The 144,179-nt window shown below is 38.9% G+C and overlaps 1 protein-coding gene across 3 annotated transcripts; it reads right to left on the minus strand.

The window, feature by feature from the left end:
• Positions 1 to 19,584: 19,584 nt before the first annotated feature.
• MDFIC (MyoD family inhibitor domain containing) lies at positions 19,585 to 96,570 on the minus strand. Of its 3 annotated transcripts, none has more exons than XM_084896203.1 (5): positions 96,432 to 96,570; positions 96,021 to 96,155; positions 76,077 to 76,199; positions 45,070 to 45,345; positions 19,585 to 22,978 (listed from the first exon to the last, which is right to left on the minus strand). In XM_084896203.1, exons 2-5 carry the CDS (start codon positions 96,088 to 96,090, stop codon positions 22,731 to 22,733), a joined length of 717 nt encoding a protein of 238 aa, XP_084752329.1. In that variant the 5' UTR covers positions 96,091 to 96,155; positions 96,432 to 96,570; the 3' UTR covers positions 19,585 to 22,730. The 3 variants fall into 3 exon arrangements, with proteins under 3 accessions (XP_084752329.1, XP_084752330.1, XP_084752331.1); XM_084896204.1 differs by lacking the exon at positions 96,432 to 96,570 and adding an exon at positions 96,243 to 96,428; XM_084896205.1 differs by lacking the exon at positions 96,021 to 96,155 and having other exon boundaries at positions 96,432 to 96,549.
• Positions 96,571 to 144,179: the final 47,609 nt, after the last annotated feature.

The raw sequence follows: 144,179 nt of genomic DNA on the forward strand, positions 1-144,179 counted from the left end.
TATAGAATAAGAATTAATAACACATGATAAAGACTGCTATTAAGAAAGATAGCCAATAAAATAAAAATTCAGAAAAAGAGTTTCCATCAAAGAAAATAAAAATAATTAAACAAATTGACAATGACTTTAAACGTTTGGTTTGTTTAATACATTACCCTGAGAAAATAGTTAATTATTTGAGAAAAAGGAATTTGTTCTACTTTAACTATAAATGGAGATTGGTTAAATAATGTCCAAACCATGAAATTGTTTAAATGTGTTTGTTAGAAGACAATCCTCCATTACATTGCTCATGTTCCTGCATGTTTTGAAAGAATGTTTGTGTAATGAATATCCTGGGAAGGTGGAGGTACTATCTTCCTCTGGTGCATAGGTCATGTTTCTTTACTCTCCAATATATTAAACATAAAATATTCCTGAGGGGAAAAACACACACACACTCAACAGGTGTGCTTACTGGCAAATAAAAAATATTTGGGTTCTCTAAGCTTGGGACACTCAACCTTCTGCATATGCAGCTATTGCCTATTCTTTGTGTTACCTGTAAGGACAGGAACACAGGGAGTTGATATAAATGCTAATAGTATGGATATTGCTATTGCTGTTAGAAATGTTTTGTCTCTAACCCAGGAGTTACATACCACAAAGTCATGGATATTCTATCAGCATCCATGACTTTGTGGTAGGCTAGCTTTTGACTTGCAAATAGAATAAAATCTCAATCCCTTCATAGTTATAGACATTGTTAAAAAGTTAAAGTAAGTTTCTATGATATGACATGGGGAGATCTCCAAGACATACTTCTAAGGAAAAATAAGTATATATGAATGCACACATATATCTCACACAGAATAAACCCATATTTGAAAGAAAATTCTGGAAAGGCATACACCAGATAATAAAAATTGAGTATTTATCTGTTGAACTTAGAGGTGGGTGGGACAATGAGTAGGGTACTAAAGAGGAGAGTTCAAGCATGTTCCATTCAGTTTCCTTGGGGTTGAGTGAAAGAAGATACAGAAAAGTGAATTGATCTAATCTCCTTGTCAACTGGAATTACATGTATAATAATATTACTAAGAGAAAGAAAACGTAGCCACAGAATTGTCTTGGAAGAATGTTCCTGAGGAAAAGGATTACTACAGTAAATAAATTCATAATGCCTAGAATTATAAGGCATAACTCCTTTGGAGAATGTACCATAAATTATAGAATTCTCTTGAGTATAAAATTGATATGTTTTGTAACTTAAATGCTATTGACTAGTCAGGTAACTCTTCAAAACTTTGTTTGGAGGCCTCATATATTATTTGGGGCCAAGATAGCATATCAATGTGGAAGGTTATCCTTAAAATTATGTGTAAAGCTTTGATTGAGATTATCCTTAAAATTATATGTAAAGCTCAATACTGGAAGAGATATCTGATTTGTATAAGTCCTTTTTGTTAATCAGTACTTTACTCCTTAGTCTACTATTCTCCTCATGTCTACCCAACCATTGTACTTTGATTATTTTGGCAAAAGTCACCAAAAATCCAATGAATTCTTTCCAGTGTCCTCTCATATAACTTCCTAATGAAAACTATCACTTGCTTCTTTTCAAAGTTATTCCTTGGATTCAATTCCTTGGAGTTTTTCTACTTTTCTGATAACTCATCATTGCATTACTATTTACTTTATCCTAAATACTTTGCACATATTTTATATTTAATACTCATAACACCCATGTAATGTAAAGGTTGTCTAGTTTATTAGCTATTTTACAAAGCAGCAAAATAAGGATTAAAGAATGCGGTAATCTGCTCAAATTCAAAGAGAGCCTAGGTTGAACATAAGTATGGTTTCAATGCTTGGCCACTTCACACTTCTTTTTCCACCTTCTTCTCTCTGACCTTTAAATGTAGTTTTTCTAGTCGTTTGGGTTGATTTCTGTGTTCTATGTTCTGTTCCATGGGTCTGGATGTCTGTTCTTGTGCCAGTATGAGGCAGTTTTGAGAACAGTGGCTTTGTAATTCAGCTTGATATCTGCTATCGAGATGCCTTCTATGTTGATCTTCTTTCTTAGGATTGCTGCAGCTATTTGAGGACTTTGTCCACTAGGCTCAATTAATATTTGAGAAAGAAGACAAGAACCTACAATGGAGTCAAGACAGTTTCCTCAATAAATGGTGCTTGGAAAATTGGACTTAAACATAAGATGGTAAAACATAAAAATATTAGAAGAACCCATAGGCAGCAAAATATCAGACATACTAGTATGCCGAAGCAATATCTTCACTGACACAGCTCCTAGGGCAATAGAAACTAAAGATTATTTTGATTATTTGGCAAAATAATGGAACTACCTCAAAATTAAAGGCTTATGTATAGCAAAAGAAACCACAAAAAAAAAAAAAATAAGAAAGCCCACTCATGGGAGTACATATTTGACAATGTTATCACCAATAAGGATTTAATAATTCAACATTTACAGGGAACTCAAACAACTTAACAAAAGGAAGATAAACAACCCAATTAAAAAAAATAGTCAATTGACCTAAATAGATATTTTTTGAAAGAGGACATAAGGAAGGCAAAGAGACATGAAAACATGCTCAAAGTCACTAATCATCTGAGATATGCAAATCAAAACGATAATGCAGTACCATCTCACTCCTGTCAAAATGGCTATCATCAACAAATGACAAGTGCTGACCAGAATGTGGAGAAAAAGGAACCCTCTTACACTGCTGGTGGGAATGCAGACTGGTGCAGTAACTGTAGAAACCAGTATGAAATTTCCTCAAAAAACTAAAAATGGAACTCCCATTTGACCCAGTATCCCACTTCTATTAATAGTAATATATCCCAAGAAAGTAGAATCACCAATTAGAAAGGATATATGCACCCTTATGTTCATAGCAGCACAATTTACAATTTTACAATAGCTTAGATTTAGAAACAGTCTAAGTGCCCATCAGCAGATGAATGTATTAAAAAAACAAAACAAAACAAAAAACCCTGTGGTACATCTATCTACACAATGGAAGACTACGCTACTATAAAAAAGATGGAATTCTTACCATTTGCAACAGCATGGGTAGACCTGGAGAGCATGTGCTAAGCAAAATAAGCCAGTCAAAGAAAGATAAATATCACATGATTTCACTCATTTGTGAAATATAATGAAGAGCATAAACTGATTAACAGAAACAGACCCAGAGACAGAGAAGCATTGATCAGACCACCAAACCTGAGAGGGAAGGTAGAGGAGGATGGAGGTAAGGGGAAGAGATCAACCAAAGGACTTGTATGCATGCATATAGGCCTAACCAATGGACACAGACGCCAGGGGGGTGAGGGCATGAGTGGGGGAGTAGGAGAGGGGGACACAATGGGGGGATAAGGACACATATGTAATACCTTAATCAATAAAGAGAGAAAAAAAATAAATGTAGTTTTTTTAAATGTATTTTTTTGCACTTTCTTGCTCCATGTTTTGTGTTTCTTAAACGTTTCTGGATCAAGAAGCATTTTGAGAGTGTGATGAAAACTTTGCACTTATTTCTTAGGTGCATATAGAAATAACACATGTTTCTCACTTTCTATCTGTTTACTCTAAAATCTGGCCATATGAAGAGGTTTACATATTCACTCTGATGATGTCACAAGTTAAGTAGCTTTCCCTCAGACCTATTCCTGGTGACCTTTTCAGAGAGCACGTCTAATGCCCTGATTTACATCTCTAAGTTCCACCTCTACTCTCAGCTGTGAGTGGGGTAGATAACTCCAGGCGGGCTCCTACCTATTGCATGCTGACCAAATCCACATCAAGCTACTAGCTTTCTGCACCAGGGTTTTGATCAAGTGCAGCTTGGAAGTGTAGGGTATTGACACTCTCAAGGGCAATGTCAGCCAATGGAGTAAGAGTTAATAGATTGCCGGAACCGGTTTGGCTCATTGGACAGAGCGTCGGCCTGTGGACTGAAAGGTCCCGGGTTTGACTCCGGTCTACTGCATGTGCCTTGGTTGTGGGCACATCCCCAGTAGGAGGTGTGCAGGAGGCAGCTGATCGATGATTCTCTCTCATCGATGTTTCTACCTCTCTATCTCTCTCTCTTCCTCTCTGTAAAAAATCAGTAAAATATATTTTTAAAAAAAGAGTTAATAGATTAATGCTCCTGCCCATTCTCCTTCAGGAGCACATTTATGAGAAGTATCCTGTGCCCTTAATCTGCTGGTACTGACATAACTGAGTCCTACTGCCAACAGTGACAACCTCAATAGCACTTTCAAACTGGCTTTTCCTCCTTGCCTACCTGCCTCTCCCTGATCCCTCAGTCCTGCTCTTTGTATCACCCCCTAAATAAATTAAATAGAAATTCTTGCTTCAGATTCTACATTCAGGGCAATCCTATTCAAATTAGAATGATGCTCAAATTTACTTCTGTTAGTACTGATCTCTGTTTTGAAAACCCATCCCTCATGTCAATCTGCCTGGATATTTTCATTTCCATGGATATGGGGCCCTCATTCTTAGCACATTCTGTCCATCTAGTGTTCTTTATTTTAATGACATTATCATAAAGTCGTTCTTCAAAATAAAACTTTTGGTGTAATATTTGACTGTCCTCTTCTTCATTCTCATATCCCATTAGTAAGTTACACCTGTTTGATCATGACTATATCTCCTGAATTGTTCATTCCCATAATTTTTAACCCCACTGCCAAAGACTTGCGATCTTAGCTATTAGACAACCCTTCATGTCTCTAAAACAATAGCATTATATCAGGCCTCACTTTCTCCCTACCCTCTCTCATTTCTAATATAATATTTGTCCAAATTACTTCTCTAAAACATAACTCTAAAATTACCTCCCCCCCCCTAAATTATTATGCAGAGAATAAAATCAAAACTACTTGGCATGGCACACCACACACATACACACACACACACACGCCAAAAAACAATTTGGCCACAGTTTATATTCACACTTTCTACCCTGTTTCTACTATGTAAATTGTTTTCCAGATACATTGTATGTTCCTCAGAGCTTCATATATTTGTAGATTAAGGTGACCAGACGTCCCGCTTTGGGCGGGACAGTCCCGAACTGTCCCGCCCAAAGCGGGACATCTGGTCACCTTATTGTAGATGCTATTCCTTCTGCTTAAACGACCCTTTCTTCTCTTCCTTGTCTTCCAGGAAGACTTGAAATCATCCTTCAGGAACTGGCTCAAGTATTTTCATCACAATTCTTTTTCCTACTAAGCATCAGTCATTTATAATCCCATATCATTTTCACATTTCTCCAAGTCTTTTCAATGCATTTTCCTAATTTGTTCATGTATTTATTTCCCTTTGTCTGCTGCGTGCTCTAGAAATGCAGAAGTCACCTCAAGTTTACTTGGTCACTCCATTTTCTAGAAGAAAGTTGCCACTTAGAAATCTGTTCCAAGCTTCATGAAAAGGTACTGAGAATGTTAAGAGGGAAGTTGACCTTGAAGAAAAGCACAGGGCAGAGAATGGTGAACTTAGGAGAGGATGCTCATAAACAGACGATTTGAGAGAAGTGACAAGTGATGAATGAAAATAGAGCTCAATGAAAGGAAAGCCAGAGTCATAAGAGGAAAAATGACCTCAGACAGAATTCAAAGAGAAGAAAGAATCAGATGTTGCAGACAGATGTTCAGGCACAGGGATGTTGCTATAGTTAAAAGAATATACAGCCTACAGGTTAATATTGTAAACATATTCTAAATACTGTTGCTGTTTATACAAACTTCTGTATTATTGAGATTAATTTGACATTTCAAACTATTCTGTAAAAAGTTATTGTGTATCTAAAGGCAACATGTACACAATAATGTCAAGTGATTTAAAGGATAATTTCTACTTTGAAAATGTTTTGCAAGTGGAATTTCCCTTTTGAGAATCTTAATTCTCCAGCTTTGTATCTAGGAAAAACTGTCGAGCATTAGTTTCAGAATAACTCATGTTTGACCTGATCTAAGAGGCAGAGATGGGGCTCTCTGAGCAGGAGCCAGGCTGCCAAAAAGTCTCTAAAACTTTCACGATTAAAAATCTCCACATGCTTCACCATACAAGTAACTTCAGAGGAAATAAATTTGATTTATAGTACTAATTCCCTTTTCTAGACCATAGCAGGCAAGTAGGAAATACTTGAAACTTTTTAAAAATTTTAATAAAGAAGATATGTAGGAGAGATAACAGGTCTCTTATGATATTCAAACTTCCTGAATTCATATGAAAAAGGATTTCCCATGGTTCTAATAAAAAGAACCTTTTTCCTATGAGTGCAGTGTTCTTTTTCACTGCCCTTAAGTAATATGTTCGTCTATGTGTCACAATTTGAAGTCCTATGAATCCTTTTTTATATATTTATGCTGCCAATATTTTCTTTTGCGGTGTAATTATATTCATCTGTTCTCTATCGAACCATGTCTTCTGTTTATCTGGGCTATTTTGCTATGGGTTTCTCATCTTAGAAGAAGACAATTATATTACCTACATAATAGTCATATTTTGCTTCTTTATTCTGGATGTTCTTCAAGGATATAGAGTAGGCATGTCGAACTCAATCAGAGAAGGGGCCAAAATCTAAAATCCAGCCTAAATCGCGGGCCGAATGGTTTACTGAACAGTCATAAACTGACAATGTCATAAACTGACAGCGGAGTGCAGTGATGACAGCGCGGTGCGGGCCACATTGCAAGGCCTGGCGGGCTGGATTTGGCCCGCGGGCCTTGTGTTTGACATATGTGATATAGAGAGTTAAAACCAACAGTATTTTTCCTTGTTTTTATCAAAATACCATAAAAACTTTACTGTTTGCTGGGATCTTTTTGTACTAGATCTTATCTTTGTGTATGTAGCTTACCTGAATATGATAGACATTTGTGTTTCTAGCTGAATTGGAAGCAACCGGAATATATAAAAGGGAACTTGGAAAATGATATCAACACAGCCTTCAGGTTAAGTAGATACTGTTGATGTGTTGCACATATAAACTTAGAAAGATATTGTATGATTTTTATTATTCTCCCTTGATGAAGTTCAAGGTAGATTATTAATATTTCTCCTGTCAGAACTTTTTTATATAAATACTAGTTTTTTCCTATTACCTTGTAAGAGTTCCTAGACCATAAACTATCCCTGTGAATCGATTCCACACTTTCTCAAATATGACTTTTCATAAGCCAACTCCTTTCAAAATACAACACTTCATATATTTCTCAGACTACATGTCAAATCAGTATCATGCAAACATAATACTTTCACTACTTTCATGGTGTTGAGAGGAAAAAATTTAATATATCTGTGCTACATCTACATTAATGCAATGGTGCATATTGAAACTGCTTTTATCTGCCACATTTCTCAAATGAAAGCAGCAGCTGAATTTTATGGCAGTTAAACTATGAACCTTGCACACAGTCCTGCCTATGTGAAGGTGGCCCTTTGGTGTTATTATGGCACAAGTCTTTATCCTGCACCTTAGACTTTAAAACTTGCCATGGATATAGCAAGCCTCTCATGTGGTCATGTGTATTCCATAAAGTCTTTCCAACGTGTGCAGCAAATTTTTGATAGGATTCATAGGTCTTCCAAGAAATTAGAGTAAAATTTCCCCTGGCATTTTCAAAGCAGGCTGTAGAGGAGGCTGTGGTCTACCAAAGGCAATGGACATGAATTTGTCAATGGCACTTCTGTGGTCTTGGAACAATCTCCCAATTGTTTGCATCTCCCTCTGTAACCTTGTACTTCAAATTCTAGGAAAGTATAAGTTGTACTACCTATTTTAGGGTAAATATGACCTCTTTTACCGTATTTTCCGGCGTATAAGACGACCTTTGAAACGAAAATCGGGGGCAAAAGACCAAAATTGCACAAAAATTACCTGCAGATCTTGATGGCAAAGTAAGTCTTTTCTTTGAAGTGGGGGGTAGTCTTATACAGCGAATATAGGCCTAAACTTATGTTTTAACTGTAAAATTAGGGGTCGTCTTATACGCTGGAAAATACTAGTTAGATTTCAGGTAAATATTCAGGGAGGTTTATCATTAAGAAAAAAAAAAAAATGGGCTGCAGGTAAACAACTTTCCATCCAAGATGTGTGGATGGAAAGGAATTATGTGGCTTAGAAAGAAATTGTGTTTTAAATATCCTTATTTTTTATGTACATTGAGTATGCTAGAATCCTTGCTGTGATGATTATAAACTCCTTGTATCCCACACAGTCAACACCATCTTTTCTTTAGCTGTTCTGATGAACTGAGTGACATTCATATTGGCAAATCCCCCATGGAGTAACCTGAGCTCACATGTGCCTAACCACAACACCAGTAATGACATGATTCTGAGGGGATTTGAAACTGTACCTCAACAAATTTATTTCTGTTTTTCAACATATATTCAAAGCAATATTTTGGCATTGTAATGTGATTTTTGACAGGGCTAAGGTAAATTCATCATGCTAAACTGAAATGTTTCTGGCAGATGTCTGCTCTGTAACAGTCAAATTGTGTGTACTGTATTGTATGACAACCACAGTGCTACTTCCAGTTGTAAAACTTATTGCTGTAATACTTTATTAATGTGAACTCGGAATGTAATTATGCAATGTATTATCCTACTGTATTTTTTCATGTGGAAAAACTTTTTGAGGATAACCTGTAAATTCCAAATAATGAGAATTTTTAGTGAATATAGAAAGAATATAACTTTTTTACCACAAAGCTATGCAGACATTTTGATACCTTTCGAAATCAAATATTTTTAAATTTAAGAAAGCATAAATTTAAAAATTTTTGCTTATTAAATATTAACTTTGCTACCCATGGAAATAGTAATTTGTCCTAGATGGATGCATTTTTAAAAATCTTATAAAATAAAGAGGTAAAATGCCAATTGGCCCTCACACCATCACACAAGATGGCCTTCCCCATGTGGTCAAAGATGGCTACCACAAGATGGCCAAGGAATGGTAGTTATGGGCAATCAGGCCAGCAGTGGAGGACAGTTGGGGGTACCATACCATCCGGGGAGGGCAGTTGAGGGTACCAGCCCTGCAGGAGAGGGCAGTTGGTGGGTACCAGGCTCGCAGGGGAGGGCAGTTGGGGTGATAAGGCCATTAGGAGAGGGCAGTTGGGGGCAATCGGGCCAAAAGGGAGGAGTTAGGCATCCATCAGGCTGGCAGGGGAATGGTTAGGGGGTGATCAGGCTGGCAGGCAGGCAAGTGGATGGGAACCAGTGATCCCAGATTGTGAGGGGGATGTCCAACTGCCCGAGATCCCCCAAGGGGTCCCAGATTTGAGAGGGTGCAGGCTGGGCTGAGGGACATCCCCCAGTGCATGAATTTCATGCTCCAGGCCTCTAGTTTAGGTGTAATTAACAATATTCTGTTATATTAGTTTCAGGTGTACAACATAGTAATTCAACCTTTCTGTGCATCAGAAAATGATCACCATAACGTCTATTTTCTGTCACCACACAAGTTGATACAATATTATTGTCTATATTCCCTGTGCTATATGTTCTATCTCCGTGATTTGTTCATCTTATAATTGGAAGTTTGTGCCTCTGATCTCTTCACTTATTTTGCCCATCTTCAAACTCCTTCTTCCCTGGTAACTACCAGTTTGTTCTATTTGTCTATCAGTCTGGTTTGTTTTGTTTGTTCAGGGTTTATTGTCTGATTTTTTACACTCTACACATTAGTGAAATCATATGGTACTTATCTTGAACTCTCTTCTTTAAATAAGAAATGATCAAAATTTCAACACTGCACATTGAAATATTTTAAAACAGGCAGGTTTGGGGATATTGTCTGGCTAATTGTATATACCATCTATATACTTCACTACAATTGTCATATTTTAGGTCAAATAAACTAAAAATGTGTAAAAAAAAATGTAATCCAGATGAATGGCAACCTTTTGACTTCATAATATATAAAAAGCTCAGCACATGGCTTCTTTATTCTAAAATATGTTCGTTCACTAAAAATATAATGCCCAAGGAATCAGAATAGACAACATTTTTAAAATCAGGCCAGTTTAAGTTTTCCTATTATGCTTTGAATTTCCATCACCTTGTCCTCCATACTTTCAACAATTAAGAAATAGTTTCATGAGCAGATAAAAGCCCACAGCTCATATTTTATGATTCAGTTGCCAGATGCAAATCAGAGTTCTGTCTGGGCAGTTGCATTGCACCAGCCTCTACCAGAAGGAACAAAAAGAGCCCGTGTGGCTTCCTTTTGCCCTGGTGGCTCCCCTTCTCCCTTATTATGCGTGCTGTGAACAGATATTTTAAAGACCTCTTTAAATTTTTATTAGGACTTGCAATGTGAATTTAAATATTTATATTTGAACATAAATATTTTTTAAGAAAATAGAATTTCATTCCATAATCCTTTTGGCTTTTAAAATAAAATAAAATGGTTAAAGTAGGATTGGGTCATTTTATTAGAACCAAAGAAGCATGATGTGTGATGCACAGAACTTAAGACAAATTAGGCAACCCTTTGGGACCAGTAAACACCCGCCCCGCCCCCGCCAAACTAACGCTAAACTGGGAAAGTGCCCAGCTGAAAATTTGAATCAGGTGGCGCAAAAAGACAAAGGCTGACAAAATACAACTTTGCACTATTTACTCAGTATTTTAATGCTGCTGGAGGCCAACCAAAGGGATTTAGGTCATACATTACCTAAGACTTATGACTGGACTTGACTTGCTTGCTTTGCCAATTAAAGGATAACTCAGTAATCAGCAACTGGTTAGTGATCTATCCATTTTCTTAAAAATGATCAAAACATTGTGAGTATAGTGCACTGGCGATTTCTCTCTCTTTTTTTAGTTATTATGCTAATTGCTAACTAGTGTATTGTGGTAATGCATATCTAATTTTATACATTAAGTTTTTCATTATATATATGCATATATGTATATATTCATTCATTTTTATATTCATGAATTAATTCAACAAATATATAAATAAACACCTTTTATATGCCAGATACTCTGGAAATCCTTTGTCTATGTCTCTCCTGTTTTTCCTCAGTTCTTTCCCCCACCCCCTGGCTTACATAGATTAGCATACATCACTAGCATAGCAGAGAGCTAGAAGATTTTGCTCTGCATGTGTCTTACTAGTTTACCCACCTGAACACCACGTGTACTGCTACTCCCACCATGTAGGTCCTAAGTGGAACTCTGATGAGGTTTCCTAATGCTGGTAAAACTGTTTACAGGGTCTTTCAGGCTCATTATCTCACTTAATAAAACCATGGTATGTGTGGCCTGAAACATGAATGTACTTTAAAATTTCCCTAAACTTTACTTTTATTTAACATACATACGGTTTGTTTTGTGTGCAAACAGTAGGCACATTCAACATGCCCATTCTCCTCAGTCATTTGTGATTCTCCTCCCAGAAATGGGTTAATTTACTTCTCCCTCCTCCATCTGCCTCATAGTCAGTGCCTTACTTTAGGTCCTCACAATTTTTTTTAATTTAACTTATCAATTTATATGTTTATTTTCCTCGACTTCTTTTTTGTTGCATTTATTGATGTGACATTGTTCAGTGAATTTATAGAGGTTTCAGTTGTACAATTCTAACACACATCTGCATGTTGGATCGTGTGCTCACCACCCCAGTCATCTCCTTCCATCACTATCTTTTGTATAAATGAATGCACAATCTTTCTACTGCCTGCCCAAGTTTATTCTTTATCCCCACTCGTCTATCATTCACACCACTGCCCCTACCAAGATATAAATCTGATCTCACCACTTCCTTGATGATCATTCTCAGAAGGCTTTGCATTGCCCACACGTTAGAGCTCAGAAGCTGTCAGCACGGCATTTGTGGTGCCGCCTTCTGTTATACTCGGTTCCACTTCTTCCCATCACCCTCTCCTCTCTGTACTTCCCCAGAGTACTGCAACTTCGGAATGTACAAATAAATAGTATTCTTTTCCAAGTCCCAGCTTGAATGTATACTTCTTCTGGGAAACCCTCTTGCCTCAAGTTTACTCTCACTTCTTTGTTCTCATAACAAGTATAACTGTCTCTATTACAACTCTTTAATTCTATCAAATCAGTGTGCATTCTCTCTCTCTCTTCTCTCTCTCTCTCTCTCTCTCTCTCTCTCTCTCTCTCTCTCTCTCTCTTTCTCTCTCTTTCTCTTTCTCTCTCTCTTTCTTCTCCTGTAAAATGAGAACTCATCAATGGACACCTTGATATCATTACTCCCAGCATATGGTATGATACAAAAAGGTGACTAGTAACTGCTCATTGAATAACTGATTGAATATTTGAGGTGTCAATTAAAATACTGTCAGTTTACTAGCTTAGTGTTGAACTGGATGTCTAAGGTTGATACTGGACTTACTCAAGCCTAGAACTATTTAACTCTAAAGGCATATAGATGTCATAATAAAGTGTTTTATTTCTACCAGTTACATTCATAAGGAAGGATTAATATCCAGGCTCAATGTTCTACTAGGGGACTGCTTATGGTGATTATGATGGTTGACTCATTTCAGGTTGTAGAGAGCAAAGAAAACCTCATCATCTCTAGGGATCCCAAAGCTTTATAAACTCAGTAATAAATTTTATATACTCCCTGTTCTTCCCTCTCCCAGCCCTAGCTTGTTACAGTGTTCAATCTTAGCACAGAAATGTGTGAGCATCAAAACTGTAATTGCTAAGCAAATTTCTGGAGCGTCTAGTGTAGTTCTTGTGACACTAGATGAGACTGTGCATGTTATAGAGACAAACATCTAGGAGACCTCCAGGATTTCCACTATTTTAATACATCTTAGAAATGCATGGTAGGAAGATTGGATTCAGACAACAAGTACATTTGTGTACACACACACTCAGTCTTCCTTCCTACCTCATCATTGTCGTTAATCAGAGTAATGGCCAGAAACAAAGGGCTTAATGGAAGAGCCTTTAATGGAAAGGACTGCTTACAAATGAACCATCAAGCTAAGGCAGCCAAAGGGGATGTGAAGTGCGGAACCAGCCACAGTGGGAGAGGTCTCTGTGCCTGAAGGGGAAGAGCAGGAGCTGAGGCTGTGGGAGAGGGACCACTGAGCAGGAGCTGAGGCTGTGGGAGAGGGACCCCTGAGCAGGAGCACCTCTTATGCAGGAATGGAGCTGTGAAAAGTCACTGCCTGGAGGGAGTAGGATAGGTCCTAATGTGGTCAGCAAACCTCAGGTCACAAGCCACAGGCGGCTCTTTGGCCCTTGCGTGTGGCTCTTCCACAAAATACCACAGCCTAGGCGAGTCTATTTTGAAGAAATGGCGTTAGAAGAAGTTTAAGTTTAAAAAATTTGGCTCTCAAAAGAAATTTCAGTCATTGTACTGTTGGTATTTGGCTCTGTTGACTGATGAGTTTGCCGACCACATTACTTCCACTTACCCGGTAGAAAGTAATACTTTGACTTTGCTCTCTCCTCCCTCCCACCTTCTGATTTCCTGTCAGTACTTGGCATCAGCCAAAGCCACCTGGAAAGCAGAATGCACAGGAGCCTGGCACAAAGCAGGCAAGACAGAGGGCTGGTCTGTAGGGAGAAGGGGACAAAGATCAGTAAATAGTCTTGGGAAGAATATCTAAGTCTTGACTCCACATCCAGCTTGAAAACAAAACAAAACAACAACAACGACAAACAAACGAGTCATTGATAAGTAAGCATAGGGCAGAGAGAAACTGCGGGATAATTGGCTTTTGGGTCAATGCTTGCAATAAGTAGCACAGTCGCTATGATGTAAGTCTCCCTAAGAGCCCACACCAGGATATCCACTCAAGGTAGGACAGATAGGAGGTGAGACTTTAGATCCACATGCCCCCACCTCGGCTTCTAGGTGAGCAGATGTGATTAAATCTATTAATTATATTAACTTATATGTGAGATAACTTAAGAAGTATACTCTTCAAAGGGAAAGATGTGGGAATAAAAGTCAGGTTTCTTAGGTCTATCAGGAACTGTATTACTTTAGGAAATGGACTTACACAATCTGCCCCAGTGTTTTCATCTGTAAAATGGAAGCAAAATATATATATATATATGCTGGGTGAATCACAGGGTTGTGAAGATCAAATAAGAAAATGGATATAGTTTCCTTTTGAAAAGTGAAACAAGCTCTACAAACATCAAGCACTATCACTTTTGGATGCTATCTTACAAAGCTGGTCTCTGAGTACGTGTTTGCCAATCACCACATCCTCTCCTTGTGGCTATCTTTCCTCTACACATGGAGCACTTCACTTAACTCCAGCTTAAACCTCACACACAAAGAGGAGATAAGCAGTAAGAAAATCCCAATGTGTTACAATCTCGCTGCATATTAAAAAGAAAGAACTAGATTCTACCGAACTCTGTTTGCGTGGTGCATATTCCCCTTTCCATAGGTCCTATTAACTTCAAAGGGAACTCCGTGCATGTAAATGATTATATTTATTGGATGTGCCAACTCCTTTTTATCCTCTGGGCACAATTAGAAATATCATAGAAAATTGAATGTTAGAGACTTGGACCCATATTTGATATTCTATAGGAAATGTCCCATAGTTACAGATGTTGAAAATCCTGCCCAATGGTACAGTTGTGAATTTCTAGTATTTCTTCTTCTATAATCCTTCAAAATATTATTTTTCTTTGCTTTTTGAAGATTCCTTTTTATGTTGAAGGAAAATATCTTTAGGTCCAGGTAAACTAGTGATAAAGCATATATACTCGTCATACAACTTGGAATAGTCATAACAATTTAGACTGCATAGCTCTCTCTTTTAAGAAATCTTTCCTGCTTCCCTGAGATGATATATTTAGTACTTAGAGCAATCTTGTCCCTACTACAAGTTAACTCTGAGAAGTGCTGGTAGAGTCTGTTTCTAGGAACTAAATTTCTGGTGGTCCAGTTTAATATCCACTAAACCACACTGTAATTTCAGTGTTCATTGTACATTCAAGCTATTATCAACATTCTTGGTAGGGTAGCTATAAACTTAGATTTTCTCCAGTTGAAATCACCATAATCCACAGAAACAGATAATAGGTGTACGGAGAATTATACTTTCACACTGATTTGTTGTCTGTTCTCTTTATTTTTAAAAACTTATTTTTCAGTCAGACCGGTGTGGCTCAGCAGTTGAGCATTGACCTATGAACCAAGAGGTCACTGGTTTGATTCCATACAGGGCACATGCCCAGGTTGCAGGCTTGATCTTCAATAGGGGAAATGCAGGAGGCAGCTGATGAATGATATTTCTACCTCTCTCTTCCTCTCCCTTTTCCTCTCTCTAAAAATCAATAAAAACATTTTTTAAAATTTATTTTTCAGTTACAGTTGACATATGATATTAGTTTCATGTATATAGCATAGTGGTTAGACATTTATATATCCTAAGAAGTGATCACCCCAATAAGTCTAGTTACTTGTGCTCTTTAAATTCAGTTGTATCAAGGCTTTTGGTGGAAGTATCTTTAGAAATAATTATGACCATCAGCTTAATTTCATTATCCCATCTTATCAGTGCATATAAAAACCTTGCAAGTGTTATAGACAAGGCTCCTCAACAATATATATATATATATATATATATATATATATATATATACATATATATATATTATCTATCATCTATTTATCTATATATCTATCATCTATCTCTAATACTTCCAAGAGAACAGCTTAGCTCTTTCATTGTTTGTTAAAGGGACAAAAATGAAAAGAGGAAAATGAAAGAAGCCTCTTGAATCAAGTATTTAAAAATATTATGAAAAAATGTATGCTATTAAATGATGAAAACCTTTACAGGAAAATGTACCTGTGTGTGATGGGTGGTGTGAAAGATAAAAAGATTTTTATAATATTTTGATAGTATGACTTACTATCAAAGTAAGATTCATTTCAACTAGCCTCATAGACAAACAAATAAAATTATTTCAAGTTAATTTGGATCCACTTTACAATATTTGTGAAAAGTGAGGAAGGAGTCTAATTTTAGTAAATATTTAGAGAGGAAAACAATATAAAGTGTGTATATATATATATATATATATGAAATTTCTAGTGAAAATGTGTGTAAGTAGGTTTATTTTGAAAGGAAAAGTTTTACTCCCAGTGTCATAACCAATTAAATTCTCCAGGTAATGATCCCATTTGCATAGTGAGCGAAACCCACAAGTGGGAATTTTAATGGGCATACCACCCGGGTACAGTAATTGAGAGTGACACAACTTGAACTAGTTTTGTGCTTACCCCACTGAAAATTCTACTCATATTATTTTTAATGTCAACCTACAAGTCAAATTTCAATATGATGGATTTGTTCTTTTTTTAAGCACTGAGTTTGAATAAAAGAAAAGCTTTAATTCTGTTATGCATTGCATATCTTTGCTTTAACTAATCTGTAGTTCTGATTCTCAGCATTGCTTCATTTTCTTAATTTCATTCATTAATGTCTGAATAATTAGGTTAAAAAGTCCTTAGCAGCCAAATTGTTTCGGGGTGGCAATTGAACGTCCCTTTACCAGAATATGTACTACAGTTAGGTTGGTATATTAGTTTACGGAAGTGTAATTGTGTAAATATGCTCAATTATTCTTTTGGATGATCTAACAAAACCTAATACAACACGTGTTCCTGGGTATTGCCCTCCTCCGCCTCAACAGCAGTCAGACACGGTTCCTGCCGAGCTGATCACAGATACCTTGTCATCTGAAGTTGTTACTTTTGAAAGGTACTCTCCTTATCTCTCACTCCCTGTTCACATCCTTGAAAGAACTGTGCATTCTGATTGAGGGATCCACATTAAATTATGTAATAAAGGTGATCTCGGGACTCTCAGAGTCAAGACACGCAGCATGCACTGTGCTTTCGAGGTTTTGAGATGACATCTTAAAACTTTTGTTTCACTCTCGTGTGCTTGAGAGCCTACCTATTGGTAGGTGTTTGACACCACTCAACCACGTCTGTAATTGGCATAGCAACTGGCAGACAAGGCACTGTACATCTTTACACAGCAACCCACCAGGTTAAGACATGTATCGGTTCAATATAAAACAGCAGGCTGTTTTTAGACATAGTTACTAGTGCACAAGCTTTAATATGGCTTTGCTTCATCCTATAATGAGATCTTTTGGTTCCCTGCTCAACAGGCTTTTATTCCTTCGCAGAAAGCGATGAACCATGTCAAGTGAATCAGCTGCCTTTGTACCCTCTCTTTCTTGGCTTTGCAACGCAATTCCTTTGCTTCCTGTCCCTTTATGCACCAGACAGAACTTAAAGAACCTTTTTCAGTTTCCCAGCTAAACTTACAATTTGTTTGAATTTGCTTTTCACCATTTTCTTAAAAATTTCACTCTCAACCGAAACTCACACAAAGATCTTCCTGGATCTATCCTTTTCCTTTACCGCATATATCAATACTCGTTAGGAATGGGTCAAAGGATGGTTATCTAAACTTATTTCTTCATAGTCCCCTCACAACTAAATCAGGAGTCCCTTAGTGAGCACCAAGGTAAATAAGGGCTAGAGGGTGTAACAGCCAAACCAACAAGGGGATAGAACTAGTAGCCAGAGTTAGTTGGAAGCTGCTCATGTTGACAACTGACAGCTCGGTCTGCAGCCCCTGTGGAATGTCACTTGTCCCAGTCCAGTCCAAAATGGGCCGGCGGATTTCCGCTGGCCTAGACTTCCTGCTCTCCAGGTGGGGCTGTGCTGTGGCTTTCCTTATATTCCTTTCACTTCCAGGTTAACTTCTGCCTTCATTAAAATGTGATCATTTACACAATACTGCCATTCCCAGTCCTTTAAAGTAGAGAGAGCAGCCGTTGTGCACTTGGGGATTTGGTGACATGAAGACACATGGTAGATCTAGTCATCGGTGATAGTTTTTGGAGAGAGAAACAAACAAACAAACAAACAAAAAAACCTCTATATCAGGGTTGATCAAAATGTTATTCCTCTCCACAACCCCTTCCATTTTAACCAAAACATCTACAAGTAATCCTAAATAAATGAGTAAATATTAGTAGCGTCACTGTTGAAACCAAGAATTTTCTCATGGGATACGCCCAGCTTCTCCCATGGTGTGAAACCTCCTGAAGGGGACAGGACTCTCCTGAGATGCCTAGAGAAAAGCCACAAAACACTTCCTGTTTAACGTGGGCCACGGGAATGGTGAAAAGGACCCTCCTTGTAGTAACTAATGTTTTATTATTATTATTATTATTAAGGTATTATATGTGTACATATCTTACCAATTCCCCCCCACACTCCCATACACGCCCTCCCTCCCCAGAGTAGTAACTGTTTGATTTAACAATATAAACAGTGTGAGATAAACCTATCAAATATTTCCCGCCCTTGAAAACAAAAACGGTAGTGTAAAGGAAGAGAAAAATTGTTATTTTAGTATTTGATGAAATGATATTATGCCTGACAGATTAGGTGTAACAGACCTACAGACCTACAAATCACAAGTAATTGTAAAGGGCATAAAGACATTGACTAATTTGAAAATTAATATTATTAATAAATAAACTTATTCATCAGGTGGTTGGGTAAATCTAAGCATTTCAACTGAAATTCAAGAGAGTAAGCCACGAATCCTCTGGACTTGAGCCTTACTTGTTTTAGGCAGTGACTCTGACGTTTATAGCATTAGAATCTAGGGCACTGATAGGTTTGTGCGAATAAAAAATGGGATGTTATTTCCTAAGGTTACTCCTTGGACAATTTAGAGAAACTTCTTCAAGTAAAGAAAATGAATATAGTGATATACTGTAAGAACACAAAAATAAAGTATTATATTTCTACATAACAAACCTTCTACATAATTTTAGAGAGGTTAAATACTAACTGTAAAAAAAGAAAAAAGTCCTACTATTTAAAAATTGTGACAACTGAAAACCCTAAATAATATTTCTGATGACTTACTTTTAGGCAAAACTCATTAAATCTAATACCCAACTTCATAGAACTTTCATGTACATGCAATGTACAAAATTACCATGCCCTAGCTGGTTTGGTTTAGTGGGTAAAGTGTCAGCCTGTGGACTGTATGGTCCTGGGTTCGATTCCAGTCAAGGGCATGTACCTCAGTTGCGGGCTCCTCAGGGTTTATGCAGGAGGCAACCAATTGATGTGTTTCTCTCACGTCAATATTTCTCTCTCTTCCACTCTCTCTAACAATCAAAGGAAAAATGTCCTTGGGTAAGGATTAAAAAAAACACACACCACCTTAATTTTTATAAGTTGAGAGATAATTACAAAACAAATATATAAAAACAAGTTACTTTTTTTAAAAGGTACAAAACTTGCATTTTGACCTATTGTGGAATACTATGTTTTGAAATCAATATGTCAACTGTGATTTTCAGTATAAGCTGAACTGATATTTTTCATAGTTCATTATGGGTGTGATTTACATAAGGAGACTAGAAAACCTTCAAAAAAGGAATGAACATGATAAAAGCCTCAGGTTTTAAAATTACAGTTGAATTTTTTCAAACAGCAATTAATATATCAATTACATACAACAGAACATATCTACAAAATATTCTAAAGCACAAGAAAGAGGTCCTATTTTTATTTCAAAGTAATGTATTCATGATAATACAGGTCAAGTTTAAAAATGAGATTGTTTCTACATTTAAAAAGAAACCGAGTCTATAACTGTAAACTATATCACTTAGTCACAACAGCCATATGATTCAACAAAAACATGTTACATACAGAAATTCTAAAACACATTGAAATTATTTTCACAATTGCCTACTTTGATTTGTTCCCCATTTATTTTTTTAAAAGTAATACAAGTGATAGCATTATAATTATTTAACAGGGTAGGAGTTAAGGGAAGACTAGATGATATAGGCATGCCATTGAGATGAGTACGGCTTTGCTAGGAAGCTGCCTTTTAACACTCTCCAAGTCTGTTCCCTGATGATCAAAGGGGGAAGGGACTGAACAGAGGCAGTTTGGACGCATGCCCAGCGAGGTCTGGGAGGTCTGTGTGCTCAGTGTCAGTCACACCTGGAAGACAGTCAGTGGCCAGCACAGGCATGACCACAGCGAAGGTGTGAGACCTGAACAGTAACACTCCTAGACAAAGGGAGTTTCCTTGTGTGCCCCCCTTGCTTGCTGTCCGTGCCTGGCCCCTGTGCAGAGGGCCATTGCCCTGCACTCACCCACGTGGTCCACGGCCATGCGGCTCCCCATGGCCTAACGGACTCTAACCAGCCTGATGCTCTGCCGGAACCAGCTGCAACACGGACTTCCTTGGCTCTAATAAGACCCCAGCGGCACCTTTCTCGGGACTGGCTGAAGGGACATGGGGACTTTGGAGCCCAAGGAACGTAACTCCCTGCAAGCAGAGCGTTTTTTTTCCGCATCTCTTTCTTCTGTGGGGACTCCTGAAAACGCTCGTTGCAGAGGTACCCCAAGAACCCACTCCCACGAATGAGAGCGGAGTCTGGCCCACTAATCTCCCTAGTAACACCAGGTGCTTTATGGAATGACTGCAAAGCACACAACAGAGGAAGAGCGCTATGGGTACAAATATGAAAAAAAAAAAAGATTCCATTAGTGTTCTCTGTTACAGAGAAACATTATTTTAAAAGTGCTAATGTTTTTACTGCAAATAGTAGCAGAATATAGTTAAGTATTAGACTAACCACTTGGTTGAGAAATTCTGCAGGATAAAAAGTGAAATATTTTAATAATTTTAGAACATTAGAAGGCTTTAATAGGTCAATACACAGATGACACACATCCTAATATGGTATATGCCTAAGGTAACTCTGGGTACATGTAAATATTCAGATTCTAGTTATTATGACGTTCTTATATTTGACGTAACAACTAAAACACAAGGAAGAGAAAGTCAAGGGAGAGACAGATGTTTACTAGAATTCTATTTAAACCAGACACTTTAAAGTTATGAGTGTGTGTATGTGTGTAAACGAGGGAGTTAACTACTTTTTAAGCATTTTAGGTAAAGATATAAGTAGAAACTAGGTTTCATTTCAAAGAAAAAACCATAGGTAGCATTGCCATGCTTTAGATTTAAAATTTCTCTTAAAAGACTAGGTTTGCTTAAAAGCTTCCTAAAAATATGCACTTGTTTTTACTCTTAATTTGATATTCAACCAGAAAAATTGAAAATAACTATTAATCCAAAGTATATTTTCAAAATTTCTTCAAGAAATGACATTACATCAAACCAAACTACAACTTCAGGAAGATCAAATGCAGGAGACCACGTGGTGTGAACACTTCCTCCTCCTTTTATCTGCCCAACACAGTCTCCATCTCAATAGCAATATCCTCAGTCTTGTAATTGATTTATTTTGGTACACAGGGTTTCCTAACCTGCCTTGTTAGTTTAATTTTACATAAAATCGCAATACTGAAATTGGTCAGGTAGTGGATGTTGAGACTCCCACTGCATTGGAAGAGTGGCTGGCTGTTTATAACATACAACACTGCTTAAGAAACAAACCAAAGACAAACCAACCCATGAGCCCCCTTAGAAAACAACACAATTCTCAAGTAAAAAAAAAAAAAGGCTTTTGAATAAATCAAAACAAAAATACTGGGAGTTTAATATTAAAAATCTCCTAATTTAAATGCAATTTGTCAAAAGCATTTCACATTCTTTAGAAAATATGGTTTATAAATAAGGCCTTCTGTTTTTATCCAAAACTTTATCATAACTTTTACATTAATGTAAAAAAATGTATATTTTAGTTAAAATTTATAGTGTTGTGTTTTTTTTTAAGTTATAGGTTTTACAACTAAAGAAAATAGATACTTAAGGTTTTTTTTTTCTTTAACTGCTTAAAAATACACAGTGCAGGCTATTCACCTTAACTTTGCCCTAAGTTCAAATAATTCATCCCAGCAGCAGATGAATCACTCATTCAAAGAGGCTTCCTCAAATGTCACATTCTCCTTGAACCTTTCTGAACATTCCAGCAAATATTAGTTGTTCTTTTCTGTGTATTGCGTTCCCATATCCTTTTGAGTTTCTCTCTCTCATAATCCCCACAGTATGCCTTGTGGTTCATTTTTTACAGGTCTCTTTCCTCCACTAAACTCTCTAGAAACTGAGTGGCAACCATCTCTGCATCTCACAGATGACACACAGTACGCACTCAATGTCTGCTGAGCAAATGCAGAAAGTGGAGAACAGAGCACAAAGATGAACTTGGGGCGCCCAACTACTATATGGATTTGTTTCCCCAAGTTTACTTTAAAGTAAAAATATCTACTGTTAACCATGAATAGATGCCCATCAAAATTAGTCTGCTTTGAATATCCGCTGAGAAATAACACATTTGGAGCAAAAGCCTTCTGAAAACGAATAAAAGAAATAGAAATATGTACGAAAAGGAGGAATTATTTAGTTGTTTTTGTTGTTTTTTTGGTCCTGTCTTGTTTTGTTTTGTTTATTTTTTTGGTCAAAATGTCCCTTGGTCATTGAGTCCTATGAAAGAGTTTAAAAGTAGTTAACATGTCACATACTAAACCATGTAGATCTGGTTAGAGGGGACAAAAGGCTTTCAGAGATGACTAACATGAGTCAACAGTGCAAATACCGGGTTGCTTGTTTCATGAAATCCTACCGTGTGCTTTTTTTCCTTCCTTAAAAGGAAACTTTAAAAACACTCTCCAGTTTTAGCACGAACGGAAGATAAATGTTTACGAAGGAAAACAAATGCCGCAGCACTCCATGCAGATCTCCAAACAGTCCGAGGACTCGCAGCAGGCGTCCATGATGCCGCAGTCCGTGTCGCAGGGGCAGTGGCAGTCGTCGCCCCCGTCGTCCCCGCAGCAGCAGCAGCAGGCTTCCGAGGTGCAGACGCCGCAGGAGGCCTGTCCCAGGACGATGTTGCAAAGGGTCAGGAACTCGCAGAACAAGCAGGCCAGGATGCAGTGGACGCAGCAGTCTTCGTTTCCCACGGGGAAGAGACCGCAGAGTGGGGGGAAAGGAGGGACACACAATGCGTAAATCCTCAGTAGGCTGGATAATAACTTGGTCAAAATAAGTAAACCCAGAACCCAATGGCAGGCTTTCCTAGAAGTCTTTTGTAGGCCAAAATCTCAAAAATAAACTTAAGTTAAATTCTACATGAGAGATCTTTAGAACTAATACTCCATATGAGGGGGCGGGGGGCGGGGGGCGGGGATTGTAGCTGTCTATACATGCACGAGTGCATGTGGGTGAGATTATTCCTGTCACACACTATGCAACCAACCTTGGTACTAGGCTCCTCTTTCTGTATATATCCATCTTCCCTATATCCAACTGCTCTCTGTCACATAGGCTAAAATGATTCCAGGACATTGAAGTCTTATCAGAAAAAAAAAAAAGAAAAAAAAAAATCCTTCAACTGTTCCACTCACCTGCTCCAAACATTGAGCGAAAAAAGACATATTCAGTATATTACTGAATAACTGAATCAATAGTCAAATTGGAATCTATTGAACTGGGATCCGCATGCTTTACTTGCCAATAAAACTGACTCCATTTCATGGTATCAAATATTTTCAGTTTCCCAAGAACTAAAGAAAAACTGAGACTTCTGTTTAGGTGCAACCATTGTTCCTGGGATCCAAGTTCTGCCTTTTTTTTTTTTAATTTCTCTACTGATTAAGGTATGACATATGTGTCCTTATCCCCCAATTAACCCCCCCCCCCCACACACACACACACTCATGCCCTCACCCTCCTATTTCTAAGGAAGGATTTGTCCCTTAACAAATGTGGATGAAGACAGTGACACTGCTTTCCCACTCCAGTGTGGCAGCGCACTTTGCATTTCCATTATTTCCTGAGACATCTCTAATAATCTCCCTTTAAAACAATATCTAGCAAACTTCACGAACTGATATAAAAAGGCAAGACATCAAAGAGATCATAATCTAGAGATTTGGTGCCCCATATTTTAAACTTCTTTCCTTTAGAATGGTGATTTTCAAGTTTTTCATGCCATAGCTTACATAAACTGATTACTAAATTTCTGCTGCACACCAGCAAATATATTTTTTTGCTGATCTGATAAAAGAAATAAGTATGATTTTGATTCGTTTTTGATTCATTCACACTGGACAGCTATTGTTGTGTTGGTTGTTGTCTTTTTTTTTTTTTTTTTAATAATCTAAGGGGGGGGGGGATCAGTGCCCCTGCATGTTTTAAAAATTCAACAGTTAAAAATCACTGCTTTAGAATTTTGTCGCAAAAGAGCAGTTGAAGAAATTTTCTATTTCTGGAGGACTTTAACATGCATCACAAAGTTATTTAAGACCAATGTTATAACACCTTTTTCCAACTTCTGAAATGCTTGTGAATTTTTACCAGGCCTATTTCTGGGGGTGCGTGTTGTTGTTGGTTGGTGTTGTGGTTCGCTTTTTCTGTATTTTACACAATGCGAGCTTGAGGAGGGCACTCTGCTGGCAGCAGCAGAAGCAGCAATGTGGAGCCGCCCCACCCCATCCCAGTCACACCCACTGCGTTTCAGTCTTGGCGTGAACACTGAGTGCCTCTGAGGAGTGTCAGGAAACTGCGAGATCATCCCACAATATGCTCCCCAACTCCTTGAATGTGCCTGATTCTCTATAGTCTCTAACTTCATAGAGTCTCTAACTTTGTAAAAGTGGGGAATGTGCAAACACAAGGCCATGTTCTAAATGCCAGATGGCAGACTAGGGAGGGTCCGAAAAGAATTCAAAAGAGAAACTCCAGAGCTGTTTGTAGAATTTAAGGCTTCAAAGAACGCAGCAATCTTTCCTTTCATTCCTGGGCCCACTCTGCAGTACAATGGTCTGTAGAACAACTGGAAAAAGATCACAGAGTTGTAAGGTCTGCAGGTTTCACTCCATCTTCCCTGATGTTTTAGTAGGAGCTGATCATAGAAGGAGAACATGGAAAGCATCCACATTCATAACCTTGGAAAGTACTGGGTTTCTAGATTGTGTCTTGGTTTATCTCTTTATAAACTTTTATCCTAATATCTCACTTATATATGTCTCTGTACCGTCGAGCTTTTACAGGAATTATATTATTATCATTTGTAAACTATTAAAGATGTCATAAAGAGCTAGCTTTATTATCAGTATTATTATTATGAAAATAGTGTTGAACTGGCAGTAAGCTACACTTCTGATCTTAACTTTCTTTTCCTCTGCTGAATGCTGTATTTCAAGACTGAAAGAGGGCGGCTACAAAAGCTCACTGACGCTGAAGAACCTTTAAGTGAGTAATTTTAAAATGACACCATAAAATTCCTATGAGTAGCATTTTTGTACAAAAGATTTACCCTTGTTGATTAATGTAGCTTTAGTCCACCCATTTTCCAGGTGTATAGCATTCCATTGACTTAATGCACCAACGTTTATTTATCCATCATGCTATTTATGAATATTTGGTCATTTCCAGTGTTTTGGTATTCTAAACATGGCTGTTTTGAACAGTTCTGTGCAAGACTCTTAGAGCACGAATGCTAAGTAAGTAGCAGAATAATGGCTAGGTCACAGGATGTGCATATGTTTAATCTTATTAGGTAATTCCAAATTTGTTTCCAAATGACTGCTCCAAAATTTAACCCCACCAATCAGGTATGAAAATGCTCAGGGGTGCATATCCTCACCAATCTTTGACACTGTGATATTATAATTTCATACATGCCAATTAGTTAAGTGTCCCGCTGAGGTTTTACTTACTAAGTTTGGACACTTTTTCATGTTTCTGTGCCATTCATGTTTCCTCTTCTTTGAAATGGCTGTTCAGCGTTCATGCTTTCCACTCACTTTTATATTGATTTGCCTCTTTTTTTTTTCCCTTATTGATTTGTAAAGTTTTAAATATTCAAGATATCAGGCCTTTGTCAAATATGATTGTCTTTTCTCAGTATGTGGATTTTTCAGTTAGAATGACAAGAGACAGATGAATTAATTTTTAGAGCATGAGAAATTGAAGTTATCGATAGGAATCCAAATTGTCTTATAATTAGCTGGAGGTATGGGGTTGGATGGCTGAGGAAGTGAAGTGGCAGATGGATAAGTCTGGCAAATCAGCGAGAAGAGGAGGAGGCATTCGTAAGATCTGGTAGCCTAAAGAAATACGTAAAAAGTTTTTGTGTCTGATTCTAACCAAGGCCAGCCCATATACAGAAAGGGAGAAGACACCAGTAAGGAATCAGGAGGAACAGACTGAGTGTCATTGGTGTGAAATCAACAGTCTCGGGTGAAGAGTGGTAGAACTGGCATTCCAAACTGAACAACTCATTCATTCATAGGCTATATTCCTTTGAAAATTAAAATACCTTCCAGATTGTAGACAATAATAACAGCTGTCACACAGAAATCAGAAGTCCTAAGCCGAGAATAAGATCTCTCCAAACTCCTACATTTAGCCAACAAGATCTACCAGTTAATTAAGTCTGTTCTTGTCTTTGTATTTTTAGTAAACAAAGAAAAATTTTAAAATGTTCTTAGCTCTAAATAGGTCAAATACACCTTTTCTAGCCTGTCTCCTATAACTCATGATTTCTATAACTAATAGGTATGACTGATGGTTTTACATACATGGGAAGCCTAGCATTAATGAAGAAAAAGTATTTATTGGCTGTTGTCAGAATTAAAATAGGTGTTATCTTGGGACAGTGATGTTTTCATCACTCATTCATTAAAAAAACACAAAACTATTTAAGAAACTTTATACTCAACTCTGTTTTAAGGTCTTTATAGATATTAATTTATTCAATTCTAATAATATTCCTAAGAAGCAGTTATCCCCATTTTAGCAATACCAAGGAAGATTTATGGGAAATTTAGGAAATTCATCTAAGTCATGGAGGCAATAATTAGCAGCAGCCACTTGGAGGGAGGGATCACTCCTAATACTCACTTAACCTTCCTGGGGGACATCAGTTTTAAATCCAGAACATTCTGTTGATTTGTCTTGCTGATTTGTTTTTGGCCTTGAGTCAAGTCCCTTTCCTTTCTAAAGATGATTCTGAGTTTCAGTTTTAATGAAGAGTTGCTAGTAAATGTTAACCTTCAACAAGTACGTGTAAAGTTGATGAACTGCTGCCAGTCACATTGTCAAAACAGACATAAGAAAGAGATGTCACAATCAAAAGAAAGAACTCTAATTAAAATATAAAAATTAAGGCCTATAATTATATGAACAAGAACAATGTTGCAATTACATAGGAACTCTAGTGGCCTAACTAGACTGATAAAATGACAGAGGTCTCAAAATAATAAGCTCTTTATGTAAATATTAAAACTTACAAAAAATAGACAGCTTATCTAAACATGCCACCTATATAATTTCCTGGAAAAGCACTTTGGGCTACTCTGAAAAACCAAATCTATTAACAGGCCCCTAAAAAAACCACAAACCAAAATGCATTCTAGAGATTAAAGTGATATGAAACAAGGTGAATTTACAGAGACATCTACCAAAAACTTTTATTTCCTGTACTTTATAAGAAAAACACCTCAATATAACAACAACAACAACAAAATGAATCCCTAATATCAAATCAATAATCTGACTTTTCATTCCTTGCCAGAAACATCTTTTTTTTCACCTGTGTTCTAGAAAGAGTAGTTTATTTGTGACTTGGGGCAATAAAAGTTAAATAAACTAAGAAAAAAATAGTTGTTACAGTTTCTACCACCATCCTCACCCCCACCCCCAGGAGAATCAAAAATCATAAAAGGCATAAAGATGATGGTTTTGTGTGAAGCAAAGAGGATTATAAGAATTATTAAACTAAGCCTTACATAGAGAAACAAACTGTAAAACAGATGATTCCTCCGCATCCATGAAGTTCAATGTTTGAAATAATTCTTGGCCCCATTACTGATGCTTTTAGTTTTCATGGTTTTATTCAGTCATATTTGCAGTTTTTGCCAAAAGTGTTTAACCTCTGAGAAACCAACTAGATTTCAGGAAAAGGTCCCTGTCCCAAATTGGGCCAACCAGGAACTGCATAACTCAGTGGGCGACTGAGGGGAGAACACGGCACAAGATGGAAAATTACTGCAAATTTGGCGGGGGAGGGATGTTATACCAGCAGCCAAGAAGCTAAAGAAAAAAGAAAAGCATGAAAGGAAATCTTCAGCACGATGTTTTATTTTTGTTTAAAGTTATGAATCACTGCAGACACAAACCCAAACAAAATCTTTAGGTTTTAGAAAAAGTCATCAGGGTGAAAGCCATAGAGCTGTCTTATCTGGAAATCAGCTGCCAGCTTCCCAATCCCAATGAAGGTCCCCACTGGGACCTAAACCGCATCTCAGGTGACTGCCGGAAATATCTGTGACTAATCCGAGGGGCTTTGTTGTATTTAAAAATGAGAGTGAAGATTCATTTCTTTAAGAGCACGTTAGTTCAATAATGAAACGATCCCCAACTGATTTACCCAATCATATATGGCCCAAACTACTAGGAAAATATGAGGAAAGCTGTTTGTTACAGTGAAAGGAACCCCGACCTAGAGCCAACAGAAAACTCTGCAGGGTAAGCTCTGCTCTAGTCTAAACACGCCTCCATGTCTTTAGTTTCCTTCTTTCAAGATGCGGTGTGACTTGCTCTTGAATTTCTTTGAACAAAGACGCTACACAATGGAGTACAGGGAAGCCAAAGAGTAGTGAGTTCTGAGAATAACCTACAGCCCCTGATTGAGCAAAAAATAAAAAAATTAAAAAAAAAATGCAGCTGTGCATGCGTCTTATCTTAACTAATCTCAACTAACATTTCCTAAGGCTGAGAACACTTGAAAATACACTCTGAATCAGATCCCTGTCACGTAAACTATACATGGAGAAATAGAAGTTCATTCTCCTTTTGAAGAGGCCAACAATATGCCAAAAAACAATACAGATTAGAACATGAAGTCATTAGAAAATGCACAATTAGTAATTTAGGAAATTGCACTGAGAGAAAGCCTGACTCTGGAGCTTCCAAACTACAGACAACCCACGGCTGTTCCCATGCCTTTAGTTGCTAAGGCTCCTGTCTGCCTGGTAAGGGTGCAACGGGACTGACTCATGGTGTGGAGAAGCCCCAATGGGTGAGGCATCCTTCTTCCCAGATATTGCTCCATTGGGACTGTTATTTCTCAACACAAGATAAAAAGCGGGCTAGAAGAAGGTTTCGGTAGTCCTGAACCCCCGCCAGAATGGCTGAGTTCCTGTATGGCCTCTAGGAAAAGCCAGCTATGAGGAAGGGACACAGACATCTCCAGGGAGTTGTGCTTCTGAAGTGCTCGCGGAGGCAGGAGACATTTCCTAAGACAGCGCGGTAGCTCAGCTCCAATAGCTCCCTGTCTCTAGGCCAGAGGACTCGCAGCATCTGGCGCCCGCCCTAGCATGACCTGCTGCCTGCATAACCGGAAATGCGCCTCCACACAGAGCCCTCTGGCACACTGCTGTCAGCCAGAAAGCCATCAGCACTCACCTGCTGGAGAAAGTGAGTTAGGTCAGGAGGTAAAATAAAGAGGACTACATTTGCACCTCAAAACAAAGATGACCACACTTGGCCCCAGCCGGTTTGGCTCAGTGGAGAGAGCATTGGCCTGAAGACTGAAGGGCCCAGGGTTTGATTATGGTCAACAGCACACAGAATAAAAAGATGACCACACTTGTTGAACAACAACAAAAATCTTTACTATTATTTTTCATCTCGACAAACTTAAAATAACCTTGGGGGGAAAACTGCACCATTCTTCAAGACCCCACAAAAAAACTCCGTTGGCTGGCTCTGTGTTGGGCCCTGGGGATGGGTCCAAGCCTGTGAACCCTTAAAGAGACATTCTCAATTCACTACAGCCTTGAGAATCTCAAGGATCTAAGACCTGATGGTTTTCAAAAGTAGGTGTTTTGGGGCTCATCTCTTGGGTGCAGATCTTAATAGTTGAGGTGCCCAATGTGAAGTTTGAACACTTCATTCCTTAGAGAGAAACTCTGGGTTTTGAGTTCCCTCCTGATTGTGGGTCATCACCCCAGAGTTTGGATATATGGTAGGATTATGTCTCAGCTTCTCTTACCAGCTATGATGTGTTTGTTTGTTTGTTTGTTTGTTTGTTTTTTTCTCACTTGCTTGATGTGTAGGATTCAACTGACTAGATTTTTATTTTTCAGAAGAATTTGCCCTACTAGTATATGTATTTGTAGCGGCACAGATGGCTATGGGAGAAGGTGAGTTTAGGTTTTTCCTACGTCACAATCTTGCACCAGAATTCCTCGTACCGAATGCTTTTGTTACTAGCATTAACCTACTAACAAGACCCACAGGGTTGGCCAGGTCCCCTGTGACACGAGGTCTTCATGGTAGCCTGGGAGTAAACAAACACACTAGGAGGAAACTGACAGGATTCCCAGGCTGGGGTAAGGCACAACAGCGAGTCCAAAGGGCGGAGGCCAGGCAGTGAGTGTTCTGGGCCCCCATGAAGGAAGAGGCAGCGTCCCCAGCAGGAGGAAGAGGGCTCTGAAGGCAGGAGAAGCTTCCCCTTGACAAGGCCCGGGCGGCCCGCCCTGGCCCTGGCCAAAGAGGCCAGGAGTCTAGCGTATACTCTAGGCAAGATGAAGAACAAACCACGTGAAATGTGACAGCAAAATGAGATGCCAAAGCACATGGCAAAGGGTGCACAGGAGGTAAATCCTGCTATTTATGGAATTAGTTTATGAATCAATGATTGAATTGTTACTCTTGCCACATCCCTCCTTCTCCAGCCATGTTCTCTGTTAACATTATTTGATTTCTTTAAGGCACCATCGCAAGCCTCAGATAAACAGGACAGTGTTACATTGAAATTATAAGGTATAAATACCTCCACCTTACTTTACTGTACAAACAATTTCAGAGCTAAGAAAATCTACAAACATGTGTTTGCAAGTACTCTAAAACCGACAAAAGCATATAAACAGCTTTCTCATGGAATAAACATTTTTTTGGCCTAACTGTATTACTTTAAATTGCAGAAAAGAAGATAAAAACCCTCCTACGGAGCTGTTTCCCAACCCTCTGCACTTCATCAGGGCCAATCCCCATTGGGGTTTTCCTGAGTCTCAGCTCATCACTTATGGTGGCAATTCAGACAAACCAATGCTTCCCCCCCAAAAATCCCATAATTGCCTGTGGTGTCTGTTGCTGTCTTTATGTTTGGTTTCAGTGAGGCTTCTAACAACAGAAAAACAACATTGTTGGGGGCACAAAAACAAAGATGAATCTTTCATAGCATGCACAAACCTCCTATATAAAACAATTTCACCTTGCAAGACTGTTTCAGAACTATGACTACTTTATTCTATATTAGCTGAGGTTTAAATTAATTATAAAATATTTTCAAAAGTATAATAGTTTAATACTATAATATATAAGTATTAAAATTAGTAAAAACATTTCTCAGTGAAATGAGAATTTCTCTTTCACTTGAATCATTTTTTGGAGTGAGGCAGGTTCATTTGAGAATGAGAATATTTTTGTTTTTGTTAATCCTCACCAGAGGATACCTCCCCTTTCCTCTTTTTTTTTTTTTTTTTTTTTAATAGAGAGAGAGTACAAGAGAGGGGGAGAGACCAAAAGAAAGAAACATCAATATGAGAGACACATCAATTGGTTGCCTCCCATAAGTGCCTGCCAGGAATCATGCCTGCAACAGAGGTTTGTGCCCTTGACCGGAATCAAACTCACAGCCCTTCAGTCTGTGGGCCAATGCTCTAACCTTTGAGCAAAACCCACTGAGACAAAATAACTTTTAAAAGCCAAGTAATGAAGAAAACATATGTATTCTGAAAGAAATCAAGTCTAGTACAATGACAATATAATTCAATCTAGAAAAAAATAATTATTTAAAAAGTCTTTCATCTTAGATTTTTAGAGCAATTTCTCTTAGGCTATGTCCTCATACTCTCATACTGTCAAACACACGAACTCAAATAAACCCATCTGAAAACATTATTATTGAAAATGTCATGAATCAATGCCACTTGGGTTCTCCTAAATTGTAATAAACTGTTCAATGAAATGAGGCAAAATATCTAACTGCAATGAATCAGGATGGAGAGAAAGTATGAAAAAGAGAGAAATGAGAGGAGGGAGAAGTGGGAATTGGGGATGAATGGGGAAGGGGGAGAGAGACAGACAGACGGATAGACATACAGAAGTATACCTGGGAGTAACAAGTGGGCTTGCATGCTAGATCATCAAAGATAAAATCTTCTCCGAAAGCACACAAAACATAGTCCTAGTCGTGAAGGGCACCTTTTCGTTCCTTCTCCTTCAGAATCCTTTTTAAAACTCTGTGTTCAAAGTTAATATTTCCCTAATCATCCATTCTTAAACATTTCTGTGCTATTTAGCCAGTTTGAATACATAGCGATGATGGAGGGGGACACACACAGAAAGGAATTGAAATACTGTTGTAGTAAAACCCTGGAGGCAAAGTAAGAAACATATGAAGGCACTGAAGACAATCATTTAAAAAGTATAAAATATGATATTACCAAAATAGTTTTAGTAAAAGACAAACGGATGTTAATATAATCCTGTTACGCTTCTTTTGAATTTTCTCTTTCCTACACTGCCCATGGGCTGAACACATGGCATTTGGAGAGGAAAGTACAGTATGGATGACACAACAGTATTGTTTCAGTTCATCAGCCGGTGTCAGCATTTATATTCTTCTATCCTCAAAAATGGAACTAACTCTTTCAAAGGTAAAACACTTTAGCTAAAGTGATAAAAATGTAGGTAAAGTAAAATACGAAACATAAAGAAAATGTTCTGATTTATTGTGAGCCTCTGAGATAAAGTTTTAACTGTGACAGGTCACCTCAGATATTTGAAGACAAAAATTATACTCAGTGAACAATACTCTGCTACTATTTCCCCATGTACCCACTTCATAAATTACAAGACTCATGAATCATCAGCCAGTTTTTGTCAGAACATTCAAAACATCCTGACTATCCTGTATTTCCTCTCCAAAACTTCCTTCTTTGAGAATTATAGTATTAAGCAATGTCTAATGCCATCATTGTAAGTATGAAGTAACTTTTTGAAAACCTTCTAAAATAAAAAGAAACTTTAATATGTTTAACATTATTTCAAATCAATAACTACAACAGGGAGCACTTTATAATGTATCTCCGCCCCTCTGGCCAACTCAAAGACATCCTTCTCCTGCATCATCAATATCTTCCCTCCATGAGCTCATTACCAGCAACACTCAGCCAATAAAACCCTACCCCTAAAAGCATCCCCCTTAGTTCACAGCCCTTTCACCATTCTTCTTCGGGAAAACTTCTTAAACAGAGTAGCCTACACTACTAATCTTTCACTGCTCTCTTTTCATTCTCTCTGGAACCCACTTCCATCAGGCTTTTGTCCCCATCACAAAAACAAAGCATGAAGATCACCGATGATTTTCACAGGGCAATGCCAGTGGTCACTTCTCATTTATCTTACTGGGCTTCTCATTTGCATTGGACATATGACTATTCCCTCCATCTTGAGACACTTTTTTTCCCCCTGAGCTGTCCCTCTTTGTTGCTTCCTTCTCTATTGTGGTTTACTCATCCTCATTTTTTTTTTTTCCTGGTTCTTCCTTATTTTCTGACCTCTACATATGGGAATAGTTTAAGGCTCAGTTCTTGGAATATTTAACTTTATCTACTTCTTGGACAGTTCTTAACTCTGCTTACATATTACAGTGAGTCATGTGGGCAGCTTCTAAAGGAAGCCGATGCCTTGGTCCCATGCCATTGCATTCTGGGAACAAAACCCAGAAGTTCTTTTCTTTTTTTTAATTTTTAAAAATATATTTCTTTATTGATTTCAGAGAGTAATGGAGAAGGAGAGAGAGAGAATGATTGGCTGCCTCCTGCACACACCCCCCACTCCCCCCACCCCACCCCCCCCAGATCAAGATTGCAACCCAGGAATGTGCCCTTGGCCAGAATCAGACTTAGGACCCTTCAGTCTGCAGGCTGACACTCTATCAACTGAGCCAAGCTGAAGCTGGCCAGGGCTAAAACCCAGAAGTTCTTATTCAAATATGCAGGATGCCAGGGTTGAGAAGCCCAGTGCCAGGTGACCCCATCCACTGAACATTCTGTGCTCTGATGATGCAACAAAACGTGTCCCAGGCTGCAGATTTCTCCTCTAAACCTCAGACTCCTCTATCCAACCACCGATTTCACATCATCCCTTGAGTAGATAATGGGCAACTAAAATCCAACATGTTCCAAACCAAACTCCTGATATTCCTCCCAAACCCTGTTCTTCCCACAGTCTGCCTATCTCTGCTAATGGCAACTCCATGCTTTCAGCTGCTCAGGCCAAATAAGTTGGAGTCATCTTTCGCCCCTGTGTTTCTCTCACTGCAATCTCATCCTCCCGTTGATCTTACTCTGCCTTCAAAGAACATGCATGTGCAACAACATCTCGCCACTGCCACCTGCTCCAACCCTCTCATCTCCCATCTGCACTCCTGCAGGTGTCATGGAGCAGGGCCTCCCCTTGTGCTCCAGTACAAAAAGCAGTTGACGCTCAACATGGTAAGTCAGATCATGTAGGCTGTCTTCTCAAAATCTGCCTTTGCCTTCCTACTTCGCTCAGATCGAAATCAAAACTTGACTCATTAGCTCCCCTATTATTTGCTCCCCTTTTCAGTGTTCAGTTCTTAGAGATAGTTAACTTTAGAATAAGATATCAAGGGTACCCAACATCTGTGGTTATTTCCAGAAACAACAGAAGAGGAACAGTATTCGGTTGCCATCTTTCTGAAACTCTCTTGTCAGATTCTCAAGGAAGCCCATGAACCAAAAATGATAGAATCGCTGCGTAAGACACTACCACAATTAATCAAAAATCCAATTTATTATAGCTGAAGTCTTAACCCTTGCAAGCTTTTCAATGTGGCTTATTCTTCACTTCACAAGCAAACATAAATTTACTTTAAATACATGTTTAAATTAAGCTATAGTTTTCTATTTCTCTAAATTATGCAGTTATTTACTAATTCATCTTTCCTATACTTTTTTTTTCTAACTCTTAAAGTGCTTGTTTACTTGTTTATGTGTTATATCCTTTCTAATACTACACTATGTGCAAAAGCCATTTTTAAATTTAATTAGGGACCCTAATAACCTAAAGCAGGAGAAGCTATCAATTTCCATCAACTTGTGGTCCAAAACAAAGTCAGAAATTTGGAACTCAGAATTATAACTGCTTGCCCTGTCAATGCATTCCATTCAAATGCAATTACTGCTCCTGGAATGAGGTGGGAGTAGGACTTGAGATAGGCTTTTAAATCATTTTAAAGGTTACATTTCCTCAGACAAAGTTATTCCGCAGAAGTTACTCAAAGGCTTCTAAGATTAATCAGCCACTCAACCCACACAGAATGGAGTCATCTAGGTTAACCATTCAGTAAAGGCTTCCCTGGTTGCTCAGTTCTCTTGCTTTGATAATAGCTGTGCATTCACATAATTCGGTATATTGAACTCTATATCTAAACTCTAAAGAAATAAAATGCTGGCTTGTCAAGAAAGTATATTATCACCTTCTTAAAAATCTTCAAATGTTCTCTCTTTCCTGAACTCCTTCTTAAGCACACTCAAACCTTTCCCATATTAAAACAAAATAATACAAATCAACCTCCCTGACCTATACTTTCAACCTGGACTTTGGCTTTTCTGGAGCTATTTATCGTGTTTCCACACATTCCATAACCCATATTATTCTGGATTCTCCATGAGAATAGCTCTTAACTAGGTAGCAGAATGACATCCATACTGTTAAATACAATAGAATTATCGCAGTACTCATCCTACTGAAACTGTCAACAATATCTGATGCAGTATCTGGTTCAGTCCTTTAAAAAAATAAAAATAAAAATCTCTCTCTCTCTCTCTCTCTCTCTCTCTCTCTCTCTCTCTCTCTCTCTCTATATATATATATATATATATATATATATATATATATATATATATATATATTGGTTTTAGAGAGGAAGGAAGAGAGGGACAGAGATAGAAACAGAGAGAGAATCATTGATCCACTGCCTCCTGCACACCTAACACTGGGGATTGAGCCCGAAACCACAACATGTGCCCTTGACAGGAATGGAAACCGAGGCGGTTCTGTCCGCAGGCCAACGCTCTATCCACTGAGCCAAACCAACTAGGGCCAGTCCTTCTTAAAATTCTCTTTCCCCGGCATCCATGACATCACTGACCTTTCCAATCTGTTTCTTCTCTCACCTGTTTTCTCTCAGCCTGATAGTCTTCCCTTTGACTCTTTGCCCTTTGACCTTTCCCCTAGACTGATTTAGAAGTAACATGGCCTCACTCCGACTTACTCTGACATCACCGTGGAGAAAAGTCTACTCAAGCTGATCGCACACTCCCACCCCACCAGACTGGCTAGCCTCCAGTGATCCCTGAGTCATGCCCCTTTCATCCCTCTGACCTTTCCTCTTCCATCTCTGCCCGGGAAAGCGCATTCAGATTACATTTCAACATGCCCTCTGCTTGCTTCTAACTCCCTTGTTCAAGCTCCAGTGTATATTTTTATTTTCAAATGGTCTTGGATTGTGTATCACACTTGAAATGGAACAGGTCTAAAATGCAACTCATGGTCAGCCTCAAACTATATCCAGCTATTCCCCATAATTCCCTAATTTCTATATTTTCCCAACTATTGGAGCTGGAAGATTAATGACAGTCCTGCTTCGGATGCATGCCTGACTGCTGCTCCACTTCTATTCAGAGTTAGCCCTGGGCTCAGACCCTTCACTCAGTCCTGAAACCCTAAAGAAAACCTTCAGAGCCTCCATTACCCATACTTGGCACAGCTCTTTGTATTGAAAACAAACTTTCATTCTACAGAAGCTTGGCTGCCCTACCCACCTCTTACTATTTGACCTAATAAAAACATCATCTCAACCTTTCATCACGGTACAAAGAAGACATTACAATCGTAGAGTGTTAACAGGGTCCTACAATTTGTTCCATTCTTTCCATTTAGCCTCTTATTCTGCAGCTGGGTTTCTAAAAAGTCTCCTCACTGGATGCCCCACACCCCAAAGCTTCCTGGCCAATCTATCTGTGTCTCCATTGTTCTATTTCCTCCCCACCCGTCTCCTGAGTAAATGCTAAGCTAATAGAAATACTTTTGAGTACTGGCCTGAAACAGCTTGTCTACAAAACCAGAAACCAAAGGTGGAGTCCATAATACATAACGGATAGCATCCATCTCTTCTTCAACATGGCCTGAAAAAGTGAGGTATGATCTAAGAAGCACTCAGATTTGAGGCAGACTGGGAGGGGTTTCTGTATTACAAATGTTAAATTGTATGTATTTCAGAACCTTATAAAATCTTTTCTTTTTGCTCCTTATCAAGTGAATAGGTATAACAATAATTTACTATAAATTATATAGTTAACCTATTTCCCTAAAGGATGTGCTTTTAAATATTTACTTTCAACCCTAAATTAACACTTACCACTAATAAATACTTTGGATAGAAAATTACTTACTTTTAAGAAGAGAGAGGAAATGATTAAATGTTTCAAATAAATAAATAAATAACCATGATTTGTAATTGCAGGATGATTTATACTTGGACATACTCAACTTTGATCATGCCTGTTCTCCTTACACATACACACACCCTACTCTTTGTACTACTGTTGTTCCATGAAGTGTGTTGGCTGAGCAGAGAAATTTATTAAAATCCTCGTTTCCAATAAACTGACAAACATTGCATCAGAAAGCAGAATTATAAACATATTCTAATACGGAACAGAAGACACTGTGCCTCAGAAAACACAACAAAATAAAACATCATCCAAGCAAAATAAGCATCTGAGAAATGCAGCAACATATCTTGTCCAAGTCCCAGAAAATTGGTTTCTGGGAGATCAGATTATTACACATGACAAAGTCCAATTTATCCTTCTACTAAGATACTAATACTTGTACAGTTGTAGGCAAAACTGAGAAATTCATTTATTTGTTTGTTTAAATATATTTTTATTGGAGGGAGAGGGAGAGAACTATCAATTGGCTGGCTGCTTCCTGCATGGCCCCTACCTGGGCTCAAGCCTGCCCCAGGCATGTGCCTTGACCTGGAATCTAGCCAGCGAGCTCTCAGTGCATGGGATTATACTCAACCAACTGAGTCACAGGAACCAGGGCAACACTGAGAAGTTTTTATGGGAAAAATGAGTAAGATTTTGTAATACTACTAAAACTAAGAATGAATCATTCAATTTAAATTTTACTTTTCTAATTTTTTTAGGATTTGGGAATGCATATTTGAAAAACATACAGGATAATGAGAACACTTAATGGGGTGGTCATCAGGAGTTCTGAGTTCTAATCCTGCCTCATTTGAGTTTCTTTTTCCCTTCCTGAAGCTCAAATATTAACACTCTCCTCTACCTCCCTCTGAGGATTTCAGCTTTTCTGAGGTTTTAAACATAACGTTAAAGAATAACTACAGATGTTCTCCAATTTATATTCCTTTCTTACTTGGGCATTAACTGAACATTCATTATTAACCAGGTACTAGGCTGTGTGCTAGAAATTAAGAGATGAATAAGATGAAATCTTTGCCTTCAATGAGAGTTTTTAGCGCAGAAAGACCAAAATCATAGGTCAACTTTAGAATTATGTTGTATGTGGCAGGTACTGTAGGGACCCAACAGAGGGACAATTAGCCCAAAATTGGGGCATCAGGATATGATGCCTGAGCTGAGGCTACAAAAAATGTGCACAGATCAAGAAGGCAAAGAAAGTTATGAGAACATTCCAGTCTAAAAAGAAGTAAAGGCACTCAGCTGTGTCACTTAACCATGTGTGCAGGGACCTCTACGCCTCGCAGCAAAGGCGCAATTTCAAGTTCAAGGAGTTAGGTTGGAGCGGTAGATGATGCGGAAAGAAAAGGAAGCCATTAGGTCAAAAATATATTTTTCCCCCCATTTTATACCAGTGATTCTCAAGGAAGGAGGGGGCGGGATGTATGTGAACGACCTAGTGGGCTTTTCAAACTGTCCTGCGCCATTGTGGCCATCGCTTTGATGGCTGCGCACCCCAACTAGACTGTCTCCCATGGAGTCACGGCCATCCTCCTCCTCACAGAGGGGACGATGCCTGTCCCCATGGTATGTTGTGTTCACAGCTACACTGTGAACACAAGGGTAAATACGCTGAGAAAAAGGGAGAGAGGCGTTTAAAAAGGAGACAGAGAAAGATCACAGAGATTAGAAGCCAAGAGAATAGTTTAAAGAAAGGGAAGGAGAAAGAACCAATAAAATCAAAGGACTGGGCTTAAGTCTCTCCATATGTCCAAAGACTTCCTAAAAAGCTTCTTAGCATCACAAAGTCAACACGTCTAAAAACAACTCGTCAGCTTTATCTATGGTAATCATTCTTACATAATTGAACTAAAGAATTTCTGCAGTATGGAGAGAATAGAGAGTAGAATGCTTCAAGGAAATATACAGGATACTAGATGTAAAATGATGGCCTTTGCAGAAGTCATATATATCTAGCTATGTAGCTTCCTAACACAGGGCATCCCAGGCTGCCCGGAGACTGTCCTTCTTACCTCTCTAGCCTCATTTCTCCTAATTTAGCTCCTTAGCAACAACAAATGGTTTATGGTTCTTTGAGCAAAATACATTAGGTCATACACTCCTTCAGCCTCGAATGTCTCCCTCAAATCCCTAACCTAATCTTATCTTTCAGGTCTCTATGGAGGCACTGCCTTCAGGAAGCCAACATTCCTGACCCCTCCCAGTGTGCTCCTTAATGATGATGATGAAAACAGAAGCTAACATTCCAAATATTTCCTCTGGGCCCGGCTGTGTGCCAACTCTGCTAAATGCAATATCAACTGAACTCCTCGTCACAACAATCCCATGAAGGAGGGACTAATAATATCCCATTTACAGATAAGACACTGACACATACAGAAGTTAAGAAACCTACCCAAGGATACATCACCAGTCAGTAGTAAAACCAATTTTTGCACCAGAGCAAGCTGGGTCCAGAGCCTCTGTGTGATGAGATATTGATATGTATATGATATTCCTGATTCTCTTGTTCAGCATCTGTGTGCAATGAGCTGCTGAGATTGGCTATGCATTTCTTTATAAATATTAAATTTGTCAACATGAAGTGTATGTTACCAAAGATTCCTAAAAAGCATAAAATCTCTTCTAAAAATATCTTGGTTGAAATTTAATTTTTATAAAACTACTAGGGACCTGGTGCATGAAATTCGTACACAGAGAGGGGGAGTCCCTCATCCTGCCCTGCACCCTTTCCAATCTGGGGTCCCTCTCGCAGTCCAAAACCACTGACTCCAAAGCGCTAACTTGCCTGCCTTTCTGATGCCCTTAACTGCTCTCCTGCTGGTCTGATGGCCCTAATCTCCTGCTGGTCTGATGGCCCTAACTGCTCTCCCCTCCTTGTCTAATCCCCCTAAATGCCTATCTGCACTCCCCTATGGGCCTGATCCCTTTAATTGCCTATCTGCATTCCCCTCCTGGCTTAAACCCACTAACTGCCAATCTGCTCTCTCTCCCAATTTGTACCTTCAGACTTTGGCATGGGAGTGCTGAGGGCTCTCCCACAAGGCCCCATCCCCATCCTGACACCCCTGCTCCAGTTTTAATTTAAAAACCTTTATTTGTGTATTTTCCCACATGGTACTTTTTTTCTACTGTATATAAAGTACTTTTCAAAAGAACATTTTTTAAATGAACATGTGCACACATTCTCTTTTTCAGTGCTAGTTTCACAGAAGAGTAGAATAAAGTGATTTGGAATAAAAAATGTATCACTTACTAACTCCTGGGAAACTCTTTGAAGCTAATGTAATGGGCATCACTGTAAATTAATAACAACAAAAACTTAGACACAGTCTAGTCTTTCAATATTTTAGAGACTAGTAGGGAAGAAAACAAAACCCAGGTATAGGTGTGAGAATTATTTTAAAATTTTAGTAGGTAGTGCTTCAAGACAAATCTATAGTAATAAGAAGATCCCTATCTCACGCACAGGTGTAATATCAATATCTGATGTGGGTGGTGAAATGGCCAGTAAATGAGCTTTTTTCTGAGGATTTTTATAAGCAAAAATATCAGGAGTTAGCAGCATAGGCTGTGGAGCCAGAATTGTCTGGGTTTGCATCTCAATTCTATCATACACCGATTGACTTTGGTGGCTTCACTTAACCACTCTGTGCCTCAGTTTCTTCATTTACAATTTGATAATTACGTATTGTTCACAGAATTACAGTGCTGTTGGGAGGATTAAATGATCTCATATGAACAAAGCAGGTAGAAAAATACGTAGAATGAATCTAAGTAACTAACTACCTAAACCAAGATAACTTAAAAAGAGAATGCGATGAAGCACATGTCAGTCTATGTGTACTCAAGCCTTAGTGTACCTACAGTGAAATACATATTAAAACATGCCACCGACCCACTATCTCAATCATGGGGCTGAGTCAATCCTTACCTTTGTATAAGCAATGGGCACACCATATCTTAGCAGTCTTTTCCAAACTTAATCAGCAAAAAAGTCCTTAGTGTTCTTACTAAAACACTATGAAGTGGTTACATATTTAATTCCATCATTGGAACCGCAAAATACCCCTCTACTTGTCAATAGCATTTACGTACAACACAAAATTGTAATCAGGAACACCATTTATTCAGAAAAATACAAACAGGGTCAAACTGAGCATGGTTAGCTAATTTCGAAGTTCTCAGTGAATATTATCTCACTATTCATTTGGTCATTTTGCTGTAAGAAAAACAGACATAGGTGATGAAGACTAGAGAAAAACGTAAAACAAAAAGAAAAACATAGAACTGAGAAAATGTTAGCTATTAAATTTCCCCACTGTTATTGCATTTTATTGTTGACAGTATTACAGGTGTCCTCATTCTCCTCCTTTGCCCCTTCCACCCTGCCTCACCCCACCCCACCCTAGGCCTTCACCACAGTAATGTCTGTGTCCATGGGCTATGCATATATGTTCTTTGTCTAATCTCTTTGATTAAATAGAACAAGTAGAAATTTACTACTTTAAAAACCTTTATTTGTGTATTTTAAGTCTGTTCCATGTACCCACACCTCTGGAGCCCATTCAAGACTTGCTGTCCTGGAATCCAGATCTTATGTCTGTTCATCAAAACCCTTTCTGGTGGTGCTCTATTCTATTCCACAGGTTTGAGATTTCTTCTCAACCAAAGACACCAAACATTCTCTACAGCAAGAGACCCGTGTGTAGAGTTCCTGAGGCGGCTTTGCTGAAAGAGCTGAATCACAGAATCTTGGAACTGAAACTTACTTTGAAGATTCCTAGTCCACACCTTTCACACCATTTTCTAGAAAAAGCATCCCCAAGGAAACCCAAGTCCCCTAGGTAACCGGCAGCAGAGCTGAGACTGTTTACTTTGAATGTGCCTTCTACCAGTTTTATGCCTATTTGTTTAACTACAGTGCACTGCCAAGAAAACAGACTTAACTGTAAAACTGAAAATCAGAAAAAACAACACAATTTCAGGCCACAACCTTAAACAGCAGCAAAGAAAAAAGAAAACATCCAACTCTGAGCAAATATGTATCTGGACAATGGCATTTTCATCTGGATTCAAGCAATCAAAATAAAAGAAACCTACAACTGGCTAAATTCTATAGCTTAACAGGAAAGTCATGGATAGGACACCGTACAATATATTTAGTCATCTTCATTTGTACTTCATACTTCTCATGACCCCCAAGCCCTGCCTGGGACAGAATTTGTGATAATGTCAGGATTACCAGGGACTTCCCCATCCATCTATTTGTGGTGAGCCGTAAGTGTGAGTATGTATGTAAGAGGGAGAAACAAAGATGGAAAAAGGAAGAGGGTTTATAGAAGTATATTTCATATATTGATTTTACTCTTTCTTCATATGCAGCTTATGAAGCTGCATTCTTACATCAGAAATAAATTGACACATGATATTAAAAGTAAGCAAATAATAAAAACTTTTATTAAAATGCCATAACCAATTTCAAGTGGGATTAATATGCAAATATTACTATTCTTTATAATAAGTAAATAGCAAATGGAAAACAAGGGGTTTGGGACATAATAAGCAAATTCAAATGCAAAAAACAAGTGGGTTTCAATTGCATTCAATTATTTCACCCAATCACCTAAAAATGAAGATCTTCTCAAGAAAATTGCATTGCCTTCCCAACTCCTTGGAGATCCAGTTTAGTTAACAGCCTAACTATGCTTCAGAGATGACCATGTAGCTAACATGTCAAACTAATTTTAAAGTGTCAATCACGTCCCCTTCAATCTAATTAGTTTGGAAAGTAGTGTCACTGACCTGGAGCCACGCAGACCCTTTATTATCATATTATTTGATCAACCTAACACTTTACCTCAGTTGAATTTGAGACACCTGTTAACAAAATATAATATCCTTTCTCCCGCACATTACTGGTACCTCTCTGTACAATTTTCTATTTACAACTCAATTTATCCCTATAGATAAGCACAGCCAATTTCACAGAAACATCCGCAGAATTTCCCTTATTTTAGATTTCCTGGCAATTAAAATAGAAATGTAAAGGGAATAACAAAGAAATAGACGTATCGGGTGGAATAGGTGAGATTTTTTGAAGCTCAAGGACTGCTGAAAGTGGGAAAGAGGAAGAATGAAATAACACAGATGTGCTAGGAGAGATCTGGAACCTTCAATGTGGGAGATAACTATTCCTTTCTTAATATAATACAGCAAGCCATTTTTTTTTTAATCTGTACGTTATAAACCCAATGTCATCACATGGGTTCATGTTATAATAAAGAAAAGGTTTCTCAGGCTCATAATCTTTAACCTCACTTTAATCTGAGCGAGTGCAGGAGGAGGCCCAGTTGAATGAAGTAATAACCAGGTCCTGAGAGGACCAAGGCCAGACCACAGTGAGCCCGGAACGGGGTGGGTGGCTAGAGGATGCTAGTCATCAAGCAACAGAGATCCCCTGGCTCTCTTCCTGGCAGGAAAATAAAATTACCAAATCATTTCCCAGCTCTGTTTTGCATATTGAAGAACGGATTTGTAAGCAGGTGATCTCTGAACCATAGAATAACATATGAAGCCAGGAACAGAAAAAAGAATCACATATGTTTGTGTGCCACCACAATGTTGTGTTCATATTTGCAATTGTGGTATTAAAAAAACTACAGAATGGTTCCCAACCTTTATTTGGCCATGCCCCACCTAAGCATGTCTAAAATCCTGAGCCCCCCATCACCCCACACACACACTGTAACATATAATTCTTATTATTCAAAAAGACAACTCCTATTCATGTGGAGGAAGCCTAAGAGGACATTAATTTGGTTTAAACAAGCTTCCAAAGAACATGCCATCCATGAAAGGGAAAAATAAAAGAACAAAAGGACAGCTGAAGTACTGAGGAAGAAGTTATTAAGAAATTGCTTTTTAAAACATCACATGAAGTGACATGAAAAAATGGCAAATAAAGTTCCAAAACACATAATAGAGAAATTAAATATATAAATGTCACTATATATATATATATATATATATATATATATATATATATATATACATACTGTATTTGAGGCCCCGAAATCCATAAGAAATGCAAAAAATTCAGTTAACTCATTCTTGAATCGCCCCCCTTAAAAATAAAATTGCCCCCCTGTGGGGCGTGGGCCCACGTTGGGAACCACTGGTCTAGAAGTTACAGTTAAAATAATGACCATCCCTGACAATAAGCAGGATGTCAGCTGCCCAGGCTTCCTTTCATAGCCTGTGTTCTCCTTTTGTGAGTGAAGCGGCATTTTACCAAGAGTCCCATTTATCTTACAGATAAGGGAGATTCTTTTTGAATGTTTGCTTGAAAAAATAATTATTAGGGAATATGATTTTACACACGGTCAAGCAAAATATGTATGTATCTCAAACTTACCTTCAGGTGAGGAGCCTGGCTTTTGGGAAAAGACTTCATTTACTTTACTCTTCTTATTGATATCACTATTTACAGACAAGCTGGACTGAATTTTTCTATGCACTTTTTGAGAAACAGGTGCTGAAAGTCTTCGATTATCCACAGACACGTGTTTGGCTCCATGGTGAATTCCATTTCCATTGATCAGACTTCTGTGGCAGTTCTTTGTCTGGTCTATGTCCTCCTCACTGGGTTCTTGTGCTGAAGTTTGAAGCTGAGGCAAGCGCTGAGGTTGGGCTAAGTTAAAAAGCAGGAAAAATTTATCAGGTTAAAAAAGAAATTAATATTTAAAAATAATCCAAATACATTCAGTAACAGACTGCTTTGAATTTTATCCATGATACTAAAAATGAAAGCAAAAAAGAAAGTAAAATACTAATACATATCGATATAATAATGATTGGAAAATATCCTTTCCTTATAATAAAAGGCTAATATGCAAATTGACCAAACAGTGGAATGACTGGTCACTAGGACACACACTGACCACCAGGGGCAGTAGCTCAACACAGGAGCTGGCCCCTGGTGGTCAGTGTGCTCCTATAGGGGCAGTGCCACTCAGTCAGAAACCAGGCTCATGGCTAGTAAGAGCATCCTCTGCAGCAACGCTGAGGTTGTCTGACTGATAGCTTAGGCCCACTCCCCACAGGCCTAAGCTGTCAGTCAGACATCCTCTGAGGGCTCCTGGACTGCAAGAGGGTGCAGGCCAGACTGAGGGACACCCACCCCAAGTGAATGAATTTTGTGCCCTGGGCCTCTGGTGTAACATAAATAATAAATACTATGCTTTGTTGAAAAAGAAAGAATTCTTACCATTTGCAACAGCATGGATTGAATTGGAGAGCATTATGCTAAGCAAAATAAGCCAGTCAGAGAAAGATAAATATCACATGATCTCACTCATTTATGGAATATAATGAACAACATAAACTTATGAACAAAAATAGATCCAGAGACAGAGAAGCATCGATCAGACCATCAAACCTCAGAGGGAAGATAGGGGAGGGTGGGGGTAAGGAGGAGAGATCAACCAAAGGACTTGTATGCATGCATATTAACCTAACCAACTGACTCAGACAACAGGGGGGTGAGAGTATTAGTAAAGGGTTCGGGGGACAATTGGGCGATAAGGACACATAGGTAATACCTTAATCAATAATGAAACAATTATTTCTGATAAAAACATAAAAAATAAAAATAAAATAAAATAAGTAAAAATAAAAGAATAAATGTAGAGAAAATATATTTACTAAAGAGGAAAATGAGAAAGGGGGTCATCAAAAGTGACTTTATGAAAGGGCATAAAAACAGAAGGGAAAAAGTGTTTTGTTCTTAAGAAAATTGAAGTTAGGAATCTGAAAAAGTAATTTAACACTCATTCAGCAGAAAAAAATGGATTATTTTCTTTGTATCAGGTCTTCTTTCTGGTACCAGAGATATAGAAGTATTATCTCGCTCTCCCTCAGAAACAGTTAACTACTCCATTATCTTTTGAAATAAAAGGAAAAGAACAATAGATTCATGTATGAAAGCTGGACCATATAGAGAAATACTGTGGGGTGCAATGTTTGATGCCCACGTTCCAGCAGACCATGTAGCAACAGTGCAGCAGTGAGGTTTTCATTAGAGAAGCCACTCTGAATGTAGCCCTTAGCTGGCTAACTCTTGGGAGGATCTCTGTGCTGACAATAGGTTTATTTTTCATTTAAATTAACCAAAATGGATTCTGGGTACTGAAGCCTAGAGCTCTGATCTCCCCAGAAAAAGTTATCTGTTTAGACTGGTAAATAATGAAATTATTAAAATTGTTATTTACTAACATTCCTAAGCAATGCTATCAATGAAAGCATTTCTTCAGTTAAAAACAATAGCAACCACAAAAATATTCATTGTCAAAATTTCCTTTTATAATTTCCTGGAATTTCAGATTCTAAAACTGCTGTTATAATTAGTCTTTTTAATTTATGATTATAACAGTTAGAAAATATAAATTAAATCTGAATACTAAGAGCTCTTCAACTTAGAAAACATAATGTATGAAAGCCATAACCATTATACATGGCATTGATCATGTCTAAAAATGAATGATTATCTGTGATCTAGGACTAGCTAAGACTTGGTATATATTTTTGACAAACACGACAATTTGCATTTTGAGTAGGGCTTTAGCACACATTGTTTACTTCTGTCCTTGTTCAATATCAAAATATCCTATTTATGAATGTACAGATTTCAAGGAAAAGACAAACTGATTTTTTTACTTAATAAACATGGTTTCACATCATCTATTAACATGAATACCTGATTTATAAAAAAAACTAATATATAAATCCCTCTTACTGTTTTTCAATTGTTTAGTAAAGAACAAAGGAGAATAATTGTCAAAAATTAAATATTTGTGAGTATCACAAATTAATAGATGTAAAATGTATCAAAATATTTTGTTTTTCTCCTAACTTCCGATGAAAAGAAGAAAAGGTTACTTGTCTACTTAGAAGCTCTATACACCCTTCTTATAACTAAAATGGGCAGTCCAGGCGTCTGCAGAAGGAGAGCTATTTCTTATGGGTGAGTAACCATTTGATCTAGAGATTAATTTGCTGCTCCTGTAACTCCTTGTATCAAGGAGAATGACATCCTAATGACTGCTATTGAGCATCCAGGTAGTTATACATATTTATCTAAAGGGATGCCAGAGAAGACAGTGAAAGAGAGTTCAAACTAATTTGGTGTTCTTTTCAGAGCACTTTCCAGCAATCTCGCCAATAAGTGGAATGTACTGGGCCACTGTTTCTCTGAAAAGAGTAACTCAAGCAATCGAAGAGCTCCGTTAAGTTGAAATGTCACGGGCCAGTGCTGGGGAGACTTCTTATCAATCAAAAATGGACTGTCCATAAACTGCGATAGTCCATAATCTAAGATAAATTCAAAACCACTATGTAATAGTTCAACGTTCTCGATAATTAAAAATGAAGGAGAACTATAGCTTGCCACCAAATTCTAAAACTGACAAACTGACAGATCCTGTCTTTTTCTATCAAAACTGACTATATGCAAATGACTGGATATGGCTGGAGTGATATTCAAACACATCCTTAATGATTTACCTACTTTTCAGTTTCCAATGATACCCATTTCGGTTGGCAGCTAAAGAATAGTACAGTATTTTTTATTTCCCTGTCACCTAATTATTTTTACTATAGTTTGTATTATGATCAAGAAACCAAGTATTATCTCTTTATTTTAATTTTTTCACATTAAAACTTCCTTAGTTTTATGATTTTGTCAGATGCATGCACTCTCTCTCTCTCTCTCTCTCTCTCTCTCTCTCTCTCTCTCTATATATATATATATATATATATATATATATATATATATGTCAGATCAAAACTGGGTAAGTCCTAGATATATTAGTTATCTCCACAGACATTTATGTTCACTTCCATTGATAGTTTCTCATGGATATGATTTGAATCTTACAGTAAAATTCACCTAAAAGTCAGAAACATGATTTTATTCTCGGATAAAGAACAAAAATACCTGATTGAAAAAAAAAAAAAAGAAAAAAAAAAACAAGAAAAAAAAAACATAACTACTTGGCTTTAGACAGATTTCTTTTTCTTATTGTGTAAAAGTTGTGTATGGCTTAAAAAAAAAAAAAAAAAGACACAACATGCTAATATGGCAACGACAACACAATGCCTCTTAAAACACCGGTGACGCCTAGGGACCCTCACTCTCCCTTTAACGATTCACTGCTCTCATTCAGCTGTCTTTCTTTTTTCAAATCTTTACATATGTGACAGCTCTCAAAAGTAGACCGTAGACCATCTGGCATTTTCAGAGGTGTAACTTGTGCAAATTCAGCTCTATTGGGAGTGCGCTGCTATCTTCTGCCTGCGTTATAAAGGGACAATAGGATGTAGAACTTAAGATTTGTTTTGAATTATTCATTTTTAGCCTGTATATTCAAGAAATTTTACAAACTCTGCATTTTGTACTACATAATCGCCTGCGTTCAAGGTACAAAGAAACTTTTTGACACCTTTTTTCTACAGATAGCTGGCATTTTGTTTGATATGTGAACATTCGGGCATCTGTTATATCATTCTAAACAGGCTAGAGGTTTCTACAAAAGATCCCATTTTAAACTTACTCTATATGGGGGAGGAAAAAAAAGGTATTCTTGATATTCAGTAACAAATGCAAAACGCATCAAAATTTAAATACCAGTTATATGAACATTCAGCATCTTCAAACCTTGATAGCATTGGTAACCCGATTATCATATGTATTGTAAAGACTTTTTTTTAAATCATTGCTCATACAATGCAGCATGATTGTAAGTTTAAGATCCATAATGAATAGTTACAAATGTCTTAAGAAACCCTGTGCTTTCTAGGTTCAGATGTTTTCAATCAGGAAGGAAACCAAGAGAATTAGATCTACTGATTTTCAATAATAATAATAAATAGGGGAGTAATGAGTCAATAGCATGAAATTCTTTTGATAACTTTTTTTTTAAATGTGTGATATTGTAGCTTAGTAATAACTATACTTGGAACTGCGCCTACTGGAGAAGCAACAAAAGCAACATTTTTCCCTGGCATATAATCTATTACCATGTGCAAATCATCTGCAGCGGCTGGCCTCTTTACATAAAATTTAATAAAACTACAAAAGAATTATGCCATTTTTTTCAAATGGTCGTTGTACAAAAAAAAAAATCAAAATTAAAAGCTTAGAGTTTAAAATTGTCAGTAACAAAATGATCTAAATAGAATATGTGGGGAGAGAGGAGTAAAAATGACTTGGTGCAAATTGAAATTATTTTCCCCAAAGATAGTTATCGATATAAGCTTTTACGGGGTACCCAGTAACGCTGCTACTCTGTAATCACTTTGATATTGAGGCAAACACACACATGCAAACACATGCACCACGGTAGAGATTTTACTTATATATACACACATATAAAACAAAACTGTTTTATTATATAATGACAAATTTATTATTACATATGCATGTATGTACGATATGCACAAATATAATAAAACTATCTTATTGTACTTATGTAAATTCAGGCTGAAATAAATGTGTTAATGGACAACTCTGTCCATCAGCTTGTTGCAAACCTTCCTCAGGGGGCAGACCCCCAGTGGCCCCTGCAGCCTAGCACTTACACGGTCTGGAAGCTCCTGGCATTTTCTCCCTCTGTCTCCTTAGTTCCACTCCAAGGGCCTCCAGAAATTTTGTATTTACCTCTTGAACTTCTGAACTCTTTCATCAGATATTGTATCCCATATTTATTTTATTTACTAATATATATATATATTAATATATTAAAATAGTTTGGAATTGTGACTTTTTGGGAACATTAACCAATTTGAGAATACCAGTCAAATTCTGTGACTGCATGACTGGGAATTTGCGGGACGGAAGGGATTTTCTTATGATGATATCATACATCTAATAGTATTTCAACAGTAATTCAGTTTTCACTATTGCAGAATAAATCAGTGGTGAGAGGGGTTGGAAATTCTTCCCAAAACAAGACAATAAAACTTAAGAGCTTGTTTAGAGAATCAATCATTTTTCTGTGTTTGGGGGGGAAAATAGAAAGCACTGAAGCATGTTTAAGTCAAACCTGGAAGCGGGGGTGGGGGGGGGGTGGGGGGGGGTGGTTACTAGCTTTCCCACAAATCCCTTCTCGCCATTGTTCTGGGCTCGTGGCCGAACTACTTCCCAGCTTTCCTTGCGTTGGGTGCAGTCATGTGTCTGTGACAGCTCTCAGTAATGAAAGCAGAGATTATTTCTGCTACTTCTAGTTCTTGGCCTTCAGACTTTCCTGTGCTCTGTCTATGCCTTCTTTCTTGCCTGGGCAGCAGCTGAGGGCAGTATCTTAACCCAGTGGTCGGCAAATTCATTAGTCAACAGAGCCAAGTATCAACAAGACAACGATTGAAAGTTGAGAGCCAAATTTTTAAAACTTAAACTTCTTCTAACACCACTTCTTCAAAATAGACTTTCCCTGGCCGTGGTATTTTGTGAAGAGTTACACTCAAGGGGCCAAAGAGCCACATGTGGCTCGTGAGCCACAATTTGCCGACCACTATCTTAAGGGATGCTGGAAAAAACAGACAGAAGGCATCTGCCTGTCAGTGGGAAGAAGAGCCTCCCACCTCATACTACTGCATTCATCTCTTTAGCCAGGAGATGAATGCTGGGATTCACAGTGAGAACACATTAACAGCTTCCACCAAGGCCTTCTAACAACCTGGTATGGTCTAGATACATGTACTTGAACTGCATCTTCCCAAGTGACCCCAAAAATACCACATTCATTAGAAAAAACACACACAACATATTAGCAGAACAAAGGCCACCCCCAATCCATAGACTGATAGAAAGCAGCCAGCAGCGGCTCAGCTGGGCAATGCAGGAGCCTAAGCATCACGGAGTTTGGAGGAGAGGCACTCAGCCTGCTCTGCTGTTTGAAGACAAGTTCCTCCCTCCCTCCAAGTCCTCTCCTTACCACAGCGGGAGGAAGCCAGCCAGGTGGCCAACCAGCCCGCTCTGCTTGGGATAAAGGGAGGCGCTGGGCTCAGAACTTTCCGTTTGAAAGCGAGGACGGTCCCAACCAAAATGCACGAGTCCGTCACTTCTATCAGCAGCAAATGTGCACAACTGCCTTCCTCACAGAGACGATGGGATGCGCATAGGCTTTGGAAGGACATTGCAGTCTGAATTCTAGGCCCAGTGGGTCCTGGCTCTTTGAACTTGAGAAACGTACCTTATCTCCCTGGGCATTCAGAGCATCACTGGCAAATGAGGGCAAATGAGAGGGGACTGGGTTCCTTTAACTTCCCAGTTCCATCCCTTTTTGCCCCCCTCTTTCCTACTTTTCTGCCTTTTTTTTTTTCTGATTTACTATTTGGCTTTCATTTTTTTATTCTGTGTCATCAGAGGTTTCTTCTTCTTTTTTTCTGTACAGCAACCCAAACCTTCTTGTAAATGAACAGGTTTTAAATAAATACACAAACATTATCTTCATTTTTTTCAGAAAAAAAAAAAAACATGACTTGATAGGAAATTAAAATCAAAAGTAAAGATTAAGAAATTCAGTCAGACGTTTTCTTTTAAGATTTGCATGTATTACTGAAAAGTCCCTAAACAGTAAACCAATAACAAAAATCTTTATCTTCTCCAATTGCAACTTTACTCTAATGCTTTTTTAATTTATCTTTATTGTTGAAAGTATTACATATGTCCCCTTTTGTTCCCCATCAATCTCTTCTAGCCTGCAGTACCCCCCCACCCCCGCCCCAGCCTTTACCATGCTATTTTCTGTGTACATGGGTTATGAATACATGCATTTAAGCTCTTTGGTTAATCTCTTCCCACCCACCCAACCTCGCCTTCCCTCTTAGATTCATCAGACTGTTACATGTTTCTGTGTCTCTGGATCTATTTTGTTCATCAGTTTATTTTGTTCTTTAGATTCCATATATGAGTGAGATCATATGATACTTATCTTTCTTTAACTGGCTTATTTCACTTAGCATGATACTCTCCAGGTCCTTCCATGCTGTCTCAAAGGATAAGAGACTCTTCTTTGGTGTAAGTGTACCACAGCTTTTTTATCCACTTATCTACTGATGGGCACTTGGGCTGTTTCCAGATCTTGTCTATTGTAAATTGTGCTGCTGTGAACACAGTGGTGCATACATTCTTTCTGATTGGTGTTTCAGGTTTCTTACATGTATTCCATGAAGTGGGATCTAATGCTTGTGTGTTTTTTTATCCTCAAATGAATGACAAGTTTGGCCTTATTTAATGTCAGCTATTGTACATTATAGTTTCTAGTTAATTTATCAGGATTACATGAGCCTATCTGTCATATATTTGAGAAAAGAATATTGTCAGTTTACATTAGCAGATTTTATTATGGATTGTGGTCTGCAAGTTTTATTTTCATGTTTTATATATTTAGTATATATAATTTATATTTGTTGTATATCATTTGTTCTTTGACTCAACTCAAAGTTGCCCTCTGCTTAGAATTATTTATAACTCTATAATAATTATATCTAAATGAATGTATATAAACCTATATTTTACAGAAAATAAATATCCTAAAGAGTGTTTTCGTATGACAAAAAATATATTAATTCAATAAAAAGAGAGCACAAAGAAATAATCTTCCAGCAACCTGTTGTACATACTGAAAATTTTATAAGTCGATGACTTTACAAGTAATAATATCTTAATGGTCTTTTGAAGAATCACTCCTGATTTTTCTCATAGGTAATAATGGGCATATTCAAAACAAATATCTTTAAGATATAAAAGGCATTTCTTTTGTTTTGAATGAATCAATTAGTGGGTAGGCAGAAATTTGAAAAGTACTTAAACTGCTATCAGTCCATGGGACACAGATCCTATGTATAATAGTAAGACTGGAGCTTCAGGGTAACTGTAGAAAACTACTCACAAGTGAATTTATTGGACTTCATGTGGCTTTCAGTAAACAACAAACTCCATTCTAACTTGTCAAGATAAAGCCAACTGAAAAGAGTAGGCAACTTTTAGTAAAGAAAACTGTTTTTAAATGCAAGCAACATATCCCTAACCAGCAACAGTCACGTAAGAAAACTGAAGAAGGTACTGCCCTCTGTACTGACACATTTAAAAAACCTTCCTTGCCTGAGAGCAGGCCTTGGTAGCAGAGCAAAGGCTGAATTGCCTTTCTGCGATTCACAGGTATACAGGCATAAGCAACAGCTCTAGCCTGTGACATGGAACCTTTAAAGTTCATATCATTGTACATGCTAGCTGAGTTTCAGCAGCCACATTTTTTCTTACAGTCTAAATTCAGTGCACTGGGTAGGCAAATGTGAAGTGCTGAAAAATGGAATAGGGAATATTAGGGAGGTGCAAGACCTGTGAAAGCCTAACGCTCCAGCCTCTCTCAAGTGCCTCACCTGCCCACTGCCCATTGGTGTTCACATAACTCATTCACAAAGGATACAGCCTAGGGAAGGAGCAGCCATCCTTGGGTCAAGCCTTATCACTCAGAGAGGTAGATCCAGTGACAGGAAGCCATTAAATTGAGACTAAAGGAGGCACAGGGAGCTCAGAGCCCTAAAACCAATGTGGTAAGCAATGGACTGCAGTCAAAGATCATTATGTGACACAACTTTTGGTGGCAGTTACCAGAAATGAAGTCCTCTACCACCATGCCCCCCCCCAAAAAAAAAACACACAAAACAACAACAACAAACAAACCAGATATTGCTGCTAATAAAGATGTTAAAGAAATTCTAGTGCTAGAAAAATCCCTAGCTTAGCAAATAAAGGCTTGTGATTGTTCCACCCTAAAGCAATCCCTGAATCCAATCCCTGGACCCCGTATTACCAACAAGAAAAGAACTATGAAGGCCCCTGCAAAAGAGCCTTCTGAACCCCTTCTCAGAGATGGCCGGGAAGTACACCCATCAAGGGAAGCTTAGCAGGTAATCCTGGGGTAAACCCGGCCAAGTTTAAGGAAGAAACTCAGTAGAGAGATGTTGATGATAGTTCAAGGCTACATCATCTTTTATAGTCCTTATCCAGGGAAAATGGATATTCCTTGGACCAGCACTATACTTGAGAAATTTCAGTACAACTACCTACGCTATACTCCCTTCACCATTATCAATCAGATATGTTTAAGCCATAAGTTATAGGATCATAAAGAGCTACATCCAAAATTGATCAAGATCAAATTTTCCAATCATTTCAGGAGAATACCATTGCCAAGAGTCTGGAACAATGACTGCCTAGCACTAGCTCTAGACGCATCATCTTGATGTGGCTTTCCTTTGTCTCTCATTAGGCGGAGGCAGAGTACACCTGCTGTGTTGGAAAGATAACTGGGTCTCATTAGGTAGGAATATTTTAAAAGCATATGTACAGACCCAAAACGTGTCTGCAAATTCACACACACAGGTCAGTGCTGGTCAGCCAAGAACTGGACCATAATAAACACCTACTCTTCATCCATCCAACATCATAACCATTATTCCAGCAGCAGTATACATTTAGTGACAACAACTCTTCCCAAAATGAAGCACTTTGAGTTATGTATTGTACATTCTGTACAGAGAGCTTAACAACACCGAGGATTTGCTGACTTGCCTTTGTTATAGAGCGAGCGCCTTAAGGACACGATTCCGTCTTCTTAGAGTTCCATCAACCTCATCAGGCACACACCTGCTGACAGAGAGCCGTGTGCATGTTCAGCACCCAGTGGACACCCAGTGAAAATTAACTGATGATGATGAATTATACCAGCTTTTAAGCTGTCACTGGATCCTAGTACGTAACAACCTTCCTGAATAAATCAAGCAACAGTTTGGTATTCGATACCATTATAAACTTCATCCTTCACCTTCATGAGCCTAGGGAATTGCTGTAAAAGCATAATATGTGGATAGTGGCATCATAGAAAGGACTCAAAAATTCTTTCTGTTATAATAAGGGAATGAGAGATTAAGTTATAGATAGCACAGTATCAATAGGGAAATTCATCAAAAATACCAGTTAAGTGACACTTTTGAAAAACATCAGAAAAAAAGCCAGTACCATGTTATAGATCTAAACGCCCCCCTCCCCCCCCCCCAATAAAAGTAAACCCAGCTTACTGTATAAGTAAAACGGGTATCTCCTTGAGGTTGGCGCAGTGGAAAGGCAGATGAAACCTCAGGAGATACGGAATTAGACAGAGGGAAGTATGAATTGCTACCTTCACACTTAAAAAGTAAATTTATTTCCAGGAGCTTATCCAAGGTAAATCAGAAGAAAAGTAAATTCTGTTCTTACGAATTCCCCAGAGCTTTAGGAGAGCTCACAACCTTCAAAGTTCATTGGTGAGTATTTGTTATTAGAATAGCTTTTCACTCTTCAATAAATTCCTTTAAGATATGGTCTGACACCAAGACACCTTTGTGCTTTAGTCCTAATAGCAATTCTCATTATAGATGAAGTTTTTCTGACATAATTTGAAAATTTATGATTCCAAGCAAAGCTTTCAGAATTGACTCTAAGACAGGGCTGGTCTTAATTATCATGTCCAACCTTGATAGGTGATCCTGACACGTTCCCAGCATAAGGAAGTAATGAATATGCTGCTTATCTGATATGATAACAATATCCAGGAAAACGGTGCAATAAAGTTTTCCAAACCTGCAGAGATATATTCACATATATAAATATTAAATTCCTTTATTATAAATTGCAGCTTAAAGATAATGGAAAGCTTTCAATATGGAAGTGAGTAAGTCACAATTACACTATTTGCTCATTATTCTCATCTTGTCTTTTTCCTGAGATGAAATCTCTCCCTCCTGCCTCATTACAGGGCTGCTTTAAAATCTGAGGAATGTGAGTTTTAGATTGCTTCATCAATGTATCAAGGCCATTTGAACCTCTGTGGGAATAAAATGTTACCCAAACTTCAACACAAGGAAGTGGCTAAACACTAAGGAACAAAATCATTAACCATATTTAAATATTAATATGAGTGAGACTATTTATACAAACATTTCTTCTTCTAATTTCACATTAAAACCCCCTAAAACTGTCGAGGTAAGTTTGGCTGCAAACTAAAGTTATTATAAAATACTAGTGGCCTGGTGCATGAGTTTGTGCAAGGGTGGAGTCCAACTGGCCCACCAGATGGGGCCAGGTGGTGAGGGGAGGGGCCACGGGCAGTTGGCTCCACCCTCAATCCGGATGGGTGGAATCTGGGGTGGGGCCTGCTGGGGGAGGGGCTGCAGGCAATTGGCTGGCCAGCCCCATCCCTGATCAGGGTTTTGGGGGCCGATTGCGAGGCGGGTGGGCCAGGAGGAGGGGCCGACTAAGGCCCAGATTAGGCTGGTTGGCTGCCACAGCGTGTGGCATAGCCACCAGTTGTTCGAGTAGCTGGGCTTTTATAAGATAGACTTATGGAGTATATGCTATAGTGCTGGCCACTATTCCTGGCATAAAGGATATTACTGAACAAAACTTACAAACACCTTGCCCTCACAGAGCTTACAGATATTTATTATCTCACATGATAAGAAATCCAAAGACAGGCCATCTCCAGTATGACTAATTTTGCAGGTTCAATGTCTTCACTGACATCTTTGGCAAGTCAACTCTCCCATCTGATTACCCTCTCATAGTTATAAGACTCTCTGATGCTACTCCAGATGTCACATCTAGAGATGATGACAGCCTTGATAAAGGAAGGTATTCTTTCTAACCATCTCTTTAGAATACAAAAATTCCTTTTCTATAAAGCTTCTAGGAGACATCCCATTGGTCAGCTCTGGGTCACATGCTGATTTCAAAGCTCCTTCTTCTCTGCCCCCAAAACAAAAATTGTTTCAAGATCTTCCCTCTCCACAGGACTACATGCTCCTCTGAGGCAAGAAGCATGTCATCCACTCATTTGACATCCACTCAATGAACACTGAAGTGTTATAACCAAGTGCCCAGCACTTTTGAGTATCTGCTCCAGCACCTAGAACAGTGGTCACTTAGAATAACCAATAAAGGAACAATAGGAGGAAAAATACTATTCAACAGCTCACAATTTCAATCATTTAAATACATCTTAATAAGAACATATCACTTACCTAGGAAAGTAAATAAGGGAAACACACAACAATTGCCTTTTTCCACCCTCTCTGTAATGACTTCTGTTTAACCTAGGTGATTCTAGAACCTCTAGCCAAGTTTCTTCATCCTCCAAACCCCAGAAGCTATGCCACACACATTGTGCAATTAAACAACCAGTTATTATTTGGAATTCAACTGAATTGGAAAAAGGATAATGTCATATTTATTCATCACCACAGATCTCATGTTTATTTCATCAACATTTAGAAGAGTATTACTCTCTCTACAATGGTAGACAAAAAGTTATAAATAACTGGAACTATTAAAAAACCAACAACCCAAACTCTAAGAGATCTTAACACTTGAAGAAAAAGAGTGGATACAAACGCTCATTATATATGAAATATGTTGGTATGTGTTACTCATTCTTTTATCAAATATTTATTGAACATCTATGTATTAGACATAGTATTAAGACTAGTTAAATAGAAACGTATTAGATATGTAACTAAACAAATAGTAAAGAGGGTATACAATCTGAAATAATGGTAATGCTATAAAAGTACTACTATCACAAAGAATAGAAAAGCCAACTCTGTTGGTCTGGATAGCTAGGAATGGCATTTCAACAGAGACCTGAGGGGAAGAGGCCTTCAAAGAGAATGAGTAACAGGTTTCAGGCCAGACTAACAACACCAGCCATGCCCTGAAGCAGACCAGGTCAGCATGCTTATTGAACCTGTTGTAAAGCCAGTGTGGCTACAGAATACTTCCATGGCCATACATTTACTGACCAATTAAAATGATAAATATTAACAAATATATTGGAGAAGAATGAAATGTGCTTCTGTAAATGCTTCTTGTCAATATTCTTCCAGATATTGTGCTTCTTTACTATGTAACTATTACTATAATCAAGTATTTACTTATAAGACCACTCTCAGTATAACTGACCAGAAATAGCTTAAATAAATACAGTCAATCAAGATACTCCCAATAAGAGTTTCTAGGAAGTTACATAAAAGGGCCACCAATTGCATATAAATGTAAACTATAATCACAATTTGGAATGTTAAGAAACATGTGTAGAAATCTTATCCTTTGATTACTTTCAAAAAGAGAAAACCCATCCATTTCTCTGCAATGTACAAATTTATTGATATTGAAATAGGATAAAAATTGTTCTGAAGCTCCAGAAAATAGCATGAATTATTCGATGTTCTTTAATAGTAGAATGAATGGTTGTGAGGGAATCTTGCTATTCTTCTTATGAATTCACTCCTATTTTAGAAATGACACTATCACTCTGTTTCGTATTTATCTTCACATTTTTTTAATTCCAATTTCCTAAAACAGACACCTTTCTTCATTTAAAACATAATTCTCTACCAGTAACCCTCAACTTTGTTCCAACCCCACAGGGTTTATTTGAATAACACACACCCGTTAGTGATAGCTTGTGTGGTTTCAAAAACTATACTCCCTCTCCAGGGATTACCTTATCTCTTGCCTTGTGCACTGCCCTGGAGAACCCTAATTCTAATACTGGAACTACAGATGGATAGAAAGCTGACCAAGAGCAATTTTTATCATAAAGGCAAACTCTTAGGGGAGAACAAAATGAGCAATTAGACGGTGAATTGAATAAGCCTGTCTACCTGGGGCTTTAAAAATTCCTATTAATTTCTAGTAACTATTTTCTATTAATCTAGCCTTCCAAATGCCACACAAACCACATTGTGGGTCACAAACTGCAAGTGACAACTACCTGTTCTCATTGATAATCAAAGACCATTTTCAAAAAGATAGCCCTACTTCTGCCACTAACTACATGGGCATCTTTGGACAAACTGTATGCCTGTGGCTGCTTCCATTTGTCAACTAAAAAACACAGAGTTTAAACACACTGGTAACAGTTATTCTCATCACTGTGCATCATAATGTCCACCTACAAACCATTCAGGTTTTCATGTTTGACCTTCTACCAACCTCATGAGGTAGCGAGGGCAGGAATACCTCCATCTATATTCTGAAGATGCAGAAGTTGAAGCTCTAAGAAAAAAGTGGCCCAGTACCCCATGGCAAATAAGTTTGAGGCAGGATTAGATTATAAATTATAGCATTTTACACCTCACTATACACACACAGCCTTTTTCTAAACACTGCCGTTGTGTGCTGCCCTCTTACTATGTCTGACCAGGAGCTGACTGACAAGTAAAACAAGCTTCTGGCCATTACTTCATTTTCAGTTTTGTTCCATATGCTTTGCTATTATTATTTAGAACATGGTGGTCAAGCTAACTGACTAGGCACATGTGTTACCTTCTTGTATTAAAAAAAAAAAAAAAAGCCCCCTTCTATGTTTATACCTGGCATCTGTGACACCTCCAGCTCTTCTGGTCTTCATGCAGTCACTGACAGGAGGTGAGATTTTAAGTATTTTTAAAATTTTAGGGCGTACTAGGATGAATAGCATCAGGCCTGACTGAGGGGAAACACTTTCAATTGAAGCAGCCCTTATGAAGACTTACAAAAATTAAGTTACCTGAATAACAATAATTTTCCAAGGGGCTGAGTTTTAGTATTTTGCCAAAAAAATACCATAGGGATTCATTGTCGCTGAGACACATGTAATAATAAGCCTCTCTTAGAAACAGACCATCCGCAAATATTCCCGCATTTGTATTACTATGAAAGGCAGTGAAAACAGCAGTGCCAGCAAATAAAAGGGAAAAGAGTGCCAGCAAATAAAAGGGAAAAGAGTAAAACCGTCCCAAAACGTTCCAGATCGTACGTGCTCCCCAAGAATTGCTATTCTAGGACCATAAACTACCCATCTTTTCAATTCATTGCAGTTCAGTGTTTCATGCACTAAAATATGCCATCATTGCTGACATAGCATAGATGCTAGAATCGCATCTACTCAGCCTACCAGAGCTGGGGGTTCTGACTCTGTGAGTTTTGTTAGCCCATTTTGTTTTTTAAGTGATACTGGGCTTTTGTGAGTTTTTAGTAAAAAACAAACAAAATTAAATGGGGAAATGAGCACTCCCACACATTTGTGCTCTTTGCACATTAAATAGGCACTCTTCGAACTGTTCCATTTATATAGTTTTACTTGAACACTGTAGATGTCATCAGAAAAACAAACTAAATTAAAGACTTCTCACCAGGGAGTGTTATAACAAACGCCTGGTTTAATTTAGGCTTAAGGGGGACAAGGAACTGATCATGTACCCAATGCTTATCCAAATAAACAAACCTGAAAAAGATGCTCAGCCAGGAGGGCTGGCACCCTTGGCTAAGTAATGGGCAGTTTCTCAGGAAGAGAACTTCTGAACATATTTAACATAACAATGACAGACTACGCCAATTTCAGAGTGCAAAAAATGAGAAGGTACAGTATTTTGTTTATGTGTCTCAAAACCCCAGGAGTAGGTGGCAAGCTGCTTGCATAACATGTTACACGACATATATTGTGTATATTATAGACTATTCCCACCATAGAACTGGAAGCTTGGATAGAACTCCCCCAAGGTGAAACTGATTAGATATTCTACAGTGCAAGAACAGTTCAGTTTAGAATATTTATTCCTGATAGCAAAGTAATTCCTTCTAGAGAGGCAGTTTTTTCCATTTTACTTAATAAAATGAATTTATTCCAAACTCTGTTCCTCCCTTCCTCCCTCATAATATATTTATTCCACAACTCTAAGTCTTCTTACTCTGTAAGTGCTGATGTTTCTGGAGAAGATCCGTTATTCAGTGTTTTGTAAAAGAATAATTCTTAATAATTAAATGGCCCAAATACTTTTAAATGCTTCAATATCGTGATACTGATTATTATTACACAAGAAATTTATTATTGTTGTTTTATTGGGTGCAAACAATGGCACCCACAATTATATAGAACTTAATGTTTTCCCAGCAGGCCTATAAATATGTGTTATTCTTCTTCTTTTAGTAGCTACTCCTAAGTGAGCAAACTATAAACTTTTATACAGTAAGAATGGTTTAAAATTGCCTCTAATAAATCTTCTCAGTGTTATGCTATACTTCTATACCATTGAAAGAAATCGCTGATATTGCACAAAGTTTTGAAATACACTGTTCTCCAAAGTATATGCTTCATCAGCAATTTATTTTAACATCCACATCTCCCTCTCAAAGGGAATTCAAACTAATTATGTATTGTCCCAAATGCCTAGATACCACTGATACCATATGAATTCATATATTATTCAAAAAGCCGATCTTTTTTTTTTTTACTTATTAATATGACTCTTAGGTAAACTGTATCTCTATTACAAGGGACTTTGCTTTACTCCAAGAACAAACTCTAGCTATAATAGTTAAGGAAATATTCTTTCCAATATATCCGCAAACACTTGATTAGAAAGCTACTTATTCCAGAGATTTTTAACTGAAAAAGACAGCTTACTCCAATTCTAGACAGAATGTCAAAAGGAGATGAAAGAAGCAGACATTTGTAATTCTTCAGGCAAAAGGACTTTTATTCTTAAAAAATAGACTCATGTATAACATACTAGTAAACCTTGATTTGGGTTTAATATATCAATGTTCCTAATATAATAATTCCTATAGCTATAACAAGTTTCATTGTGCCACCAACCTCGTGCCATTTAACAAGGCTCCAAGTGCAAATTATAACAGTTATTTTCCCAATATTATGAAACAGATTACACTTATACATTGATACCACAAAAAGAACAGCGGATGCTAAGATTCTCCGTCTTGGAATGAGACCAAGTTTTCATGGAGGCAAGGAGTCAATAGTTCTGAAAACTAAAAAGCCCTTTTCTAAGATATCAAGTACATATTAAATATATTTAGAGCAGGAATTGCCTTGAATTATTCACAACAAAGATGAAATCCTAAAGGAGTATGATATATAATGCAATTTTCCCAATTTTTGTTCTGACCCAATACAAAGGCAGGATTCAGTCACATCATTAATAGTGATAAGAGTGGCAATAATTTGAACGAGGGAAATATACAATAGAATTTGGGGCTTTAAATTAGGTAATACTTTGGGAAAACTGCCAACTCCCCTGTGGTTTTGAAGCAATCTCTAGGACACCACAGCCACAAAGTCTTTACTCTTCCCTCTACTTGCTTGATTTGAGACTCTCTGCTGGGTGACCAGGATATCAGCCTTCCAGCAGCAGAATGGCGACCTGACTTTCTGAGCTCAGTGTCATCTACAGATAATGCCTCTCCATCTGCCTCATAAAGCTGCTGAAAGGCCCAGTTAGATCACCAATTTGAAAATTTTCATTAACTCTAAAAAGCTCTAATTAATAATATTGCCAACATTACTGATAAAAAGCACCCTTCGGTACACATGGACTGGGGACTGAGGAAATGAGCTCCATAAGAGAAACAAAGACAGTCAATCCTCGTTTGAAGGCCATTGACTACAGCTTAAACAATTCACAGCTGTCAGTCTCCTACAGAGAAGCTAAACGTTGTCAAAAGGTACAGACTTTCATTTATTCAACAATTAACACATAAGCGTTAGGAACAAACTCTGTGCCCGGCCCTGGGTAGGCTACGCACTGTGCGGGCCACAGAGCAGAATGAGATGCCAATCCTGCCTCTGAGGGACCTCCTGTTCGGTGACAGGAAGAGGCTCATCACTATGCGCGCTGCAATCTGGAAATTAACGAGTCCTTTAGGAGAGAGGAAGATAAGCACTGCGAGTCCAGACGAGGGGAAATCACAGAAGGCCTACCCACATGTCAGGAGGAGTGAGGAGACAGCAACTTGAGTGAAGCTCAGGAGAAGGAAAATGCCAGACTCGTAGTGGGAAGAGCCAAGGATGCATTTTGGCCATGGCAGAAGTTGATATAGGAAAGTAGTGGAGAAAAAAAAAAGAAAAGAAAAAAAGCACAATTTATTATATTCCCACAACCAATCAACCAAAATAGTCTACTGGAAGTGCACTGTGGTCCTGGGATGATGCTAATTGCTGGGATGCAGCTTAAAGCCGACAGACATTAGTCATGGAATAGCAAAAATACATGTAAGATTGTGACAATGGCTGGGAAAGAAAGGGTTCCATGGGGAATAAAGAGACTCATTTTAGATTGAGAGGTCTGGGAAGGCCTCTTTTTGGAAGTGACAATTAAGTCTGGAGGGAGAGTTGGTATGCAAAAGCCCGGAAACAGAGAGAACGCTGGGCACTGGAGGCACAAGAAGAAGCCAGTGCAGCTGGAGAAGCAGAGAGAGGGAGGAGAGGGGCAGAGAGGGGTGAAGATTCAAGCAACAAACACATCCTGTTAAATGCTACAGAAAGAGTGAAGACTAAGGAAGGTCAATTGGGAAAACTGATGCATCAAGTTCAAAGACTATTTTAGTTGTATTTAACCTTTTCAGGACAGAGATGAAGATGGGCTAATGTTATCAGCCAAGTGCCCCAGAACGGGTGTTAATATACCCAGGTACCGAGGAGCTGGTGGTAATATAACTTTAAATGTCTCACAATGAAGGAATTAGAATATAATCTGAGTCTTTATAGAACAATGTCATAACAGCAAAGGGCAACAATAGACCAAAAAGGGAAATTAACTAGAAATAAAAATAACAGGTGAATGGTAGGGATGACTTGGTTACGATTAGAGATCACACGTTTATAGTAGAGTTAATCCTCTGTTATATAACACTAGAGGCCTGGTGCACAAGATTTGTGCAATGGGGGTGGGGGTTCCTTGGCCTGGCCTGCACCCTCTCACAGGGGGCGGAGGGATGAGGGGGGGAGGGGAGCAGGCCTAAGCTGTCAGTCAGACATCCTTAGCACTGCTGCTGAGGCGGGAGAGGCTCCCACCACCACCCACCACCGCTGCACTCACCAGCCATGAGCCCGCATTCTGGCTGAGCAGCGCTCCCCCTGTGGGAGCACACTGACCACCAGGGGGCAGCTCCTGCATTGAGCATCTGCCTCCTGGTGGTGTGTGTCTAGCAACTGATTGTTCCGCAGTTTGGTCGATTTGCATATTAGCAATTTATTATATAGGATTTTTTCTCTGTGTTCCACAGCCCTTGGAACCTCAAACTGATGGTGGGGTTGTTGCCTTCATTTCAGCATAAGCTTGGAAGATATGGCATAAGGTCATAGAATTTGGAAGATAATGAAAGATCGTTTGAGGTTCTCTTAGACGGTCATGAAAAAAAACAACAACAAGGCAGATGAAGTGAAGGGTTTGGAAAGAACAGAGAAGATTGGGCATAATTATGAAAGCACAGCAAAATATTTTAATGGAGCACAACTCGGTGATAACAAGGCCCAAGGTTGTCCATATTTATAAGATGGCTAAAGTGACATGTGAGGTCTTTAGAATTAAAAAAGGCAATAATCAATGTGATCTCAAATAAGTTTTTTAAAATCTACATTAAACACTGGGAAGTCTTGACTTAGAGGACAATTAAAATACTACTTAGGGGTCAAATAATTTATGCTAGAAGGTGGAGGAGGCATGAATAAAGAGTTAAAACAATATCATAATCACCACTTCACACTAAACACAGTTGGCTCATTTAAGGTTCTGCCATCTGATTTCCAGTTTCCATGGGAATTAATGTACTACCAGCATCCCTTTGCATCAACTTTTTAGGTACTAGATTGGCAACTAGCTCCAATTTAACGTTGAAATAGTCAGATGATCTTATAGCTTGAAAATGTATATCCCGCCTTGAATTAGTCCAAGCAAATTTGGACTTTATGGCAAATGTCAGTATTATTTAAACCTCTATAAAATATTTTTATTAAATATATATTTCATTGGAAAATAATATTTGAAATAATTCCTTTTGTTTAAAAATTAAAAGGCAAGTTTATAAATATTTTAAATAAAAAATACTGACTGGCTTTTCTTGTTTCTTTCCAAATGTAAAGGCAGACCAAAAAATCAACCATCTTAAACTAGCAAAAGTAAAAAAAAAAAAAAAAATACTGAAAACTTAAATCTGTAGGAATATGGATTTAATTTTACACTTCTAATAGTAAATATTCATATTCAGATCTATAAGATTTTTGAAAATTTACTGAATATGAGAGAAGTGCAATAAGAAGGACTGAACTCAAAGAAATGGAAGGAAAATTATAATTACACATGATCACACTGTTCCATGGGTGTGTTATTGTCACGGCTGCTGCCTACATTATTAATCACCTTTGTGATTATGACAGCACCTTCGTAGGCTGAAAGAATATGGAGAATATAACCTGCAAAGCTAGGCCTTTACATAGATGATACATTAATATATTTTTCATAAAGACAGGAATGATGGGCAGCATCCATGGATGAGATGTGTAGTCTTTTAACAATGACATCGGCATGAATCAATTATATGTTACAATTTGAGATGGAGGGAATCTTTTTTTTTCCCCCTTAAATTTCCCAGTCCAAGTTCTAAAGAACCATGGAACATGTATTTAATTAAATAATGTTCCACAGCAGCACCAATTCCTCCACCCACTGTCTTCTCTGGTTCACTTGATGTAATTTAACCCTCTCCTATCAGCACTGAGGGTTTTAAAAGAGATTTCTCTGAATTCTGTGTGTCTTGCTATAGATCCCAGGGATCTGGCAAAAATCCAGCTTCTGTGGAGCATGGATTTATCACCGAGTCTGAAGGACTCCTTGAGAGAAACACTGGACCAGTAGTAGTATTAACTCCCAGCTGCACTGTAGCAAAGGGATAACGGAGCTTCTGGGTGGGGTGCAGAGGGACTTCCACCAATGCTTCTCATTCAGATGCACCCCCTCCTCCTCTCCTCTCCCCTCTCCCTCCCCCCGCCAACCCCCTCTCACTGAGCCTATAGAGCTAACACAGTCTTACCCTTTCAGTGGCTGCATAAAAGTAGAGACCCCTACCTTCAAGAATTTGCCACATGGCCGATGCTCCATATAGCTACACAAACTACTCATGCTTCTGACTACAAGTCAACTGATTTGCCCAGCCCAGAAAGAACTCCATCATTCCTGAACTCCGGAAACTTACTGAAAACAATTATAAAATGTGTGCAAGGTATTCTGAATCCTTCACTCCCTCGCTGTCTCCATGGGCACAAGCCCTGTGCTTGCGCTCAGAAAGGCTTGTGCTCCATTCAATGTTCTGCTTTTGTCATCTTAAATTTTATAATTTTTAACAGGGGCCCTGCATCCTCATGGTGCACTGTTCTCCACCTCCAAAATTATGCAGAACCTGAAGGAAATGAAATCTCCTGGATTGTCTGTGATCTGGAATATTTCCCACAAGTGACTGGGTTCAGAGGAGACTTTGAGAAGTTGGGCCTCATTCTAGTAATTTTTGCTATCTAGGAGAATTTTCTTTTTAAAATATTATTGCTTTTAATATAATAAAACAATTCATCCAGTGGGCAAAAAATAAACAACAACACAGAAGAAAATACACAGAATAATAATTGAATGTCTTCTTCACCAATAAGTTCCCAATTTTACATAACTCCCTTGAAGTAACTATTGTGAAGAGACGTACATCATCCATTAAGAAAAGCACAAAGACACACACACACCATAGATAAAGCCCCAGATTTACCCATTTTGGTCATGTTGATTAGGCAAAAGATCTAGATTTTTATTTCCACACCTGCTAAATATGGTAATTTTTATGAAGCCTCCAAAACCTCTTCCAAATCTAGCACTCTGGATGGAAAAGAGTTAGTTCAGTCACCCAACTTCATGTCCATACTTGGCTTATTCCTCACCTGGGCTTGTTCCGCCTCAGAAATCTTAAATTCATATTTCTAATTACCATGCTCCATTTTCTCTTATCCCATTCCCTTACTGTAGCTATACCCTTTTTGTCTCTCAAAGTACAGAAATCTTTAGGGACTGTCACCTCCTCTGGTTTTCTTCTTACTTGTTATACCCTTCTGTGTTTACTTCCTTCCCTACCCATCTGACATCTACCACCTCTCGCTGCAAACTCCCTTTGAACAATGACCTTAAATACTTGGCCCCACTGTCCTTTTATCACAACTACCACTTGTCCAAACAAAATCTTGGCCTCCTATTCAGCAACTGCTATTCCCATAACCCCTATGTCTTACTGAATTGTACCCCTACTTCTTGCACTCCTACCTGCCATTACCTCAGTCCAAGACTTTTTCCTTTCTCAACTGGATTAATAAAAGTCTCTCAGCTGGGCAGTCCTGCTTTCAGTTCTTCCCATTCTTGTTTTCTAACAATTGCACGAGGAATCACCCCAAAGATAGCCAAACTGCAATATTAGTTTGATTAAGTTGCTAATCCCTTCAACATTTTCCATCTTCCTTTAACCCTTTCTTTCCCCCCCCCCCCATCTCTCTCCATACCTCATCTAACATTTTACATCCCAGCTTACACAAAACTTCTCCATTCTTCTCAAACTGGCCAATTTAACCCTTATCTCTCGACTATAGGTGTGCTGTCCTTTTCACTTAATGCACTCTGCCCCCCCGGCAGCATGCTATGCTTGGATTGGCTAACTCCTTTAGGTATCATCATAGACATCACTTCCTCCAGAAAGCCCTCTCTGACCCCTCCTTCATTCAAGGATATGTGCTTCTCAAATGTGAACATACAGTAGCCTACACTCACCATCACAGCACTCATTGCCACTTCAAGGTGAACGGTCTGTCTCTTCCACAGACTGAATGCACAGACCGCACCTTAATGTTCATCACTGTGTCCCCATCATAACACTGTGTAAGCACCCTGTAAGTACTCCCTCTTAAGGCAACTGATTTCTTATTCAGTTTTCAATGATATATTTCGACTGCTAATCCTGAAAGTACAATATAACAACATATTCTCCAAAAAATAATTTATGTGCAAATTCACAGGCTGTTGAGATCCAGGAAGTTTGAGGTTTGAGAACTAAAATTATCTAGACCGCAGCGTTTATGGTCTTGATCACCGAATGTAATTTATTTCTTCTGTGGTTAGCAGATTCAGAGTGATCTCAAAACTAATTCCCAAGCCTCAGCTATTCCCTGAGGCTCGAAGAACTCCCACATGGGAAAGGTATTAATCTGGTTTCCTCAGAGCTTTCACCCACTTGTACTTCAATACCATCTCTTCCCCACCCCACCCCCCAAAAAAAGAAAGATCGAACAATTTTAGGAGTATCAGGAAGATTCTGAAAATCTTTGTCAAAGTGTAGAAAAATACAGATTGGAAATTGAATGAGCCATGGTTCATGATAAGAGTGAATAGTAAAGTAATACATTAGAATAGTAACATTAAAAGTAATAATAAGAACAACAGTAACAGCATACATTGTACTTTATAGTATACAAAGCATTTTAAAACCAAATTAGAAAGGCAGAAAAAGATATGAAAAGGAAGAAGGGAGAGAAGTAAGGAGAGTGGGATGATAGGATGGTAGATGGTAAGCAGGGAACGGTGAGATGAAGAAGAGATAAAACTAAAGTACTCTCAAACATTTTTCTTACACATAGGAAAGAAAAACAAAGATTAAGGGTGCAAAAAAGGGCCTCAATAAAGTGTCATTCCTTTCCACTTCTGCAGACAATGAATGTATCCAGCGCACTGCTAACAGTTCCCTGAGAACTCTTCAGAATAGCCTGACCAGTGAATAGCAGTCAAACTAAGGGCTCGATTGCTTTCATTTCATTAGGTCATCTATAAATACTGAAATGACATAAATAAACCATATGTGGCTGGGGAGTACGAAGAGGAGTAGAAGAATAAGAAAAAAAATGCAGTGATTTAGAATCTTTGTTATAGGACCTTGAAGTCTGAAATAATGGATGCAACATGTAAAACACATCTCTTTCCTCCCCTCATTAATTCAATACTCTTCAGTCATCATTTATTAAGCATAAATCATGTAATATCCACTGGGCTATTTGTTGTGGACATAATTATCTGTCAAAGGTCTCAGATAAGGCCTGGTCTATGTACCTAGCATGTCTAAATATATAACCCAATGGAATGATGAAGGAAATTATATATATTTATGTGTATACCCCCCCACACACACACATACACACACACACACACACACAGAGAGAGAGAGAGAGAGAGAGAGAGAGCCTTAAAACTGATATCTGAGTCCAAGGACAATAATAACAAAAATGGATAAATTCGTAAGTATTTGCTCACTTAGGTCTGTAATAATAAAGTGCACATGTGAAGTTTCTTGTATAATCTTCAAAAATCACAATTTGGCATAAAGTAAGATGGTATCCTTCATCTTAAAATGAGGAAGTAGAGTTCAAAGACATTAGACAACTTGCCCAATACATATAGTCATAAGACATCTAGGTTCTGAATCCTGGCAATTAGTTTCCATTGGTCCCCAGGACCCTGACTTTAAGATGTTAAAAGAAAAAAGATGGTCAAAAAGATTGTCAATAGTTCTGTCCAGCTTCTTGGGTAGAACCCAGATTGGCATGAAAAATGCACTCTGAGAAAGAAGTATGTCAGGAAACTTGAGCTCCATTCTAGAACATAGCCTAATGGTTGTCTTTGACCAATAAGATAAATACAGGAAGCTATCAAAAATGGTTTATGGTTAACCATGAGTTGGATTTAGGAATAATTGATGGTTAAAGATTGCTCTTGCAAGGCCGGTGTGCTCAATGGTTAAACCAGGAGGTCAGGGTTTAATTCCCAGGTTGTGTGTTCAATTGGGGTATGCAGGAGGCAACCAATCAATGATTCTCTCGTTATTGATATTCCTATCGTTCTCTCCCTCTCCTTTCCTCTCTGAAATCAATAAAAATATATGAATTTTAAAGAATCCTCTTTAACAGCAACCATCAAATAATCTGCACTATAACCACATAACTGTTTGGTCAGAATACTGAAAAACTTTTTTTTTTCTTTTTCTGAGAGACAAAAGAAGGGAAATACACGGAGGTGAAAGTAACATGACTTATTCCCAAGATGGGCTCCTAAAATGAATGAGCATGAAGTATTAGAGAAAACATCTTAGATAACCTAGGAAATGTCACACAAAAACTCCGTATCTCAGTCTTCCTGGGTGTTACTTATCTTGTTTAAGGTCTCTTTTACATAAATTTAATTCTAAAGAAAACCGAGTAATACTTAATCTAATGTTCATTCAAACATGAGAGCCACTGAAAAAACTTAATCCCAACCTCTTGGTGTTCTTTCCTTACCTTCAAAGGAAGAAATGCCCTAAGGGTAGGGATTGCACTCTTGAGGATTTGCCTTTCTTTCAATATTTTACACAGAGGAGGTACTCCCCAAAGTGATGAAACAGTCCTCACTAAGGAGTGATCAGTGGCAAGCTGGCAAAGGCGAGGAAAAGAAATACTAGTGTTTCTAACAGCGGAGCCTGTTGGTGTTGAGAGGATGCCCAGAGAAAGGTTTCAAGCAGCAGGACGAGGGGAAAAGCATGATGCATAGAAAGGAGGCAAGTGTGACTTAGAGAAAAAGGGCTTGCATTCTACTACCAATTAAGTGCTTACTATTATGAGAGCTAAAAACTCCTCCAAATGAATAAATGGGTTAAACAGAATGGGGATTACCATTTAAATAGAACATTCTAACTTTGCTTCAGATCTTGGGAATTCTACAAAATCACAAAGGAGAAAATTAGGTGAGCAAAATAGTTTAATTTGAATTTATTCCAGAAGAGAAGCTGTAGAAAATTTCTGCAGTTAAGTAATGACATTTTGAATTAGGAGACATTTATATAAAAGCAATGTCCAAGGATAAAGTTAAATAATAAGAAATTTCAAAAAGACCTAGAAAAATCTGAGCTAGACACCTGAGGCACTTTAGAAAGAGGAACAAAGAAAACGCAAGCTCTCTTTATATATAAGAAATAATTAGAAAAGTAGAAGTTGACCTATATTAAAGGAAAATATTACACATGCTTATGAGTAAAGCCTAGGAAGACACACACACACACACACACACACACACACACACACATTCCTTCCTACCTTAGAAGTCCCCCTAAAATCTTAGATCATAATGCTACTTTTGTTCCTTCAATAGTCTAATTAAAAAACAAATTGTTGCCTATTGCCTGTTATCAGTTTATTCATATTGTGGGTTAAATAGACAAATTAATATTAATTGAGGGTGCCATTTTTAAAAAAAATATATTTTATTGATTTTGTACAAAGAGGAAGGGAGAGAGAGAGTTTAGAAACATCGATGAGAGAGAGTCATCGATCAGCTGCCTCTTGCACACCCCCTACTGGGGATATGCCCGCAACCAAGGTACATGCCCTTGACGGGAATCGAACCCGGGACCCCTCAGTCCCCAAGCCAACGCTCAATCCATTGAGCCAAACCGGTTTTGGCGAGGGTGCCATTTTTTCTGCAACATTTATTTAACTAAGTCAGAGGCACAGTGATTATTAAAACAAGGCATAGTTCCAAATGTACCGTGTCATATATGCTAATATGACAAGAAAAGCCAAAGTCTTAACTAGTGTTCCCATTGAAAGATGCCCTTATAAACCCCAAAATGCAATCCCCATTCCAGAAGTTAAATTAGACAGGAAAATATTTTTCTCAGAATATGAATGCTTCGTATACTGCAAAAAGAATGAAAGTTCACAATGAAAAATAAATCTTTCTAATTATACTTTCCAATTATAAAGTCTTCCAAAACTTCAATTTAGCTGCTATTTTTTTTACTGATCTAATTTAGGTGTTTTGTGTGTTTGCTTTTTCAACAAACTTGAGTGGTTAGGATTATCTTTTTAATTTAAATTTCATAAGAAAGAGGATCACAATGCACATTCCCTGCCCAGATTGTATGCGTGGCCTATTTATTCGAAATGTTTGATTCCACATGGATTTCCTCTCTTTTATTTATAGCTTCCAGAAAGAATTCTAATAAATTAGCAACTCAAGGGCAACCAATTAGGGCTCGGGGCCCTGAGAGCACAGTACCCTAGGCCTGCCACCTGCGATGTTTTCTAGAAGGACCAGGGAAGGCACACAGGCCTAAACTTCTGTGTGGAGCAGGAACCACATGTGAGCCACAAGTGGGTGGCCCAGCTGAGGTCAGGATTAAAGTTCACAGAATAATTTGGAAATTATTCTCAGCTTGGATCTCCTTTATGAGGCCTGAGAATACACCCTTTAATTAGAATACAATTTCCAAAGCAGCCACTCCCTTGACTTTCCAGAGCTGGGTTGGTTATTCTCAGAAAAGTAAAAACAGCCTCATCACACTGACAGCTAACAGTCCCCTATAAATTATGCCTTAAATGCCCAACAAAGCGGGCAGCGGGCATCCGGGACGAGGAGATGTTAGCTGTCAGCCCTCACGAACCTCGCTCCGGAATAGGTGGAGGAAGAGAAGTCACATCAAACAGAGCCCCTCTCCTTCCCTTCTTGCCCAGGCAGCTGAGCTGTCCCTGGAAGCTCGGAAAAAGAGTGGGCTGTGCATCTGACAGTGTTCCCGCACCCCAGCTGGCCTCGTTTTCCTGCGATCCCTCCGTCCAGCCAACCTCCCACTGCCGCGGGAACACTGCAATCAGTTCCATGACAGCCGGCCGCCTGCCTCTTCCATGGGGCTGGGGCTCCAGGCAGGACTCCTGGCCCGGGAGCCAGTCTGATCCTGACTCACCGCAGATGTTGCCCTCCCCCCCCACGCAGCTCCCAGCCAGAGCCCTCTTTCCAGGGCCTATTGTCATTACGAGAGATTTAGTGGGCCTGCAGACTGTGCCAGATGTTGAACCAAGAGGAAAACACACATCTCCCTAACTGCAGGGTGAAGAGAGACAAACACTAAATTACACGGTGAGGGCCAAACACTAAACACTGGGAGAGGCTAAAGAAGGAAAGTCGGCAGCTTTGTAAGGCTGGCTGCATGTCCAGGAGCGGGAGCAGCTGAAGCCATCACAATATCAGCCTTCCAAAGGCTCGCCATACTTGAGTCTGGCTTAAAGATGACATCAATGTTCCGCTTTGGCCAATCCAGATAGGCAGATGCCAAATCCTTCCTGTAGACCCAATAAAATCGCCTTTGTCAGGAAAATAACAAAAAGATCGTTTTTTTAAATTTGTGAGCAGAATTCAGAGTCCAATGGTCACCCACAAATAAATTTAGAAAGTATTGCCAGCTCATGTTTCAGGAAGGAGTGGCATTGCTGTCATTGGCCATTATCCTTTGAATATCCTGTCAGTTTTCCCAGCAGCCCTCTCAGATGGGGTAATACATATCTCTCTCTCTCTCTCTCTCTCTCTCTCTCTCTCTCTCTCTCTCTCTCTTTCTCTCTCTCTCTGTCTGCACTCCTTCAATGTATATTAATAGGAAACTACACAACTGTCCCCAAATACTCCAGTGTCCAGGCTTCGTCATTTCAATTAAAAAATTGTTTTTAATCTTTTTCATGAAATTTACAATGTCTTATCACTGTACACTTAATCAATATTGACAGTAGAGTACTTCTTTTAAATCCATTCCATTTGTGGTATGAATTTCTGTTACGATAAGTTTTATCAAATAGCACAAAAAATTTTAACACATTAAATCTGACTCTCCAAAACCTTATGCAATAGTGGTTGTATTTAGGTTTTTGTCTTAAGAGTTCTTATTCACATTTTTTTTTATGTGGGTCTTGGGAAGGGAGAGTAGGGAATTAAATCAATTAAATGAAACACACACACTTAAAATTCTGTGACTATGAAATAAAATGAGAAAACAATCATGCTCCCCAAGGTGAAGATAAAATTGTTTCTGAGACTTCTTCTAGCTCTCACTAACTCTCTGGTTGTTAGAAAATCACAGATAAAATATAATTTTGTCCATATCTTAAAAAAAGATGTTTCATAACAGCAGAGTCAACATTTAAATGGCAGACAATCCATATAAATGTTTTGGGAATAAACGCTTACTTGAAATAATGTTTATTTGATTCTTTGGATAAAGCTGTATAAATTTGGCTCATCACTAATTTTTGCTGTTGTTGTTTTTAATCTTCACCGGAGGATATTTTTTCTACTGATTTTTGGAAAGAATGGAAGGGAGGGGGAGAGACACAGAGAGAGAGAGAGAGAGAAACACTGATGTGAGAGTGAGACATATCAACTGGTTACTCCCGCATGCGCTTCAGTCTGAGGGCCAACACTCTCTCCATGAGCAAAACCAGCTAGGGCAGGGCAGTCCTTATTAATTTCTGAGCCTGATTTCCTTTCCATTCTCTAAGACAAAAATTTAAAAAAGAAAAAAAGAAATGTCCTAAAGTTAAATTAAAACACATTCACTTTTAGAGTTTTTGTTTGAAATCTTTATATTTACTTCAATAGTGTTTCTATTGCTACTTTATGTTTTCTACTAAGTTGTTTTTTTCCTGTTTCTGCTTTCTTCAGTTAAGGACAGGTAATGGGCATTCTAGAGAGGAAAAGGAATATTCAAAGATTCAAATTCAATGTAATATGCAATACAAGAAAGGGTCTATATAATGATGGTGTTTGAGGTGAAGAATTAAATTAAAAATAATACTTAATTTCCAGGAAAGAATTCTTTTCCTCCGTCCATGCTGGGAATAGAATAAGACATGGCAATGTGGTTGCAATGAAGGAGAATTCCAAAATATATATTCCTATGCTCTTCCAGGTTGGGCATAGCAGATTTTCATACTTATTCACTACAAGAACAATTCATTATCTGGTCAATTCATCTTGAACCCATCAGTGACCAGAACCTGAGCTCCAGAGGAGAACCCGACAGGAAATAAGCATTCTAAATAGCACCCAAAAGATAATGCTATTTCCAGACGGTCCCAGAATAAAATGAAAATATGCCAAAGCTTTTGTATACATTCTACACAGCAATCTCTGGGAGAGGAAGAGAACTTTTTTAAAAGGAAAAAAAAAAAAAAAAGAGGAGGAGGAGTGATAAACATTTTAATCATATAAAAAAAAAAAGTCTGGAATCATTTGACTTACAAGAACAGGGACTAAAATGGCATCACCAGAGTATTCTTATTGTCCTTTAGCTGTCTTTATCTTTTTGGCATAGGCACTTAGAATTGTCTGACTTTCACTTAGTCACAACTCAAATAGGAATTAAGTACTCTCTAACTCTAAGAACTGAGTCCAAAATTTACAGCTCAATAAATTCTAAAGAAAGGATGAAAACTGAGAGAGTATTATTTATATCCTAGTTCATAGCCCTATTATTGTAAAATTCTAGTGAAAACACTTTCAGATAAATTCTGAAAATTCTGATTTATAGATTTCCAGCAAAATAATATGGGACAATTAACTCAGAGCATATCATCACAGTCAGATCTCCAAACCACTGCAATATGCTCTAAAAGTACTTACTTCTGATGAGTTCATCCTCTGAACAATTTCCCCAAATGAACTGGTCTTGCATCTCTCCGTGTGTGAAGCAGCTATTCGTGGCATGAGTTATATCTCTCTCGGTATTTTCTTTTTCACATTTACCTGAATAAAAAAAAAAAAAAACACATATATTTATCATCATTAAATGTTGCATATCTTTCTCTACTTTTTTTCATTTTATAGATTTTTTTTTTCTAAATGCTTCTGAGTCTGCCAAAATGTAAGAAAATGGGAGCAGTAACTCTACTGCCTGTTGCATACATATTGACTCAATAACATTTTTATTGAGCACCTACTACATGCCTAGCATTAAAGAAACAGAGATGTCTACAGAAAAAACAATCTGTCAAGATTACTGTAAGCATATCGTCAGAACATGGTAAGTGATCTGCCAGGTCAGAGAAACATGAAAAGGTTATATGAAGGATGAAAAGGAGTAAGTCCGTAGTGTGGAGCAGTAGGGAAAGCACCAAAGGAGAGGAGAGTCCAATGAGGGGTAGAGATAGCAGCTGAAGAAGTGAGGAGGCACAGAGTGTCTTCATAGAAACCTGGGAAGGAGTCAAGGCCTATGCTATAAATTCTCAGAGAGGAACGGTGTTTCGGATGAGGAATCTATATATGGATTTATGGGTTCTCAGGGGGGAACGCCAGTAAGTAAAGAAAAGGAATAGCTCATTGGAAACACAACAATGGTCTTTAAAAGGGTTGGAGGGATTCTAAAAGTAAAAATGGGAGAAAAGCCATTCCAGGTGGAAAAAGAGCGTGGGCAAACTCCAATAGCAGACTTGGGCCAAGGTCCCAACTCTGGACTGAAGTAGTCTAAGAGGGACATCAGGAGATCAGTTCGTAAAGGTTTGAACAGAGACATAGCATGGATCTTTTTAGGTGAGAAATCTACTAGCAGATCTAATTTAAAAGCAAGAAAGGGGAGCAAAAGTAGCCACTGAAAAGTTATGGATGGCCTAATCAGAGTCATACTTCAGGAAGATTAGTACATGTGTACACACTAGTGTTCTCAATCCTGACTGCATCCTAACTCACTTGGGCCGCTTTTTAAAAACAGATTCCCAGGCCCCATCACCAAAGATTCCGTTTCAGTTTAGGGGAGGGGTGCTTGGGCTATTCCACTGCACTTACATTCTTGAAAATCACTTATGGGAATCCCTGGGAGAACAGAGTAAGGAGAAGAAAAGAGACTCGGCAGAGCCAGTAGAAGTTGATGAGAGAATAACCAAATGGATAACAAGATGGGAAAGGGGGGAGAGTGTGAGAAACTAACCAGAGGCTTCACAGATCATTGGGAGAGGGGACTGGGGCGGATTTGCAAGTAAACCTGGAGACCAGGAAAATTATGTATGAATTTTAAAAATTATATATATATTTGATGTTTAGAAAGTGTGTTGGTCAATGGGGATACAATGAATTAGGATATGCAACCCAGGCCTTTGTGGAGTTTACAGTCCAGTGGATGAGTTTAGTGTAAGATAGTTGAACTTGCAAATCACAAATGAAGTTACAGCTAGAAAGAGTCGTTTTCCTAAACTTGATTGCTAAGTCCAACCACATGACTAGGCTCCCCAAAAGAGTGGGACATGTGAAAAGAAGTGTCTCAGTGGGGTCTGCCCGATTAGAAAGGATCAAAGAAGGAAGAGAAGCTGGAAGCTTCTGGAAGCAAGGAAAGAGATTCAAACAGAAGTTATTAGTCAACTGTATTAACATCCCCATTGAAAGCGGAAAAAATCCTGCACACGCACCATGGGGATTTCACAACAACCGAAACACTCCGATACAAAACACATTTCAGCACGTGGAAACGGAGGAACACCGACTTAGGACTAAATCCAGAGGCTAAGAACTAAAAAAATAAAACAAGGTCTTCAAGGCTTAGTATTTTTAGTAAGCAAAACCACTTTCAGATGGCAGTAAAATATAAATTAGAAGCATGCTAAACCAATATGTTCTAGATTTATGTAACATTTACTCAGCATTATCATGGAGAAAATGTAATCTTCCTGAGATCTGCTATTTTCAATTAAAATCTTTACTTTTTTAAACAACTCCAGATATCTTGGCACTGCAGCAGTCAACTCAGGACCTTTCTGAGATGATCCACAGAAACGGCTTTTCTATAAACTCACTTGTACACGTGAAATCTCTCATCAGCAGAGGCCAACGTACGGTAATCTGCTATCACTGCTATGGAGCTGACTGCCGCCAGGTGTCGTGCTAGTAGGCTTATTCAATTAGTAACTTTAATTGAAGCTGAATGAAATTAATTATATAATTTTGAGTTGTTCAAATATAATTCCATTAAAATTAACTCACGAAACCGGGGCATTATGAAGCATTGCCGCCTAAAAGGCATGAATAGGTATGAGGAAAGCCTCTAGACACACTTGACTTAAATTTGAATCCTGTCCAATATTCGAGTGCGAAACAGAGAACCTCTCAATTCTCCACTGAGTGAGTGAAATTGTCACACAGATTTAGCACTGACCCTCTCCTAAGTGGGAAATCAAGTTCTTCATGCTCTAAATATGTATTAAGAAATAGTTTATCACATGTGTTATTGGTTTTATTGTTCAGTTTCCTTATTTGTGAAAACTCTAGAATTAGGTGATCCCAGAATCCTTCTCAAATTAAAAATAAAAAAAAATAAAAAAATCTATCATTCTCTAGCTTATCGTGTTCATGAAATAATAAATGGCATGTAATTACTACTAAGTCATAATCATCAGTCTATCCAACTTTGCCTCCTTTAGAAATGAAATGTCTTGCCTCAAAATGTCAGGCGTTTGCTCTAATCCTCAGCACCCAGCCCAAAGCAAGGCTCAGAAAGGATTCTGTGTATGAAATTTAAATTCTCCACTCTACAAACGAAACTTTGGCGAGCACTTGACTATTCTATGACTTTCTAATGCATGTACATTATTTTATGAACATCTTTTAATATTTAAGAAATACCCATATGGCAGCCTCATAAATGGTGCACAGTGACATCCGACAATGAAGAAATGTAGGGAGCGAGAAGGAGCTCTAATAGATAAACATGTCAGGTGGCACCATGATGTCCAGCCACAAAAACAACCTCACTACAACTTCCAGTGCGTTAGGCCAGCCACCACCCATCACCATGAAGGAAGAGCAGTTTCTGATGGCAAATGTCTGTGATCCCTGCATGTTTGCTGTGTGGCATCTGTGACAAGCAGAGGCCATGCCATCAGGTTGAATCAGTCCCCTTTCGGATTTGTGGACGTTTATAGTTGCCAATCAATTACCCCAGGGGCTTGAAAGACAAATCCTACGGGCAAGTGATTTCAAGGATGCAAGAAATCAGTCTATACCTTTCTACAAGATTTCTATGTATCCCTCCAACAAGCATTCCTATACTTCACAATTTTCTCTTAAAAGGAAGACTTCAACATCTCAATTAGGCTATTCTAAGTCAATGGTTCTCTTTGCCTTTTTTTTTTTTCCTTTCTTGTAGCACTCTTTAAACATAAAAAACGCACTGAAGTCTCAATTTGGGTGGTGTGGGGGTACAGTAATGTCATTATCATATATGGCCAGATTAAATGTAGGTTACTTGTTCTAAGTAAGTTCTTCTGCATTAAACAATTAGAGAAAACTTAGAAGAGCCTATCAAATATTGATATATATATATATATATATATATATATATATATATCTTGCTTCTTGTCACAGTATTCCAAGTAATCAGAATATACAATTTTATCTAGTCACTAATTAATAGAGACATAGATCAGTTGTACTAATAGATGAATATATAATGCTAGAGGCCTGGTGCACAAAAATCCGTGCACTGGAGGGGGTCCCTCAGCCAGGCCTGCCCCCTCTCACAGTCTGGGAGCCTTAAGGGGATGTCCTACTGATGGCTAAGGCCCACTCCCCATGAGAAGCGGGCCTAAGCCACAGTCTGGCCTTCCTCTGCGGGAGGTGCTGCTGCCTCTGGCCTCCCTCTTTGTCGGCCATGGCTGCCGGCCCTCCTCTGCCCTCGCAGACGCTGCGGCTTTGTCCGGAAGGACATCCGGAAGCCATCTGGTCTAATTAGCATATTACCCTTTTATTAGTATAGGTGTTTTAGATATACTAAAATGAAAAGCGAAGACCCTTTTAAAATAGGAGTAGACCTAAGTGTACTCTTATATCACTGGCATTTGCTTCTGAAAGGCTGGCCCCCAGGCATTCTAGTTTGCCTACGCTAAACACAGAAGTGCAGAAGAATCTTTGGATAAAGAGAAGAGTTGTGTCCCAGCGACAAATCCTCTAGCTGGGAAAACCAAACATACCTATAAAACAATCTAGCAACTACAAAACAAAGGATAACGAAAACTGACCTGGGTCAGAATTCTGGCTCAAAGACTGGCCAGCTGTGTGACTGGGGCTGGGCCTCATTCCCTTAAAGGGGAAATGAGGGCATTGAGCTGGATGCTCACAGAGGCCTTTCTTCGCTCTAAAATCCTGAAAATCTGACTCAGCACAAGATCTAAACAATAGAGCCAAACTCTATAGCTACACTAAAGGGCGTGTAGAATGGAGTAGAGGGAATCACTGAAAAGCCTTTGTAAGGCATTGAATTTGAGTTAAAAGTGACAAGCATGAATTAAGCAAAAGAATCAAAGAAAAAGAGTTCTAAATGATGAATTTAAATTCAATATGTCCTATTTAGAAATGACTGTCTTACGGAATCAATACTCTTTATTTTTTTTGCTATTTTTCTTAAGAAGGGAATGAATGGTAAGAAGCAATCTCTTTCCAATCTCGCTTATTTCTTGCTGAAGGAGCATGAGAAAGATTCAGGTAAGTAGAATTTCCATTTAGTTGAAAAATCTATAATGTATTACCTAGTTGGCAAATGTCTCAAAAAATACCCAAATTTAAAACTTTGAGAATTTCACTTATCTCAGACAGCTGGGGAATAAAATAATGGGAAGGGGATTAAACAAGAGAAAAATCTAACAGCATTAAAAATAAGTAAATTGGATAGTAATATGTGTAAAATATTATATGCATCATAGAATAGCCACTCAGCTGCTATGCAATTGTTAAATAAATACAAATAAAAAAATAAAATACTTCCTTTGGTTGAAAGAATACATTAATGAATTTTTGCAATTACAGTATTCACAATTTTTAAAGGACTTTTACATATAATATTTATTTGATCTTCAGAACTATGAATGATATAAGAAAGAAAATGTGAGCTTAATTTTACTGATGAGAATACAAAAGTGGGTCTCAGAGATAGATATTCAGTTGGAAACAGGATGTTAACATCCAGAATTGGAAAGGATCTTTCAAGTTCAGCTAATTGAATATCGTCCCTAGTATAGAAAGTCCCACTGCAATGTTCAGCCCTTCCCTAAAACTATAAGGAAAGGAAACGCATGCTGTGCTTCAGTCAGTTGGTTCATTAGGAACTTATTCCTCATTTGGAACATGCATCTGTTGTCAGGTAATTTGCAACTAGCTGCAGTTCTGTCCACAATAGGTAGAAACAGTAAACTAAACTTTTCTGTAAGAATCAATCCAATGTATTACCCCAATAGCTAAATGTTTTTAAATTGACAGTGAAGATGAAATTAGCTTGTCCAAGTGAACTTTCAAATATAGTATAAAATTCTGTATAGTCCAAGGTTTTCCAAAAAATAGGACAATATTGTCATTTAAAAGTCCAATTATCTGAATCCTTCCTGATAATAACAAGACTCTCGTTAGCTTCTCTTGGACAGAAATACTGTCTCTAAGTTGTACTTTGCACTGGAGAAGTGGTTAAGAGCACAGGATCTGGAATTATGGTGTGGTCCACTAGAGATACGGATCCTGGGAAAGTTAATCTTTGTCAGATTCTTCATCTGAACAATGGAAACAACAAGAAGTACCTACACCCTAAGGTGGGTGTGGAAATAAATGGAACGGTGCCTGGGAAGCAGAGTGTCTGGTATGTAATAAATGCTTGGTTCACACTTGCTATGACTAAGTGTTATTGCAGTAAGCACCTTTTTAAATCCTACTATAAATGTATCAGGGAGAGGCAGTTGAGGGCAGTGTCTATTCCACAATCCCTAAGTAAAAAACCATAGAAGAAATCTGTTTCCAGACTGAATACAAGGAAAACTGCTCCCTCCTGGAAGCTGCATATTATTTTTTTCCTTATGGACAATGAAAACCATATTAAAACACTTCATTCTGATTCAAATTTTATTACAAAATTGAATAAGTGGTTTTGACCTTACAGTCTTAAGTTTGTACGTTTTGATTGTCCCTCAGTTTCAGTCTCCTAGGCTACCAATTTCATTTTCCTGTTTTTAATTTTTTTTTTTTACTAGTAAATGTAGTCCTATAAGCCACCTCAAATATTTTACTAAATTAGGCAAAGGAATGTGTAAATGCAAAAACCAGTCATCAAATACATTTTCTATTGTTATCCTTACTTTATATGCTTACTTCATGAAAGACTAATATAAATGACAGCACTTAGCAGATATCCTTATAAAATCATATAAAACCTCGTAAAATATAATCAGTGTAAAATACCTTTATTTCTTATAGAAAGGACTATACACAGCTTTCTTTGTGCTTACATTTTGGGCCTTTCGCATGTTAGATCTCACCTACTTCGATGAAATATTTGATGGTAACTTAGCACAGACTAATTTGTTATCTATATAGCATGTATATTCTTGTTATGCAATATATATTCATATCTCTTTTATCTGTATACAAAGTTGTTTGAAGCAATTTCATTTTTACTCTTCCATTCAAATACCATTCTTATTTCAGATGATCTATGTGTCTTCTGGCTTATGAAATCTCAAGCAATCTGAGAACACAATATCTGGGAAACGTTTTTTAAAAACGCTGGGCCTGTATTTCCCAGAGGCTCAGAACCATGTGGACATCTACAAATGGTTCCCAAATGTAACCTTTAAAAAAACAAAGATAAGGCAGCATTCAGGAAGACCTGAGGCTCTGGAATTTTACTTCTTCACTGATCAAGAAATAAATAAGAAGTTCCTCAAGCCAAATGACCTTTAAGAAAACCCACCTGCTTTGTCTAATGTTCTAAAAAAGATTAAAATCTCATTGTCCAAAAAACATGTTGAGTTAAAACAGTTTTAACAGCTGAACAAGCATATGCATAAAGTTTCATAATTTTATAAATATAAAAAGGTTATTCTCTCACAGATATACGGTAAATGGTTTTTAATGAATTAAATGCTTAGATCAATATAATTCAATCAATGGTTATTACCAATATTTTGAAATATAAGACAGCAGAATCTAAAATGCATTCCTTCAAAGCGTTTCATATGCTTTTAAAAGCTGAGAGAGCCCTGGCCAGTGTGGTTCAATTGGCGGGAGTAACCCAGGTTCAACCCATCCCATGTTGAGTACGTACTGAAGGCAACCAATCAATGTTTCTCTTTCACATCCATGTCTCTCTCTTCCTCCCTCCCTCTAAAATCAATGAAAACATATCTAGGTGAGAATTTTTAAAAATAAATGAATAAGTAAAAGATTATGGTGTGTTTAGATCCAAAAGAATTAAAAAAAAAAAAAAAAGACTTGGATTCAACCAGCTTACAGCTTGGGAGTAGGTAAAGAGGAGTGGGTCATATATGCAGCAAAGTGAAAAACAATTACAAAATTACATGCATAGGCAATTGAATATAAATATAATAACTATAAAATGCAGTATTTGTTCAAGTAATATCTCAATGAGCTCTAAATAAATGGGAAGGGGAATTAGGCACTTTCCACTTCAAAAAAGCAGTGGGAAGGCTGAAGGACAGCAGGCTGATAGGGGGACCCAGACACATTCTGTCAGTCACCTTAATCCCCTGCACCTTTTACATTTTAATCTAACGTTCCTTCTCTGAAAAGTATTTTTTCAAGGTGACTGACCCTGAGGTATATTAAACCCCTGCCTTCTCAGTGACAGGTTCAGTGTTGCTCTGTCTCCCAAGTATACTCATGCTAAAACCAAACACAGACTCATGGCATTTGGAGTTTGGGGGGCTCATAAAGTTCTCTGATAACACGAATTCACATAAAAACATTCAACATCCAACATCCCCAAGAATAAGCCAAGGAGAGTAGTGACAAGTACTTCCAGGAAAAGGAAACCAGCCTCAGCAGGCAGTTTATTCCAGTTTGGGAATACTTAATTTTTTAAAGACTTTCTTCGCAATCATCAAAAATCTACTTCCTCGTAGTTTTCACTGATTCACCATATTTTGCTCTTTGCAATTCAAAGTAAAGTCTAATCTCCCCTCAGTGTGACAGTCTCCCATTAGAAAAGATCTTCTGTTTTTGTCTTGATCTTCTCTTTGTTAAATATCCTCAATTAGATCAATGGTTTCTCAGAGCCTTCCCATTCTATTCCCTCTTAGGGCATGGCAGTCTTATCACTCTTGTCTAGAGAGTCTCCTTAATGTCTGCTGAAACCCAGCTGCCATCTCTATGGCAGGTCCCTTACTTGGCAGTCAATGAGCTCTGTTACCAAAAGAAACTGAGAACTCAGCCATCTTCCCCTTTTTAAAATGACAATACACATTCTTCTTTAGCCAAATATAAGTGGGGCAATTTTTAAAACTTTTGTTACCTCTCAGTTATGCCAAGTGATTTTACCAAGAACGCTTCCTTTCCCTCAGGTTGATAAGAAGGAAGGACAAAGGAAATCAAAAGTGAACCAAAGGGGGTTCATCTATAAAGGCATTTCAAAGGTGCCATTGGAATCTTATCACACATAAGGTAACAATTAGAGAATTAGAAGCATGTTGAAGGGTATTTCTTAGCCTTCAGAACTATGAACATGGATTAGAAGTCAGAGGATGTGCCTTTACCGGTGGCTTTTCTGAGGTTCAAACCTGGAAGCCCCTCATTCACTCACTAACTCAGCATCTTGCCTTCTTCAGAGCCATCCCTTTGGGACACAGTCTTCTCTGGTTTCGTAATCTGGTTCCGTTACCTCCAAGAGAACAACTTGTAGACCCATGACCCCAGCCCTGATTCCTGTCCTGACCTAAGATTTAACGTTTTAACTCTACATGAATGTATCTTTAGCAAATCAAAATCAACATTTCCTAACTTTCATCTCCACTTCTCTTAAGTCTCTGCCCATTTCTCCAGCTGCAGACCATATCTTGGTTTATCTTGGCCAATGGTAGTCACAGAATCATTCTCAGTCAGTTTTCCCCTTATTTCCCCTGCCCTAACATAATCAAGTGCGACATCCTGCCAGTTACAACTTCTTGATTTTTCTCAAATCTGGACTTCCTTCTCCATACCCACTAACAGGGTTTCAAGCCCGTTCTGCTCCAACCTCAAACACTCTCCTGACACCGAGTACGAGTGCATTATCCTTTAGCTCAAGTATTGTGCATTTGTTGAAAAACCGACATAATTTATTTGACATTCCACTAGTATATATGTTAATGTGGCAACGCCTATGCCTTTTTCATACTCTATAATTTCATCTTACAGTTCAGTATGAGATAAATAATACAAACAAACCCTCAGAAAACACTACTAAAATCCAGCAAGTTTCTTGTGTGCTGGAAGAAATAAGAACAGCGAAGGTCTGTGTTCATGGAGACCCAAAAGGTCAAGGGCTGACCTCCCCCCACATGAAAAAACAAAAAGGGCTACTTCTTGGAATAGAAAAAGTGATTAGAGGAAGCTGTTTCCCTGGCACTCAGCCACCTACCTACAGAGGGCCTGTCACCTGCTCACCCAAAAGCTGCCTGCCTTCATTTCAGTGCTCAGCTCTGCATGATCCCAACCAAAAACACTCACATACTGTGTGCGCTCAGCTGGGAACTCTAGAAGCCCAACCCAGACAAAAACCAACTTCTTTTTTTGCCATCCTGAGCCTCTCTCAACTCTAAGTGTATGTGCTGCCATGTGTACTAGTCAGCGGGCAACTGGCCATAAGCTAATCTCTCCTACGGTCCTTGCGGTAATAGTGAACTGATACTTAGAGAAGGGACTGCAATTTAATTTGGTACATCCTCTCTCTCATCTAGTTTATAAGTTCCTTGTGGATAAAACTATGTATTAAACATCTTTAATCTTCAAAAGGCTTTGTACATTGTAGGCACACACAAAAATAGTTGTTGACAGGGTTTCTCTTCAAACAAATGTGTTGATAATAAATTGTATGGGCTAGTATGAAACATTATCTCAGACTTCATTTCTGAAACTACTAAAAACCCAGACACAAAAAGAGCACATGCATATGAATCATCTTACTGCAGAACACGTGGGTGTGAATCTGAAAACAGAAGTATACTGCAAGTAGAAACCACAAAGGAAATTAGTGTTAAAATTAACTCTTCATAGTTTCTACGTAGTGAGCCCTAAGTTATTAGAATTATAATATAGGAAATGTGACTCAATTTCAAAACTTAAGACTGAAAAGTTTACCTCAGGGAATGTACGCTGTTAAAAAAAAATATGTATGGAAAGTTTAAGTAACTTCAGTAAAGTGTTAATGCAAAGGGTTCAGAGAGGGAACAGAGAGAGATAGGGAACAAAAAGAAGAGAGAGAGGGAGAGGCAGAGGGAGAGGCAGAGGCAGAGGGAGAGGCAGAGGCAGAGGCAGAGGCAGAGGCAGAGGGAGAGGGGAGAGGGAGAGGGAGAGGGAGAGGGAGAGGGAGAGGGAGAGGGAGAAGGGAGAGGGAGAGGGAGAGGGAGAGGGAGAGGGAGAGGGAGACGGAGAGGGAGAGGGAGAGGGAGAGGGAGAGGGAGAGGGAGAGGGAGAGGGAGAGGGAGAGGGAGAGGGAGAGGGAGAGGGAGAGGGAGAGGGAGAGAAGCATCCAAAACACTGGTACATAAGCATCAACTGATCAAGACACAGGACAAGGTGCAGCATCTTTAATCTTGTTAAACAAGTCGCCCAAGTTAAACTGTTGGCATGTACACTCCAGTCAGTGCTGTATCAGCACTTCTTTCATACAAACTGAACATAGACTTTTGGAAATAAAAACATAAAAATCACATCTCCTGCCTTTACAAAGTAGAACAATTACAGTCAACTCAAAAAGACAACTTGATTGTTTTTCTCTCTCTCTCTTTTTTTTTTTGTTATTGTTATAGTAATTTTCCATTTGCAAATGGCATAATTTTAGATTGTGTCAATTTATGTTTCCATAATCTTCTCTAATCCTTTATTATTATAAAAATACAATGCCACTGCTCACAGGCTCCAGTGCGGGTCAGGGCACATACCCAGGAGGAGGGTTCGAACCTTAGGGTACGTGCTGGAGGCAATCAGTTATGTTTCTTGCTCACATACATTATTTCTCTCTCTCCCCCGCTTTCCTCTCTCTAAAATCAATACAACGTATTTTTTTTTAAATTACAAACCTACCCAAACAATTGCACACTGTTATTAAACCTTTCCATGAAACCACTTCAACAAATCCAGGAAATAAGGTTGAAAGAAACAGGCAAGTCCCTTACATACCCCAAAATTCCCCAGCTTCCCCAGGAGCCCTGTGAAGGTCACCCAGTTATATATATTAAGTCCTTGAATGTGAACTAACCAGACAAGGCCAGCGAGGCATGATTCTTGCTGGCCAGAAACCTTACCCCCCGGCACTTGTGGTTTCTTTGGCTTCCCAAGCATCCTGAAACACAAGATTAGGTAAGCACATGCGCACTCTTCCCACACATGCATGACCTTCCTCCCATGTCCATGTGACTGCGACCTCCAGCCCTGCACAAACTTCAAAACTCCGTTCTATTTTCCTCCATTCCTAAGCTCCTGCGTGCTCCTTGTGAGAGGCAAGCCACTGTACTGATCGTGTCCACTAAAAGGCCATGCCACTCACTCTTAGCTAAGCCCTCGGTGTTACTGAGCAGCCTTCTGTTTGCCCCAGACTGAATCCCTTCTGAATTCTTCATTCTTCTAGATCTTTACACATCTCAAGTTTCTTGACTCATCCTAACGCCCTTAAATATTCTTTTTCATATCAAATTTTCTCTAGATTATCACTCAGACTTTTCTCTCATCCCCATTTCAAAGGGGAACGTTGCCAGCTTTCCTAGCAATGGTCTGTCTCTTCATCTCATTCCTTCCCAGAATTCTGGTTAAGTTCTGTGGAACCAAAATGATTAAAAACATCTACCGCGCCACCGCTCAACTCCGTGCACTTTCCCTGGCTTTCTTTCCATGAATGTGTGATGAGCATGCTCAAAGATCATGCATCCAAAAAAAGCCCACTATACACTTTGTTTCTTCTTTAAAACACCACAAGTCTCTCGTCCTCCATGACCATTAACCATCCAATGCTTCGCTGAAACCTGTTTGGCTCAGTGGATAGAGCTTTGGGCTGAGGACTGAAAGGTCCCAGGTTCAATTCCGGTCAAGGGCATGTACATTGGTTGGGCACATCCCCCGTAGGGGGTGTGCAGGAGGCAGCTGGTCGACGATTCTCTCTCATCAATGTTTCTAGCTATCTATCCTCTCCCTTCCTCTCTGTGAAAAATCAATAAAATAAAAAAATAAAAAAATAAAACATCCAATGCTTCTGTGGCCAATCCTAATAGACTCTTCTTCTGTATTTTTTGCCTTCTCCTCCCTAAGGTACAGTCATCCCCCCAAATATGGACCTCAGTCCTCTCTTTCACTCTTGTGGGAATCCATCCAGCTACCTGCTGATGAACTCTTTTGATCTTGACCCTCACCACTCTCCTCGTTACAAATTCCCCTTTTCAATGGCCTACTCTTATCATGGCTAGGTTAAGTTCTGTGGAACCAAAATGATCAAAAGAAGACTCAACGGCTACTCCTACATTTCCACTCAAGCTGAAAAGTAAACCTACAGATTACCTTAAATGTCTGCCTTTACACCATCTACCATATTAAATAATTTGCCCAACCATATCAATTCAGTTCAATATTATTTGGATACTGTAATCAGTTTTAGGAAATTCAAAGATAGATAAGTAAAAATCAATGCCTTCTTGGGTTCTCACAGCTAGGCAGAGCTCCTACTTTTGCTATTGTTCTTAAATCTGGTTTATCAGTTCCAGTCTCACTGGGAGAACTGTTCAGGGTATTGTAACATCCCCCTGAATAATCACTGCCTTCACTCTTTCGTCTCCCTCCAAAATCATCCTTTGAATTGCTACCAGATTATTTTCTTAAAAGCCCCACGTTGGTTCTATCCTTCCCATTTTCAAGAACTTTTAAGGGCCTATCCGACTACTACGTAGGGAAAGAATATACAAACTCCTCAGCAGGGACATCAGGACTATCCTCAAAATGACTTTAATCTATCTTTACAACTTTACCCCATTCTCTGTTCCTTCACACAATCCATACAGCTTCTTAGTGAAGTATTTAGCATTCTGTAATAATTCCCTCCAAGACTTGCTTTCAATTACTCCTCTCCACAGAGCTGAGTCCTATGACCATGTTTTTTGGTCAAACTCAAATAAAATAGTTGCTTGAATTTTTTCATAATGTCCCAACTAGAGATGCTTTCTCTCCCATGTTCTGCCATCACATTTTCTTTGTGTCTCTGTTACAGCACCCATCAGCCCATTTGTATTATATGTATGTGTGAATATATGTGTTTCTCCCATCATCCTGCAAGTCCCAGATTCCATTCATCACTCTATTTCTCTGGATGCTTGTCATATATCAGGGTTCATTCATTCTCTCTCTCCCTACCTTTTCCCTCTCTCTCTAGAAAGACAAGAGATGATGATAGATAGATGACAGATAGATTGATAGATAGAAAGATAGATAGATAGATGATAGACAGATATAGATAGATGATAGATAGATAGATAGATAGATAGATAGATAGATAGGTCCTGAACATTTATAGAGCATCTCAGTAGGGTAGAAACCAACAATGTAAAGTGAAACAAAAAGGATATGATAGAGATGCAAATCAATATTAAAATTAAACCTCTATACCAGTGCCCTGAGTTACAAATACACATATACTTTTCCTATTCCTATCCTTCACCCTGACCCCAAAACTGTTCCTTTTCATTGTCTTTTGCTGCCCTGACTCACACTTGTTCTGGACAGCAATCAAGCCCTCCATTTACCCAATCATTTATTCAACAAATATGTATTAGGACCTGTTTTTTTTTTTTAATATATTTTATTGATTTTTTTTACAGAAAGGAAGAGAGGGATAGAGAGTTAGAAACATTGATGAGAGAGAATCATCAATCAGCTGCCTCCTGCACACCCCCTACAGGGGATGTGCCCGCAACCAAGGTACATGCCCTTGACCAGAATCGCACCTGGGACCCTTCAGTCCGCAGGCTGATGCTCTATCCACTGAGCCAAACTGGTTTCAGCAGGATCTGTTTTAAAGTTAGTAGTACTACCTACCTAACTCAAGATTTTTCCCCATCATCTCCTTCCTTAACAAGCAGCCACCAGATCAGCTCCTATCATGCCATCCTCTAGAATGTTTTTCCATGGTTCTCAGCTGTTTGAACTTTCCAAAGGCTTTCTTAAATTTAAAGTAGGGGTGTCGAACTCAATCAGAGAAGGGGCCAAAATCTAAAATCCAGCCTAAATCGCGGGCCGAATGGTTTACTGAACAGTCATAAACTGACAATGTCATAAACTGACAGCGGAGTGCAGTGATGACAGCGCGGTGTGGGCCACATTGCAAGGCCTGGCGGGCTGGATTTGGCCCGCGGGCCTTGTGTTTGACACATGTGATTTAAAGCATCTTCTTTAATCACTTCCTTCCTCCCTCCCACCTTCCCCTCTTAGTCCCCCCCCCCCCCCCCCCCCCGCTACATCCTCTTCTTACCCATGTGATCCTTTTTCTTAGCAAAAGGAAATATACCTAGCTGATAAGCCTTACAAATCTGTAACTATACTTATAAAAAATAAAATGCACATTAGTTCCTTTAGACATAAAAAGGAATTGGGAGTATAAGTTCTAAGGGGCTTGAAAATGCCCCTAAATTATCTTCCAAATCTAGACAAGTTCCTACAGTTTTCTAATTAAGCCTGTCCTTGCTCAAGCTCCTATATTCAAAAGTGTTCCAAAACAGTCTCTATTCAACTTAGCTTTATGTTTGGTTATTCATATTTGGTTGCCAGCATAATGTTCTCTACTGGGATCATCAAAGAGAAGTATAGGGTGGCAGGACAAGAATATCTACTAAGTGGTAGAAGAAAATAGTAACAAATCTATTTACCTACTTATTTTTATCTCATCCTTTTTAATTTTTATTTAAGTATTTTTTGCTAATATTCAAAATATATTAGCATTCAGTACATATAATTTTGAAAATAAACTTTTTAAGGTTGAATTCTCAGAACTATTTTTTAATTAGAATATGTGATGAACATTCTGGAACACAAAAAATATAGGTACGTGGAGTGATATAATTTAAGTCTGGAAGTTGAAATGAGAACCTTTTAAAAGTTTCTTGATGTTTTTCTACAAAAAGAATACTTTTTAAAATCTATCAATTCCTATAGATAAAAGCCTCTAAAACAATGACTATCAACTAGAAATAAAGAGCACCTGCAACTTGTAAAAACATGCAGATTCTTGAGTATTCCATCTGGAAATTCAGAGCCAACAATGCCAGGGGCCTTGAGGTTAGGATGGTACCTCAACAATCCTTGCATTGTGGGCCAGCTCATTCTTTGTTGTGAGGCTGTCCTGTCTGTGCATTGTGAGATGTTCAGATTAACCCTGTCCTCTCCCCACCAGGTGCCAGGATCACCCACCCCGTTCATTCAGGGTTCTGACCGCAAAACCTGTCTCCAGTCTTTTAACAATTATCTCCTAGATGGCATAATCTTTCCCAACTGAGAACCAGAGATAGAAGTTGTCCAAACATGACACACGTTGAGAAATACCACCCATAATCAAAAGGATAAAATAATATGACAAAAAGTAGAAGAATAGAGACAGTATAAGCATACATTGGATCCAGTGAAGTAAACAGGCTCCTCATAAAGGATATCTGATTAGCCACTATAAATTCCTGACAAGTCAGCTATGCTTCCAAGTCAAATCTCTTCTCATGTAATTTCAACTTGAAGATTTTCTCCCTAGCTTCTATTTTAAATTATTTTTAATTAACTTCACTGGCATTTTGCATCCTGCTATGAAAAGTCCGCCTAATAATCTCAGAGGACTCTCCCAGGAGAGAAGAGTGCATTAAATCACACATTATCACATTAAAGTATGTCCCAGCACTCCAGCCCAACAGGCTTAAGTCCTGACAGATGCAATGAGGTGGGGGTGGGGCGGGCCGGGATGGGAACAGCTCAAGTGATTCACAGTTTCCAAACCCCATTATCTTTAATTCATCCGTCTACTGGGAAAACTTGTATTGATTCTCTGCTTCAACCACATTTATCACCGTGACATACAATACACTTTACAATTTGTGCTTCCACCCTGGTTTCTAGTGACTGGGCGTGAGACCTTGGGCAAGTCACTTACATTCTCCAGGCATCCTTCCCAAAAAAAAGGAGCCAGTTAAACTACATTGTTTCTAAAGATCCTTCTAGTGACAAGTTGCAAATTAATGAATGAAGCACTTAATTAAAAGGCTCTTTTCAACTATATGGATTCTACAATAGTAACTATAGCACCAGTAAAACAACTACTTATATGTTCAGAGTTGATAGCAAAACTAATTTTAAGATGCTTAATCCAAAACAATAAAAATGTCAATTGGATGAATCATGTGTATAAGATTCATTCTCTCTTAAAACAAAAATAAATTGGGCCCAAATTGTCCTTCACCTATCAAGATACTTACACAGGTATTTTGCATAAGATGACAAATCAAATTAGTTTTTCAGAAGTTAGTCACAAATAGGGAAGTAGTCTGAAAGTGTACCTTTACTTTTTATTCTCTGTAACAGAGATCACCAATCAGCTGCTTAGAGGCCGCTTCCAGCCTGCAGGTGTGGTTGTTTTGCTTGGCTTAGACAATAATTGTATTTAATTAGTTGGCAATTCTTAAAAGGGGAGATATATTACACAAGAATCCATATTTCTGGTATCTTGTGGAACACTGAAAATTATTTTTTTAATTTATCTTTATTGTTGAAAGTATCACAGATGTCCCCCCCCCCCCCCCACACACACACACACACATTGAGTCCTTCTAGCCCTCACCACCCCCTGCCCCAAGTGTCTGGGTCCATGAGTTATGCATATATGCAAATTAGTTATCTGGTTGATCTCTTCCCACCCACCTTCCCTCTGAGATTCTACAGTCTGTTCCATGCTTCTGTTTCTGGATCTATTTTGTTCATCAGTTTATTCTGTGCTTTAGATTCCACAGAGGATGAGATCATGTGACACCTGTCTTCCCCTGACTGGCTTATTGTGGGGAAATATTAACCCAAATGACAGAGATGAGCGGGAGCTCTCCAGGGGCCCACAGTCCCCAAGGCTCCCTAACTCTGATCCCCATCCTGGTTCCTTCTTACAGACTGGAGTATAAGAGCTTATGTCCTTGTTCTGTAACCATTTTCAAAATTCACAAAAAATATTTTTAATCTTTTCAGAGCAATAGAATTTTGCTCGCAGAATCACGACAAAAGGGTAGACATTTTAAAGAGACAGAGCTATGCTCGCAATAAGGAAAACCTTCCTAATGATGCTATTGCTGAAGGAATTACAGATGTCCCCTGTTTTTCCATGTAGAATGCACTACTCTATAGGTTTCTAACTAACCACCTAAAAGAATGGAGAAAGGAATTCTAGACTTGAGGGGGAGTTCAGACTGGAGAATCCCCTAAAATTACCTTCAACTTTACTGTTCTCTCTATCTTTGGTCAGTAGTATAGAGTTCATATGCATAGGTCATAATATCATATGTACTCATACCTATATTTAACTTTGCAAAAGACATTGTGTTTTATAAAACATTCAATTTTTCTCACTAATTTTAATATGTCATTTTAAAATTAATTTCAATTAACAAAGCAGCCTTGTCTTACCAGAGAATTATTAAGCTATTTTTCAGAAAAGATAAAAAATTGAAGGACATAAGGAAAAGAATTCGAGGAAGAGTTGAGCTGCCTGCTAGTAAGCCTTCTTCACCACTGTGCTTCCCAGTTAAATCAACCTGGCCAGCCAGCAAAGCCTGTGTATCTAACAGGCTTTTTCTCTAACCACTCTCTTCAACATTTTTTTTTCTTTCAATACACCTTCTTAAATCTGCCTGAGACCCAGTATTTTAACAAGATCCTGATCATTTTATTTTTTTAAAATCAACTTTACCTTCACTTACAATTGCATTGATACCTATTTAAAAGGATGCTGTGATTCGAAGTAAAACTACTTTAAAAAACAATTTTGTTGCTTAAGGTAAGCCAATTTTCAGGTAAAATCTAACCCAAGAGTTTCCACACTCATACTGTGTGTGTTGCATGAAGCCAAGATCAGTCTTCAGCCTATTCTGCATGCCTGCTTCTTCGAGTCAGATCATGTGACACCTTACAGCAGGATGTCTGCACAGTTAGACACAGTATCACTGTAAGGTCTTTTAGGTGATTTTAAAATGCCTGCCACTCAAGTTGGACATAGTAAACATCAAAAAAGTCCCAAATCAATCGTTTTCCTGGTGTTTGATGCTGATTTTTGACATCAGGAAGCCTTAGTTAACAATGGTGATTAACAGCTGAACTGTGGACATAAAAAGCCCATCAATGAGTCTGACTGCAGGGGACCTGCCTGAGGGCAGGAGAAAGATGGTGTTGGCAAAGCAATGTGTCAAACAGGGGTTGCTTCTGGAAAACTGGCTTTTCATTCTAGTGCTCTCATTTTCTCATATTTTATCTGTTTAGAAAAAAAACAAACACATACGACTTCCTGTTTAGAATCACAAAAAAAATAAATAAATAACAATGAGAAACATAATTCAATTTAACAGCCTGAATGCCAGCACATTTTGACTCAGCCATAGATGTTTTCTGCTTTTACCTATTGAAGGTTCAGCATTTACTCACTTCTTTTCCATTATTTGCTGCCTTTCAAATAATAGGCCAAAGACCCCACTCCATTCCTGTTGGTGAGGAGGGAGGTTTCACATATACTTAAAATCAAGAGTATAAAGTAGGTTTTTGAGCTCTGGAAAGTCATGGAGTTCGTGTCAATATCAAAAGCCTTTAAATAAAAACCAGCCTAAGATGAAAACATCTCAAGAGGAGTAAGCAAGGCCCTGCTCATTCACAGCCTCCTAAGAAAACCTGTTGCTGCCTTCGAGAAGAGCAAGACAACCTGGCTTGTTCACCAGCTCCTTGTGGAGGCTTCTCAGAAGCAAGAGCATTTGCTCAGACAGACTGTACATACAGTGTTTACGCTTCGTAAGAACACAGAGCACCTATGTCATTCCTGGAAAGTGTTTCTTTAAAGGACTATTTATTTTAAAGCAAAGTTATTGCAAATGTATGCATGAGCCATTCCAAAGCAGAATGGTGGGTTATACCCCCCAGGTGCAGAGCAGCCCCCCAGAAACAGCAAGATGAGGGAGGAGGACTCAAGCTGGGGCAGGGACGCGGGCAGGCCCGGAGCTGCTGAAGACGCGAACCCTGCAGATTCCCAGCGGAGAGCTGCTCCAGAGCTCGCACCTTCGAGGCCCCTCCATCCGCGCAGAAGCTCCAGAAAACAGCGACCAGGCTGTCCCATCCCGCCCGCCGCAGCCGCAGGAAGGGGGAGTGGAGGGGCCGGGATCCCGCCTTCTCAGCCTCTCACCCCGCGCGCGCGGGGCAGGGGCAGGGACCCGGGGGGACTCGCTCTGCGCCCCGAACACCGTGCAGAAGTTCACCACCCCAGCACCCCGTCCACACACCCATGCACACCCCATCCACACATGGGTGACCGCCCCGGGGAAAGCAGCCGCGGCGAGGAAAGCAGCGCGCACTCACCCTGGCCCGGGGCGCCAGCTTCGGCCCCCGGACGGGGCCCCGGACCCAGGGCTTCGCCGGCGTCGGACATGGGCCGCTCCCCGACGGCCCTAGCTGGCCGCCCCGCCGGCGCCGCGCGCGGGGCCCCGGCTGCAGCTGGAGAGAGAGGAGCGGCTGGAGCGAGCACACCCCCGGCACGTCCCCCTCCCGGCCCTCCACCCCTCCCTGCCCCCCCAACCCCACCCCGGGAAGTCCTGGTTTGAAACCAGGGAGAGGCGCCGATCGCCGCCCGCGGACGGCAGCGGAGTCTCAGGAAGTTGCTGGGGAGCCGGGGGAGGGAGGGTGGTCCCCCGGGGAACGGGGGTGGATTGGGGAGAAGCTCCAGGGAAAGGACTGAGCCCTCTCCTCCGGGCCCCGGAGACCACCACCTACCTCGGCATGCTCCCACCCACGCCGCGGTCCAAGCCCGTTTCTCCTCCTCTTCCGCCCGGAAAAGTTAGCGCGGCCCCGGTCGGTGCGCCCCGCGCCCCGGGCCCCGGCCGGACGGAGGGGCCGCCCCGCCGCCCGCGCGCCCCCGCCCCGCCCCGCCCGGCTGCGCCCCCGCGGCGCCCGCTCCCCTCCCGCAGCCGCGGACCGGCCTCCCGCCCGCCCGCCGCCCGCACTTCCTCGTCGGGCGCTCCTGTCATCACATCCGGAGGGACAGGGCGGCCAGGACGCCTGGCCCGCGGCCCCGGCCCGGCCCGCTCCGCGCTCCCTGCGCCCCGCTCCGCCTGGGTCCGAGGGCAGAGCGGGGGGGCAGAGCAGGTTAGGGCCAGGTTGTCACCCAAGGTCCCGGGCTGCCCTAGAGTGGTTCCCCCACCCTTTACCCCCCACACCCCATCCAACCATCCGATCCCTAGTCTCCCAAGGACTCTCCCCAGCACAGCCCAGAACAGCTGGAATTGGGGGGAATGAAACTTCGGTGGAATAAAGTGTGGTTGTTGACCCCTAGCTGTACAATCCGAGTTACAGAGTTTCAGTGTGTAATCTCTGGATCTGTCACTCTGACATTCCCTCTATTCTGTTTTCCAGTTCTTTGTTTATTTGGGTCAAACTGGTTTCTGGATCCGGTAAAACCGGTTGCAGTTAGTTAGTTGCATGGATGCACTGGAGGCATCCAGGCCGCCAGGCAGAGGATGCCCGGCCCAAGCCAGCCGGACCCAGGCCAGCCGGGCCCATGGCAGGGCCAGTGCCCCCAGGGCGCACTCCTGCGCGGCCAGAGGAGCTTGTGATGGGGAGCAAACAGCAGATCAGCGCTCCGCTCAGAAAGGAAACTTTCTTGATTGTAGTTTGATCTGCTGAGACCAGAAAAGAATAAAGTAATTTGCAGATATAAAGTGTTTAAATAATACATTCAGATAACTTCTGCTCTATATAGAATTGTGTAAAATGTGCAATTCATTTGTATAAAGCTAGACCTAAGTCATATTTTTGAATTTCTAGGACAAGAAAGGAATCACTGATATTACCAAAAGTGAAGAAAATGCATTGGATGCATTTTTCTAGGTGTTTCATTAAGTAGCCCAGGGATATCATTCCTTAAGAAAAGAAAAAAAAGAAAGCAATTGTAATTAATTCTAATTGAATGAGAAGAACCATCTTTTTTAACTTTGAAAGAGTCAGTGCAGCCGAACTTACTTCCAGTGAAATCTGAAAGACCCTGCCTGTGCAGGTCTGAGGACAGTTGCTCAGAGGATACTCCTATAAGACTTGGGCATTTTGCCTAATGACCTGTAACGAACAAATGCCTTCTCGTTATCTGTTATTTGGAGATTTCAGAAGCAGTGTGTGTAAAAGTGCCTCCACTCTTCTGAAAACTTGTCTAGGAGCCTGGACTATTTGGAACCTGCTTGATGGGAGCAGAACAATTCCCAGGGTGAGCACTGCCTTAGATGGCTGGAGAATAAACATGGAGGAAGCATCACTGTCTACAGCAGCCTCGCCAGCAGCAGGCAGAGGGGGCTGGAAAGCAGGGTCCCAGGTGTGTGTGTTTATCCCCTCACTAGGATGTTGTGGGATGAAACAATTATCTTCTTCCTTTTCAAGTTCTTCTGGCTGAGCTAATAACATTAACACGGGACAGGTGGATAAAATGAACACATTTATTACACATGACATATGGGGATTCCATACAATTATGAGACCCAAGAACTCATTGGACAATAGAGGACCGTCTGCCCTTTTAGATCTAGGGAGAAGTTTGGGACCTCAAAGGGCAGGAAGGCCATTCATATGACGATGGGAAAGCAGCAAGTGTTTGGTGAATAACTGTTTGCTGGACCATCTTTAACTCTTTGGACACAGCGGCAACGTCAATCAAACAGGCCTTGCTCGGTTCCTCCCTATCACACAGAGTTCATGTTAAGCTGCAGTTCACTACGATGATCGTGCCCTTCCAAGAGTAGGCCCTCTACCTGAATCATTTTAGGCAGTTAGGGGGAAGATGGAAAGTTCTTTCTGAGTCTTTTGTTTAGTAAAACAACCAACTTAAAATTATCAACATAAATATTTTGGGGTGGCAACTCTGCTTCCCCCAGTGTTGGATATCAATAAGGTACAGCGCTCCTTAAGAAAATCATAGTTAGTAATAACTAATTGTGCATTCAAATTCACACAGTAATTAAGGTGACACATGGTAGGTGATTCAATAAATACCGTGTTTCCCCGAAAATAAGACATCCTCCAAAAATAAGACCTACTTACAGGTTTCCTTCTGAGTGAAATATAAGGCATCCCCCCGAAAATAAGGTCCCTCCTAGGCTCTATCTCAGAATGCTATTGCTAAACATGAGAGATTTGGTCCACTGATTTTGAAAGAAATGGAATCACAAGAAATTCACCAGGAAATTCAGGAATTGGATTGTTATGATGATGTTCCGGAAGATGATGACATGATTGTCATTGAATAAATGAGTAAATTCTTGTTACTGTAGGATTCACAGTTTGTTTGGTTTGTGTTGACAATTACCGTACTACAGTACCGTATACAGGTAATAAATTTCTTTATTTTCATTTAACAGTAAATGTGTTCCTTATTCTTCTTCATGGAAAAATAAGACATGCCCTGAAAATAAGACCTAGCGCATCTTTGGGAGCAAAAATTAATATAAGACACTGTCTTATTTTCGGGGAAAGAGGGTACCCTTTGAATTAAGTGTAAACATCTTAACCTTTAATGGGGAAGAAATAAATTCAAATAAAAGCATTAAGAACAAATGAGGATTGTGTGGTAGAATTACCAAGTAGTCAGATGTTGTATCTTGCTCTGCAGTGCAAATTTGGTTAGGTTAACCAACTTCTCTATGCCTTGGTGGCCTAATTATTAAGTAAAAATGATAAAAGCCACTCTTCATCTGATCCCATTAGAACTAAATAAAATTATTATCTTATGTCATCCGGAAGAATGTCAGATTTGAGGGAAGGTGCTGAAAGATATTGTTATTATTTTACAACAGAAGTGTTTTGATGGGTAATGTAGAACATGGCATAATGACTATTTCACAAGGACCACATCAAAATACCAGGTAACCATGTACTTTGCACAGATTATTCCCATGAATTATTCTATTGGCCCTATCAGTAACTTGCCAGGATTGTACCTCTAGAATTTAGAGCTCAAGTCTGTCTGCCTGCAAGTCTATCCTACTTCATTAGGTAAACTCAGATCTCCTCTCTGGGAGGACCGAAAAGTCCATATGCTTGGTATCTGATACACCAGGAATTAAGTATGGACGCCTATGCTTAAATTTCCTGTTTACTCCATCCCTTGCTGTATTTGTTTAGTCTTTCTGACTAATCACTTAGCCTGGCTCCCAGTGAGCACCACAATGCCCTCATCCTCCCATTCTTTCATTAGACAAACATGTATAAAAGTTGAGGGCCCTGTCAGGGGTGCTAGGGATGCAGCAGAAAAGATGATAATGTGTCCATTGCCCTCATGCACCTCACAGTCTAGAAGGAAATATGTGTGCAACCACTTACAGCAGTCACTGCATGGGATGCCAAGGGAAATAGTGGGGCCCTATGATAACACCTTGCGGAGAAATGTAGTCCCATCTAGGAACCAGGGAAACATCTCCACTGACACCAGTCTGGCAAAGCGGAGAGAAGATGCTTCAGGCAGAGGAGCAGTGTGAGTAGAAGCCCAGAGTTTGGAGGGTAGCCTAGCATCTTCGAAGAACTGAAAGAAGGTGATAACCAGAAGAGGATAATCAAACGCCAGGGGGAGAGTGACGGGGGCTGAAGTTGAAGAGAAGAGCATAGCAGAGAGGAGTATTATCTTGTTTGAACAAGGAGGTTATATTGTCTAAATTTCTATTTATAAAAGCCACTCTGGTATAATATGTAAAATAATTTGGAGGCACAAGATCGGAGCTCGGGTGTTCAGTTAGGAGGCAAGAGGTGATACTGGCAAAGGGAACAGAGACAAGTAGACTGAGTAGAGGATGAGGGAGCTAGAGGACCAAGCATGATGTCCAGGTTTCTGCATCTAGGTGAATGGTGATAATGCCACCGACAGAGATGGAAGCATTTGGGAGAATCAGGTTTTGGGGAAAGCTACTGAGTTAATGATGTAGATGGTGTAGTGTCTGGATGATACCTCAGACACTATACCTTTTCATAGGCTCCTGGACCAGTGTTGGCCTATGAGCACACGGATGGCACTTTACTAGCTAGAAGGCTATGGATGTAGTGTAAGAGCCCAAGGGGAGTGTGTAGGGTGAGAGCAGAAGACCTAACACACACCTGCTCCCTGAATCTCAAACCCAGTGTGTCCTTAATGGCCCTTCTCCCTTTCTCCAAACTCTCCCCAAGGTCATTGTAATGCTGTTATCTTCCCATCTTTGAGAATTGCTGTTATTTAGTTACTATATTGCCAGTGTCCTACCCGTCATCCCAAATGCCTCTGAGTATCACATGATGGTCTCTATTAAGCCAGATTTTGCCAGGGCTCATACTATAGCAATCTGGATGTGTAAAAACCTGGCATGGGGACCAGTCTTCCACAGAAGGCACTATCCCTGACTCAAAGCCTCCTGCCATGAAAGTCCCAATGTGCCTTACAGCCATTCCTGCTTAACGATGCACACACCAATGACGATAAAGTGATATGTGAACCCTTTGTCAAAGAGGACTGATGTGAATGAACTAATTAGAGTGTTTAGAAAGTATCCTTAACCTTCATCATTCACTCAGTTAATGTTCATCAAATATTTATTGTATGCCTCTATGTGCTAGGCCACATGGTTCTAGAGTGAAAAACAAATAATTTGATGTCTTAAAAGGAAGCTAAGTTAATTTTCACTTGGGCAGAGATTTATCTGCCTAAGGAAAGTCAAGGTTACTATCATTCCATAGTTATCTGAACCAGAGATCTACAAGTGAGGTGTGTAATTGTGCATGGATCCCAGGAGGTACACAAAACAGTTATCTGAAATGTGAGGAGGAAATATTAGAATGAGCATTTATATTTGATTTCTTACTTGTATCTTCTATGTTCAAGTATGTTTTATGGTGTATATAACATATTAGTTCAAGAGTACTTGTGTATAATTTGCAAATAAACATTTATTAGGGGTTTTGCTCAAAAATATTTTATTGTTTGCTCTGTGAAAAAAAATAAGTTTAAGTGCTTTAAATCACTTAAGGTTAATTGTTAAAGAAAACACCATATATATATATATATATATATATATATATATATATATTCACATTGACCCCATTTATGCAGGAACATGACTTTAAGAAATTCCCAAACCCAAAAACATAGAAAAAAGAAAATAACCCTAGGCCTCTAAATACCTAAAACAACCTTAATGGTCTTCATATAGTACCAACATGATGGCCACCGATTTTCTCCAATACTATTTGGCAGGAGGGGGATGGAGAAGGGGGACAGACACTTCTAAACAAACTTTATTTTCTGTTGTTTCAGCTCACAGAAGATGTAGGGCTCAGGGGCTTTGAGAAAAAGAGGTTAGCTAAGGGAGCTATTAGGTCAGAAGAAATGACAGCAGAAGGAATGACAGTTGACAGACATGGAAGATACAGGGAAATAAACACGTCACAAGAATGCCTTTGTGAATTCCGCTCAGGGAAACAGTGCTGCGGCTGTTCCTAATGAGAGCCTGAGTCATTAAGGAAAGAGTCAATTGCCTTCGCGCTGCATTCAGTTTCGGAAAGCAGGTCAGTGTTTTTACATTTTAGGAAAAATTCCACCAAAAAAAATAAAAAATGTCCACATCAAAAAAAATATTGCTACTTGAAAGAATAATTTTTACAGAATTACATTTTTATAGCTGCAAGGAAAATGAGCAGTTGCGGTTCTAGGGCAATATGCTTAACTGCATTTTCACCTCCTACTGCTCTGTTTGAAGAGAAGAGGTCAAGTGGACAGGTTTCAAAAATCGCATTTTTCAAATAGAGCACTTCCTTTGTTTTCTACCGCAGGTAGCTGTCCTTCCCCTAAACTTTTAACCGGAGGAAACTGGTTCTTCCACTTTTCAAACATTTGAAAACTGTCCATCTTGCCCAAATGCCCCATATACATAGGAAGAAATATAAAGACATAGAGTTTATTCATTAGGTTCGACAACCATATACTGAGTGTTTATGCAACACCATATGCTGAGCACCAGCATTTCCACACTAGAGGACATGCCGGGAGCTCCTGCAGAGGTGTGCGAGGAGAGCAGCATGGGAGACGGGAGAGGGACAGTCACACAAATAATGACTGTACTACAGGGGGACAGAGGAAGCAGCGCCTAATGTTCAGGTGTAGGTGGGGTGAGTCCCTGTTATTTCCAGGGGGAAGGTGACGCCGAGCTGACTACTGCTGATGAGTAAAAAGTTTGTCTGTCAAAGAGCTTAGGGAACTCCAGACAGAAGAGGTGATGGCTGCGGAGGCAGAGTGTGAAAGCCCCGGAGTAGTTAAATGACTTGGCGAAAGGCCTGTTGTGCGTTCATTACTGAGCCAGCACGCAGAGCCCACGTCTCTTTATAACCGGTTTTCTTGCTCCAGTCATCTGGATAAGGCATGTAAAGGACCCCTTTGTTTTTAAGTGGTGGTGAAGCGAGGGCACGCCCGATCTTATACTCAGGGGTTTCAAAGATCTTCTGGTGTAAAGGCGTACTCAAAGAACTGGACACAAACTCTCCTGTTGCTGAATTAGCTTTCCTTGTCCTTCCCCTCCAAGCTCTCAGTTGGCTGACTCTGCTGGCCTGGGGCACTGGCCTTCAGGGCATTTCCTTGCTGTCACTGTCCTTTGCTGCTTGTGTTTTGAAGGAAGGGAGGGAGATGTTAAGGCATCCCATGGCACATGTCAGAAAAGAACGTTATGAGCGAAGACAGAAATGAAAACGGGCATATCACATGCAATAGACAATATGAAGGCATTTTCTGGGCACATAGAAAGTGAGCCTAGGTATACCAGGTATTGTGATCCATCACAGGGTGTCAGGTACTCCGCCACACACTGGGATAAAGTGGAGAGCAAAGCAGATGTGTCTTGGGCTTCATAAAGTTTTAGAGTCTTGAGGCAGGTAGACATTAGTCAAGTAATTGCACATAAATATGTAACTCTAAGTGGTGGTTAGTGAAGAAAAATGACGGAGTATTGTGAGAGAGTGTAAGAGCGACATGGAAATGAAGTCCCTGTTCTAAAAGAACCTAACGGGAGATAGATAAAAGTATCAAGTAAAGCCCAGCCCACGTGGCTCAGTGGTGGAGCATCGACTTATGAACCAGGATATCACGGTTCAGGGCACAGGCCCGGGTTGTGGGCTTGATTCCCAGTGTGGGACGTGAAGGAGACAGCCTATCAATGATTCTCTCTCATCATTGATGTTGCTATCTCCCTCTCCCTTCCTCTCTGAAATCAATTAAATCAATTAAATATATATATATATATATATATATATATATATATTTAAATATCAAGTAAAATTAAGTTTAAAATATAATGTGACTCATACTATTAAGTAGGACGCAAAAGGCAGCACGAAACCCAATCTGGAGAGAGAGGAATCTGAAGAGTCAAATGCGTCTGAGGAAAACCCTGGATGAGGCCTTCACCACAGGAGCAGGGAAAAGAAGGAGGAAGGGCAAGTGCAAAGGCCCTGGGGAAGGTGAAGCAGGCACATTCAGAGAATTCCAAACCTTTTGTCTTTCTTTCAACTCGTAAGCCTACCTCAAGCCTACACATAAGCCTAGCACCATACTTCCCCATTGCTGAAGCTACTCATTCATCTCAGAATTATATTAAAGGAGTTTATGACTAAGTTATTTACCCCCTAACAATGAGCCTTTTCACTCAGATTCCCCCAGGGGATCAAACAAAAAATTATTTGAAGTATTCTCAAGATGCTATTGGCTATATACACGCGATGGCAGAGAGAGAGAGAGAAAAAAAGAGAGCGAGAATATATGCTTAGAAGGCTCACTTGTATTTACACCATAATCTGCAACACCACCAAAAGGAGGAAAATGTTGCATATAGTGCTGTGTCATCACTTGGTGTCATCTGTCTCTTTTTAATCCACAGCCTTTATTTTTAAGACTCTGAAGAGCAGAAAAATCTCTTCTGGAGACTTTCTATAACCAAGAAGGTGGCATTTGGAAAACCTTCTACTATGTAAAAGATAAAATTTTTAAATAAAGGAGAGAATGCTCCTTATAAAGGTATGATTATAAAATTATGCTATAATAAAAGGCTAATATGCTAATTGACTGAATGGCAGAATGACCGGTCACTATGATGCTCACTGACCACCATGGGGCAGATGCTCAATGCAGGAGCTGTTCCCTGGTGGTCAGTGCACCAGAAGCCAGGCTCACAGCTGGCAAGCACAGAGGTGATGGTGGGAGCCTCTCCCACCTCCCTGGCAGTCAGGCATCCCCTGAGGACTCCCAGACTGTGAACTGCGAGAGGGCACAGGCCGGGCTGAGCTCCTCCCCCCATGCATGAATTTCATGCACCGGGCCTCTAGTTTCAAAATAAAAGAAAATGAGTTATATAAAGCAATCACTCGTGACTAAGATAGTAAGAAAAATAAGGTTGAAACAAAGTAAGTTTGACCAAATGAAACTCCAGTGTTTACAGCTACTGGAATAGCACATTGGGTCGGTGCTGAGACCCGGAGTGCCTTTTCTTAGATGCTAGCTGACAGACACTGCAGCTGGTCATTTAGTGTTACTGTCACTAAACCTCTTTCATACAAGGATGCGAATACCTTCACAACCAGAACGATGCAACTTTTTAAGACCATCAAGGCTTTCATTTTCTGATAAAGCAGTCCTTGGAGAAAGTCTGGGATTTTCTTAGCATCACTTTTTAAAAGCCATTTTAAAAATTGAGTGTAATTCCTAAAAGAAGAATAACTATAAAACAAGGCTATACAGGATTCTTAAATAAGTCAACTTATGATTCTTGAACTTAGTTAAGTATAAAGAACATAAATTTTCGCCCCTTCTTTGGCTCTGCTAAAGTCATGCTTTCCAATACTCGATGGTTCTTAAGTCAAAAAGCCACATTTGGCCCCCAGGCCTTCACACCAGTCACAGTACTGTAGACAATGGGGCTAGAGAAAAAGAGAAAACTTTTGATAAAAGAATTTGAAACCTCCATACAAAAGAAAGATGAAAACCACAGTAAAACAATCAGCAATTTGAAGTATTTCTCTAGTGGGCCTTTGAACTAAGGTTACAGAAACAGGAAAAAACAAAAACAAAAAAAAACACACACACATTTTAAGCAAGATGAAATGAAAGAAATCCATTTTTTGGTCTCTGACAAGCTTTTAACATACTTCTTTTGGTTTGTTAAATTTCTTGTTATAAGGCTCTTGCTTCTAAGATTATGTATAATATGGAAGCTTAACTCAAAAATCCTATATAATAAAGAGGCAATATGCAAATTGACCATCACACCCTCACACAAGATTGCCACCCTCATGTGGTCACAAATGGCTGCCACCATGTGGTCACAAGTTGGCCACCACAAGATGGCCAGCCGGGGAGAGCAGTTGGAGGCAACCAGGCATGCAGGAGAGGGCAGTTGGGAGTGATTAGGCCAGCAGGAGAGCAGTTAGGCGTCAATCAGGCTGGCAGGAGAGTGGTTAGGGGGTGATCAAGCTGCCAGGCAGGAGCAGTTAGAGGCAATCAGGCAGGCAGGCAGGCAAATGGTTGGGAGCCAGCAGTCCCAGATTGTGAGAGGGATGTCCGACTGCAGTCAGACATCCACCAAGGGGTCCCAGATTGGAGAGGGTGCAGGCTGGGCTAGGGATATATTAATAAACATTTTTACCTGTCTATGTACATGTAGTTTAATGTATTCAGTAGAAGCCCAAAGGTAATTTCAAAATATTGAGTAAAAGAGACACAATTTATTCTTATATTAGAAATATTTTCAAACTCATTTTGTTTCCCCATTTTAAGTGCACAATAGAAATAGTGTACATAATAAATTTTTACAAATCAATATTTTAGAAAAACAATAATGACTTTGGTGATTTAAGTTAAGTTAAATAATGACTTTGGTGATTTTGAATGAGTTCTGTCACTGAAAAATCAAGCCAATAAGTGATCAATTATCTATATACCATATTTTTCGGACCATAAGACGCACTTTTTTTTCCCCCAGAAGTGGGGAGAAAAAGTCCCTGCATCTTATGGTCCAAATATAGCCTACACATATACTTTAAAAAAAAAGTTTTTTTACTTGCCCGGCTCTGTGTGGTCTCTGTGTGCTTGCCCGGCTCTAAAATGGTTCTAAATGCTGCTGTTTACTTTACAGGGTTGATTACATGTGTTTATGACTGTGATGTTGGGTTTTAATGCACATAAAATATTTTAGGACACTATTTGTTTCAGAATCTTTTTTTCTTCATTTCCCTTCTCTAAAAACTGGTGCGTCTTATGGTCTGGTGCATCTTATGGTTCGAAAAATACGGTAATCAAGTTATATCTATTATATGACAAAAACTAGAATAATATACCATATACAGATTTATATTTCTGGAAAATAATTCAATTGGCTAAGAAAATTGAATTAAAATAATTATTTAAACCATATTTATTTTAGTACTTAACTTTATAAGCTGTTATGCAAATTTAATAATTTATAACTTTGAAAGGTTGCTTTATTCCTCTGCCAATTAATGTTTAATTATGTACTTAAATATTCTTAAGGTACTGTATATATAAAGGTTGTAATATTTTCTCTTTCTCTTGTAAATTTCTTTATATTATTAAATAAAATAGCTCAGGCATACTGAAGGCTGGAAAATTTAACTTTCTATAAATAGTACTTTACACTTAGTATGTCTTACGCTAGGCACATCAGTAAGTATTGTGGCACGTAGCATTTTAAGATGACATTCCTGTATAGAACCTTTTTTGAATGTTCTAATGATTTTAAAAGCTCCCCTGGTGGAACTGATAAGCAACTGAGATTGAGAACCATGGATTCAGATAGACATATAAGATTCAGATACAAATAAGTTCAAAGGTCAGTGACTCAGATCCATTACTCATTACTTCAAGATGTCATGGACTGAGGATTCTTCCAACTTGCTGCTCTATCATAACTTACTTTGCCCAGATCATCTCAATGTCCAAAGTGAATGTGCCAGCTCGGGCCATCATGTCCACCTTTCAGCCAGCCAGAAGATAGAAAAGAAAGGAGAGCACGCCTTCTCTCAATAAGAAAACATCTCAGAAGTTGCACCTATCACACTCCCTTTCATTCAAATTGTAAGAATCAAAATGCACTAGGTAACTCTTAGATAACAGAGGCAGGGAAATATAATTTTAATTTTGAACAGTATCTTCTCAGTTAAAAGTCACAAATTATATTACTACTATGTGCTCGGCACATGAAATTCATGTGCAGGTACAGTCCCTGGGCCTGGCCTGCAATCAGGGCCATCTTCCCCAGCTGCCCACAGCCACCCCCCCAACCTCACCCCCAGTTCCCTGTTTGCCATCAGGTGATTGCTGCCTGGCGGCTATGGGAAGGGACTGAGAGGTCTGACTGTTCCCACCAGCTCACTAGCCAGGGGAAGGGAACAAGAGGTGGTCAGAGCGCCTCATAGTGACTGGTCCAGCAGTTGTCCTGGTCATTCGGCCGGTAGGGTCAACTTGCATATTACCCTTTTATTATATAGGATAGAGGCCTGTGCACAAGTTGGGGGCAGGCTGTCCTACCCTGAAGGGGGCCCCCAATTTGGGTGGGTTTCCCCACTGGGGGCAGGGCTGTCCTTGGCAAGGGGCCATGGGCAGTTTGCAGGCAGACTACACCCCCAATTGGTGTGGGGGGTGCCTGCTGGAGGGTGGGGCCAACTTAGGCGAGAGGCTGTGAGTGGTTTGCAGTCCGGCCATGCCCCCGATGGGTGGAGGGTCCACACTGGGGGCAGAACCAGCCTGTACAAGGGGCCACAGGCAGTTTGCAGGCTGTCCACATCCCCAGCTTTGCCAGGAATGATGTCTAGAATGACATCCAGAAGATGCCCGGTCTATCAGGTCAAATTAGCATATTACCCTTTTATTAATATAGATTAGAAAGGTAAAAATGGATATAAAAAATAACACAGTTATTTCCTCATGAAGTTAAAATTTGATTATAGTAGGTTTGGCTATAATGAGTGAAGAAATTGGCAAAGGCGATTGCCAGTAAAGTTTCTGGATTTGTGTAGAGAAAACTAATTTTTCCTGCTGATTTTCTCACTACTATAATTTCAAGATAGTATTTTTAAATATCACTACATTAACTATAAAAGGAAACTGTTGGCCTTCCAAATAGCAATTTCACTTTCAAGACTGTACCTAGGCAAAAATGATTTTCTTCTCAAATTTAAATGTATTTGCTTTTGTTTTCTTGCTTCTTATCCATAGGCCAAAATCATAAATATGGGAGGTACTTTTCTTAGACTGTCTCTTCAGTGTTACATTTAATGTTAACTCTGTAATGGAAAATGCAGGCTTGGCTGTCTGCCTGCACAGAAATCCAAACTTGTGAGACAGATGCTGATGCAAAAGGAAAGAGGTTTATTCAGGTGCTGTGACACAGGACTCCCATCTCAAAGTCCAACTCTCCTTCCTGCTCAAGCCCAGGGGTAGGAGAAAAGAGCTTTCATTTTTTTTTTTTTTTCCTATCCAATTATCTTGCTAGATTTTAGCTGTTGGACATATCCATTCACTTTTTCTACCCTTTAATGTACTCAGTATACGAACCTATCTTTGTGACATCTTGGCCAGTTGGAGAGACTCTTTGTCTACAGCAGTGGTTGGCAAACTACGACCCGTGAGCTACATGCAGCTCGCAAGCTACGGTTTGCCACTTTGTTGACTAATGAATTTGCCGACCACTGGGATAGGGGCTTAATCACAGGGAACAACAACAGCCTGTAATCATTGGAATTGAGAGTCTAGGTCAGTGGTCGGGGAAAACTCATTAGTCAACAGAACTGCAGTTTGCCGACCACTGGTCTACAGTATCAGGGTCAGAGGGAGGAGGGTCTGGAGATGCTGCAGCTCTCAATCTAATTAGGTGTCTGACATGTTTCCCCCCACCAATCTGGGGGAGCAGATTGGAGTCTGAGAGGTGCCCCTGCATCCCAGTGTAACTATGTCCTCTGAGTAGCCCCCCTTCCCTGCTCTACCCACCACTCCAAAGTGGTGAGCCCAGCTGAGCACACTCAACTGTATAAGGTAACTACTATAATGGATTCTGTAAAATGCATCTCCTTGACTTTCTGGACACAGGTTTGCGAGATACTAGACTAAAGAACTAGTTTTAGCAACTCTTAAATCTGGTTAACAGAAGCAGAAGACCAAGCTGAGAGTATTTAAAATGATTCATTTTCTAAGATAATGGCAGGCAATGTGAGAGGACTGGATGCTACCAGAATCCAATTTTAGTAAATAACTCATCAGATGTAGGAATGATCTAGGTGTAAAATTATACAGGGGTGAGTCCACTGATACTGTTATCAGTCAAGTCCACAACACATGTGTAGTTTGGGCCACACAAATACTTTTATTTTTCATAGACAAATAGTATTTAAACATTTCAACATAAATTTATTTCATTCAACAACATTTTTAGGTTATTTTTAAGTAATTTTTTTAAGTACAAAGAGGAGTGATGGAAAAATCTAGCAGAAAGCATGTGAACCATGTGAGTGATGTAACTTCAGCTGTAATGGGAAAAATTGCCTAATAATATCACTGTTGTGATATCATTGTTCAAAAAAACAAGTAAGTCACAATTTAAACGTAATCATGAAAAACATCAGTTTTATTCAAAGTCCAGCTAAATATAGCACTAATATTCTGTAATCTCTAATAGCTTATCTTTCTTTAGCATTCTAAGGAGCTCATTGCTTCTAATTACTCTTCCCTTTCAGAAATTCTTTTGTTATTCTGGGTGATTAATGCCATTCTGTTTAGCTCTGTAATGTCTTAATCCTGGTCCACACAGGCCTGATGGAACATCCAGATGGGACCTAACAACTACACATTCTTCTTCATGGCACTTCAGAACCCCACCTCATTCCACATCAGAACTTGGAAATCCACACCTTCCCAAGTTGCTATGTAACAAAGGATACATTTTAGGTAGTAATTAATTGTGGGAATTGCTCAATGCATATCAGAATGGAGAAAATAGAAGACTTTGGGATATAAGGATGAAGTGTTCTAAAGAGACATGGAAAAAGAAGGGAGCAAAGTTGTTGAAATGAAATTTGCTAAGCTGTAACACCAGAGATATAAAAGTATATTAGGCCCTCAATTTTGCAAACTTAGATTGAATGTGTGTTGCACCAGCACAGCCAAGGGTTCGGTGATCCTGAGGAGGGGCAGTGAAGGATTAAAGAAGGCAGACAAATACAATTGGGGCTTGGTGGATCTCCTGTGCCTGGATGAGGCCACAGAAAGACCCAGCCTGCAAGTTGAGACTTTATTTCATAGTGAGATCAAAACAAGGAAGATGGTCAACATGTTTACAATGTTCTTGCAAGTTTCACCTTGTTTTGGCAGCACTTGCTGCACCTCCCACAGCCCATTAGCTACCTAGGAAGGAACTAGGGAGGGTTAGAAGGTCAAGCTTAATTATGCAAATAGGGTTCTGCCCTCCAAGCTGGCACTTGTGTGTGGCCCTGCCCCAGGTCAGTCAGAGGCTTAGCCCTATAGCCGCTCCCTACATAATGGACTTTGGATTTAATGGACAACATTTCTGGTCCATATGTCACCTGTGAACATTAACACCCTGTTAATTTTAAAATGCTTTTAACCAAGATTTACTTATAATTAAATTAACAGGTTATTAACTCACTGTTATTTTTAACAAATCTTAGTGAATAAGCCATATGTTGAGGGGGAAAACACTGTGTTGATATCACTGACATACATAAATATTGCACATCTACAACTGTTTTCTACATATTTAAATCCAAGTGTCACTGCTTGTAAACAGTGTTTGGCGAAAGATTAGCATGTGATCACGCCGCTTCGCCCAAGGTATCGATAATTGGTTCTGTTGTCATGTGCAGTGACTTTCTGCAATGGTTTTAATGTGCACAGGCCAATGTTCTGATGTTCACTAAGCCACGCCCCAGTCTTGTGCACTTGTTTACGGTGGAACCTTGGTAGGCTGTTCGAGAAGTTATTTGTTCAAAAACCAAATCATTTTTCCCCCATTAGAAATAATGTAAATTGAATTAATTTGTTCCAGACCCCTAAACAATTCTCTTTGTCAACTTCCTTATACACAGTGTGTGTCTAATGTACTGTTTAATCTATAAACAAGCACACTTCTTAAGTTTATGGAGCCACCCCCTACAAGCCTTAAAGGAACCACTTTCAGCACTCAAGCCAGGGTGTCTTCCAGGAAGTCATTAGGCCAGCATCTTCCCTTTTTCACGTCATTGCCTCTGAAATGCCGTCACTAGCTAACTGCTTTTTTGTCTGTTTGTGTGTGTTTTTTATTGTCAATCCTCACCTGATGACATTTTTTTTCCATTGCTTTTCAGAGAGAGTGGAAGAGAGGGAATTGGAGGGAGAGGGAGAAAGAAAGTTTGATGTAAGAGAGACACATCAACTGGCTGTCTCCCACATGCGACCCACCAGGGTGTAGAGCTAATTCACAACCCAGGCACGTGCTCTTGACTGGGAATCAAACCTGTGACCCTTTAGTGCACTGGCCAGCACGCTAACCACAGAGCCACACTGGCCAGGGCTAACTCCCTTTTGTTTATCCAAATCAACAGTAGTTTGTCTTCCTCTTCAGTTACCTGGGATCATTGTTTGTTTCACACCATTAGCAACATTAGCACTCTTGATGGCCTCTTTATGTTTTGAAATTGTGGTAGTCCTCCATTTCATAAGCAGCAAAAGCAAAACAACAACAAAAGTTTCACAGTAAAATTTCCTGAGATGTTAACAACATAAGATTTAGCAGTGAACTGACTCTTACAGGTTCATTCTCTCCTTTGTTTGTGGCCTGAAAGATGCTATTTGTCATGCTTATGTGTCAGCGTGAAAGTTTCGTTAGGTTGAGAACCAAAGTTTGTTCAACGGGGGAGACATTTTTTAGGTGAACAGCTTGGTCAAGAATGGAATTGTTCAAGATGGGAGACGTTTGAGAACCAAGGTTTGACTGTACTCTTGGTTACTGTTGAATGCATGCATTTATTAGACTTATTCATTATAAATTTAAAATTACAGTAACACATATAGAGAACTTTTTGTGAAATTAAACTTTTTATACATACTTAATTTTTATTATACAAATGTGTCTACCTAAGTAAATTTTTTCACATAAGGTGAACTAATTCTCTTCCCTCACTGGTTTTCTTTCTCGGTAAGATTATGAGAGGAAAGAACATGTTTATCTGCAGGATAAGCCTTTAAAGTTTTCAGCACAGTCCCTGCAGGTGCTACTACTGCACCACGGCACAAGGGGCGTGAAATACAGAAAAGCTCACCCTTCCCTGTCCTTTGTCTCAGGAGAGTTTTCAAGACCAGTGAGCTCCTACAATGAGACCAATTTTGAGCCTCTCCTCTTTTTTCAGGGGCCTTCTCCACGGATGCCCCCAAATGCTTCTACAGCTTAGATAATTTGGACTGCGCTCACCTTCTCAGACAAATGTACTGGCAGCAGACACTGTCACATTCCCATGGACCAAAGTCTGGACCCAACTCTCATAAATATACTAGGAAGTCTTCATACTAACCCCTTTCCTCACCTGACAATCACTTAGGGCACTTACTTAAACCAACATTGGTGCTTGACAGGGTCTGCTAGAAGAACACAGGTGAGAATAGTTTTTTGACACTCTGCAGGAGATCCTATTTAGAAGCCTTGGCCGAGAACCACTTTTATAAACTTTGCTTCTCAAGCTTTAATTGCACAAAAAAACATTTGGACGGATGTTAACTAGACTTATGATGATCTTTTTGACAATATATACAGATATCAAATCATTATAATGTAAACTTAAAATTAAAATAATGTTATATTTCAATTTCATCTCAAAAAATCACTGGGAAATAAACAATAAAATAAAATAGAAAATTCAAAGGGAAAATTAGTCTTTCCTGGAGCTCTTAACCCTAGCCTGGAATATGACCTGGAGTAGTTGAAAAAATATGACTATTCTTGGAAGGAAACACCAATTAAAATAGCACTTAAAAGAGGTCCTGGATTGTACTTTGTTTTATTTTGCTCAAGGTCTAGGCTACATTTGAAGAAGAGAAAACAATTCTCTTTTATTTTTAATTTCAAAAATAAAAACATATGTGGTTAATATAAGAAAATTACTCTTAAGTTGTTATTAGATGTTCTAGGCAGTAGTGTTGTTGGAGAAATAGAGGTATTCCTTTCCCCACTGAGTGTTGTGGGTGTACTCCTTACAGTATATTGAGAAAAATAAATTTCTGAGGCTTGCATGGGAGGACTTCGGGTTTCTGAAGTCCCATTTCTCTTAAGCTGGTTCTAGAAGAAGTGTAGCTGGGGATTCAGTAAGGCTAAATTCAGAGCCAGTGTTTCCATTTCATGTTACAACTGGGTCCAAGTCAGTATCAGGTTAGTTGCAGTCCATCATTCAACTGTGTGTATGTGTGGGATCCTCAAGGCTGTGGGCCAATTGAGAAGATGCAGGGGAGCAGGAGTGTGAGAGCCTTGAGAGCCAGAAGTCAACCAAGAGTGAAATCTCCTTTGTTTAAGGGATTAAATATCTCAAATTTCATGCCCTGGCATTGGCCACACCTATATGGTCAATGGCCTGTTCCCAGGTGTGACTGACATGCAAGTACCTTCCTTGTCACAGCAACTTTACTGGGCATGTGCCTATCTCCCATCCATTGGAACCCTGGGGTGTAAAGTTATAGCTTCCTGGTAAAGCTCCCCACATGACATATCCATAATATCTGGCCTTTCCTTTGCTCCTTTCCTGTTATTAATTACCAGGTTAATTACAATGTTATTAGTAGTAGCTGATGATATAAAATCCCATTTACAATCACTAACTCTTTTCCCATCATGACACAAATAGAATATGATTTTGAAAAATCAAGAATTTTCCCATATATTCTAGTCATTTTTAATATAAATTAATGTTTGAATACATACTGCACCCAAAGTTTCAGTTGAAAGATGTGGAAGTGTATGATCACGTCCAGAGGCCTCCAATTGTACCAACTTACAATGTGCCATTGAAACACACCACAGGGACGTTGAAACATGCATTTTTTTTTTTCATCTAGATGTATTAATTGCATGCAGGCCCCATAGTCGACTATTACCACTGATGATTTAAAAAAAGGCCTCACAGAGGGAGAAATCAAGATGGTGGCATAGATAAACACCTATACGGCTGCCTCACACAACAGTTTCAAAACTGCAACTGGAAGACAGAGCGGACATTGTCAAGAACCACTGGAAAGCTGGCTGAGTGGAAATTCTACAACTAGAAGGAAAAATAAACGGACACTGAGACCCAGAGGAGCTGTGAATGACAGAGGTGTGGAGACCTGCACGTGGGGGGTGGGAAAGGATGGGTGGCTGAATACATTGCTGGCTTACTCTCGGTCCTTGGAGAGGGCCGGTAGAAAGCCCACAGCTAGCTTTCTCATTTGGGAGGAAAACAAACCTCCTTACTGCACTGAAATCCAGTTTTGGGTAGGATTTTGAATACCCAGACTCATTCGGGGAGAAACTGGACTGTCTGGCAGTGGGAGAAATTTGAGGGCAGCCTTCTCTCAGAGGTGTATGCAGCCATTGCCTCGGGACACTGAGACACAGGGGCCTCGTAGGGCAGGGCTGAGAGGAAACCAAAGCTGTTTGCTCAGTCCTGAGACTCCACCCCACCCAATCTGAGCATAGAAGCTCTCCCAGTGAAGACAGTTGATCCTCACAGCCAATTGGCCTGGAGGACAACTCCCTCAGTGATACTAAAAACAATCTAGGCTTAACTACAAAAAGACTGCACACACAGCCCACAAAGGGGCACACCAAGAGTGTCCACCTCAGGTAACTGGGAAGGCTGAGCCACTGGGCCCTATAGCACACCTAACACACAAAGCCACTCCATCAACTCAGGGAAGCAGCCAAAATGCGGAGACAAAGAGGCAGGTCACAAATGAAGAAAATGGAAGAAAGTAAATGACTGGATATAGAGTTCAAAACCACAGTTATAAGGTTTTTCAAGAATTTCCTAGAGAAGGCTGATAAATTTAATGAGACCCTCAAGAATATAAAACAGGATCAACTAGAAATTAAGCATACACTGACTGAAATAAAAAAATATTATACAGAGACCTAAAAGCAGACTAGAGGATTGTAAGAACTAAGTCAAAGATTTGGAATACAAAGAAGCAAAAAACACTCAACCAGAAAAGCAAAAAGAATCCAAAAAGTTGAAGACAGTGTAATAAGCCTCTGGGACAACTTCAGGCATACCAACATCAGAATTATGGGATCCCAGAAGAAGAGAGAGAGCAAGATACTGAAAACCTATTTGAAAAAATAGTGACCAAAAACTTCCCCCACCTGATGAAAGAAATAGACTTACAAGTTCAGAAGCACACAGAACCGCAAACAAAAGAAATCCAAAGAGGACCACACCAAGACACATTATAATTAAAATGCCAAGAGCAAAAGACAAAGAGAGAATCTTACAAGCAGCAAGAGAAAAACAGTTAATTACCTACAAGGGAGCACCCATATGATTGTCAGCTGATTTCTCAACAGAAACTATGCAGGCTAGACGAGAATGGCAAGAAATATTAAAAGTGATGAATAGCAAGAAACTACCACCAAGATTACTCTATCCAGCAAAGTTATCATTCAGAATTGAAGGCCAGATAAAGAGCTTCACAGATAAGAAAAAGCTAAAGGTGTTCATCACGACCAAACCAGAATTATATGAAATGCTGAAAGGTATTCTTTAAGAGGAAGAAGAAAAAAGTAAAGATAAAAATTATGAACAACAAATATGTATCTATCAACAAGTGAATCTAAAAACCAAGGGAATAAAAAATCTGATGAACAGTATTAACTGGTGAATATAATAGAATCAGGGGTATAGAAAGGGAGTGGACTGACAATTCTTGGGGGGAAAGGGGAGTGGGGGGCTACAGGAAGAAACTGGAAAAAATCGTACCCTATGAATGAGTTGGGGGGAGGTAAGGGCAGAGGGTGTGATAGGAACCTGGTGGAGGGGAGGTATGGGGGGAAAAATAGGACAATTGTAATAATCTGGCCAATAAAGATTTATTAAATAAAAAAAATAAAAATAAAAAAGGCCTCACTCTTCAGTGTGAAAATCAAATTTTGACTTTTTAATCTCCTTTTATTTTGCCCTTATTTTATTTTATTTTGTATTATGACAGAAAAATGAAACAAAAGGAAAGGAAGTTTACACACATTTTGTTTTAAATTCAGTTTATATGAGCATCAAACATGTCTGTTTTATTTAATTCCTCAGGTTGCTACTTCCTTGTTTCCTGAAATGTAATATCCATTGTAATCCTTGTTTGCAGACACCTTGAAATATTTATTGAATAATACAATACAGATTCTAAAACATAATCTTCTTTTATGAATATCGGCAAAATTCCACCCAGCTCTGTGGAAGATTTAAGAAAAACTGCAGGGTAAGATCAGACATTGTTTATATCTCACCTTTAGCAAGATATAACTTTACTCTTGGCTGACCTTTATAAAAAAGCAATGCTTATGTAACCAAGTAAGCTAAAAGCTAAACAGGAAAAGTCACAGATCCTGGGATAAACTACAAACTTACATTATTTGTTAAACTGAGATTTTTTTCATGTTGCTCAAAGAAGTACAAAAGTTTCGCAAATGGGAAAAAATGTGACCAATATTTTATCTTTGATATCTAAATGTATACATAAATGTTTTAGCATATAAAGTAAGTTATTCAGGAGTCTACTATAAAATGCATTGCAGTATTTTGCAATGTTAAGCAGTATCAGTTGTTGACAAAATGAAATTTTTGAATGGCCTACATTCTACATTCATTTAAATATTGATTATAGCTAATGCTCATCCCATATTATTTCTACCTAAAACATACATTCTGAGGTTATTTTTAAACAAATTTGCCTTTGAAAAACTTTAAGTACAGCCTTATCAAGGGGTGGAAGAATAACTTCTTAAAATCTTTTTTTAGCTGAATTATCTGCAGCATATAATCAAGTTAATAATGGTTACATTTTATGTTTAATAAGAAAAGTAAAACAATTTTGCCAAGGAGAAAAAAAAATAGAAGTAGCACAACTTAGATATATTTTAAGATTTTGAAAGATTCTGGTTTTAGTAACAGATAAATAATGTTAGTAAATTATAACTCCTTTTTCAGGTCCCTATAATCAGAGTATCTTTAAACTTTTGACAGAATTGGGTAGGCATCTAGTATTTCATATTTCATATGCTGTAGAATCTTTATTAAGTCTGTAAGTATTTTTTAAAGTCATTTAAACAATGAAGGTATGACATAATTTGCTATTGAAGGAATATGAAAAGAAAACTAAAGGGTGAGAGATAAAATTTCATTGAAATGTATGAAATGACTAACATGTTAGGTGCTATGTATTTGCAGATGAGTAGGACACAGATTACTTACAGTCTAGTGGGTGAGATGCAGGTAAGAGATAATTAAAATACAGTGGGCCATGTAGTATAACATGGGATTATATCCAATTACCTAACAGGGGCTCCTCAATGAGTCTGATAGAGGATGGTCATTGGAGAAAAAATCTTGTCTATGAAGAAACAACAACGAACTAAAGGGAATATAACCCATCATAAAACTGAAAGTAACTTGATATGACTGGAGTAATGGACATCAGAGGGGAAGGGTGAGGTTGAAGAAAGAAGCTGATGGAAGAGCCCTATAGCCACGTAAAGAGCTTAAAGTTATTTCTAAAAGAGCAAAAATAAATAAACCAACAACCACATCAAAAGGTTTTGAATAGGAGACTGACATAATTATGTCAGCTCTTATTGATGATCCTTCTGGTTGCATTTGGAGAATGAATGGAAGGAATGCAAGACCAAAATCTAGAAGAGTCAGTATTGGGAGTTGCATTTCCAGATAAAGAGAACCAATAGGATATAAAGATTTACGTAAGAGAAGATGTATGTGTATTGTAGGAACAGGTTCTCAGGGCTCTGCAGCTGAGAGGATGCACAATCACCTTCCAGCAAGCTGAGGATGAGAAAAGCTGAGTCTGAAGCCCAGTGAACTCTAGAGAGACAGGATTGAGGAAAGGTGTAATTGATGGAAGTCCCAGAGTCTGAAATCCTGAGAACCAGGAGCTCCAATATTTGAGGGCAGAAAAAAATGGACATCCTAGCTCAAGAAGAGAGAGATAGACTGAATTAATTGCATTAGTTTGCTAGGGCTGCCATAATAAAGTACCACAAAGTTGAACAATACAAATTACATTTTTCACAATTCTGAGGGACAGAAGTCTTAGATGAAGATGTTGAATGACATCATTTCAATTTAATCGCCTCTTTAAAGACTTTATTCCATGATAAAGTCACAGATTGAGATACTGGGGATTAGGACTTCAACATATGAATTTGGAGAGGGAGTACAGAATGTAAATATAGAAAGAATAACACCATAAGCTAAGTCTAAATATTTTAAATAAACATTAATAGGTATTATAAATATAACATAGTAAACATATATCAATAATAATTTATATTTGTTTATGACCTTCAATGACTAAGAATATCAATATGCTTATATGTCACAGTTGTTGTAGAAGCCAGAGCTGCACAGGAGATCGGTTCTGTATCCCCTTTCATCGACACCAAACTATCCTTAATGTGTTTATTGCTAGGAGCTGAGCATCAAAAGGGAAAGAATGTACAGACCCTCAGACTTAATATCTAATTGCAGTATCGGTGTGGATGTCTAAGAGAGAAAGGGGAATAAATAACAATACAAGTTTGCATGTTCTAAATGCCAAGTAAGAGATCATGTGTCTTTCTGATTCTGCAATCATAGCAGCCAGCTCTGTGATAGATGATTTCTAAGATTCCAAAGAAAACTAACATTATTTAAATATGCAGATAATTAGTGGAGCTGAATTTCAGAAGGTGGAACAGGAGTGACACACCTTTTGAAGGTCTCTGATTTCAAATTGTTTGATCTTCCTTTGATTCTCAATGAAGGAGAAATAGAATGTTAAAAGAAATGTCCCCACTTACTTAACAGTTCCATTATTTGGAGTCCATTCAACTGAGGATTTGCTATTAAAAGGAAATTATAATTAGATTAAGGGATTTTTAAAATATTTGATTGATGCAAATTCAGTAAAAACATTTTCACAACCCACAAGAAAGCAGGGATGAGTTATTTTGACTCCCTAATCAGCTTTAATGCCTTTTTACTGGCATAGAGATTTGGCCTAATTCAATTCCGTATTTCACTATCAAAAGTGGGAGAGGGAAAACAACTTTTATTATGTTCTATGTGTACAGAAGTTTATGATAAAAAAGATTAAAAAGTACTAGGAATAATGGAATACTTTGAAAAAATTAGAGTGTTCAAAGCAGGCCCGAGCCGCCTGGATACCGCAGCTAGGAATAATGGAATACTTTGAAAAAATATAAAAATATCTTGCAATGGTCAAAATATCAGAGTATTTGATTTTGTGAGGAGAGGGACTTAGAATTGAAGCTAATTGGATTTCTTGTTAGCATTTCAGTATAGTGAATGTAGATAATGTGTTAGTCTTAAGCAGATAGAGAGTGTCCCAAAATAAGAGTTTAGGGAGACAATATAGTGTAATGGTTAAATCCTCAAGTTCTGGGATCAAACTACCTAGATGTGGACTCCCTGACTTAATACTTGCATGTCCTTGAAAATTTTTCATTTTTATCCCTAATGACTTTGTTTTAAAAGCTGTAAATGGGGATAGCAGTGTTATCTGCCTCATACAATAACCATGGGGATTTAGTAGAGAATATATGAGGAAAATGCTTGGCACAAAGTTAACAATAGGTGCTAGGCATTATTGGTAGCCAATAACTTACAATATATTTAACAGTTACTAAGCAAAGATTTTCCACCTCACCAGCACATTAGAATCATCTGAGTATTTATTTTAGAATTCTAATATCTGGCCTTATTCCTAAAATTTTTTATTAAACTGGTGCATGTGAGCTCTAGACATCTGTGAATTTTAAATGTTCTCATGTAATTGTAACATGCAAACAGAATTACAAAGCTTTGATCCAAACAACCCACCCAGATGTGCAGCATCAGAATGCTGTCAGTATCTGAGCCAGTCAGAGAGTAGCCTTTCTCAAACTGTATTCTGCATGATGCTTGTCCATCAAGAAGCTCCCTTAAACAAAATAAATAAAAAATAACCTGCCATAGCTGGTTTGGCTCAGTGGATAGAGCGTCAGCCTGTGGACCAAAGGGTCCTGGGTTCGATTCCAGTTAAGGGCATGTACCTTGGTTGCAGACTCCTCGCTGGCCTGGGCTCTGGTTAAGGCTCATGCAGGACGCAACCAACCAATGTGTTCCTCTCACATTGATATTTCTCTCTGTCTTTGCCTCTCTCTTCCACTCTCTCTTTAGGAAAGGGAGATTAACAAATACATAGATAGATAGATGATAGATTAGATAGATAGATGATAGATAGATATTGTAGATAGATAGATAGATAAAAACTAACTTAACAGGGAAAGATACAAAGTGAACTAAGTTTGATGATGTACATATCTCTTGCAGTTTCATTTTAAAAATTAGCATATTAAAATATTTGGGCAGTCCTGCTTTAAGTAAATTTGTTTATTACTGTTGAACTCAGATTTCCTCCAAATTTTTGTAATAAGGAATGAGTGGTGAAAGAAATCCTTGAGGAATATATAGCATTCTGCTCTGCAATGCAGGAGTGTCACCAACTATTGCTCCTATTGCCTACAATATTAATAAAAAATTATGTAATTAATATAATATATATTTATTAACATCTGTCAGTTCTATACACCCTGTTCTAGAATCTAAAGCTACAAGACACAGTGTTTGGCCATTAGAATCACTGATGATTCTTTTTTAAATGCAGTTACCCTGACATCACACCAGACCTACTCCATACTCCGTTTGAGTGTACCTACCAAGATAATTCACTAGGATTCTGATAATAATCTGGGTTTGAAAATTACTGATACATTACCTGACCCTTCATATTAAACCATGTAGTTTTAATCTATTTTTAAAATATCCATTGAAGAAACATAGCTAGAAAGAGAAACGACTGCCCAATCTTAGAAACAGGAAGGATATAAAAGATAGGTGAGAAAGGAATAGAACAGCACAGAGGAAATGCAGTATATCTGAGCAATGTCCATGTGTGCTGCATATGTGCATGCCCGTGCATGAGAATAAACTGTGTGTGTGTATGTGTGCATGCATATGTGTGTTTGCATGAAAGGTGAGAGAGATGAGTTTGACATTGGCTAGAGAGGGCAAAGAGGTAAACTTTGAATCTGTCATTGGCTGAGGAGGAAGAGACCCTATCTTAATTAAAGAGTGGTAAATCTTTCCTGTCCTTTGGCTGAAGATATTGAGAGCAATGGAGGATGAGTGATTAAAAACGTGGAAACTGAATAAGACTTTCAACTTATTCCATGGGCAAGAAGTTAGAAATCATTTTGCTTTTTGAGAATATGAAATATTGAGATAATAGATTTAGAACATTTATACATTTTTTTGTATCTCAGGTATTACCATTTCCTAGTGGAAGCAGGTGATGGGGTAAAAGATAAGTACAGCTGAAATCGGTTTGGCTCAGTGGATAGAGCATCAGCCTGGAGACTGAAAGGTCCCAGGTTCGATTCGGGTCAAGGGCTTGTACCTTGGTTGCAGGCATATCTCCAGTAGAGGGTGTGCAAGGAGGCAGCTGATCAATGTTTCTCTCTCATTGATGTTTCTAGCTCTCTAACCCTCTTGTAAAAAGTCAATAATATATATATATTATTGATAAGTAAAAAAGATAAGTACAAAGGAAAGAACTTTTGAGGATGTTATTGTGCATTTTTATTTAACTTTATTTATGTATTTATATATAGTGTTTATTTAGACAGTCATAGAGGTAGAAGAAATGAGTGGTAGAAGAATGGGCTCAGGAAGCAAGTTACAAAGAAGGGTAAGGGCTCTTGAGGGATGGGGGAGAGGAAGGAGGAGGGGAAAAGGGCCTGGGTGCTGCTGGGAGGAAGAGCACCTACTGTGCTTCCTTAAATACAACTCTTTTAAAGGCGGGATCTCATGGATGGACATGCAGAATAAGTGAAATAGGTCAGTCAGAGAAAGACAAGTACCATATGATTTCACTTATGTGTGGAGACATAAAATTCATGAATGCAGAGGACAGACTGACAGCTGTCAGAGAAGAGGGGGATTGGGGTTGAGTGAAATGAGTGAAGGGATTAAGAAAATTTAAAAATAAAAGACTCATGGACACAGACAACAGTATAGTGATTGCCAGAGGGAAAGGGGGCTTGGGGGAGGTAGAAGAGGGTAAAAGGGAAGTAAATTGTGATGGAAGGAGATTAACTGGGGTGGTAAGCACATGCTTAGGAAAAAAAAAAAAAAAAAGTAGAAAGGCGGTTGCCAGGGCTGGGGGCTGGGTGTAAGTGGGAAAGGTTGGTCAAAGGTCACAAACTTTCAGTTATAAGATGAACAAGTTCTGGGGAACTAATGTACAACATACTGATTTTAGTTAACAATATCTATTATGTTCTCAAAAGTAGCAAAGAGAGTAGATGTTCTCACAACACAAAGAAATAATTATAATTATGTGAGGCTATATATATATATATATATATATATATATTGACTAACCTTATTGTGATAATCATTTCACAATATGTTTGTGTATCAAGTTATCATGTTATACACTTTAAACTTACACAATGTTATATATCAATTATATCTCAATAAGCTAAGTCAAATGGTAGGCTTTATTAGGAACCGGCTTTTGCAGTTTTGGGTTTTCTTAGAGAGTTTGAGTTCACATGCTTAACTAAATCTCAGATTAAAACATGGCTTTCTAGATTTAAGCCAGAGAAATCCTCCACCTTATTGTTGGGATTTTGTGGTGAAAATGTGTTCTTGTCCAAAATTGAAATGTTATGCTTCTAAAAATATAGGTTTCATACAATTGTTGAAATTTCTATTCTGGAGGAAGAATGCCTAAGACTGAATCTTTTAGGAAGAAAACCACAGATATTTGTGACATTACATATAACTTTTAATTTTCACTCATGAAGTTGTGAAATGAAATTTGATTTTAACCTCAAATTCATACAAAGATGACATCACTGTCATGGCTACTCAAGTTGTCCCATACCTCTGAACCAATGGGTGGCCCAGAACACGGCCACTGCTTTTGGTTTGCAATCAAGTGAGCTTGGGAACCACTAACAATCTCAACTTCTTACCAGAAGACTGTGCCTGGTTTAGGAGCAGAGATGCAAGGTTAGGGTAGCTCATGGAATCAAATTCTGTAAAAGTGACCCTGAATGCTGTGACATGGCAGAGATTACGTAAGGAACTATTGTTGTGATGATTCTCTGACCTAAAGTGATGGTGACTTGATTTTTTGCAAGGCTTTCCATGTGTATAGCAGAATAAATATGGGTTAAGATTTATAGCTACCAATCAGGAAGAGAGTGAAAGTCCTCTAGCCCCGTGTTCACTATAAGCCTTTCATTCTGAGGGAGTAGAATACAACTTGAAGGACAAGTCTTGTTCTACTTCAAAGTTGAAGAAGAAACAAATTATAGCCAAAGGTTAATAAGCAAACTTAGACTTCTTTGCAACCCAAAGAAATCTCTCCAATTTTCTCTGTGGCTACCTTGGCCACAGACCAAAAACAAGTTTGAATGATGGAGTTCAGAGTCAAGATGCTGGGAAGAATATGGCAGATTGGAAGGGTATTCTAGTCTTTAATTGCACAGAGTAAGCTCATTCTTCAATCTTCTAATAGAATTCCATACAACCTTAGAACCAGCCAACTTTTGGATTCAAGGCTGAATATATTAATTCATTTTTATTTTGCAGGAGTTTGTCATAATGAAATTCACTATAAGCAACTGGTGACTTGCAGACACCAACCATGAATAAAATAAATCAAGTAATGACATAAACTGGGTTAGAAAAGTATTTTTTTTTACTTGTTATTGTAATTTGAATGATGAAGAGAGATAAGGGAAAGATATCAGAGAAGTTGTTGGAACATTAAAATAGTGGAGGAACCAAGAGGTGATTCTGGAAACATTGCAGTGAACTCTGAATTAGGATCTGTTTCATGTTCTTGAAGAAATGCAATTGAAGATAAAATTTTCTACTAGTGCTATGGCTTGGGCCACCAGGCAAAACATAATTTTGGATCTTGTATCCAGGTTATAAAAAACCTATTGAGTCCCATCTACTTTGGGCTTCACATTTCATTTTCTTTACTTTTTAGAACAACTTTATAAAGCAGAGAGAGGTATCTTCTTCTGTTTCTCTCTTTTAGTAACTGGCCCAGTCACAATCTGAAAGTAGGCTGGACTGACTCTATAGCATGTTATTTCCACATTACCAGGAAATCATGAGTCATTCTCTGCTCATGTATGTTTTTTATTATGTCTAACTAGGAGCAGGTTTTCAGAAGCAGCAGACAGTAGTTATTAATTACTGTCAGAAACAAAAGCTTAGTAAAAATCATTAACGTGTATATTTGGTAAACATTAGTATTCCGATAAACAGTATTAAAAAACTCACTCAGCAGACCAATTCATTCAGCTACTTTGGCTGCATTTTGCAGCCCACTTGTCTTGATTGACCATAATAATAAAGTACTTTCCGACAGAACTAAACATCTCACCGGGCACTTATTTCTTGTCGATTCACTTCCATTATTGATAGGTGCTTTTAATTTTTTTTCAGGACTAAATGCATTTTCCCTGTTATATCATACAGTCATGAAACATTCTTTGTCAAATACATATTTTCAAGAGTTGGAGAAGTTTCAAGACTCCTTTTAAGAAAAACATTTAGTTTTTCCAAAAGGTGCCCACTTGGCCAACTTCCACATGCAAGTAGGCTGTTTCTTTGAAAGAAAATTCACCTTGAGTTCTTCAACTTTTCCCCTGGAATATTCATTCTGCTTCACCTGTCTGGTTGGTAAAACCTTTGAATTTCCTTTCAGTTAGTAACATGAAGAAGTAACTCATGAGTTGATTTTCATTCTATACTAGTGTCAGACTCATTTGAGATGAACTATTGTCGATTGTTTAAATTTCGCCCTTGAATAAGCTGAATTACCAGAGGTCAACATGCATGGATTCTATTCTTTCAGCTCTCTGAGACAGTGTTGAGTGGTGCTTCAGGTGTGCGCAGACCTAGGTTCCTGTTCTAGATTCTTTACTTTTAAATATGTGACCTGAGGAAACTACTTATGCTCCATGAGCCCAATTTCCACACCAGTAAGGTACTTTAGAAGTCCATATCAGTTCAGGAACCATATTTAGAATACATGTTAGGTACCATACTTTGTGCTGGAGTTAGGTGAAAAAACATTTATTTATGTATTGACCCAATCTTTATTTTGAACATATAATACATGTTAGCCATTGTCTTTAGGGCTAAGGATAACTTATTGAACAAGGCTAACAGATTCCCTGTTCTAAAAGCTTGTATTTTAGTAAAATATTAAGAAAAAAACAACAATAAAACTAAGAAGTAATTCAATATAAATTCAGGTGATAGGAACCATGAAGAAAATAAAACAGAGTGAGCAGGTGACTTTGTGGGAACAAAGATGCTCCAGAAACTGCTCAGGAAAGATCTCCTCTAGGAGGCAGACATTTGATAGAGATGCATATGAAAAGAAAAGGTAATCAAGAAATCTCTGAATTACAGGAGTTTATAGTCTACCAGAGAATAGAGAAACAAAAGCACTATCTCTATAAGTGCTAGGATAGAGGTATGCTATAGAGATTTCCTGGGAAGATATATTCAAGCAACACAAAAGTGCTTTACAGAAAGTTATGCACAAATAGGTACTCACTGAATGCTGGGAACATTTCATCTTTAATCACCATAAGAGACATTATTTGAACCTTCATGATGACTTCAAAAACCAGAAAACTCTTGGTCTAATTATATGTCTTTTGAGATAATCCTACCTAATAAAAGAGAAACATGAAAATTGACGGTACCTCTGCTATACCATCAGCCAATCAAAGCAAGTACGTAAATTAACCCAACTAAGATGGCAGAGCTGAAGCGAGCAGGAGGCTTGGGTTGCCCCAGGCAATGGAAGAAGCCAAGCTTCCTTCCCGCCCTGGCCAGCCCTGGCCTCTGCTCAAGGCTACAAAGTTTCAATTGTAGAAGATAAGTAAATCCCAGATACTTGCTTCCAGCCAGCCCTGGCCTCCACTCAAGGAGGCGCTGAAAAAAAAAAAAAAGAAAAAAAAAAAAAGAGAGGTTGGGAGCCTGGGTTGCTGGGGGGTGATCAGGCCAGGATGCAAAGCCAGTTGGGGGCAAGCAGGCCATCAGTGGGGGTCAGTTGGAGGTGATCAGAACAGCAGGCCAGTGGGGAGGAATGGTGGGGGCGAGCAGGCAGCAGTAGGAGCAGTTGGGTGTGAGCAGGCTGGCATGGGAGGCAATTGGGGGTGATCAGGCTGGTGGGGGGGCATTTGGGGGCAAGCAAGCTGGCAGGCAGAGTGGTTAGAGGCAATAAGGCAGGCAGGCCGGTAGGTGAGTGGCTGGAGCTAGCAGTCCGGAATGCAAGAGGGATATCCAACTGCTGATTTAGGCCCAATCCCAGGAAACCAGCAGTAGGACATCCTTCGAGGTCCCAGATTGGAGAGGGTGTAGGCCAGGCTGAGGAACACTTCCCCATCCCCCGCCCCCCCCCCCCATGCACGAATTTCATGCACCAGGCCACTAATGTATAAATCACACACAAACACACACACACACACACACATATATAATATATCAGACTTCCCTTTTTTCTTGGCTTATATTACTAGGTATGGTGCTTGATTTCTATCATTAACCTCTAATTTTTATTGTCTTTATTTCTAATTTTGTTAATTGTGGTTTTAATTTTAAAGTGTCTGGATATTTTTATATCTACACAGAAAATAAATGCTTTTTCAAGAAAAACACATACATATTTATCCACTCCAGTTATTTTTGTTTCTGGTATTTAGAAGAAGTATTTGGTATGAAGTAAAAATAGTCCATGTTCTTTTCAGCATAGACCTCATTTCCAGTGTCTTCAGTATAATACAGGAAAGATATGATTAGATATAATTACTTTAACCCCTCTGTTACCTTACCACCAGATTTTTTTCAAAGCACATAGGCTACAGTAATATATATATATATATATATATATATATATATATATATATATATAATCACAATCACATTGGAGGAGAGAGCAATATAAACCACTAGTAAATCTGAAAGATAGACTATCTTTAAACACACATGTAGATTGGTGGATAAGAACATGCATTTTGGTCTTAGACACACTGAGGATCAAGTATTATTTCCTGTTCTTAACTGATTGTGGTTTTAGTGTGTGTTTCAATCTCTCTGGGTCATCTGCACAATGTGAAAAATAGCATCTACCTCAGAGGATTCTAAGGCTGAAAAACCCTATACCTTATCATAATTTAATCATAGGCAGTAATAAGATGTTCCAGAATAGAGTATACAATTATATCCATATAGTTAAATAGAGGCTAGGGAGCTAATCATGGGAGAAGGCAAAGTTTGTTTGTTTTTTTTAACATATATATATATATATATATATATATATATATATATATATTATTGATTTCAGAGAGGGGGAGAAAGAGAGAGATAAGATAGAAACATCAGTGATGAGAATGAATCATTGATTAGCTGCATCCTGCACGCCCACTACTGGGGATTGAGCCCATAACCCAGGCATATGCCCTTGATCAAAATCAAACAAGGATCCTTCCATCCATAGGCCAACACTCTACCCAGTGAGCAAAACTGTCTAGGTGAGGGTTGTTATTTTTATTTTATTTTTTCAAATTTAATAAATCTTTATTGCTCAGATTATTACAACTGTTTCTCCTTTTCCCCCCATAGCTCCCTTCTACCCAGTTCCCACCCCACCCTCTGCCCTTACCTCCCCCCCCCCCCCCCCCCCCGCATTGTCCTCATCCATAGGTGTACTATTTTAGTTTAGTTTCTTCCTGAACCTCCCACACCCTTTTCCCCCTGATAATTATCAATCCACTCCCTTTCTTTGCCCCTGATTCTATTATATTCACCAGTTTATTCTGTTCCTCAGATTTTTAATTCACTTGATTTTTAGATTCACTTGTTGATATGTATTTGTTGATCATAATTTTTATCTTTTTTCTTTTTCTTCCTCTTGTTAAAGAATACCTTTCAGCATTTCATATAATATTGGTTTGGTGTGATGAACTTCTTTAGCTTTTTCTTATCTGTGAAGCTTTTTATCCGCCCTTCAATTCTGAATGATAACTTTGCTGAGTAGAGTAATCTTGGTTGTAGGTTCTCGCCATTCATAATGTGAGGAAATGGGAACTGAAGGTAAGCCTAGAACTGCAAAAGACTGGAGAATGTGAATACTGTTAGCAAAGGTGATGGAGCTAAGTCTAAGAATCAGATCACCTCAAGTCTGCATGAGCACAGGAGCACTGGAGGGGAAGTGGCAGGATGGGTGAACTGAGATTGGCCTGACCTGGCAAGGGGCAAGGGGCATGGGGAAGTCCCAACAGTGAAAACCATGAGTAGGGAAGCTAATTTCATCCCTGCAGGGATTTGGGCATGAAAGCAAAATTCCAAGCTACAAGTCACAAGACCTAAGCAAGCCTTGATTCTGTTACAACATCTCCTAACTGCTTTAGCTTTTTCCTCCATAGAAGGAGACATGCTCCAGAATCTAACATGATGGCCTTGGCAGTAAAATTTTTCAATAAAAGATGTCAAAGCCCAAATAGCTTAACAAATCACCCAAGACAAAGAGACAGATTTGATAGCTCTAAGAGTGGCTGGTGTTTAAGAAAATGGGACACAATGGATTCCATTCACTTGGGATATTATGCAGATGGTATGCACACAAGCTGAGATTGGTTAATTTCCTGATGCCCATATTTTTCTCAATCTACACAAAACAACAAGCATTTATTACACTCCCAAGGATCTTACCCTGTTTTTCCAAAAATAAGACAGTGTCTTATATTAATTTTTTTCTCCCAAAGTTGCACTAGGTCTTATTTTCAGGGGATGTCTTATCTTTCCATGTTCTAGGTCTTATTTTCAGAGGATGTCTTATTTTCGGGGAAACACGGGTAGATGCAAGATAGTCAAAATATGGTTTGTACAATGCAAAAAACTTGGCTAGTAGACAAGGGAGAAATATAAATGCAAACTGGTACCATGGCCCAGCATATGATGTGATTTATGGGCGGTCTAAATCCTCTGATAAGCTATATGGCTGTTCTGTAACATTGCCACCAGTGAGACATCTCAGAGCAATTTGCAAAGTGGTAAATTGTTGCCACATCTTTTTTTTTTTTTTTCATCTTTCTATCCTTCCTGGTGATTCTCAAGCTTGAAAACCGTCATTGTCCCTATCTGCACTTCCCTTTAAAATTTTCCAGTTTCCTTTACACTTAGAAGAAAAGCTAAACTCCTTTTTCTGGTTGATAAAACCTATAAGATCGAGTTGTAACTTCCAATTCACTAACTTTCAGTCACAGTGGTCCTCAAACTCAGTGCCTCTTAAACTTCAATGTACATACAAATCACCTAGTGGGGTGTGGCTAAAGAGGCAGATTTTCATGCTGTAGGTCTGAGGAGAGGAAGAGTTATTGCATTTATAATAAGCTCTAAGGTAATGCTGACGGTGCTGGCCCTGCGACCACACTTTGAGTGCCAGACCACTGGTGCTCATTCAGGACACAGGCAGGCTACTCCATACTACAAGTAGCATCATAACTCACCAAGCTTGTTCTCCTGTTGGAAATATGGAGGTTGTTACTTCCGCCAGGAATTTGCTTTCTCCATAACCTTGCATGTCTAGCACTTTTTGTCAAGTAGGTCTCAGCTCGATTGTCAACTCCCCAGAAAAGTCTTTCTTAGTGACCCTATCCATAATAATCCATAATAATAAAAGCATAATATACAAATCGACTGAACAGCTGAACAGCGGGACAAACATCCAGATGACCATGCTATGACACCCATTGGCACCAGTCCAGCCAAGGCGGGTGCCATGCAGTTGGTTGGGGGCCCAATCATTCCCCAGTGATCGCCCTGCAGAGGGAGACCCAGGCCACCAGCCACAGGGCAATCAGTGGGGAGGGGGGGGTAGAAAGGGTGGCTCCACAATTGCTCCAAAGAGGGAAGCCCAGGCCACTGCCTTGCTGGCTGCAGTGGGTGGGTGGTGCCTCCCTCTGCAGGGGCACTCCATTGGGGAGCCCCAGCAGGTGGGTAGGGCCTACCACTTTGGGGTGATTGATCGTGGGTCTCCCAGTCTGTGAGAGGGCACAAGCCTGGCTGAGGGGGCCCCCTCCTCTCCAGTGCACAAATTTCATGCACTGGGCCTCTAGTCAAGTATATTCATTCAATCATTGATTTATAACAATCTATGATCTATGTGATTTATTGGTGGTCTAAGATCTTCTGGTAAGCTGTATGGCTGTTCTATACTATTAGACATGGCCTATACTATTCAGAACAATATCCCAGCCCATAAAACCATGCCTGATCCACAGGGCTGGCTTTATGGATACACAAACTGTGCAATTGTACATGGCCTACTGCCTCATACCTCAGCAGTCATTTTTCCTGGGAGGTGCAAGCCCCTACCGGCAGCAGCAGCCTGGGGAAAGGCAATTACCCCCATCCTCAGGGATACAGCTCACCCCACCCTCAGGAATCCCACTCTCCCCACCCTGCATCTCTACCCTGTGGCAGGAGCAAAGATTATGCCTATGTCTCTGGGAGGTCTCAGGGAGAACCAGTGACTGGCTTTGGGATGGGACAATTTCCCCTACTTTCCATGAGGATCTGACTGGTGCTCCCCCCTCACAGAGAGCTAATAGAAGCTCCAGGCTTCCAGCAGGTCCACTGTACTGTCTACAAGGGGCTCTGCCCTGCCAAGACTGGGGAAATATTCCAGGAAAGACTCAGATGTGTGGCTCTGGATGGGAACACACCCACCATCTTCCCTGAACTCTGGACTGCACCTCCCACTCACAGGAGACCCAGCAGTCACGTCCGTCCTCCCAATCCACAAAAAGCCCTTTCAGAAAGAGCCTTTTCCCATGGCTAAGTCTGACAGCTGGCAGGCAGGCAGAGGCAGGAGAAGGTGGATCCTGAAGTGCCTAGCTACATTTGCGGAGCAGCCCCTGGGCCCTGTGCTGCTAATAAACCAGCCTTAGAGGGTGGTTTGCCCTTCGCATGTGTAGCCAAGCCCTGTGGAGGCAGCCACAAATTGTGGGTCACTTGGGGCTTCGAACAGGACAGCTTCTGACAGCGGCTAGCACCAAAGTACTTCATGGAGACACAGAACCAGCATATAGAACAGACAGCCTCAGTCAGAATAACAGCAGGATCCAAAGGATGCTCCTAGAAGGCACTAAACTCTGTTACGAACTCTACTTTGCTTTTTGTTTTTCCTTATTTTCTTTTTTATTATTTTGTTATTATTTTTTTTCTCTCTCTTTTTTTTCTTTTATATTTTTCATTTTACTCCTTTCCTTTCTTTTTTCATTTTTTCTTAATTTCTGTTCTTTCTTCTTTCTCTTCTTTTTATCCTCTTCAAGTTCTTTTTCATTCCTCTTTTTTTTTTTTTTAAGTTTTATTGATTTCTGGTAGAAAGGGAGAGAGAAAAATAGAAACATCAATGATAAGAGAGAATCATGGATCAGCTGCCTCCTGCATGCCCCATACTGGGGATTGAGCCTGCAACCCGGGCGTGTGCCTTGAGCAGGGAATCGAACCATGACTTCCTGTTTCATGGGACAATGCTCAACCACTGAGCCATACTGGCTGAGTTCCTTCCTCTTTTTTTATGCCATTTTCAATTTCCTATTTTTTATTTTTTTTCTACTTCCTTCTTTGCTTTTTTATCTTTATATTATTATTGTTCTATTTCCTCTTTCCTAATTCTCTTTTCTTTTGTGGTTATTTTTGTTGATGTTGTTGGAGTATTTTGTATATTTTTGTTTTGTTTCCTCTTTGGTTTTGTCCTGTCAGCAACTGCAGAACATCTCATACATGGTCTAGGTTAAGCCTGCCTGAGGGGAGATCCCACCCAAGAAAGGGACAGAAATCAAGATCCTATTACAAGAGGGCCCAAATAAGCCTTACAAGGGACATTCTTAAAGTATTGAGCTCAGGAGAACAAAGAGATGGGACCCCTGGTTTCCGCAGGACACTTACTATATATGGCCACCCCGCAAAGATGAGGAGTCATAGACGTTCTAATACGTAGAAACAAACACAAAGTGACAGCTAAAAGAAAAGACAAAGAAAAAAATGAAAGAAAAGGAGGAATTAAAAAAAATAGAGTTAAAAGAAATGGAAGCAAACAATTTATCAGATGTACAGTTCAGAGTAATGTTTGTAAGAATGCTCATGGAACTTGGTGAGAACTTCAAGGACCTTAAAGGAAAATACAAGAAATTTAGTCAGAATAACATCAGCATGAAAAGAAACATATAAACCATGAATAATAACCAGTTGGAAATGAAGAATAGCATATTTGACATCAAGAATACAGATGGCCAATTGACATATGAAAAAATGCTCAAGGTCACTGAGCTCAAGGTCAGGGTGATGCAATTTTAAACTACAAAGAGGTATCACCTCACACCTGCCAGAGTGGCTCCTATTAACAAATAAACAACCAAGTATTGGTGGGGAAAGGGAACCCTAGTACATGTTTTTGGGAATGCAGACTGGTCTAGCCACTATGGATTACAGTATGGAGTTTCCTCAAAAACAGAACTTCCTTTTGACCCAGCAATCCACTTCTACCCTAAGAACCTCAAAACACCAATCAGAAAAAATATATGAACACCTACCTTCATAGCAGTGTTATTACAATATCCAAGATCTGGAAACAGCCCAAGTGTCCATCAGTAGATGAGTGGATAAAAAAGTATGATACATTTCACAGTGGAATACTATGTAGCTATAAAAAATAGGAGTCTTATTATTTGCAGCAGCACACAGATGGACTTGGAGAATATTATGTTAAATGAAATAAGCTAGTCAGAGCAATACAAATACCATATGATCTCATTAATGTGTGGAATCTAATGAACAAAACAAATGGATGAACAAAATAGTACCAGAGGCATGGATACATGGAATAAACTGATAAATATCAGAGGAAAAGGGAGTGGGAGAGACTGGATAAAAGAAGGTAAAGTGTAGAGAGCATCTGGGAAGGCGCATGAGCATTTATTTAATTATTGTCAGCTGAATCCAGTGGCTTTGGCAGAGTAATGTCCTGGAAACAGGCCTTGCCAGAGGCAGGAGTGTTGTCAGTTTGACCTTCAGCTCAGGAGCCAGAGGGTTGGTTTCGTTATCTAAATCCAGCCAAGAACCAAGAATACGACTCCGGCCCACCCAAGTCTGCACATAATCTCCTTTGTCCTGACCTTTAGTAAAACTTCCTGGTTTTTTAGAGAAGTAAACACACTGTATTGACTCTGGGTCCCTGTAGCTCCATCTGAGGACAGTGGTCCCACCCGGCCCCAGCTTTTTCCTTCCATCTCTGTGTCTGTCTTTTTCTTTCATTTTCTCCATCCCCAGCTGTCCCTACTCAGAAACTGGACCACTCTCTAGTCACGATGGACACAGAAAAGAGAGAAATATTTACAGTAAAGTGTTTAGTTAAAGGACATATATACATAACCCATGGATATGGATAATGGTGTGGGGAGAGTGAAGGGAAGGGTGGTAGGGAGTGGTTGGAGGTGGGCAAAGGGATGGAAAATACCAGACACCTGCAATAGCGTCAACAATATAAAATGTAAATAGAAAACAGAAGTAAAATATAAGTTTGAGTAAGTTTTATCCAATATTTCTTTTGTAAGAACAAAATACATACAGAGTAGGACAAAAGTAGGTTATACTTGTTCATGTGGAAAATAATACAATAATTAATAATAATACAAGAATAAACTCTGTGTTTTGCATACTCACAATTGTAAACCTTTTTTTGCCCAACCCTGTATGTGCATGTACAAGCTGTGATATACAAATTGTTAATTGTTGTGAATCCAGACGTGCATTAAATGTCCTTATATTTTCATTTAAAATTGGTATTGCAGTACATAAGAATGAATGGTAAAATTCATGATATTAACTTAAAATTTTAATTTTTCTTAGAACAATAATTTGGGGAAAATGAAATCTGAGATATATCAAAAAAGAGATTACTAAAGAAAGAAAATGTTCTATATTTTATACCTTCAATAGAACTTTTCCCTGCTTTTTGAACAAGGAAGCCCACATTTTCATTTTTCATTGGGTCCCTACAAATTATATAGACTACCCTACTGATCCATAGAAGCACTTGTTGAAAGAGTGAAATCATTATGTATTTACTACAAGACTGGTGCTATGTGAAGCCCTTTAAATAACATGATTTTATTTTACCCCTAAAAAAAATCCTTTTAAATTAGATGCGATAGTTACTATTTAACAGATGAGAAAATTAAGGCTTAGAGAGATTAAACAATTTAGCCAATATTTTAAAACTTATTAATAAAGAAATTAAGGTTCAAACCAAGATTCAGATCTGTAGAATCCCGAAGCCCATTGTTGTTTATGACTCTGCTGCAATTCCTCGCAGAAGCCAGGCTCCTGCCAGCCTTCTCTTGGGCTGCTGGGTATATTCAGAAAGGGCCCACGGTTCTATTCCAAACCAAAATGAGGCAAGTATACTGAGCCATTTCTACATTTCTTGAAAATCCAAAGGACTTTCAAAAGACTCCAGTCCTGTTTGTACACCCAAATAAATAATTCATGTTTGAGTAGGCGCCAGTTACCAGTTAAATGTAGGATTACTCAAAATATTTCAGTATTTGTGTCGCAGAGTCTGGCGAAGCTTTAACCTTATCTAGATATCTTTGTTAGTTCTCCAAGATGAAGACCATCTCATTAGGGTCCTTTAAGTGTTTCTAGCTGTATTCTAGTCTTGAGCTATGTATCCAAGGAACAAGGTATTTTAGCAGTTTTAATCTTCTTTTCCCAAATCTCACTGGCAAACAGGAGCACATCTTTTATTCATGGCATTGAATAAAAGCTTCTGCCTGGATATGCATAGTCTTTAAAATATTTTAAATAATGTTCACTAGGTAACAATGCATTGAAGTTTCTGTCATTTGGACATGAAAATGTTTAATCAGAGAATGAAATATAGTGCCAAACTCTTTTTAAAAATATATATTGTATATTTTATTGATATTTTACAGAGAGGAAGAGAGAGGGATATAGAGTTAGAAACATCGATGAGAGAGAATCGTCGATCAGCTGCCTCCTGCATATCCCCCACTGGGGATGTGCCCGCAACCAAGGTACATGCCCTTGACCAGAATCAAACCCAGGACCTTTCAGTCTACAGGCCAACGCTCTATTCACTGAGCCAAACCGGTTTCGGCTTGAGCCTTTAGTATTAATGACAGAGGAAAAATCAAGATATGATCATATATCAAACACTTCTTTTTTACGGTAATTTTAGTATTTGTTGGAACATAGAATCTATTTATATCATACTTGTGATTAAATTTGTCTTATCATTATAAATTTTAAATCAAGTATTTATTACCATAAACCCATTGTAAGATCAGATGTGTTGTGATAGGTTCAGTATGTATAATGGTGACCAATCGCAGGCACTTACCTTCTCTCTATTACAAGGTCCAGAGTTCCAGGTAATTACATAGAAACACTTTCACACAACATGGGCTGTAAGACATTTTCAAGTACTTTTAATGTTGTTGATATTAACATTATCAAATATCTGTATTTAATTTTCCTTATTAAATATAAAATTAATCATATGTACAATATTTAGTGCCAGAGCCATTTGAATATTCTTTAATTTGCACTCCAAATAAAACAAATCATTTAAATGTAAATCTCTCTAACTTGTAAACTTCACTTTTGTTAAAGAAGCCAATTGCTTTTGCTCTTAATATGCACAAAGAAATAATGAAAAACACTGATAATTCTTTTGGCCTCAACTTTCTTATTTATAAAGTGAAGGCAAAATAAACTTGATGATTTACAAAGGGCTTTCCTTCTCTACAAATTTAGAAAATTCATTTTTTCCTCCAATATAAACCATACATCATCTCATTTTTTACTTTAGCTAATAACATTACTTCTGATCATTTAAATTGCTCACAAATATATTAAATTGACAAAATAATTCAAGCAAGAATAGTACCCCCCAAAAAAACTTCATTAAAATATATAGTGATATTTACCTCCACTTGTTTAATTCTAGACTGGTGCATCAATATTGTGTTCAGTATTGTTTTAAAAGTGTTTAATTACCATCTCCTCTTGTCATGTGATGGAAAAATGTTTCTCCATCTCTGAATTAATTAATTACATGATGCTGTAAAAATATATTTTTTTTTTTTTGGTAAAGAAAGAATAAAAAGAGGAAAAAAAAAGAATAAAATTTTGGGTTGTTGTGGAACAGACAATTTCATAGATAATATATTCTTAGTGTTTTTAAAGTGCAATTATGACATCAGAAGTGTTTGTCAATGCCTGTGTGTATACGTACATGTGTGCGTGTGTTGGACAGACAGGGAAAATTATTTGTTTGGTGAAGAAACACTTAAAAAGGGAGAGAATATGGAAAGAATGTAAATGAATCCTTTTCTTAAAGCTTTCTAAACTAAGAATCAAGATGTTGCAATATATCTATGAATGCCCTTCTTCCCTCTCCCAAGCTAAAACACGAAATTCGCTTGAAAAAAATAACCACAATAATTTCCATCCTTATTCTAAGTTTTTAGAGAAATTGTTCTCAACCCTGGCTTGCACATTAGGATCACCCAGAAAGCTTTTAAAAAGTTTCTGAGCCTCACCTCAGATCAATTAAAATCAGATACTGGGCGGGATTGGCCATTTCTTCTGTGGGAAAAGCTCCCCGGGGCATTCTAATGTGAAGTCAGGGTTGAGAACACTGATTTAGAGTAAACCCTATTATACAGTCCAGTAAGAAATTCATATTTAAATTTTGAGTGAGAGGGCAATTTTTGGGGAGAGTTTGAAGTCACCTTGCCAAACTGCTGATATATTCTGTCCATTCTTCAATTGTGACCCCAAACCAGAAATCAAAAGCACCTGAGCCCATGCTGAGCTTGTGGGATGGCGCCAGTGATCGTACAGCAGCCTTGAAAAGAATGCGCTCCTTGATGTGCACTGGCCCCCTTTCCATGGGCATCTCTCTAGGTATGTGCCGGAAAGCCACACCACCTGTCTGGCATGGGCTCTTTGAGCTCTCTCTATGTCATTTCCCCCCTATTCGAAACACTTGAAGTCAAAATGTAATATTCATATAAGACATTGAAGCTCCCTAGACTGAAAAAATTTCTTTGCCAAAGGATGCTAGAACAGTTCGCAGGCAAAAAGTATTAAAATAAAAATTGCCTGCATTTAAAAACCTCTCTTTCTCTCTCTCTCTCTCTTTTTTGGACTGAAGTGAAATGTGACATGCAGCTTGGAGGTCACTTTCAGAATGAATAATCCCCAGGTATATTCAAAATCATTAATTGCCTCTGAAGGGAGTCAGAGGAGTCTTACCAGAATCCTGCTATTGGAAGGAGGGATATTGAGCTCAGCGTCGGATGCTTCTGAGAATTCCGATGGCCAAGGCGTTCAGGTTGTGCTTAAACTAGGAAGTTTTAAAGGACTAATTTGGGCAGAGAACTTTGCTGTCCTAGCATGAATGCACCAAAGGCCTTGGAGAGAAGGTTGTTTGACTTGCATGTTATGTTAAACAGTTTCAGAAGAACTCTTCCCACTTTATTTCATTTTTTACACAATAAACCCTAAATTGTGCTTTTGACTACTGGGCTGAGTCTTTTAATTTGCTTTTTTCCCGAAATAATAAATCCCCCTAATGATGACTGTGCAGCCCTGTCACACACTGACACAGCCTATTTCTTCAACCCCCTTTGTCATTAGAAGATGCAACTTACTTATGATGATTAATAATAATGAAATATGTATGAAGAAATAAATTATACAAATGCCGCACTGTACATAATATGGAGCGGTATCAGTTGCCAGGCCCTGATTACCTGCACCCTCTACACACCATGAGCAGCAGAACGAACCTCTCCAGCTGATTTTCCTCGGGGGTCATAACTTGGGAAGCAGACTATGAGAAACTTTGAAAGGTGTTTTGACAGGTTCCAATTCTTTGGTAATTGTGGATTTGTAAAACTCCACTTTCCCCCCCACCTTGCTTTTCTTGTTGCCTTCACATCCCATTATTGAAGGCAGCCTAGAACGCCCGCGTCAATGCCATCTGACGGGATGTGTCAAATGCTTTTGTCTCAGCTGCCACAGAAATACCACATCCCCTTCTGGTGCTTTTCCTGAATATCCATAACTTAACATTTAGGACGAGGGGGCTGAGTGGGGTAAGTGAGGAGCATGTCTCTTGGTCTACACAGTGTGGGTGGATGGGAAACACAGACAAGATGGTCATGAGGTGATGGGTTCAGAGAGGGACCATCCCCATAGCGTGCTTATGACTTCTTAGTCATTCAGGATGCATCTCCTTCTTCTGGGTTAGTTTGTTTGTTATTAGGAAAAGAAATGAAGACATAAACTGCCCACGTCCTAAATGTTTACATTTGATAAAGAAATGAATGCAATTCTTTAAAAAATACAAATCATTGCTTCTATAAAATTTAAATGCGTTAAACTTTCTGAAAAGCTGAAATTCCATAAAGTTGCTGAAGTGTACAGAAGGTTGTAAGCTTCCTCTAATCTAGTTTTCTAGTTGTTCAGACACAAACAATGTGCTGTTGTTTTTTTTCACTCATTAAAGGATCCTGTCACCTTGTTTTAAGAAGACCTAGTTTAAATGGACTGTGGAAATTACCCATTTAAAAAAGCTAATAGAATTTTGGAAACAGCTGGGACAAAATTAAGAATGCTTTGCTCTTCAACTGGATAACCCATTTGATCCGGGAGACCCCTAAGGAATACAGCATTGATGCTGTTTTTAGCCACGTTTAGCTACTTCCAAAGCCTTTTGTCAAGTTAATTTACATAGATGTTACCCACACACCTCACAGATATTCTTACAGATAAAGTGACAAAAAAAGAAAACATGACACTTTTAAGAGATAAATGCTAAACTCAGTCCAAACAAACTATGGTGCTGACAGACCCTGCAGTAATTTCTGTTGTTAATGGAAGGCTCTGATTATTTTGGATATACTTTGTCACAAAATTTAGAATTTACTGTAGATTAAATCCATTCATAACGATAGACTTACTTGTAATTTTATTGATTATTGTGTCCCTCCATTAGCATGCAAACCAACACTTTGGGAACAGTTGTGAGTCTGGCTTTACTCACTGAGGTTTACTTAGTACTTGACACATACTAATTTTACAGGAAATTAAATTTAGCACAAAAAATTAAAAATCTCACTACAGAAAGGATAAAACATTGGAGTCTTCTGTTTTACATTATCTATGGCTTACTTGGGAATTAGATCTACCAGCATGTATTTCTAACACTTACCCTTTTATCTGTCATCTCAAAATGAAACTTGAATGTTTTATGAAAATATCCCATAAGGAAATTAGTAACTATCTTGCATCCATCAGAAGGGAGTAGTATCTAAATCTCTTTATTTTTATTACTGGTAGCCTCTTTATCTAATTTATGGCATTTTAAAGGCCTAGTAAGGAAGCTAACTAACCCACTATTTTGTAATTCATCTCAATTTAAGCTTTGAATTTTTAAATTTAATTTACCTTAATCATTTTATTACTTATTAAACCTTTTTTATCTAGCCCACATATAATCTAGGTTGTAGAAAATCAACGTTACTGAACCAAAGGGGTTCAAAGCCCAATAAAGCAAACACAGAAATCTGTAGCTAATAAAGAAAAGGTTCCTTAAGGAACTGGTGCCACACCCAGAGATACAGGTGAGTCGGTGGTCTAAGCCCGGGCTTGGAGAGGGCCTCTAGGATAGACTATTTAGGGGAAAAGTCAGTAGTCATGGTGACTAAGAGAGTTGGGCTCATGGGCTCTACTGATTGGTTGGGGCCAGGGGTAAGGAGTAGTTGGTCACTGTATCAGGTCCAGCCATAGTTCTCTTCTGTCTGGTTTCATGACAGTGTGGTCAGTAGAGTTATTCAGCTTTCAGGGTCTCAGACTGACACACAACTGAAGTCAAGATGTTATCTTTTTAAAAAAATATATATTTTCACTAGTGACCTGTTGCAGGAATATTCCTGCAAGACTTCCAACGGGCTTCTCTCCTGCCACCGCCACCTCTCCCGCCTGCCCACCCCACCACTCCGGCAGCCACTGCCACCACCACTGCTGTGCGCCTTGCCCCACCCCCCGCCCCCCACACACCCTGCCAGTGCTTTCCCTCCAGCAGCTTCAGCAGCTTTGCTTTCCATTTTCCCTCCCTATTCCTTCTATGTTGTCTTCAGTTTTCACTCCTCCCTCCCTGTATGCAAAGTAACCACTCTTTGTTAGGTTAATTTGCATACTTGCTCTGATTGGCTGGTGGGTGTGACTGGTGGGTGTGGCTTGTGGATGTAGCAGAGTTATGGTTAATTTACATATTACTCTATTATTAGGTAGGATTGATTTCAGAGAGGAAGGGAAATGGAGAGAGAGAAACATCAATGATGAGAGACAATAATTGATCAGCTGCCTCTTGCACACACCCTACTGGGGATCGAGTCCAAAACTCAAGCATGTGCCCTTGACCAGAATCAAATCCAAGGCCCCACAGTCTGCAGCCTGTGCTCAATCCACTGAGCTAAACCAGCTAAGGCAAGATGTTATCTTTAGTTTGATTGAAGCTGTTCTCTTGACCAACAGACTTGAGGCATTCTTATTAAGACACTAAGTTTGACACTAAGCAGAACCTGACATCCTACTTGTTAATGATCAAAGGAGTTGACATGCAGTATGTGCAAAGGTGGAAGAAAGCAAGTAAGTCAAGGTGGAAGGAAGCAAGTGAAGCAAGTGATGCTATAAGACTGGACAAAGTCTGAAGTCTGAGCAAGGACAGACCATTCATATGCAAAAATCACTATACACAGGTTGGATGGGGCTGCAAATTAGATGGGAAGCATCTCACGGAATCACCAGGGTGGAGCCAACAGAAATGGCTGTCAGTTAGCCCTGTAACCAGGGAGGTCCATCAAAGGAACAATAATTCCTGCCAGAATCTTCATCTGGGAGAAAGCTACCCCCCAGTTCCTGCCTCAATGCCAGACAATTCAATTCCTCCTCCTATGTGTTTGTGTTCCCTAAAGCCTTACCTGGGCCTTGGAGCTCAGAGGACATGGGACCTTGTAAGTTCAGTTCATGTGCCAAACCTTTAAGAGGGACAGCTGGGTCTCCAACAGCCTCCCTGCTGCTGAGCCACTCCCTGCCGGTTTTCATAGCCTATAGTTATTGGAACTTCTCTTCCAAGCTCTGGGAGCCTTGGCTGGGGGTCTGATGTGGGGTTGGGATCCCTTACTCCTCACGGGAAGCCTCAAGATATCTCTCTGTTCTGTTCCGCCACACCTCTGCCTTTCCTATCAATCTCAATGTGTTTTTTTCTTTACTTCTCTAGTTGTAGGACTACTATTCAGCCAGCTTTCAGACAGTTCTGGTTGATAGTTGGCAGAGAGTATAGGCGTTTACCTACTAAGTATCTTGGTTCCTATCTCTCTCTTATTGTTTTTGATAAGATGAACTAAGGAGTTCTTCCAAGGATTGGATTGCCCAGTGTACTTTTACATGAAAAAAAAAAAAGAAAAAAAAAAAAAAAAAAAGGAAAACTTCATAGTAGAACACACTTTAAAAATACGTATTAGTGAAACAAAAAAGTGGCTTCAGCTACCTGTGGCAGCAAAAGCCAAACTCATGAGACAGATTCTGGGAGAATGATGGACTCCTGTACCCAAAATTATTTAGCCTTCTTGCTCAAGCCTGTAATTCTTGTAGTGATGAGGAAGGAAAACTTTCTTTGTCTGTCCAATCAGCCTGCTAACTTTTTGCATGCTTGGCCCTGTTCATTCATCTTTCCAGCCTTTGGCATGCATAGTGTAAGAACATGCCCCTGCACCATCTTGGCTATTGGGGGTTACTCACTGGTGAACCCCGACTCTCTACAGTAACATTAACAGTATTCTTATAATATTCTGAAAATCACTATGGGAGGAGTTCCTGCAAGTTTCTGTGCATAAATCACTTTGTATGCTCTCCAAATATCAAAGGAAGAAATGTCAGCAAATAGATTCCCAAATACAATATATTTTTTGTAGTTAAATATTTCATTTCTGCATGAGTGGCCATTAAAATCTGTGAATTTACTGGAGTTTTATTGTCTATGTAGCACAATAATAGATTTGTAAAATTGAACATTATCTCATTCAGATAAAAGATGAGAGTAATATGAGCATTATCAACAAATTTAAAACAATTTTGTTCAATTTTATTACATTCTGAAGAACTATAAAGTAAATATCTCTAAAATAAAATTTCTTTATTCTTGTAAATTCAAAGACAGTGGGACTATGTTTCATTATAAGCATCAATAAATGTTGATGTACAAATGCTTCATTATTTTTAAAATTCTTAGTTTAAAATTATGCTTCTTTAGGAATCTGGTTCGTATTCATAAATTCCATCTGCTTTCCCATGGTTAATTGTTACTTTTATAATTACTACTGTTGGACAAACATTTATAATGTACTATGTACTAAGGACTAAATATACAGTATATGCTAATTCATTTAATCCTCGTGTCAACTCTATAAGGTAGTTGCTCTCATTTCCAATTTATAGTGAGTGAAACTGAGGCACAGCGTGGTTGGATTATCTGCCCCTGGTCACATAGCTAACAAATGGCATATCCGTGATGTGAATCTCAGCAGTAAGGCTTACACTGTGGTGTCACTATAATCATGATTTCAATTAAGTTGTATACCTGAAAATTGAGCATTGCATGTTTGTTGTTGATCTCTTTCAATAACTTAGCTTTTGATTAATTTCAATAACTTATCAATATCACAAGACACATGACAGAACAGGTTGTCTCTGAATTTATCAAAAGCTGAATTCTCAATTTCAAGAGCAAGTGTTCTCACTGCTGGGTGGCTGGAGAACCTGTCCAGCAAAAATATAGCTTCCCAGAAATAAACTAGAAGTTAGCAAGCCTGCCTAGTACACCGGCACCATAAGTGATTGTAGCACAAATGAAAAACAAAGCTCTGATTCCTTTTTTTTTTCCATACAAAGAATGCTAGTTTTTCCTAGAATAAAACT

The sequence above is a fragment of the Pipistrellus hanaki genome (assembly GCF_964339955.1).
Source record: "Pipistrellus hanaki genome assembly, chromosome: 10".
Lineage (NCBI taxonomy): Eukaryota > Metazoa > Chordata > Mammalia > Chiroptera > Vespertilionidae > Pipistrellus > Pipistrellus hanaki.

Coding starts and splice junctions, on each gene's coding strand:
- MDFIC (XM_084896203.1), bottom strand. CDS start 96,090: ATGTCCGACGCCGGCGAAGCCCTGGGTCCGGGGCCCCGTCCGGGGGCC. Junction 76,200..96,020: donor AGCTGGCGCCCCGGGCCAGG/GTGAGTGCGCGC, acceptor TTTTTTATTCAG/GTAAATGTGAAAAAGAAAAT. Junction 45,346..76,076: donor AGAGGATGAACTCATCAGAA/GTAAGTACTTTT, acceptor TTTTTAACTTAG/CCCAACCTCAGCGCTTGCCT.